This window comes from Lytechinus pictus, chromosome 14 (genome assembly GCF_037042905.1).
Source record: "Lytechinus pictus isolate F3 Inbred chromosome 14, Lp3.0, whole genome shotgun sequence".
NCBI classification, from domain to species: Eukaryota; Metazoa; Echinodermata; class Echinoidea; order Temnopleuroida; family Toxopneustidae; genus Lytechinus; species Lytechinus pictus.
Window position 1 is genome coordinate 6,345,785 of NC_087258.1, and position 103,087 is coordinate 6,448,871.

The 103,087-nt window shown below is 35.1% G+C and overlaps 2 protein-coding genes across 3 annotated transcripts; one reads left to right on the forward strand and one right to left on the reverse strand.

The window, feature by feature from the left end:
• The first annotated feature begins 29,582 nt into the window (after positions 1-29,582).
• LOC129276715 (guanine nucleotide-binding protein subunit beta) lies at positions 29,583-53,412 on the forward strand. 2 transcript variants are annotated; one of them, XM_064109795.1, is made up of 8 exons: positions 29,583-29,689; positions 36,532-36,677; positions 41,105-41,171; positions 43,123-43,285; positions 44,059-44,125; positions 45,520-45,721; positions 47,961-48,177; positions 48,913-53,412. In XM_064109795.1, the coding sequence occupies exons 1-8, from the start codon at positions 29,630-29,632 to the stop codon at positions 49,017-49,019; spliced, it is 1,029 nt and encodes a 342-aa protein (XP_063965865.1). In that variant the 5' UTR covers positions 29,583-29,629; the 3' UTR covers positions 49,020-53,412. The 2 variants fall into 2 exon arrangements, with proteins under 2 accessions (XP_063965865.1, XP_054769088.1); XM_054913113.2 differs by having other exon boundaries at positions 41,108-41,171.
• Positions 53,413-57,059: 3,647 nt separating this feature from the next.
• Positions 57,060-91,746, reverse strand: LOC129276714 (caspase-3-like). Its single transcript, XM_064109796.1, has 10 exons — positions 91,653-91,746; positions 80,311-80,478; positions 77,302-77,545; positions 75,503-75,594; positions 74,221-74,388; positions 72,457-72,673; positions 66,380-66,613; positions 65,095-65,204; positions 60,802-63,551; positions 57,060-60,267 (listed from the first exon to the last, which is right to left on the reverse strand). The coding sequence occupies exons 2-9, from the start codon at positions 80,440-80,442 to the stop codon at positions 63,435-63,437; spliced, it is 1,314 nt and encodes a 437-aa protein (XP_063965866.1). The 5' UTR covers positions 80,443-80,478; positions 91,653-91,746; the 3' UTR covers positions 57,060-60,267; positions 60,802-63,434.
• Between the last annotated feature and the right edge of the window lie 11,341 nt (positions 91,747-103,087).

Genomic DNA, 103,087 nt, shown 5'->3' on the forward strand with positions numbered 1-103,087 from the left:
TTTCTATTAATTATAATAAACTACTTAAATTCAATATTCATGACAGGATATCAAAACTTTCGGCTCGCGATTTGATAATTGTTAAAAATATATTAACCCATGCATCCTATTTATCATATTACAAAAGTGCTTTAAATATAAAGTTTTCAGGCCTTAATATCGTACTCTCATTAGGCATATTAGATTAATGAATAACATAAGAAAGAAAGAAAGAAAGAAAGAAAGAAAGAAAGAAAGAAAGAAAGAAAGAAAGAAAGAAAGAAAGAAAGAAAGAAAGAAAGAAAGAAAGAAAGAAAGAAAGAAAGAAAGAAAGAAAGAAAGAAAGAAAGAAAGAAAGAAAGAAAGAAAGAAAGAAAGAAAGAAAGAAAGAAAGAAAGAAAGAAAGAAAGAAAGAAAGAAAGAAAGAAAGAAAAAAGAAAGAAAAAAAACGGAAAAAAAGAAAAGAAATAATAAAAGAAGGAAAGGGAGGATCATAGGAATGAAGGAAGGGAGAAAGGAAAGAAAAAGTAAGGAAAAAAGAAAGAAAGAACAAATGATAGAATAAATAAAGGAAGAAATGAAAAGAGAGAAGGAAAAAGAAAGAAAGAGATACGAACAAACAGCGCGACCAAATGACTGAACCGACTTAAAAAAAAACAGATACTGTCATGACTGTCGTTCATTCGTGTAGCTTTAAAATGTTTCTAACTGTAGAGGGCGGCAGACAAAATATGCAATAAGCTGGCGAATGCATCAGCATGCGCCTCGCACCCACTGAACTAGAAATACGTATTTCTAGTTCAGTGCTCGCACCACGGCAGTATCAAACATCCTGTACAAAGTTCGGCTATAGCAAATCATGATATAGGCCTATGCATAGAAAATAGCGATATTGCTCTCGTTGGCATCCTGTTTGTTTGTTGTTTTTATTGTTATTTTTGGTTGAATAAGTACAATCGAAGGCATCAGAAGCAGTGAGGGGGGAGGGGAGTCTTTCGCCCTTCCCAAACCTTCAGACAATTATTGTTAGCGCTCAGTGATACTTTTTGTGTATATAGCGCATATAAATAACTGTTATTATTATTATTATCATTATCATTACTAAGTGGGAGGGGCAAAATTGATTTTTGCATCCCCGGCCCCCTTGGTAGCTTGGCAAGGACAAACATAACAACTATGTAAAACATTCAACTGAGTGGGCTGAGTGCCCTAAAACGCAAACTTCTAGCATGAAAACTACAAAAAATCTCAATTAAAGCTCGCTGCGCCCCCTCGACATGCCAATGACACCATTATGTCGACAACCAATAATAGGTTTCCAAAATGATATAGGCCAAGAGCTGAAATTCGTCTGGCTGAGCGTTTCATGAGAAGACATATATGTTGGACGTTTTATCCGACAATCCAAAAAATACCAAAATATTATTAACAGCTATCTCAGCCAATCAAAATCAAAGTGGTCAGATATGACAACTTGGCGGACAAAAATAATAAACGCTCCAAAGGTCAATATATCTTATTATAAAAACTCTGCGATTTTGTCATTGTCGTCGGCAAATGAGAGAGGGGTGGGATGGGTGGGGGTAAATTAGAATTAACATAATTATGTCTAGCTGTATGTTATATTAACAAATAAAATCCTTTTCATTCTATTTTTCAAATGTAATTTGATGGAATGTATGTTACATGAATATGGGGAGCAGTTTGTAAGTGACGTAATCTGGGCTCCGTAACACAAAGGTTTGCGATGAATTGCAAATATGAATGAACCGCACTGACCTCTGACTACAGTTGGGCTTCCTCTTACCCTTCCTCCGACCAAAACAGCGAAGTGCGAGCTGCAATTTTTGTATATATTGACCCCAAAAGGGCAATTTTAAGGACTCTTTATAGGAATTCATGAAGAGCATTCGTTTATCTCATCACAATCAACTAACGCAAGCGCAAAGCGGATGCTCCCCCTTTTGTTAGATTTAGACCTAAACACAGGAAAGTTTAGGAGCTTTTTGTAATAATGAACAGGATACGTCTCATTTATCAAATATATATTTTTTTATATTCAGGCCTGAAATTTTGATATTTCAAGGACTGTAGGAATTCAAGAAGAGCATAGTAAAATGCGAGCTGATTTTTTTTAATATTCAGTCCAGATAAAGGGACTGCTTCATAAACAGCATACACGTTCACCAATCACTAATGCGAACGCGAAGCGCGGACTGAACATTTTTCTTATATTTAGACTTTGAAAGGTGGCAATCATGAAAAAGATGCGTATAATGATTTTATGTAACTACAGTGCGTATAAAAAAGTTTGCACTTAGAATAATCCTATAAAATATTATATTTGTAATATATTGGAGCTTTTTTCCACATTTATACATTGATACAGATCTCCTTAAGCGAATGACGATATAACTGTCGAAAAATCTTTCCGCTTCCGTGAGCACCACTTACTTTTGAAAGGTTCGTAAAAATTAAACTTGGAAATAGCAGCCGACAAAAGTAGACGTTAATCATGAAGAGTAAATGGACTTTATCTAAGAAGATTGATTTGAAGTGATCTTTTACCTTTTAAACTTGTTTCCTTGCCCATAACACTTTCACGCGTCAATGCAACCACACCACACGCCGAGGCCATCGTGATGATATCTGCTTTACACGAAGCAGCGATTCACATGAAAATGGCTTAGGCTTGATTTTCTTCTTCTTTTTCTTCTTCTCATTTTGCATGTCATTATAAGTGAATAGGCTTGATTTTTTTTCTGTTAATCATTGTCATGCTTGGGAAAAGGGTGGAGAAATTACAAGTATTAAATGGAATATAAAATGTAAACCCACTTTAAATGATTTTTAAAAAATGCTGGGGATGTCTAAAACAAACTCCTGTTTACATTCAGTTATGTCCTCAGTTCCAGCTGGCACAAAAAAGATATAGGTTGTACTCCTTTGTACTACATGATTAAAATGAAGCAAAGTTGTCAAATCAGGGGCGGCGACCCGTGGGGGCACAGTGCCACCACTTTTTGAAGCAAGAAAGTGCCCCTCTCGAAAGTGTACTGTGCTCCTTTTTTCACCTGACGAGAACCCGTTTTAGGTGTTATCCCGGGGTGTTATTAAGTGCTCTTTCTCGTATAAGTGCCAATTTTTACCCCAAAATGCCACCTCTCAAACGTGTTCTATGCCCCTTTCTCCCTAGAAGGACCGGTTTTATGTGCTAACAACTTGTTACAAGTGCAATTTCTCGTCTCTGCCAATTTTTACACCAAAAAAATGCATCCTCACGAATGTGTTCTGTGCCCGACGGGTTTTATGACGATGTGAGTAAGTGCCCCCTTGCCTTCTTGTAAGTGCCCTTTCTCGTATCAATGCCCCTTTTTACCCGAGAAAATTGCCCTCACGAACATGATATGTGCCTCTTTCACCTGAGAAGGACCCGTTTTACGTGTTGACGAGTGCCCCTTTAAAACAAGAAAACAATATTCTCATTTTATATGTTACTACCTATGAAGGAAAAAAACTTGTAAGAATAATCCTAGATACTTACCTTAAGTTTTCATGAGTCATGTGAGTCGGGTAGATAAGCAGTGGCGTACAGATGGTGGGGGGGGGGCTCTTGCCCCCCCCCCAAAAAAAAAATGACAACCAAGAAAAAAAAAAGAAAAGGAAAGAGAGAAGGGTGAAATATGATACTATTTTCTGAATATTATATAAAAAACTATCACATAATTGGATTTTCGTTTTAAAAATATCAAATCATTGCTCGCTTGCTTCGCTCGCTCGCAGCTTATAGATTTTACGTAATGCGAAATATCTAGCCTCTCAAATTTGTTTTGCTCATTACACCCATATAGATAAGTCATTTTTTTCTTTGTTTTAAGATAGTTCTCTATTTGAAAGAGAAGGTGCCCCCTTTCCATGTGACCCCCCCCCCCCCCAGTTTCAATTTTGCTCCACTGTATCTTTTTCAATTCCCAGGACTTTTTATGGATACGCAATGTAGAGAAAATAATAGAAGCTCGAAGCGCAAAGAAAAATATTTTGCGTATATTGACTTGAAAACAGATAGCACTATTCAATCCTCCTGAGCACCAGGAGTGACGAACCCATATGCCCTAAGCAAATTTTCTTTCATCAAATTAACAATTTTTCTTTTATTCCCCTGTTTTGTTTTCCTCACTATGTCTCGCTTTATTCCTCCTTTTTTCTCTCCTCCCCTCGTTTTTTTTTTGCCAGCCCTCAGTAATGCCACTTTATCCATACAGTGGATTTTCTTTGTATAAGGGGGCAACCATGGGGCAACATGCAATCTACCCCTATTCTTATAGCCATGGTACCACAGGGACAGTTGACCTCATGTTGATAAATAATTGAAAACAGTAGGCCTGTGGGTGCTGTATGCCCACCTTACACAAAACATCAACAACATAATTATGTTTCCTTAAATTTCTACAAATAGTCGACAAAATGTAAACCACAATTTTCCATTATTTTGTAGTATTTTAGATTCTCCATGATACTTAAATCTTACCAGTGAATCACTTAATGAGAGCGCTTCGCCAGGTATAGTGACCATAAAAGAGCTGGAATTTTGTACACATTGACCCAAAGAATTTACATTGTGAGGACTCTTTTTTAGAAATTCATGAAGAGCATATGTCTCTCAAACAAACCATATACGAGCGAGAATCACTCGAAAGAGTGACATTTTATGGACTACTAGAATGTCTAGGAATCCATATGAGGAGCATATACAGATATCCCACCTCAATCATCTGATGCGAGCGCAAAGCGCGAGCTGATTTTTTTTTTAAAATAGACTTAGACCCAAATACAGGAAATTTTGAACACTTTTGTAATCATGAACGTGATACCTATCTCACTAATCAAATATTGGGAGCGCGAAGCGCGAGCTGAATTTTTTTTATATTCAGCCCCGAAAAGGACATTTGAAGGACTGTTTGTATAGAAATTCATAAAGAGCACACGATTTTTACTAATCCAAAAATGTGATAAAGGGGGGGGGGCACTTGTAGAAAAAAATGTATATGTCACTAAATAAAATAACAAAAGCTCGAAGCACGAGAAAGAATATTTGTTGATCATTGACTTGAAAACGGATTGTTTTAAGCGCCATATATTCCTCTTTAACTGGATTATATATCTCATTAAACAGACAATCCGAACACCAGGAGTGGTGAAAACGTATAGTTTCACTAGTTTTAATTTTTATTAATTTCTAACAAAAAAACAAAACAACAACAATCATGCAGATGGCATGGAATTTAGCAATTAAAATGGAATACATACAATTTAACTTCTCTATTATAAATCTGAAGCCAAAATGAATAAATACTTATTGCAATTAAAAAAAAATCGTCCATTTATTTTTCTTTTTCATCCGTTTCTCCTTCTTTCTCTCCATTTTCCCTCGGTTTTTTTTTTTTGGGGGGGGGGGCGTGCCCCCTAGTCACTCCACTGAATCTTACTATCAAAACGAAAAATTTGTTCGCTTGTTGTCGCCAAGCTGTTTCATATTTAATACACCAAGTGCTGTTACCCAAATGCTGTAGCCATAGTTAAATATCCTTTATTTCATACAAAATTGACAAGCCAAAAAAAAAGGATTTTAACAAAAAATTAAGGGTATTTCGTCCACGAAAAAAATTTGACAAGCAAAAAAAAAGAAAGGAAAAAAAAAGGTCTTCACTTTCAAAAGGTGGGGGCACACTTCTGTTTTAACACCATTTTTACATTGCAAACTTTAATTGTGCCTCCCCTGGATCCGCCAGTGAGTACAGTGCGTGTAGTTGGTAGAGCGTTTGCCCATTACTTGAGTCTGGTCGACTTTAGTGTAATCGAGTTGTAAGGCCAACGAACTTGAAATTAATTCTGCCTAGTTTATGCGCCCCATCGACACGCACGCACATGATGGTCCATGGAGTGTCACCTAACTTTATTGTGACATCACAATTTTAGTCTAGACAAGGTGCGCTTATACGAATGTGCGCGTGCAAACGTAATGTCATCGAACTTTTAATAGCTTGAGCTTGCGCGAACTTTGGTATTGTGACGTAACAATATAGTCTAGACATGCGTCTGATGACCTATAAATAGCACAGTGCGCAAGCTGCTATGTAAATGTAGATGACCGGACCTGACCGTGACCCACTTTTTATTGACCCGGGGCAGGGACCTATCCACGGAGGATTAGTCTGTTACTGGGGGTGCTGAGCATTGTCACAGCACCCCCAGTAACAATAGATAATCCTCAGTGGATAGGTCCATGACCCGGGAACGTTGCAGAAATACTTTTTATGCTAACTTTCTGCATTATGGCTCATTTTTTTTTTAATTAAAAATATATCTAAAAAATAGATAATTTATTTTGTTCAATTCATTGTGATCATGGTTATCGTTATTTTATCATTGTTATTATTATTATTTTTATTATTATTTCAAATAAGACCAAACGCAAATGTTTCTTGGAATGGGCCCAATTGACCGCAAGTAAATGATGCATTTCATCATTATGGTTCTCTGTTCTTGTAAGTTATTTTCAAGCCATTGAAGTGGGCCCAATCTATCAAAATAATATTGTTCATGACTTTCGTTAATTCCTGTATTCATTCAAACGTATATTGCCCCCAGGGGCCACGGAACCACTGTAAAAAATTGTAAAAATGACAATCTGGGCTCCATTGCATAAAAGTTACCATTATGGTGACTTTGCCATCCAATTGTAACTTGCATGGAATCCTTGATTTTGATTGGCTGTTGATCATTGTTACCATGGTAGTTACAATTGGATGGTAAAAAATACCATAATAGTAACTTTTATGCAACGGGGCCCTGGTCAGTCAGGGTATATTATTAGTATATCATATATTTTGTTTTGTTTTACCTTATGGAAAAATATGATATATTGTACATACCTCATTTCATAGTGTTTGTATAAATTTTATTTGCAAATGTCATTGTAATCATGGGCGGAAATCTGTCCCCGAAGGTAGGGGGACCAGGGGCTGGAAAATATGACAAGCAAAAAAAAAAGGTTTTCACCCAAAATGTAAGGTAAAAATACGTGTATTATTTCGATTGTGAATGATGTATTTCTCTCCATCATAAAAGACCCAAAATAGTAGGGGGCATATGATATTGTGTCCCACCCCCCTAGTATTTTTGGTAGGGGAGACACCTCCCCCTGGGATTTCTGCCTATGATTGTAATTACTTTCGACCACTTTACTTTGTTCTGTTAAAATGAAATAAAACAAATTGAAAGAAATTTGAAATCAAACTACACACTACTAGTACCCTAAACCTCAATGGAATATTGCCATTGGTTCGGGGGGGGGGGGGGGGCTGGCTTCTCCGATTAGTCGGCATCCACTCGTTTCCTTATAGTTATGTGTTTTTTTTCTTCATTCCCCAGTGGCCAGGCTTCAATCTTGTAAGCTGCTATTCTTAAAATTTTATTTTGAAATTGTTATGTTTACTTTAATTGGGTTTTGGGTATGATTATCTTTGTTTGCTGATATGTTGTATTTTGTTTCCCATTATCACTGTTTTGTTCCAGATCCTGTTTGATGTTGCCTGCCTCATTATTTTAATCCCTCTTGGCTTGAGGTCTTTTACTGGCCTTACTTACACTAACTTCCCTTTGTGTCTGCCTACCCCTTTTCTTTCATCCCCTTCACTAACCTGATTGGTCTTCTCTATACTCGCTAATGCCCCTTTTGTCTCCTTGTTTCTAGTGTTGCTGTAGCCTGTTTGTGGTCTATATTATGGTTGTTCCACTTTATATGTTTGTCATTTTGCCTCCGACGAAGATTCTGCTAGGATCGAAAGCTTAGGCCCCTTTTTGACTTTCTAATGTTGTATTTTGTTTTAGTTTAATGTTTGAAAATCAATAAATTCATGAAAAAAACTTAAATAAAAAAAAATCATGAAAAAATACCATCTTATTGTTATATTTTACATGGTTACCTCCTCGGCTCAACTTTCAAAACCGTTCCGTGCCCCCCCTCATATCTCGATCTTTATTTCTGTATTTCTCCCACACACACACACACACACACATACACTCTCTCTCTCTCTCTCTCTCTCTCTACACCCCTCCTACCATGTATAGGTCCATGCATGCTCCTATCCCCTAATCTCTTCTCACCCTCTCTCTCTTTCGATCTCTCTCCTCTTCCCCTTGTCTTCTAACTTCGACCCCGGACTTCGACATAAAAATAAACAGGACTTTGCCCCCTAGAAATTGGAACAATGTACAAATGGCGTACCTTGTATTTGTCAATTCAGCTGAAGTTTTTTTAAACTCCTTTTTAGGAAACTGACATAACAAAAAAAGTCATGACCTGGAATCCAATGCTCAGCGCCCTTTTCTCCAAGCAAGATGACTTAAGCATTTCTAAATTCTAAAAAGTATGGTCGATTATACGGTACAGATTCCATTCCAGTTTTGTACCAAGGAGTATGAAAAATGAAGAAAATTATTATCTTAAATTGCCAGATTGTGAATATTTATTCGGATTTTTTTTATTTGATGACGCCAGATGAATAAGAGCCTGGAAGGTAATACAAAATAATGATATCATCTTTTGTGTCAAGCCACATTGAATCTGAATGCCTCGATAACGTAGTCTAGACTCCTAGCCCGTTTTAATGATAGCATTTTTAAAATTAATCTCATCGAAGGATATGCCATAAAATTGTAACCATTTTTCTATCCCTACCCAACCCATGTTATTAACATCGCTTTTATCACTATCACACATATCTTTCCACAAAGACCACAAGCCGCTCGTGAACAGTACTATATTAAACAGCTTCGATTTTCAGATTTTTCAATAAAAAAATTGCTGGCTTCAGATGATAAACGGTCATGCGCTGCAGCCCCCAGTGCCGGCTGCACAAAAAAAGTTGTAAGCCTATAGACAAAGGCCTATATCATCTATGACCTCACCATTAGGTCCATCTTTTGGATTGTGATGTCAAATGTTGATCTAAGATCATGAAGATGTACATGCGTTGTTTGTTGTGACATCCGGCATCGCTCTCATATTGCGACTGTGCGGCTATCACAGCCTTATACAAATGGAAAAAATGTTTGCCCTTCAAGACTATTTTTCCAGCTCGGTGGCGGACTCCAGTCATGAACGCACTGGCTGAACTTGGCCGAGCGTTATCTCGAGTGACATAGTCTGTCATTGGCAGAACTAAATTCGTTTCAGCGATCTCAATTTCTAAATAGTCGAATATTACTCTAAAAGGGTGAAAAACAGACCCATTGATTTGAGTTCTTTTTAAATTTCGGAGACTGAGGGTAAAAAATGTTCTTACACAAAAAGGGACCACAAGCATCCGTTCCTTTTTTAGTTTTAGAAAAAAAAAACTATCATGAATAGACTTATACAAAGCAATTTATATTGTAAAGCGCTTTCTATGGAAAGGCATACTAATAATTAAATGTGTCTACTGGTTTGCTCAAATATGCTTCAAGTAAAAAGGGGACCATGTTCGAATAGGCCTAGCTACTATTAATGTTTCCTTGAAATGATTTTCAAACATCATTCGGAGTAAAATTTAAAAAGGAATTTTGTATAATGTACGAAAATATTCCCAATATTAAACACCCCTCCCCTTTTTTGATAAAAAATAATTTCATTTTTTTAAATATAAAGAATGCATGATAAATCAAAGACAAGAATGGTGATCATTTGGTAGGCCTAGTGCATTGGTCATGGTTAGTCACTTTATAGGGGGTTAGAGGCATATACTGTAATGACACAGAATTATGCACAACAGTGGTTATCAAAGAAAATGATAGCAAAGTAAGAGGAAATTAAAAAAAACGAAAACCAATAAAACAAACAACAACAACAAAATATACATGTCACTACCGTATATAGATCCGGGACAATACAATAGAAAAAAAATTAAGTTGACCGCTTCACTGATTTTTCGGAAACTACAAGGCCGATGAGTTTGGCTTGCCCACCTTTTTCGAGGAGTACAACAACTATGTGTCCATGTATATGACAATTATTAAATAAATCATTAATTTGAACTTTCTTATACATTAAAATTTCTTTCTTTTCCCTCATAACATTGCTGTACTCAATGTACTAGTACTTTTCACATCGGTTCATACGCATGCGCATACTGTGTTACATTCGAGGGTATACAGATCCAGACGGGTTTCCCGCGATAACAGACAGGGCAGTGATGTACCACTCCCTATGTTTCGGCCTTATCACTGAATTTTGGAATACATTTTCGTGGAGAAATCTTCGATTATTCGCATGAATTTGGCCGGTATATTACTAGGGAAGCTACAGTGTATATAAAAACTATATACAGGTAAGTGCCATCTTTTAGATTTCGATGAAAATGTACGGAACCATAATTTTAAGGGTTATTTTGAACGGTAGACATTGTCAATTGATACATACATTATCCTGTGGGAAGTGTATATTGAGTATGTGAAGGTGTACTGTCACTATGCAGTGCGATGTACACTGGCCCCATAGCCCGCCAGCTAACCGTAGACTACGGAGGACATACATGTCAATGTTGCAGGCCTGTGGAAGTTCCGTGTTTTATAGGACATCGGCTCAGTTTCAGTGTAATTTGGATTATAACTGTTTGCAGCTGTATGGTATGAAACGTAGTTTATTGTTTATACAAAATAAATTGATCTGCATGGGTATCTCAGCTCAAAAAATTGAATGTAGGTAGTTTGACTGTGTCTTGTTTGCCGGGTTTCTGATCAGTGTGAATGTGATCTCTGTGTGGATAAGTGGTGTGTGTGCAGTTGTGTAATGTGTATGAATGATGCCCTCTCGCAAAATGGGTCATGGATGCTTCTATTTGTTTTACATGTCCAAAATTGTTTTAGAAAATTATTCATTTTAAAACCAGATTTATTACTCTCAGGACTTTCTCGGCCGTCTTTTCTTGTACCCGTTGACTTTCAAAATGGCTGCCAGGTCTCTTGGAAATCAACAATGTTAAACATGTTGATAACACTAGTTAGTAGGATGGGGGGTTGGGTGTCCGGACACGTAACAGAAACGAAGCCTTGTTTTTATCTCAGGAATAAACCAAAAATATAGGTTGAATAGTTTTTTTTCACCATCAATATTTGTTCTTTATAATATTTTCTTATATTCTGTGCTAAAAAGAATTAAAGACATTGCTTGTAAACTTTTCAAAATTGAGAGTAAAAGGCATGTGTCCGGACCCCCAACCCGTCCGGACACACAACCACTGGGTATACAGTAGTTAGATTGTTGATTACCAATGTTAATACAATTTGTTGAAATTAGCAGTGCAGCTATGTAACACAGAATCCCTATTTGAATGATCAAGATGCAGGTGCAGTCAAATTTCCTTTAAATTTTATTTTCATGTTTCTGCATTTTGATTATCCATTCCACATTCTTATTCTTTATCTTGTAGAATAAACTGCTCATGTAGACCTATAATTTGTCTTCTTGTCATGTGTTAATGTTTTATTAAATCTTTTGTTTTCTGTTTTCCCAGGTGGTGGAAGTCGTATATTTTTATTCAGTTACAATCTATTGCTATTCCATGAAGATGAATAACTTACAGGTTTTGCCTTTGATGAAAGCTAAATATAAGGCAATTGTAGAGATTTTAGATGCAAGTTGTTGTTTTTCATTGTTATATTATATTTTGTGCGATTACATGAATAAATTACATTGATGAGCTTTTTTTTGTTTCCTCTGTTTGCTTTTATTTTTGGTGTTTGAGTGAGAGTGAGAGTGCATCACATTCACAAATGTGAAATTAAAAAAGCACAAGAAATTTACAAGGGCAAGGGGGTATCAAGATAAGTTAATTGGGCAATCAAGGTCATATAGCCTTTGATTGCCTAGGATTGAATTAAACCCTGGTGTATGTATTGCAACATGGTTTCCAAAATACCAATATCCTTGAAATAATGGTAACTTTGGATTTCAGTACATTACATTCCCGAGTTGATGGGGTACTAAGTAGTCATCTTGAAACTCTCTGTATAATGTCTACCACTGAAAATGCCTTGGTAGATAGACAAACTCTAAGAAAATAAGAGATGGAATCTTCAAATTAAAAGACGATATATATGAACAAAAATTATATTTGGGGAAATGACCTGGGTCTTGTTTCATAAAGACTAATTTTAGTAACAAATGCACAAATTCTATAACAACTTTACCATCAGCCAATCAGATAGAAGTAGTTCAGTAATTTATAACTGTTATTGTCCATTTATTAAAAGTTTTATGAAACAAACCCCTGATTGACATAAAACATGTCAACTTATTCTAGGCAGGTTCTCTGTAAAGACGGAAAAGCACAATATGTAAATAAAAATTTACACACTTCATTTTTTTTAAAATATACCAGCCAAGTTTAAAGATAAATTCCAGTTTTGGTAACGATCTAAAAATGACTTTTTACAGAATCTAATATAATGACCACCTAAGTGTCTGTTTGTATGAATAAAAAATATGTGCCAAAGGATTCTGGAAGAAATTGTGTGATTGCTGAGAAATAAGCAAAATAAGCGCGGATTCGGTCACTTCCGTCGGGTCTTTATTTTAGCAATAATAATACACTGTCCCACGTGTGCCTATCTGTGTTGGTGATCTTCAGTGTGAACATTTTTCAGCGTAGATTTCAAGATTTCACAAAGTTCAGTTTATGTAACTGTACCAGATCTAGATCCTCGATGATATACTGACAATTAAGCCTTGTTTTACAGACTTTCTCATGAAATCAGTGTTTACTGCAAATACTGGAATTTCTCTTTAAACACAGTTTGGTTCATGAAGGAAGGAAATACGCGAGGATGACGGGCGATTTTGCCCTTGTGACGGCCCAAATCGCCCCGAAAATTCCCCCTTAATGCATGCTTAGGGGCAACCATTTGATTCGCCCCCAAATCTGTCGCAACAATATTGAAGATAATTTAGAAAATCAATATTCTAACTATGATAGAATAATGATATTATATTTACTACGTAATTGCTTGTTGCCCCTAAAAAGTAGCCCTTACATGTAGATTGAAAGAAATAGCCCCCCAAATTCTCCCCAATGTGGACCCCAAAAAAATAGCCTCTAAAAAATAAGTTATTTCCTACCTAGGGTCCCATAACAAAGGTTAGCGATTAATCGATCGCTTGATTTTCACGATTGATTGTACATTGTAGTCAATGCAATCAATCATGGAAAATTGTTCTATGATCATTGCTAAGCTTTGTGTTACGGGCCCCTGGTCAGGAACTACAGTACATGTACCAAGAAAAATGGTGAATATTCCCCCTCTTTCTTGACTCACTCAAAATGATTTCTAGAAAATTTCTGTTGGACTATTAATATAAATGCACACGTGAGACAAGTTCACATTCTGATGAAGCCAACAAAAATCTGTCATTCTTGTATTGGTGTGAAATTACACCCAAACTTAATGCAAAGTTAATATTTAACTAATGCATGAAATGAAACACGTGAATAGATTTTGTATGTACTGCTCCCCACCCCTGCCTCAACCCTTGTCATCCGATTTTGCATACATTATAATCAATGTGCAATCTTGCGATTTCATGTGAAAGGAGAATGAAATCCTTGGAACAAGTTAGCTTGTATGAGAAAAAAATCAAAGATTAAGATCAACCTAAGTTTTAGAACAAGTAGACAAACTATACAAGAGTTATGAGCATTTTTAATATGAAACAATAATTTTCCTGGTATCGCACCACTATTTTTAGAAGTACAGCTCTCCCCTTTGCGCTCTGGAAATATACCCCCAAAACATATATTTCTGCTCATTCTAATTCATTCTCATTCTAAAGAAAAAGGGGGATAAGTATTAAACATTATTTTCCCAGCATGGTCAAATTGGTCATTGAAAATGATATGTTATGGTGATATTAAAAATACTTTGATTGAAAGGAAAATGACTAAAATGGCAAAGTGAGCTTGTGTGATCAGTCATGCTATCAATGTAAACCTGATTAACATTCATGAAAACAAGCTAAGAAGTCTTGAATTGATCTCTAAAAAATTATGCAAATCAATATGCGACGCAAATTATCTGAGCAATGCAGTAAACTCTGCATAAGTCAATTTCTGTACACTGTTGGTCTAATGATCGCCACAATGCGCAAAGCATTATTTCAGACCAGGGGCCTGTTGCATAAAACTTTTTACCTGAGAAAACTCTGGTAAAAACTGAAAACGTAAGGTTACCGGTAGTCTGATTTCTGCCATTGACTTTAACACGGCAAAAACTCCGGGAAAAACAACCTGAGTTTTCTCAGGTAAAAAGTTTTATGCAACTGGCCCCAGGGGTGTGTTCAATGTCGGATTCCAAATTTAAAAGCAACATTAATCATGATTCAAAATGTTATTGCAAAATGCGGATATAATGAGATACAAAGGGTGTGTTCTATGTCCTTCTTTCCTGGTCGTAAAAGTAAACGTCTATCAAATCATGATTCAGAGAAACTTAAAACTTCGAAAACGATGAGTTTGTAAACGCTTGCAGCTCAGTTGGTCTGGGACTAAAACCTGGGTACCCGGGTCCCGCCCGGAAGCGTCGCGTACCAGGGTAGAAAAATCAATACCCATTATCCGAAAATTGCTTACTAGTATAACTTACATGTATTTGATTTGTATTGTAGGGACAGTGATTTTCCGCGATCGCGGAAAACGGACGGAATTCACGGAAAGGGCCTTTTGAAACGGAAAGTGGCATTTCAAACGGAAAATCACAGAAAACGTATTTTCCCTCAAAATACACAGAATAGCAACAGAAATTACTCCAAAATCACAACAAAATGAGAATATTAAATGGCCAGAAAACACGATCTCACTTCGCTACTATCATGACAATTCACACATCGTGACTGCACTCAACATCAGCACACTCGATTGTACCCCGCACCCGACGCCTGCCGGGTTGGGCTTCACATGCACACATATCGTCCAACTACACGGTCGTGTGTTGCTGCCCTCTATGTTTGAAGATGTAACGGCACGATATCGTGGTCTTAAAATCCAAGGTGGCGGATTGGCAAAAGCCCTTGACTGATGATAACGATGTCCAAAAAACCCCAAAATTATTGATGAAATATCATTTCACCGTGAAATAATGCTAATAATGTGAAAGGTGAGGATGTATGCATGCTAAATGGGTTTGTAAAAATACTTTATGCACCCGCATAGATCCGATTAGAACGGATTCTATTGTGTTGTTGGTACAGTAGCAGATACAAATTTTGACCAGTGCGAGTGTACGTGTTGTGATTTTGCTATTCAACGTGTAAACGGAATTGTCACTTTTCCGTGTGTACAAAGTCTATGGGGAAACAGAATTTCCGTTTTCTGACATGCTGAAACTGAATTTGAGATTTTCTGAAACAGAAAAGGCAATTTTTTGAAACAGAAAATCACTGTCCCTAGTATTGCGTAGTGTAAGACACATTACGCCTTCCGTCTGGACATGGACATTATTCTATTAGTTATCGAAATTAGGCAATTGCATAATTCCAAAATGTGACTATACTCACCTTTCACATTAGCATTATTTTACGGTTGAATGAAATTTTATCGATAATTTGGGGGGTTTTAATTTTTAGATATCGCTTTGAGCAGTCAAAGATGTTCGCCTATCCGCCAGTTTGGATTTCAAGAGTACCGCGATCAGTTGACTGCGATAGTGTGTTGTTAATCTTCGAATGTAGAGGGCAGCAACACACAGCCGTGTTGTTAAAATCAAACGATGTGTGCATGTGAATGTTTTCGACCCTGAGGGTCGGGGTAAGGAGTACGATCGAGTGTGATGGAGTCAAGTGCAGTCACAATGTGTGGATTGTCATGATTGAAGCAAAGTGAGATCGTGTTTTGTGGCCATCTAATATTCGTATTTTGTTGAGATTTTGAAATAATTTCTGTTGCTGTTCTGTGTATTTTGAGGAAAAACATGTTTCCGTGATTTTTCATTTGAAATGCCACTTTCCGTTTCAAAAGGCTGTTTCCATGAATTCCGTCCGTTTTCCGCGATCGCTGAAAATCATTGTCCCGAGTCCCTACAATCACTACTCGGATTTCACGCAGATAATCTTCTGTCAAAAGCCTTTCATAACAAAGCAGTCTTTGTTAAAAATTGGTGAATCAAAACAGCAGTGTCATCCTTGACTCTGGACAAACTACATTGCAGTTTTTCGTCCGGTCCTAATCTTAAGATGATGTGTTTTCCACCAACTTTCGACGATGACTTCTAATCTCTCCAGTGTGATTTGCCAGGCATTTTCAATAGATTCTCATTATTCTAGAAAACGTCTGCGAAGTGGCTGCGAAAATATGCCAATACATCATTTCATAACATAATCTTGCCCAATTCATGAACCATCATTGTATCTGTCTGAGGCTCTGAGCAATGTTAGTTCATGGCCGTTCTCAACCTGCCATGAACTGTCCCAATGATGGCAGAAAGCATTTGCATTGGAATGTGACTGTTTAAACATGGTGCTAACATGGACTGGTGCTGTAGTAACATGGATCTCCCCAAAAGAGAGCCGAGTACAGCTGCAGTTTCCACCAGTTACTCCGCATCATCAACTGCAATGCCACTGTGTAGTTCCTTCATGAGACCTCAATGCATGTACGTGTACCTCTGTGTCAACTTTGCCACCTCTGTAGTGTGTTTACATTGTTTAGGTCCGGAGGAAAAATATGACTGGTGGATAATGGTGGTAACATGGTTTTGTCATTGATCTTGCGGTGCAAACACGGAGGATGCTTTTCATTTACATGGTGAACACTATTTTGAAGACGGTCCATCAAAAACCTACATGTATGTCTATGGGGAAACAGAATTTCCGTTTACAAACAGGCTGAAACGGAATTTAAGATTTTTTGAAACAGAAAAGGCCATTGTTTTTTTTTAATGGAAAATCACTTTCCCTATGCAATGAACTGCCAAGTAAACCAGTGATGTGTGATCGGCCCTTATTGTACACATTTTTGTGTGTGAATAAGGATTTGTACACTGATCTGTTCACCAGCACATGATTTATACTTATTCAAATCAGGGATTGATGTTTTGTGTTTCATGAGTATTTGTGTGAATTAACATAGAAACATAAATTTGTACTGTTCAGTTGGGATTTGCAGGTCTGCATGTGTATTATGTACAATGAACGTGGATTATAAAGTGTTGTTGGTACAGTGGCAGATACAAATTTGACCAGCGCAAGTTTTGTAACATCGTTATATGCATACAACTTGCGTATAGTTATCGATATCGGTAAGATATTTTTAGCGATATGTCGACATAATTTTCTTTCCGATAACAGCACTATCACTCAGTATACATGTATGTAGTAAATTGTACAAAGAAGCACATGCTGATGCCATATCAGAACCTGTGTGGGGTCAATGCAGCCCAATAGAAATTTGATAAATAGAATAAAAGCACACAGGTCCTATTTAACACTGAAAAATTCATCAAATTCAGATTTTGGCAATATAAGATATGTTCACAAAATAGTTGTACATGTATGCACAGGTGATATGCAAATGAGAGAGAGAGCCAATGATGCCTTTCTTTAATTTTATTACAGGGATTGTAGAATACATCCTGTACAATACACATTGAATGATTGAATAGTCTACATACATGTACATGTATTTCAACTTTCGCAGATTTTGTTCCTCATGGTCAAAGATTTATTTAGGCTACGACTACATATTTGAAACTTGCATTTCAATTTTTGCAGGCTTTACTTTATTAGGAATCTCTTCATATGAATGGTAATGGTTGACACTTAGGTCACTAGTTGCATGTAAATTGATTCCAGATGTTAATAGAAATCAAACCAGCAAACTTGCATTCACATCATAATCAGGGAAAATTATTGAAGGACAAGTCCATCCCCAAAACAGTTGATGTGAATAAAAAGAGAAAATCCAACAAGCAAAACACTGAAAACTTCATCAAAATCGGATGTAAAATAAGAAAGTTATGACATTTTAAAGTTTTGCTTAATTTCACAAAACAGTTATACGCACATCCTGGTCAATATGCAAATGAGGAGACTGATGACATCATCCACTCACTAATTTCCTTTTTATTCTATTACATGAAATATGAAATATTCTAATTTTCTCCTCATTGTCAAGTGAAACCATGCTTGATTCATCCATGAACATGTGGAAATAGCATTGCTTAAAACTATATGATTCAGTCAAGTTGGTCCTTAATGTCAAATCTGTAAAAAATGAAATATTGTATAATTCAAACAATAAAAAACAAAAGAAATAGTGAGTGACTGACATCATTGACCATCTCATTTGCATGTCACTGAGTTGTGCTGTTTTGTGCATATCACTGTTTTGTGAAAAATAAGTGAAACTTTGAAATATCATAACTTTCTTGTTTTACATCCGATTTTGATGAAATTTTCAGGGTTATGCTAGTTTGATTTTTCTCTTTATTCAAATCAACATTTTTCTGGGGTGGTCTTGACCTTTATTGAATGAAATGATAAGGAGTGAATGGCTAATGACATCATTTCCTTCAGGCTCATTTGTATGTACCAGCCAGGATCTTCCTTTTTTTTTTTTCTTTCTTTTGTAATAAACAAAATTTTACTCCCAATTTCGATATTATTTTTGTGTTCCTTCAATAAAACAAACCTTTTTTTGTTGAGGTGGACTGGAAGCTTAGTGTTTTGATTATGTGTACATGTACAATGTTTAATTAACAGTTACTTTTCCCCCTTTTCATAATTTGGTAATCTTTCTGTGGATGATATCTCATTTCATTTAATTTATTTCCCCTTTAGGATTAAATATTTCATACATGAATTTAATTTTATAAACAAGGAGGATTATAAAAAGTGCACATGTGCAGTTGGTGAATTATTGGAAATGATCACTCCTAAAATAAAAAATGAATTGTAACTATTAAAAGAAACATTAAAATGGAAATATAATTTATAATGTGCAAAATATAAACAAAATAGGGAAGAGAATAAAGGAATTTAATAGGTGCCTAATCCCATTTTCTGTTTTCTCTTTTGTTTTCTTTATTTTTTATGCAGGTCCAGGTTGGTTTATTCCAAGGCCATCCTGTTGATCATTTCTTTTTTTTTATTAGGTGAGTAATGATTTTGTGAACAAGGAAGTACATGGACATGTTACATGTACATGTAAATATGCACGTACATGTAAACAGATTTTATGTCTGTCTCTCTTTTACATGACTAAATGAAGATCTTTGTTTACAGTTCAAAAGAGATTAAAATTCATAAGGAATGTGCTCAAAGGGGAATTTTACCCTGGCAATCTTCACCAATATGTTTTTTTTTTCCTGTTTTATTAAAGGACAGGTCCACCCCAACAAAAAGTTGAATTTGAATAAAAAGAGAATAATCCTACAAGCATTACACTGAAAATTTCATCAAAATTGGATGTAAAATAAGAAAGTTATTGCATTTTAAAGTTTTGTTTAATTTTACAAAACAGTTATATGCACATCCTGGTGGATATGCAAATAAGGAGACTGATGACGTCATCCACTCACTATTTCTTTTGTATTTTGTTATATGAAATAGGGAATATTCTATTTTTCTCCTCATTGTCAAGTGAAACAACGATTAATTCCTCCCTGAACATGTGGCATGAGTATTGTTTAATACTATATGATTCAGTCAAGTTGGTCCTTAATGTCAAATCTATTTTTAAAAAATGAAATATTGTATAAATTAAACAAAAAACAAAAGAAATAGTGAATGAGGGACATCATTGACCGTCTCATTTTGAGTTGTGCATATCACTGTTTTGTGAAAAATAAGCAAAACTTTAAAATGTCATAACTTTCTTAGTTTACATTTGTTTTGATGAAATCTTCAGCGTTTTGCTAGTTTGATTTTTGTCTCACCTGCATAGCAGAGTGAGACTATAGGCGCCGCTTTTCCGACGGCGGCGGCGGCGTCAACACCAAATCTTAACCTGAGGTTAAGTTTTTGAAATGACAGCATAACTTAGAAAGTATATGGACCTAGTTCATGAAACTTGGCCATAAGGTTAATCAAGTATTACTGAACATCCTGCCTGAGTTTCATGTCACATGACCAAGGTCAAAGGTCATTTAGGGTCAATGAACTTAGACCGTGTTGGGGGAATCAACATCAAAATCTTAACCTAAGGTTAAGTTTTTGAAATGTCATCATAACTTAGAAAATATATGGACCTAGTTCATGAAACTTATACATAAGGTTAATCAAGTATCACTGAACATCCTGCTTGAGTTTCACATCACATGACCAAGGTCAAAGGTCATTTAGGGTCAATGAACTTTGGCCGAATTGGGGGTATCTGTTGAATTACCATCATAACTTTGAAAGTTTATGGATCTGATTCATGAAACTTGGACATAATAGTAATCAAGTATTACTGAACATCCTGTGCAAGTTTCAGGTCACATGATCAAGGTCAAAGGTCATTTAGGGTCAATGAACTTTGGCCAAATTGGGGTATTTGTTGAATTACAGCCATAAATTTGAAAGTGTGTTGGTCTAGTACATAAAACTTGGACATAATAGTAATCAAGTATCACTGAACATCCTGTGTGAGTTTCAGGTCACATGATCAAGGTCAAAGGTCATGTAAGGTCAAAGAACTTTGGCCACGTTGGGGGTATTTGTTGAATTGCCATCATATCTCTATAAGTGTATTGGTCTAGTTCATAAAACGTGGAAATAAGAGTAACCAAGTATCACTGAACATCTTGTGCGAGTTATAGTAGTTTTCAAAATCAGCACTGCTGCTATATTGAATCGCGTGATGCAGGTGAGACGGCCAGAGGCATTCCACTTGTTTTTAATTCAAATCAACATTTTTCTGGGGTGAACTTGTCCTTTAAAACCAACTTCACTCCAGGGTGAACTTCCTCTTTGATAATGCCATTTCACATTGATGGACATGTACATTTGTTACTTCAATTATTTGTAGCTGCATGCTTTGTGACTACTTATTTACCAACTATTTCATGCTTCGAGGCTGCTTTTGTGAAATTGATCATAGCCTTTCCTCTATCAGATCAGGAAATGTGCACCTAAGCCCAAGAGTTGTAGATTGAATTGCAAAAGGATTGAAATGTACATTTCTAGCTTGCACCAAACTAATAAGATCACATATTCAATCTGAAAAATTAGTTGGACAAAATTTTTGAACTAGTGGGAGTCTACTGCTTGCTGGGAAGCTACTCTTCCACTAAACTATCACTGGTCCATAGCGCAGTCATGATGAAATATTAAAGAACAAATACCTCCTAGCCTCAGTGCCACTGATTTTATCTTGACTTGCATTTATGATATACTGTCATGGACAATGAGACAAAAAAAATTAAGGATTGCGAGGGAGGGTTAACAATGTTTGTATGGAGGTAAATGGTCTTATTAACTTGCTGTTTATTTGGTATTTTTCCAAGACATTAAACAGCTTCCGATCTTTGCTGTTTTAGCTCTCAACCCGTACCGGCTTGGCCCGGGGCAAATCCCCCCTCCCCAACTCACCGGGCTCCTAGTTGCAGCCTGGCCCAGCTCCCAGCATTAGATGGTGCCATACAGTTGAGGCCAGAAGTTAACATACACCCAGAAAATTCAAAGGAAATTTGACACTAGTCAAACATCATGTATCTTATAAAACATTTGTGCTATCATGACGAATTTGATATCAAACAATGAGATATCATGCCCCTTCATCACACTGCTTTTATCGTCAGGAGCTGAAAAATATTTAGGTGTCATTTCTCCCCAAAAAATCTTCATATTTTAGACAAATTAAAAATAAAAATTTAACAACAAAAAATCATATTTGTGCTAGTTACTATTCAACACAAACATTTCAAATTACACTTTTTTGTTCAGTGGTGACATATGATAGAAAATGAACAGTAATATAAATCATAGATTTGACATTAATACATGTACATGTATATTTCTATGAAACGATGTTTGAAAATAACAGTAGATACATTTGCCACAAATATTACTTTTTTTCTTCAAAGAAAATTACACCTGAAATATACTTTAATCCCAATCCCAATCGTGTGAAAGAGCTTAAAGGGATGGTCCGGGCTGAAAGTATTTATAGCTTAATAAATAGAGTAGAATTCACTGAGCAAAATGCCGAAAATTTCATCAAAATCGGATAACAAATAACAAAGTTATTGAATTTTAAAGTTTAGCAATATTTTGTGAAAACAGTCGTCATGAATATTCATTAGGTGGACTGATGATGTCACATCCCCACTTGTTCTTTTGTATTTTATTATATGAAATTAGGTCTTTTCAAATTTTTTCCTTCAAGAACTAGAAAAATTGCATTTACAACTGATTTAGTGCATTAGATATTCATTGCTGCAACTTATTTCATTATAAGGGAGACATATTATTCACACAAGTATGAAATAATGAAAAAATTATGATTTTATGTAATCACATGAGAAAACGGAAAGTGGAGATGTGACATCATCAGCATTTTGCTCAGTGAATTCTACTTTATGTATTAAGATATAAATATTTTCAGCCCGGACCATCACTTTAATATGCTCTTTCATTTGATACCAAGTTCGTCATTGTAGTATTGATATTTCTGAAGATATAGTAAATTTTACAATGTTTGGCAAGCACAATTTGCATTTGATTTGTACATGAATTCAAGTTTTTGTGCAAATTGGGGTCTAACATGCACTTCCAAAATGCTGCGTGATTTCAGAACCATGTACATGTAGCTAGGGGTCATATATTTGGTCTTAAAAGTTGCGCGGGACATGAAAGAGTCATGAAATGACATGGCACCAGCTTTTAATGTAACAGATTTTTCACAAAAAATGTAGAGGGGTAGTATTTGCCCCTCCCCCCATCCACACCGTGACCTTTAAACTCTTTAAAGTTTAATTAACTATTCAATTTATGTTTAAAACGCACTAAACTTTAATCTGTTATAAAACATGGTCTCTATTAAACTTTCTAGTCTTCTCATTCAATTTTGACTGATTTATTTCAAAGAACTTGATATGTTCAGGTTGGTAGAGTATTGATAATACAGATTTGTACAAATTATGTGACATAAATTATGGTAATCAAATGTCATGAACACTAAAAGTGGGAGTATTTCTCACTGAAGTTTAAGATTGCCAGTGAACTATAAGGTTTCTAACTAGAATAAGTTCTGAAGATATGAATTTTATCTCATGCATAAATCAAATTTTACACTTAATTTTAATCAAAGGAACCATTTGGAGAAAACGCATTTGAAAATTGCCATTAATACTGTCGTCTACGGTGAAATTGAACACTGTTTGGGCCATAACGCTAAAACTGAGGTGATATCTGGTTAAAAATATTTGTGAAATGAAGAAGGGTGTTGGTACAGGTCTACATTATATTAAAAAATGTAAATTATGCCCATTTTGATCATGTAACCCAAATTACACCACCTTCTGACATGTGACCATGTAACAGTTTTCATTTCACAGGTACATGTTAGATGGATATATATTTTTGAAACAGTTTAATTTTGACAGTCTTTAGTGAGACTGAATTTTTAGCTCATCCGGCCCAAAGGGCCAGATGAGCTTATGCTGTGGCGTCTGTCGTCCGTCCACAATTTCAAAATGCTTCTTCTTCGCCATTTCAAGTCCGATTTCAATTCTGTTTGCTTTATATGATAGCACTAGGTGGGGGATTCAAAACTTCTGCACAGAATTTTGAAACTCATTAAATATGCTTATTTATGCATATTTTTAAAAATTCACATTAAATGCTTCTTCTTTAATTGTTGACCGATTTTGATTTTTTTTCTTCCATCTGGTAGAACTTCATGAGGTTCACCAAACTTTTACACAGAATTTTGAAATTTCAGTAGAAAATTATTTATGCTAATTCATGCGAAATTTATTCATAAATCACAGAAAATGCCTCTTCTTCTTTATTTGTTGACCGATTTTGATTTTTTTTGCTTTATATGATAGCTCTAGGTGGTGATACAAAATTTCAACACAGAATTTTGAAACTCATTAAATATGCTAATTCATTCATATATTTTCTAAACTCACAAAAATACTGATTTATTTGTTGATTGATTTTGATTATTTTTGTTCCATCTGAGAGCTACATAAGGTTCACCAAGGTTCTACACAGAGTTAAGAAATTTTACTAGAAAATTATTTATGCTTAATTTATATGAAATTTATTCATAGATCACAAAAAATGCTTCTATGTCATTTCTTCATCAATTTAAATTCTATATCCTCAATTTATGTCACCAACATAATTCACTACAGTGTCAACTGGGCTGAAATTAAAATTGTGTTCAATTTCGTTGCGAGATGCCGGATGAGCTCCACATCATTGATGTGCTAGTTATTGAATTATTTCACTGATTCACCAGCATCCGCCGAAAAATCACTAGCAGGCAACATTAAAAAATATTTTGTTCTGACTCCAACCTACATGTATGTGTATACAGAGTACATGTTCACTGTCTTGAATCAAGTATTCATGATAAAAATCAAACCTGCTTGGAGGGCAAAATACAGATTTAATGAGACCAAGGAGTCAATATTTACTTTACCACAGTTAAACAGAAAGACTGCTAATTGTATGCACATTTTGTATGTAATAAATTCCCTATTTGGATCGTGAAGGAATAATTTATTATTCTTTGGTCATTCAAAATGTTGTGTTTTTAAATTGTACTTGGAGTGAACCAGCAGTCTGTTTCAAGGTAGATGTACAAGTATGTTGTAACATGGTAGCCCTAATAGGCTTGACAAGGAGGGGAATTCCTAATTTCCTACATGTATATCATGATCTTGGGCATATTCTTATTCAATGGGCTACTTTTTGTCACACATCAAGACTCACCATTACGTCTAAAAGCACAGAACTAACATGTTTTATAACTGTATCAAATTGAGGATTACATGTACATGTAGCTCAATAAATATAATGTCAACATACAGGAATAATGATTTGGTTTATGACCTTCAGAGGGGCACCTGAGGCTGAAGGTTCTTACCACTTTTAACTTTTAGAAATAAATATTCAAAGTGATTCATAACGATAAGTTCCAAGTTCTTGATGTCGAAAAAAAAAAATAAGCACATGGAATGAAAAATGGATTTGGAGTTTTACTACTCTTACTATATTGAAATTTTGTTTCATGTAGAACGGCCAGTGCCTTATGGTGGCGGTTTTATCCTTGCTTACTTAATCTTTTCCGGGACCTCCGGCATACAATTGCCTCAGGCTAGATCTCCGCCATTTAACAAAAATATGTTTGATGAATAGTATGATTATTTGAAAAAACAGTTATGACCAGGACTGAGTCATTAGAGAACAAGTCCACTCCAAAAAAGTTGATTTGAATAAAAAGAGAAAAAGCCAATAAGCATAGCACTGAAAATTTCATCAAAATCAGATGTAAAATGAAAAATTTATAGAATTTTAAACTTTTGCTCAAAGGTCAAGTCCACCATAGAAAATGTTGATTTGAATAGAGAAAAATAAACTAGCATAATGTTGAAAATTTCATCAAAATCGGATGTACATGTAAAATAAGAAAGTTATGACATTTATATGCACAACTCAGTGACATGCAAATGAGACAGTCAATATCCCTCACTCACTCTTTCTTTTATTTTTTGTCTCACCTGCATAGCAGAGTGAGACTATAGGCGCCGCTTTTCCGACGGCGGCGGCGGCGTCAACACCAAATCTTAACCTGAGGTTAAGTTTTTGAAATGACAGCATAACTTAGAAAGTATATGGACCTAGTTCATGAAACTTGGCCATAAGGTTAATCAAGTATTACTGAACATCCTGCCTGAGTTTCATGTCACATGACCAAGGTCAAAGGTCATTTAGGGTCAATGAACTTAGACCATGTTGGGGGAATCAACATCAAAATCTTAACCTAAGGTTAAGTTTTTGAAATGTCATCATAACTTAGAAAATATATGGACCTAGTTCATGAAACTTATACATAAGGTTAATCAAGTATCACTGAACATCCTGCATGAGTTTCACGTCACATGACCAAGGTCAAAGGTCATTTAGGGTCAATGAACTTTGGCCGAATTGGGGGTATCTGTTGAATTACCATCATAACTTTGAAAGTTTATGGATCTGATTCTTGAAACTTAAACATAATAGTAATCAAGTATTACTGAACATCCTGTGCAAGCTTCAGGTCACATGATCAAGGTCAAAGGTCATTTAGGGTCAATGAACTGGCCAAATTGGGGTATTTGTTGAATTACAGCCATAAATTTGAAAGTGTGTTGGTCTAGTTCATAAAACTTGGACATAATAGTAATCAAGTATCACTGAACATCCTGTGTGAGTTTCAGGTCACATGATCAAGGTCAAAGGTCATGTAAGGTCAAAGAACTTTGGCCACGTTGGGGGTATTTGTTGAATTGCCATCATATCTCTATAAGTGTATTGGTCTAGTTCATAAAACGTGGAAATAAGAGTAACCAAGTATCACTGAACATCTTGTGCGAGTTATAGTAGTTTTCAAAATCAGCACTGCTGCTATATTGAATCGCGTGATGCAGGTGAGACGGCCAGAGGCATTCCACTTGTTATTATTTTATATCCGATTTTGATGAAATTTTCAGCATTATGCAAGTTTGATTTTTCTCTATTCACATTTTTTTCTGGGATGGATTTGACCTTAAAGTAAGTTTGTTTTTTGCCAGTGACTGCTAGTGTTTTTGGAAAGAGAACAATTGGACCGCAAAAATAAACAAATGCATAAAAAAAATCAGTGTCACGAAAGACTATTTCCTTTTCTAGGTTTATATCAAATCTTACACATATTTTAAACCTTTAAAGATACATACCAGTTGTGGTAATGATCTCAAAATGAGTTCAAACAGAATCCAATGAAATTACCACCAAAGTGTTTTTATGTATAAATAAAAAATATGTGCCAAATATCTCTGGAAGAAAATGCATAATAGCTGAGACATGAGCAAAATAAGCACGGAATTCCATCAAATGTCTGGCATTTTTCGAAGCAATATTGATACACTGTCCCACATATTCTTTTCTGCGTTAGTGAACAACAGAATTATCGATTTTGAGCTAAGATTTCATGATTTTACAAAGTTTTTACTGCTTCACAGTGAAATAAACAATGGTTACTTATTTTGGGAGAGTGCATTCGAATGGGGGTACAGTCAAAAGCGGGAATAATAAATAATGCAGTGAAGTCGGATTTGAAAGACACCTTATAAATTTGAGTGATTGTTTTTCTACTCAATTTTCTTCGTACAGTCATTATAGATAAGCGATATGATGTTTATATTTGTGCAAATATGTATAAAGTTCAAAAGCAAGGCTTCCAATTTCCTTGATTTTAGTCATTGACGACCATTGATACTCTTTTTTTTACAACTTTAAAAGATTTATATTTAACTCGACATGGATCTTGGTTTTATTTAGCAAATATGCTTTGTAATGTTCAGCAACACTATTGTTTTTTCCATAAAGATATTACACAATATCTATGAATTCTAGTTGATCATGAAGTGAATTAATTTTAATAGCTATCTCAAGAATGTCACCCATTGTTCTTCATGCACACTCGTACCATGTCCAGTGCTGCTTTGCACTTTGATACATGTACAGTATGTACAGTACATTATTCCGATGTAGACTTCCTTTAATACTCTTTATGGCAGGCAATTTTTTTTTTTTTTTTAGGGGCTACTTTTCACAACCTACACTGTACAGTGTAAATCCCTAACATTGGAGAAAAAAAAATTAACATTACAGTGAATGAGAATTTTCCAGGGCTCTTTTGATCATTTGGGGGTGAATTCACCCAGAGCCCTTGTGCAATTTTTACCTGCTTCATGGTGATATAATGCATTATGCTGCATTTTTAAAGCAAATGAAGTTGCCAGAGTTACATTTACTATAAAGTCTGGCTTCTGCCAAAAAAAAAAAATCTTCACCTTGGCTTAAAAAACCTGTACATGTAGGAGTCACTCCATGAGCAAGGGGCAGACCCGGCAATTTCCGGAATGGAATCACAAATGCCATCGAGACCAAAGTGATATCAAGTCGCCCACAACTAGTGATACAAACTGTCATAAAAAAAGACATGTAAATGAAAAATACTCCAATCTCACTCACCAGGATTGTTTATGATCGTTCATGTCATGTGCTGTGCAGTCATTTCCACCAACGCACTCTCTAAATCTGGCATTTGGAACCTATAAGTTTTGTCTGCCCTGATTAGCTCAAAGTACAATATGCATTGATTAGCACTTGATATTATTGTGCTGTCGTCTCACACTCAAGTACATTTTATTCATATCTACATGTATGGGGGATATTTGTTTTTCCTCATTTATCCATTTACAGGCACCATAAATAAGTTGTTGTCTGTACCCATTGAGACAGAACTTGTTCTTTTGTAAAACCAGTCACTTTATTATAAATGACTGGTTTGACAAAAAAAGTCTGATGAAGCAGAAAAAGACTAATAATTGAATACAATACTTGGGTCTATTCCAGTGTTAGTGTAAGATGCAGTAATGTATTTTAATATGATTTTCAACAAGACTCTCATTGTGAGATTCAATATGACTTTGGTGGAAAACTTAAAAAAAAAACCTGTAATTGAAATTTTTTTCTTGCTTACATAGAATATACAAAACACTGGGATAGAGTTGACCTGGTTGGTCAGGGGGTGCCCAGTTATACTGCCTGTCACTGGTACAGTTTTCCTGCACATGTGCGGATCGGTATAAGAAACTCACTGGCCCGAATTCACAAAGGTGGTTTTGTCCAAAGCTTTTGCCAGTGCACCAAATTGACGCCTGTTGCTATGGTTGAGTACGCTATTTCATTCATAAGTCCACTGTTTTGAATTAATGAGTCCACTGTTTAAAAAAAAGTGAACTGTGCACAAAAAGTGTGCACCCAACAGGTAGCCTAGCTTAGCCGGGTAATAATAGCAGGGCCCGCTGGGAGAACAGTTTTCGGAACTGAAGTGGCTACCCTGGGTAAATATACCTTTATTATTATTATTATAACTGATTAATAAAAATAGCGTACTCAACCATGGCAACAGTCGTTAATTTGGCGTGTCATAGATGGTAGGCTATATGACGTATGCATATATCATTTATGTTTATTATCATATTTCTTTATGGACCAAGGGAGTTCGATAGGCTATACCGTGGCTATCTGGAGTTCTCTCTGGAGTTCGTAATAGAATCTTGATGCCATTGCCTTTCAATCTTGCTTCCTGGTATAAATCGTGACATGTTCTTTAATATGAGATTGTTCTTCTTTATCAGCGGCTCTATGCAGATCATGCAATGTCTCATTGTACTATTTCACCAATCATGTTGATTCCAATTCTTTAAAAGTGGCATTTTATGAATGGCATGATCTTTACCCTGTGTGATACACCGTATGTTATTTTTCTGTATACACTGGTACTGTATAAGTGACATTTTTATGTGGAAGAAAAAATTATAGAGAACAACATTTTATTTTCATTTCATTGCAGGTTCATATTTTATTTAGGTAAAAATGGCGACTGAATTAGAACATCTACGGCATGAAGGCGAGACCTTAAAAAACCAAATCAGGGTAAGTAGATGACCCATTATATTATTTATTGTTTGTTATAGTGTACATGTTCATGTGTTTTATTTGGTTGTGAGTTGTGTGATATGTCATCTACAATTTGCCCCTATAATTTATTTGTAACTCTGGCATAGGTTTTTAATTTTCCTTTTTTGGTCTGCACTAAAATAGTCCATGAGGAGAAGTTAATTTTATGTTCTGTAAAGTACTGCACTCCTCTCACAATGAATCTGTCAATAAGACCAAAAGGGATCAGATACATGTATCACGGCAACTGCGTATGCTCACTGGTTCAGCACATGGAACAACCGGATAGGCAGTCCGACTTTACAACTCCCAAGAATGTTCTGTAATCTGATTGGTCCAAATTGGATCCCCTGATATTCAGCAAATTGCAGTTTGGCACCAAAATGCACTATTCTGCACTCTGACGTCATACCAAGTGTACTATCCTGCACTCTGACGTCAGAGTGCAGGATAGTGCGAGGTCTGCACTGTGGCACGACATACGCAATGATCGGTTGGGCAGTGCAGACAACCCTAGACTTGATCTAGAATTTAGATGAAATATATCATTCGAAGCAACTTAGTAATATGGGGGGGGGGTGTATAAAACAAATAATGCATGCATTCTTGTGCATAGAGGACCTCAATAATAAACTCAGTGCTCGACTCGCCAAGTGGATACACCGCGCTCGGTCCTGTGGACCTCGGTGCAGTATTTCCATTGGCTCTTCTCGCACATCGTTCATTATTTGGCCCTACATGCCCGCGCTTACGAGCATTATTTGTATACTAGAGATTCTATACACGCATAGTCTCAATCATACATGTCGTCCTACATGGGAGGACTGCCAACTGCATCGCTCGACTTCATTGGGACAAGAACCATCCTGATTTTGGCATTTAATTATTAACCCCCCCCCCCCCCAAAAAAAAAAAAAAAAAAAAAAAAAACGGTATTCAAATTCAAATTTTATGGAACCAGGCTTCCCCTTTTTTTTTGGGGGGGGGGAGGGTGTCAAATCATGAAAAACAGGTTGACATAGTCTGTTTATCATGCATTGTTAATTAAGATGGTACATTTGCAATAACCAACATGCAGAGTTTGGTTACAGCCATACATAATAGCTGTAAGTGAACCAAACAAACACATTATGAACAGAGTTGGTCTACATTGTATCTCTTGATAAATTATCTATTTCCCTCATTATATTGCCATGATTTCAATCTTTTTTTGCATAATAAGACAAATATATAAATATAGGATCTTAGATTATGATTGTCCTGACAGATAAAAAAATCAATAGTTTTCACATTTTTTGCTTGCTCATTTTTTTTTTTGTTTTTTGGGGGGGGTAATTTTAAGGGGCAATTTGAACTTTGATGTAGGCAAAATCGCTTGTCATCCTCCTGTTTGTTCACGAAATTATTTTCAAGGTAATGATTTCATGCAAAAAGTCAGGACAATTTTGTCAAAGAGCTTTTGGGAGAGCTTTACAGCCTGATTTAGCTACTAGGAGTCATGTGATTGGCTACTGTAAATCTCATCCGACTGGGTGTGATGTGTGTGTATAAAATGTCTTTTGTACGTTATACTACATTGCATATAGGCCTACATATACTTGTGCATATAGTTTGTGAATAGACTGTACAGTGTAGGCCTACATGGATATCACAGCCCTTTTTAATTATAGGATCAAGATAAAGGCAATACTTTGATACCCACTCCTCAGCATTCTGAGACTGATAGTTTTGTACAGTAGGTCATATAAAATATTTATAGAAATATTAACCTTGCTGTTGAGGAATTAGACCATTTCAACATTATCTACATGTATAATACTCTTGAGAAAGTTGAGATAATAATTTATGGGAAACATTTTGAAAAGGAGAATAATGTGAGGAGAAAAAATAAAAACAAGAATGATCTGTTCTACATAGGTTATGGCAAGAACTTGGGAAGGTTTAGAAGCTGAAGGGTGGGGGTGGAAAAAATACAATTTCTGAAATTGTGTGTATTAAACATGTACATGTATGAAGTGGGTGTGGCAGTAGTAGTGGTACATATCTCAACCATCTTTGAGCAATTGAAATGGGTGCAGCATGAACAAGATGCAAGATTAGTCGCAAGTGTGATGCCAAGGTCTATCGCTGCTCAATGCAGATATTGCCATGCCTCCAGAAATAGCTTGGAAATATAAACTCGCCTTCAGTCAGGCACAGACGGTAGCTATTTCAGGCATCATCATCAACCATGATGCCAGCCGGCTTGAAAAGCCTGGATGCTGATTATGAATGTATGTATCCATGCACTGGGAGGCCTCGGCCGAAGGGGTGGCCAGCCAAGCAGACGCACATCAATTACTCCATCACTCCATTCATCCTGCATGTGGTGTAGTTTTAGTATTTGTCTTCGTGCATTGTCATTGTCTTCTTAAAGTTTATGTGACGTCATTGATATGCATTCCCTTGCAAGTGATGGGTTTCAATAATGGACAAATAAAGGAATAAGGTATTGCTGATTACGAAGGAATGAAAAAAGTAGTGTTGGTTTGTAATTTGAAGCTAAATGCAATAAAAAGAAACGGGGATATGAAAACGTCATGCTATTCATGCTTGGCAAAATGTGTTTTATTTTGGGAAGCTGAAGGATTGTTTTTGCAGGACTAAATTGGGAAAAGTTACATCACTTTAAAAAAATATATTTTTAGTAAACAGATTGATGCAGTTTTACTTTTAATCTATATGGTGTGTGGCACTAAATTAATCATGCAATTCAGAAATTGCTTTTATAGATGGAGATACGTATGTAAATCAGGGAGTTTCATTAATGAATTCAAGGTAAAGGGTCTAGGGTCCTTGTACAAATTTGAATGACAAAAGTTCCTACCTCCTATTGAGGGAGGGGTTTTCCTTCCTTCCCCGCTCAGTTGCTTTTGCAGTATCACTATTAAAGGTTGTTTTTTTCTCTCATCACAATGGTTGGCAGGTACATGCGCATTTGCTTTAGTTTTCAACAAAAGCACACAAGTGCGAGCACAATGTAATCTATCCCTGGATAACAAAAGTTTTCTTTGAAGCAACATTTTTTTGTGCTTTATACTGTGCGTACTCAATTCAAGTCAAAAGGCTAGAAAATGGTGATTGCCACTCTTATGCATTTGGTCCAATGAGTCTGACTATGTCAGAACTACAGAAGAAGGGAGATCAAGATACATGTAAGCACAGATGCAGGTATAATATACTGTAGGATATATGCCTGCATTTATCTCTTTGTTTTAATATTGGCACCGACTTTGGTCTCTTACACATTTCCTGAAATACAAGTTGACAAGGACATGTATGACCCGTTCAAGAAGAATAGTGAATCAAAGTGCTATTTCCTTGTTCATTGAATAATCATGCGCTGTGTCTTGCATGTGTTATTTTCCAGATCTTGTTCCTCTTTCTTTTTCATATACATGTACAGTGTACATGTATTGTCCAGCAGGTCTTGAATCATATATCAATATGCATTCCATATTTTAATCAACCATTCCTCTTTATACATGTATTTTAGGGACATTTACATGTAAACTTTCCATATAAAATAAAGTATGAAAAGCTTGAGCTTGGAGAAATTCTTTGGTGAAGAATCTTTCATGCCACTGTTTGCAAAAAGAACATAGTGATTTATTGTGGAATTGATTCCAAAAGTTGTTCTTGAAATTAAAATCTAACATAGCAACAGCACATGTACATATTTGCAAAATGTATTTCAAGTATTGAAATTCATTTATTATTAATAGCTTAAATGGATACCCTATAATAGTGTACTTTATATCTGTGGGAGGGAGGGCATCCAAAAGTAAACAGGCCTATTGGGATTGTTAGAAGTCCCCCTCCTTGTCAACAAACTTTTTGGAGCATGAAAATGCAAGTTTGTGCTGCAAAAGAAATGAAATATTCACATGCAGACTTCGTTGACATACATTCATATGCTTTGAATTAGGCTGGAGTCATCCCAGGGTTTTTCAAGCAAGGACCGCCAAGGATATTGTGATGAAGACCGGTGGAACCCTAAAATAAAGAAATACATAAGAAATTCAGCATCACAAAAGACTATGCTCATAGGACCACTTTAAGCCTAGTTTTCCTTATCTTGATCTGTATATCAAACTTTCACATGATACTCCCAGTTTCTAAACCTTAATCGACCAAGTAATGTAGAGTTATAGTATGAAGCAGGCTTCTCAATATTTGTGTTTGAATTCATGAGCCCAAAAGCATTATAGTCCCTGTGCATGTTCTGTTTGTTTTTGTCACACTTCACTCCAAACTGTTGACACCCGCTATGTTCATTGGTCGCAAAGACGTTTTTCAAAATCCAGAATTGAATTTTGTCAATTATTTTGGAAGCCAAGATTGACAAAAATTGGAACATACATGCAGTAAATCGAATGATAGAATTAATGAAAATGTTCAAAAGGAATTTCAAGGAAACAAGGGGCTCCTCCATGTAATTGCAGCTGTAGGTATGGAAAATTCTATGGACTGAATTATTACAACAGTATCAAATTTCACACAACCAAATATTTTATATTGTTACATGTAGATATAGCTTCAGTGTATCAGCAAAATCCCATAATGGACTGAAATTATTTGAATTTACATTTTCAAAGAAATTTTTTTTTTCTCTCTGTTGAATAATTAATTACCTTATTGGTAAAGTATTAGTGCACAGTAAATGTACATGTAATAACTCAAACTCACAAATTATTGAAAATGGGGAGTGGGTAGAAAAATGTACATGTATACATGTACTGCATTTATCAACAACAAGATGCATGGCATGCAAGTACATGTACATGTTTATATTGGTTTCAGTTTAAAGCTTCAGTTTAAAGCTTCTATTTGGAATATGAAAATAAAACTGCTCTAGATGCTTATTTTCTGAGACCCACCACAATGAAATAATGCAACTGAATGGGAGTTGACCAAAACACAATTATCAAGTAATTGTTATGACCTTCTTATTGCATATTGCTGTAATGTCCATGGACACTAATTACCCTGCAATTTGTTTTCTTTCCGATTTTAATGGGAGATAACATAAAAATGCCTTGAAATAATCTCGAGGACATACATTCATATCGTTCCTTTTGTACATGATGTAGGCAAAAGCCAGCCCATAGTAGCTGGTTCTTTTCACGTGTGTGTGTTTTACGCCCATGTGAACATCGACATGTACATTTCATTGGCAGGCAGACTGGCAAAGTGCAGGGTATGGTATTGTAGTGGTATGGGTTGATGGTGTGTAGTGCACAGTCGCTGGCTGCCTGCCGCTGCTGCATAAGCTAGAGCAAGGCTGCTTGCTGTGTGAGCTTAACAGGGAGGTGTTCTCTGCCTCTGCATACATAATTAGCTGCATTATACTGTGCACTGTGCGGTTAGTCATCTCGGCATGGGCTGAGTATCCTCCACTCACTGCCTTTGTTGCCTAGTAACACCATTCTCACATGCGCTCAGCCATGGTGATGATGGTGTTGGGAATGAGATATATTGCTTTTCATGGACGTAAAGATGTTATAAATATGCAGTCCAGTACATATTCCTTTTGCAAGTTGGATGAGATTTCCGTGAGATAAATATAAAATGCAAACATTTCCTACATGTGCGATATGTTCTTTTGAGTGATGAACTCATTGAAATAGATTATCTTGGAAAATATTGAATTTATTTTTTAATACATTTATTAAGTGTAATCTAATAAGTCTGGCTCAGTTCCAGCTCATCACATTTCCTATTGAATTGGCAATAAAAAACATTGCAGTTTGACATCTTGTTTGGTTACTATAATTTGAGTAGCTCATGGAAACAGTATTGGATGGTATACAGTATATCACTATGGCAGCTGAATAGCCTCCTTCCAATCAGTCAACCTTCAAAACATAGACAAAGGCAATATTTGTTAAACTTGGTATTACAACGTACAGCAACAGCCCTGCAAGATACATCCTAATTAGAATATAAAAATACACTGTTGTTACCCGCTGATCCATGGGAGGATGCTAATGTTAATGAGTATTTCCTGATTATTACTTTAATTGTATACTATGATCACTACATTTTAAAGGTCATGTCCACCCTGGAAAAATGTTGATTTGAATAAATAGACTAGCATAACACTGAAAATTCATCAAAATCAGATGTAAAATAAGAAAACTATAACAATTTTAAGTTAGTGATATATTAAACAGTGATATACACAAATCAGTGACATGCAAATGAGACAGTCGATGATGTCCTTCACTCACTTTTTCTTTTGTTTTTTGTTGTTTGAATTATACAATATTTCATATTTTACATCTTTGACAATAATAAGGACCAACTTGACTGAACCATATATTATTAAACAATTCTAATTCTACATGTTCAGGGAGGAATTAATCGTTGTTTCACTTGACCATGAGGGAAAAATTAGAATATTTCATATAATGAAATACAAAAATGATGTCATCAGTCTCCTCATTTGCATACCAACCAGAATTTGCATATAACTGTTTTGTGAAATTAAGCAAAACTTTTAAAGATGTCATAACTTTCTTATTTTACATCCAATGAATTGGGAACCTGGCAGGAATTTATGCCTTGAAACAGAGTACATAGCAACTGCTCTGCTAAGTCCATGGTGATGATACATGTACATGTATGTACCTGGATATGTACAATGTATGCTGCATTATTTTAGAGTGCTAAGAGAAACTTCTGATAAATCAATCATTATGAAATTATAATCATAATGAGTAAAAAAGAAAACAAAGAACTCATGTATATTTTTCTGATATTTTTTCTTGATACAGGATGCTAGGAAGGCTGTACAAGATACCACATTGATGCAAGTCACACAGAATATGGATCCAGTTGGAAGAATTCAAATGAGAACTCGTCGCACACTTAGGGGTCATTTGGCAAAAATATACGCCATGCATTGGGGAACAGATTCAAGGTACGGTATGTTAGGCAGCCCTTGTTGTCTAACTCAACTATTTTGCCGGTCAACAAGAATTGCCATAAACATGGCATGCGCGCTATTCAGTAAAAGCTGCTAAAGCTTAAATTGACTACATCCACTATCCACTAACTGCTGCAAGCATTCAAACTTAGATCAGTATGCTGAATAACACAGCTTTTGAATTACAAGAGGTGGAGGGCTTTTAGCCAGATTTTCTTCAAGTGAAAAAAAAAACCGCAACATTCATCGCCTTATTGGCTCAAAGAGGTTTTTTTTTTTTTTTTTGAGGAGCAGGGGGGGGAGTTGAAATTTTTTTTTAAAATTATTTACCATCTGGAGCAAATAGTCCAGGCTTACAGGATTGGGGACATTTACAATTGAAATGTATGTCTTAAATGTCAGTTTGATTTTTCCCACTTTCTCTTAGTAATTTCACTGATTTCCTTTATCACCATTTTTTTTCCTTCCAAAAATTTCATAAATGTCCTTCATATGATATCTGTATACTTTGATTTGTGCCCTTGAGGAGTGACGAAACATCAATGGTTCTAGTGTGTAGCAGATACAGAAAAACAAATCACAAGATTTGTTAGCTCTGTTAAATATTTCACCCATTGTGGTTGTAGTTATTCATGATTGTTATCTTTCTCTTCCACCTTTTGTATGAATCTGGAACTATTGGATTTTTATCTTCTAAATATTCATAGTGCAAGGTAAGGAGGGTTTAGCGTGACTCAAAGCGCGACTTTACATACTTCTTAGTGTGGCTTTTTTGTTTCCTTTGTTTTTGTACTTTCCGTAGCTTTTGAGTGGCCTTTTAACCTTTATTCTACTTGTATGTCATCTTAATTGGTGAACTGTCCTACATGTACTTCCATGTGCCATGCCATGATATGGCTTTTAATATTGTATCGCCTATATGCTCTGTATAGCTGCTAATAAATTTGATTATGGAATCTAATTATCAAAAAGCTATATTATCATGTTTAGCACCCAACATTAGAAATCCCCCCTCTTTCCTGTCTTTCTCGCTTGGCTGTGGTTATCCTTTCTTTTCTATTAGTAAAAAAAATTATCCTTTTTGTTTTATTCTTTTCCTATGACCATTTGATGTTATACTCTTATAATGTAGAGGGCTTAGAGGTCATTTATTTTTCTTTTTTTCCACATTTCTTGCTTTTATGATTTGATTAGCTCGTAGTCTTACCTATATTTTTAACCTTCACTAAACCTATTTGTAGTTCCTATAAACCAATGTACATGTGTGTTGTGAAATAAGAGCAGAATTTAAATATAAAGTACATTGTATGATTGGGCTGGTAGGCCCTGCATGTTCAATTAAAAAACATTCTCTTCTAAAATATTTGAAATTGTAAACTCATGTAAATTTATATTCAAGTTTTGAAACTATTGATATGAGATTTTTACAATTAATTTCTTTGATTATAAATGTGCTATGCTATACCATATTTGCTTATGAAAATATTTGAAGCCTGTTTCGTGTTGTAAGAGAACATTAATTAAAAAAGTAATCCCAATTTGAGATTTAGTTAAATTTTCAAAAAGGGTTAAAGGCAATTAGGGAGTTTGTATTTAATTGGGAGACATAAAGATCTGTCAGTAAACTGTGCATTTTGATTGGGGAAATTATGTAGCCAGCGGTGTCTGTTTTACAGCCATTAGGGCCGTCTGCACCATCCCAAGTTTTCAAATTAGCGTGCTATTTCTTATCCGGCAAATTATCCCGATCTGAACAATCTCGAGATTATTTGCAATGGAGACGCAATTATCGCGCTAGTTCGTAGGATTGATCTTGAGACTGCAATCCCAAGTCAACTTGGGATTATTTGCAAAATAGCGCGCTATTTTACGAATTATCGTGCTAATTTGTCGGTGCAGACGCACTCGGGATTATTTATTCACGGCGTCAGACCATAATGCATCGATGCCTTGCTCGAGCAGGAATCGCTCTTGCGATGGTGGAGACGGGGTTTCTTGAATCTCGAGATTAATCGCGAAGAGGGCCGATCAGGCTAAAATCTCGAGATTGAGCAAACTCGGGATGGTCCAGCACCGCCTATTGTCTATGGTCTCTATGCTAGTTTTACTGGCTGAGGTAATGGAAGTATCAATAAGAGTATTATCTCCCATGCTCATCACCTGAAGAAAAATATAGGCTTATGTTGTATATTATAGTAAATGAATAGGTACAGGTACATGTATTTAAAATTATGTATGTAAAAATGATTTAGCACTGAATGAAATGAATCATTTAAATGTTTAGAACTTAAAGAAGAAGAAGAAAATAATTGGACAAGTAATTTCTCATCAAAATATGAAGGAGCTTTTAAAATTTGAAAATTGGACTAATGATTAGAAAGGCTCATAGCTATGAGTGTAAGAACTTTTATTTACATGTAGCTTGTAATCTCTATAGTTAAAGTGCAGATATGGAGGCACTAAATATGTACTAAGCAACACACCATGGCAAGGTGAGGTTTCATAAAGCTGATCATAAAGTTAGGAATGACTTTACGCTTTATAATGTACATTACATGTACATGAAGATACAGTGTTTGTTATTCAAAATAATCAAAATAGGGAGAAAAAAGTTTGCCCTGAAAACTTACATGTAGGGTTATTTGAACATTGAGAATGCAGATTAAATATTGAGGTGCCCAAATGATTTGGCTTGCTATATTCCAGCCCTTCTTGACGTTGTATAAAGTTTTTCCATCAGCTTGATAAAATAACATGTGGATATGGTGTTTTAGAAAGCTGTCTGCATTTAAGTTATGCACGACTAGTAACCCTTTATTGTGCAAATGAGATTTTCCCAGTCCCATCATAATGAGAGTCATATCTCCAATAAATAATTTTCTTTTAGTTAAAAAAAAGTATTTTCTACTCAGATGCCTATTAACGATAACAAGGAATGTTTCAGTCTACATATTTGATTTCGCTTTTAGTTGATTTGATGTAACTAAGAAAATTAAGAAGAATCTGATTGAGTAACCAGAGCCCTGTAACATTAAGCTTTATTTCATGGGGCTGATCATTGTCTATGATATTATGATTGATAGTAATGGTTATCTTTGTATGATCAATTGTAAAAAAAAATCAGCCCCATGGTCATTCACAAAGCTTTATGTTACTGGGCTTAATTGTGCATAAAGTCTTTTAAGAGGTAACTAATGGACAGCTATATCAAACACCGCCTAATAATATTTTGTGTGGCTGCTCATAATGTATCGATCTAGAGAGCGTTTCATCAATATTTATCCTACACATTGTCAAGTCTGACAAATATGCTTGATATTGATTGGCTGAGAAGTGCAATTATCAAACTGTTTGGTAACTGTCAAGTAATATAGACTTTGTAACATCCAACAAATCCTCTCTTGAAATGCTCCACAGGACATGATAATCTAGTATATTTGATATACTGTATTGCCAAACATCGTTCTGACGTTTACGGGTGTGAGGTTCATTGTACATGTATTCATCTCTACATTTCGATGAAGCATACATGATATGGATTTGATTATTAGTAGGCAATGGATACTAAAAAAACATTTCAAAGTGCTCTTCAATGTATTCATAGAAGTGCCGGTATTCACAGGATATATTTTCATTTACACCTACATGTATTTATGAAGGAAGTAAATCTATTTTTGCATACATGTATGCACACTTAGTAATAATGTCACTTATTTTTTATTGATTTGAAAACGCTTAGATTGCACATTGGGGCGATCACAAATTTTTCATTTTTATTCTTTGGTAGCACCATTCATCCATTTATGCCACTATCATTCATGGTTTCATGGGGTCATTTAATTTGATTTTAATTAGCTATCATAGATTTGACAAACTTTTTAAAATGTCCATTGAATTTCAATCTGTGAGTCCTAGGAATTGGATTCGTGGATCCACTCCTATTTGCAGTAGTAGATCATATGAAATCCAGTCACATGTAGCACAAACCATCCAGTGATATTCAATAATAGTGTGGTGTCTTTAAAGTCTGCAGACAAGACTACATGCCAACTTTGCTTGGCGTGGTCATGAGTTGTTACAGCGATATTTGTTACACTCACTACTACAAAACTAGTCTGCTTTTTTTTCATATCCAATTATGCATAGACTTCAGCGACATGACTACTCGCTAATACTGGCTTTATAGTGTGGTTACAATTTAAAGCTTCGTATAATTTACAACAGTTGTGGTGGCATTTACATGTAGCAGCATAGGGGAAAAATGATTAAGCACAGAACGGCAACAATGCTGCGTTGAAGCTATTATTTATAATTCCATTTGTAATGGGTCAAAACAGGATATGGTAGTTTCAGTATATTTCAAGAAACGACAATTGAATTAATGAGATGTGTATGGTTTTTATCTATTTCTTTTTTTTAAGCAGAAACCTAGTCAGTGCATCACAGGATGGAAAATTGATAGTCTGGGATTCATACACAACTAATAAGGTAAGGATACAGAATATGTTTCTTTGGATAATATCCCTAAATTTCCATTTTATCAAATGGCAATTCTGTGTTCTGTGGTTTTCTAAACGAAACGTCTGTCATGTCATGATGAAGCATATCTTACAAAATCTCTGAAAAACTGAAAAACACATGTATATACCGTAAGTTTCCATTTTATACACGTATGCACTTTGGTATGTAGATATTAAAAGCAAATTGCAGGTTTACCAATTCACATGTTTTGATTAAAATCTGATGTTGTGAGTTTGTTTTTCCCAGCTTTTGACACGTGTCTTTGTTTGAAGCTTGATGCATTACTGCATTTTCATTACACAATATGCATTGTGTAGTTCACTATACTTCTTTTAAACATTGAACATGAATATGCGAGTTATTTTCATAATATGAAAATAATATTTAGTTTGTGTATAGCGCATATCATTTACCATTTAAAATCTTTAGATGTGCCTCAAAGGGACTTGGATATTATTAACCATGTTCATATTCTTTATGCGTAAGTTTAAGTGATGACCTGTCAAAGTCAACAAATGTTACAGAACAATTGCTGAGGCAAGTCTAGTTTTACATTTGAAATATGAGATGAAACAAGTCTTTGGGTGGGTCAACCTTGTCACAAAGCTACCAGCAAAGTTGTTCAATTGTCTCCCATATCACCAATCGTATGGAATATGGATGATTTTCCACGAAAAATGTGCCTTCTCACAAGTATAAAGAACATGTAATACCAATACCCATACAATAAGTACTCACTGAGACACTAACACATAGTTATGTACTGGGTTTATGACAAAAGGAAGCCATTTGTGGGAAAATTACTGTCCAAGTTACAAGAATTCTCACATCAAAGTAAAACTTGTTATGTCTCATACATGTACAAAAAAAGAGAAATTACAGAAAATAGGATTTTTTTGTTCAAACTTTTTGACAGTTGAATATCAGACCATGCTTCACTGAATGCTGTAATTCCAAAAAGTGGTGATAAGATAATCATGGTTTACGTCTCGCCATATAAAAATAAAAACATTTTTGTGCTGTCAAATCAGCATTTTTCATTTTGTTTATAAGAGTAGAAATTTTGAAGATGAATAACTTTACTCATTTAATGTTTCTGAAAAATGAATATTTATTGACCATGGACACCTACTTGCAAAAATGCATGGAAGTGTCTGTTGCAAATTATTCAACTCCAAACTGCACACCCATTCCTTCTTTCCCAAACCAACAAGGATATACATGTAGAATTCTCTACCAAATTAATGTTTACAGCGGGTGTGAGCAAACCTGATTTCACAGTTAAAAAAATGTTTTCTGATGGATGCCCTAGTGGAGCTTTTCGGAGTACTATAATCCAGATTCATTCATGAATGTTTAGGTGCTTTGGGGATATATATATAAAGAAGAGGCACTCATTATTTTGCAGGATTAGTTGAAAGGAAAAAGGTCTTGTAAGCCAACTGGCTGTTGGCTTAACCATGATTTGTAAAGAGGTAAAGTGCCATTTTTGGTACTTTATGTAGTTTTACCCCACTCGTAGGCTTTTAGGTTGGTACATGTACAATGTAATCAATGAAAGCATAGGGAAGAGAATGCTATTGATATCCAGTTACTCTACTTGGTTACATTCATTAATCATGTACTGACAAGGAAACTAATTTTATTTTCAAGTTTTGGGTAAAAGGGACTACTGGAATTACATGTCAAATCCGATATAATTATGTGATATGTTGGTATAAGAAATGGCCCAATTTCATTATTCTGAAGGGAATGCTAGCATTAAATATTCACCATTTTGTGACTGAAACAGTCACCATGACAGGTTTTGTTTTTATTCAATTTGATATGGTTTGCAATATGGCATCATTTTGGTAAAAAGAGGTCATACTTTAACCATTTGCTCACTCCTAATGCTTCTCTTTTCTCATGCTTCCAGGTGCATGCAATTCCGTTAAGGTCTAGCTGGGTGATGACCTGTGCCTATGCTCCAACCGGTAGTTTTGTGGCCTGTGGAGGTCTTGACAACATATGTTCAATCTATAGCCTGAAGACCAGAGAAGGCAATGTTCGTGTTAGCAGAGAACTCCCAGGACATACCGGTAAGTCTGGATTCCGGCGAAAGATTGACCAGTCGTCTGAAAGACACGTCTCTGTTTTTGGCCACCAAATGGTTCTAGGGCTAATATTTTGGCCAAATTCATGCACGATAAACAGACTGGTCAATTTCCAGCAACGACGCTGACACAATTTCAAACTTTCCTGATATATGAATAGAACGAATGCTAGGATTATAATATTACTTGCAGTGTTTGCAGAATTTGTGCAATCGTTTTCAAAATTAATCTGGACAGTGTCTGTTACAGTGATTGAGAGCTAAGCAGTCACAACTCGAGAAAGAGATACATGTAATATTCAGTGTATAATGGAATGTTTTGTTGGGTTTTTTTTGTTGTAAAAGATAAGACAATTATTTGTAAGACATGAATCATTTTCAAAAGAAAGCAGATAACCTTGATCAGTCTGAAAGTGTTGCAACCAGCGTAAAGTGGTTGTAATAGAGTTTCAGAACATGAACATTTTTTTAATGGAAATCACATTAGTTGGAAAAAAAAAATTGATGTGAGTCACTGTTATTTGTTCAGGCTATATACTGTCCTACTCCACATCCAAATACACACAATACCAGGAGCACATTCCAGAATGAGTTATTGTTTTAAAAAAATCATCCAAATTGTAAATGCATGCTTCTAATTGGTTAAAACCAAAGTTATGTTTGAAATGCAACTCTTTCAGCAACAGGGTCTCGATGCCATTCATTAACTTGAGATATTAATTGATTCTAATGGATATTTTTTTTCTTTTCTCTTTGCAGGTTACCTATCATGCTGCCGATTTATTGATGACAATCAAATAGTAACTAGTTCAGGTGATATGTCATGGTAAGTATCTTGGCAACTACTTATACCCCTTATACCCCTTTCATAAACCCATCCTCCAATTAGCCGCCTAAGAGTAATGCGGATAATTCAATAAAAATTGCGTTCACAAACTCCGAAAATAATCCGCACTATTTTTACGAGCGCCCGTCCTGAAAAAGGCGGATAATTGTCATGACAACTGCACACACCCCCTCCGATGCGGTTGTGTTGGAAAAGGGTGACCTTGTGACCGCACCATGGCAATTATCCGCATTATTTGGAAATGCGTTCATAAAGTCAAAATCTGGTCCCGATGCCGCTATCATGCGGATAATTGCAGCATCAAAATAATGCAGATAACTCTGGTCCTCTGATTTTACGACCAAATTATGCTGCTATGAGCCGCATAATTGGGTTTATGAAAGGGTAATAGTGTAGTAGGTTTCACGGTAAACCATGTATCTTTCTTGGGCAAGCGTTGGTCTTAAAAAGGACCACCCAAACTCGATGTTTTGACAAGTGTGTTCTTGTCGTCATTCACGAGAATGAAGTAATGATGTTCTTACAAACTTTGCACCGTGTGTACCGTGAAACCTACTACACTATTCTTCTTCGCCATGGAAACTTTCAGAAGTCACTTTCCTCTTTCTTTGATTCATGTATGGGACTGAGACGGGGGGGGGGGGGGTTCATGAATCGAATATGAAGTGTTAAATTTTTCTTGATGTTATGAACTGTGACTGACTCATATAATTGTCATATTAATTTAAGTTAAAAATGTACTTGTCAATTTTTTTTAATTTTTTTTTTAAGTGGTTATCAACAACTTTAGATTTCAACTGTAACAAACGTGATTAGACCATGTTGATATGTTTTGTATTTCAGCATTTTTTATACCATCTCTAAGCGAAGCATGATGAAAAACATCCTCAATCCAAAATTGGTGGGAATGGGTCCATGGGGGCCCAAAATGTGGCTGTATGAATGATTCACCTGGTTCTATTATTAACCAGCTATTTAACAGTGATTTCAATAAGGCCCATTAGGTATTCATTTGGCCATCTTTGGCCACCGTGGACCAGTACATGTCAAATTCGGTTTGTGGAGTTTTTTCATCATAACCTACTGCAATATGGTCACGAAAATGCTGAAATGCACGAAGAGAAAAATGATGACTATGGCAGTGTGTGTGTGTTGAGTTTTAACAGAGGTGTATCAATCAGATATGATTGTTTATGTCTTGGACTGACATTTAACGTCACCATCAGATAGACTTGACCAGGGCTCGAACCTCTGCATCAATGTGTAACTTTCCCTATGTAGCATGGATTACACTTGCAGGCACATGCCGCAATGTCCAGTCTCTGGCAGTGATGCTGAGGATGATTACACTCATTTATTTTTGCTCGTTACAGTGGCCTTTGGGACATAGAAACCGGACAACAGACCACAGGCTTCACGGGTCACACAGGTGATGTAATGAGCCTCTCCCTTTCGCCGGACAACCGGACCTTCGTCTCTGGAGCCTGCGACGCCTCAGCCAAACTCTGGGACATCCGGGAAGGCATGTGCAAACAAACATTCACAGGCCACGAGTCAGATATCAACGCTGTAACAGTAAGTGTCATTCGTCCACCTTGTATAGCTTTTCTGAGGAATTGCAAGAAATTTATGATCGTTTCTAATTCAAGCACAGGTATTTTAAATCAGTCAACGTATTTTAAATCAAGTGTAAATCTTTTAATTAAATACAAATTAGTCATCGATTTGTGTTCAGGTGCAACTCAACTTTATAACATTGGCCCATTATGCTTGGGTTTGAGATTTAACCTGATTTGCAATCAAACATAAGTTTCTTGCAATGCACCTTTAATGTTCATCAGGCAGTTGGTATTTTTACAAGGTTAGTAAATAAGCAATATTTCTGCTGCCCTGTTTAGTTGTAAATATAATTCATGTAGTACAAAGTTATTTAGACTCGTCACTATGAAAGAATGATTTATGTCGCTGTAGGGCTTTTCAGGAAGTTCATGGTTCAAAATACTCTGCAGCTTCATCCGATGAGGAAGGAAAGAACACAAAAAAAGGGAAGTTTAGCTCTTCACGAATGTGTGTGTGGTTTTCACATGCAAAGGAAATGACGTAACTATCTGATAATAGTAATAATATGTATAGCTGAATAGGACACTGCCTGGTGTATCCTTGTATGAAGAAGCAATGGGCTTTTTATGAATGTGTGTAGGGTTTTCACATAATGGAAATTTAGATGGAACTATCTGATAATAGAAATAAAATGTTTAGTTATATAGAGCACTGCTTTGTGCTTCCAACCATGTGACCCGCAAGAGTGATTTTAACTTGACATTTCCAATTTCCCCTTTTTTTTGATAATTTCAAGGTGGTTTCTTGTTTTCATGCTCTAAAGAATGCTTAATGCTCAACTTTTTTTTTCTTTCTTTTTTTGGGGGGGAGGGGAATATGCAATTTGAAATGCAAAACTCTGTTAGGTACTTTTTATATTATCACACATCATAAACTTGGAGAAAGACACATTTTGTAATGAGATTTTGTCAACTTTGGTAGCATAAATACAACATCACTGGTGTTTTATATGACGTCTAATAGGAGGGGGCCTAAAAAAAGAAAGATGGTGTTATTTTTCTTTTGCTTTTGTAGGTTTGGACAAATTCCCGAAATTTTAAAAATGTTGAAATTGAAATAGCAGCAAAATCTAGCGTAACAAATCGTTCAATTAAAGAGAGAGAGAAAAAAATCATAATTGGTGTAATGTTAGTCTGGTTTTCCCCTCTGGTAATTTTTTTTTTTCATCTCTCAAAATACTTCAATTCGTTTGTGAGGCTGGCTTCCCCTGAAGTTAGGTGATTTGAAATTTAAAAAATTAGTTGTAAAATCTAGGGACAGTGATTTTCCGTTTTACCGATATATAAAATGGAAATTCCGTTTGGTTCTTTTACTTTTCATGTAAAAATTCATGGAATTCACCTTTGCAAACTGAAATTTAGGCTTTTTGCTGTGTACATTTTCAGTGACAAAACGGAATTTCCATTCTTAGATCAAGTTGAAACGGAATTACAGATTTTTAGAAATGGAAAAGACCATTTTTGAAACGGAAAATCACTGTCTCTAAAAATCATGAGCGCTTATATCAAGTGTTTTCTGGACTTATATATCTTCCCTCTTATGAACTTAAAGAGTGTGACAAAAATAAATAGCAATAACCAACAAATGACCTTTGTTCTTAAGGACCTATTTAAGTGGGGATAATTTACCCTTTATTGTTTGTGCATTATGAAAGCAAAACCAAGAATAACAACGCATAAACAAAAGTGTTAATCCTTTAAAAAAGTAACCGCATGCAGTTGTAATAAAGCGCTTTCACTTTTCCACCAATTTAAACTGAGTTAGGTATTCTATCCTTGGTACTCTCACTTGTATTGACTTTGTAAGTACTTAAATGGTTGCCTTTGAGAGTTGTCTTCTTCATGTGAATAAAATCATATTCCAATTTCCTTTGAGCTTGGGCTTGCACCATTTTACGAAAAAAATTTAGAAAAATAGTCAACAGATACATTTTGTCATGTAGAAATAAGGCTGGAAGCAATTATATCAGCCTGTTTTTATATGGCAATGTTACTGTACAATATGATGTTCTATAGATTGGATTGTCTTGATGCCTACAAATCCGGGGGGGGGGGGGGCAATTTAATAATGTGTGATTGTGAAATTTGAAAATTTCTCTTTATTTAGTTACCAATGTTTCCGCGGGTTTTCTAGACCAACAGCTGGGCTTAAGAAATACATATTACAGTAAATATCTTTACTTCTTCGTCCACAGTTTTTCCCTAATGGATATGCATTTGCCACTGGGTCAGACGATGCGACCTGCCGCCTATTTGACATCCGCGCTGACCAAGAACTCATACTATACTCACATGACAACATCATCTGCGGGATCACGTCGGTAGCATTCTCAAAGAGCGGCAGGCTGCTGCTAGCTGGATATGATGATTTCAATTGCAATGTTTGGGATTCCATGAAGGGTGAACGAGCTGGTAAATATAGTTTTATTCTCCTTTCACTATAAGCCATTTCTGGGCCTCGCAATATAAAGCTTATCGATTGATCTTGGGGCTGATTGATTGTTGTGTATGTTCAATCATTAAAATCAGCTGTAAGAGTAATTGCAAAGCTTTTATGTTACAGGGCCGTGTATTGTTTACCAAGTCTTGCTTAGTCTCGGACATAGTGAGACAAATCACACCAGTCATGTTGATAAATATATATATATATATTTTAGTGTGTCAGCTATTAGTATTAAATATGTACAATTATCCATTTCTGTATTCTGGTTGAGCAAATCATAACACCCAGATACAGTCATTCTTGAGGTTGAATTTTCTCTCAAGTTATGCACCACATTGCAAAATTGGGAGTCCAAAAATGAAAAAGCTCCCTACCGTGGGAGGGGGACACCCCCCCACCACCCCGGTCACTGTGCTTCCTCTGCTCCCTCGCATTAATTGGTTCAGTTTTCTGCATTTTAAATGTTGGCAAGTCTGATATTCACTTAGGTGACGTGACTCATTGTTTATATTTTCCCTCAGTGCTGTGGGCTTCATCAAAATATAATTTCTTTGGTAAATTATACATAAATAACTCTGACAGGGCAATGAAATGTTATATTCAACCTTTAGGCAGGCAAAGTCTGTATGATAATCCTCACTATTGTTACTGTTATTGTTTTCATTCTTATTATCAATATCATGTTGTTCTTTCCTTGTGTACAGGTGTACTTGCTGGCCACGACAACAGAGTGAGTTGCTTGGGTGTGACGGAAGACGGTATGGCAGTAGCAACAGGATCTTGGGACAGCTTCCTCAAAGTGTGGAACTGAGGAAGGATAACTGGTGGGGAAGCCACCAACTATCACCTAGAAAACTAAAAACCCTAGCAGAGTTTGTGAGAATATTAAACAAACAAACACTTTTTAAAAGACATGTGGAACGCTATGTATCACCACCTTCAAAAAAAAAAGTTATCTCCAGCAGGCATCTTAAAAGAAAAAAAGAAAAGTTTGAATCACTTATACACGTAGTGTTAAACGAGACTCTGAAAATGGAAAAGAATTCACCATGTAATCTTGATTTAATAATTATTCATATTCTTGATGAGTGTGAGAGAGGTTTTAAAAACTAGACATTCTCTGCAAAATTTGCATCATGTTTTTTTTTTCAAGATTTTAAACCTTTTTTTTTTTCTTTTTCGTTTTGTTAGGTTGTTTTCAAAATAATGTAGTAGTGTAGCGACATGTTACATGTGACGTCAGCTTACGAAAAAATTATACCGGTGACGGATGTCTGTGTTCTATCACCAAGGCAGCTAGTTAATAGCACGTGTCGATTTTGACGCGGTGTGTGATTCTTCTGTGGACTAGCTTTTTTGCTACGAACAGGGGCCCAACCGATTATTATTCTCTTTGTGATTAATTAGATGTGAACGGGACGGGTTTTATTATGCTCTGGAAGGATAAAACTGTTCTCAAAGAATTAACAAGTGGGTGTGTTGTATGGCAAAAAAGTAGATGTGGATAATATATCTCTTTCTTATTTGTGAGCGTGTGTGCGCGTGCGTAATATCAATTGTGAGTATGAGTGCGAGTTATAAATGATGGAAAAAAAAGCCTCTTTGTTTATATTATCATTTCCCATCCTGCCACCAGGTTCTATCATCTTCATTCACCCTCTTTTTGTATAAAGAAAAACCCACTAACTTTATGATGTACTGTTGGTTAGCTTATCAGCTGTATCTAAAAAAAAAAATTATTGATGAAAAAAATACCAAAAAAAACAAAAAAAAACTCTTTTGAGGCATGGACTTTTGTCTTTAATGTGTAAGATCTTTTTAAAGAGATACCTAGGCCTCGTCCATCCTGTGTATAGAAACAGTGTATATTCTGACCTGTTGTAAGTGAATATTGAAATTCTTTACAATGATTAAGAGAAGAACTGTATGTGCCTAATTCGTGCACATGTCAGTACTGCAAAGTAGAGTAGTTCATGAATTAAATGTGAAAAAAAAAATGGAATGTTTGTTGACTGCTGGTGATCCTTTCAGCCAAGAAGCAATCATTTCTATGTTTGTCTCTTGCTATTAGTATTGCCTCCAAATGTTATGAAAACTAAACGGTGATCGTTTCAGCACGGTTTCGTTACATTTCAGTTCTTTTATTTTTTATTTTTTTCGAATTTCTCTAGCGTATGTAGCAGGCACACTAGCAATTTTTCAATGAATTGTACTCCATAGCTGAAGTGCTATGTCAAATATTTGTATAGACCACCTAACTACCACCTAGATATAGTCTTTGTATGTGAAACTGGTGAACTTTCTTTTCCATTTTTGGAATATGTTTTGAAAATGCAAATTCACAACCTTCTAGGTGGCTTTTTTGTCTACGGAAGTTTCGTGCTCATATATATATATTTTTTTCTCTCTCTTTGGTTTCCGTTTTATATTTGTGTATGGAATAGTGCAATGATTTTGGGGTCCAACGCTAACAAAAGAAGTGAAAGAGGGGAATAAATGCCAAATTAAGTTGGAACTCGATAAGTTGTAACAGTCGAGAGAGGAAGTGCTCTTGTTAACGTTTTCTTCCTCACAAAAAATTGGTAATACTACAACCCTTTTCCCCCTTGTGTGTATATATATATTAGCTCGTGTGTCTTTTGCTTGACTAGTTTTTTTATTTTTTAAACAAAAGCACATGTCCTTTGCACGTATGCAAACAGTGGCTTGTATTAGAAATGAAGGATTTGCCCCCTCTAGTCGAATAAACTTGAAGCATGCGTTGTATAGCGGTAGGAACATGGTTGGAGTTAATAGCCATCGGGTGCCTGGAGCTAGGCTTCATCAACTCTCTTTGAACTGCATAAGATCAAATTCAGCCAAGATCTTGGGCTTGAGTCATTTGATATGCGAACAACCTGTGTTTTCTCTAATTAATGGGAGGTGTCTCTCGTACAAACCTGCTGAAATTAGTATTAACCACTCTCGCAGGAGGGTGTGTTCAGACAGTTGTAAAAATCTGTATTGAGCTTTGTTTGGATTAGCATGTTAAGTAGAGTAAAGCAGAAAGGAGATGACCATGCCTTGGTATATTACGCAGGAACCACTGCAAAGTTAAGGTGGGAGTATACAGTGTTTGAGACCGTGCTACATAAGACTATTCACCCTGCCTATCTATGTATACAATATAGACTTGTATTGATGATGAACACGCAGGCACCCGTCCGTTGCACTGCCGTGTGAACGGTGCATGCATTGGGATAAGTTGGAAATCAGTGTGAACAGTGTGTGCTGGTCATGTGCTCTGATAGGTCGGGCAAGCCATTGGGGTCAAACACATTGCACCCTATCTTATCCATCACGCTATCCTCGCCCCCTAAAGCGTTTCCAAATCGTTACATTGTATCGGAGATGAACTACTCCTAACGGCAGCTGCATGTCTCTCTTGTCATCCACTCGTAATGTTCTCTCTTTTTTATGTCATCATGTACACAAGCAATCACCCACAAAGTTTTCTTTTAATTTAAACATCTTTTTGTGTGTTGTAGTAAGTTATCTGATGCACAAATATATCTTTATCTCCAAATAAGGAATTGCCTCTTGATCATGGTTATTAATTATTTTGCTTCTTTTTGGTGGTTGGTATCTGTATCCACCATTGTGTAGAAGGTTAGTGTGTTTACTTAAAAAAGAATAGTAAAATGAAATTAGCGGATATCAAAGCAAAGCAATTATTTGTACTGCTTTTATTGTAAATTTATTTACAAAATCCAATTTTCTATCTTAATTGTGTCCTATTATGACCCTTCTTGATGGAGTAATAGTGCATTCTCATTGGGCTGTGAAAGGTAGTCAATTCAACTTGTTATAAGAAATGCAATTTATTTTTTATGTGATCATTGCTTTCGAAATACTATTCCAACATCTGCTTTGAAAATATCAATTTTGATTTTTTTTTTTCCCCAAGCAACTGCAGTTTTTCGTGTGAGATGTGACCAGATCCACTCACGTTGGGGTCGCTAGAAATGTCTGAAAATTGAGAATCATGTCATTCAAATTTATTCATCTTGTATGTATAAATAAGGTCATTTCACTCTCGGCAGAATAATTAAAAATGTATTCTGTTATTTAGAATTCACGATGTCGTTATAAGTAATGGTGAATAAGATAAATAGATGTAATGACTTTTGTCAATATTGTATTTTACCCAAATCTCTCCTCTGCAATTGGAATTCATGAACTTTTAAAATTGTGACTTAATGATATATATTCGAGTTATCAACTTGAAGAAGTAATATATATCTTGTTTGATGAAAATGCAAACAAATCTCTCCATTTCATTGTGAAAAAAAAGTCCATCTCATGAGTGTTAAAAATCTACTTGACCAAAATTTGTATTTATTGTGCTTGAAGGAGGGTATGGAATCTTTTATGTACAAAGGTAGGAATGATCATTCTTAATTTATTTATATTTTTGTTAGTAGGTGTATTTTTGATGTGTTCCCCCCCCCCCTGTTTTATTTAGTGTCAAATGCAAAGAGGGCACGGTTTGGAAATGAATCGGATGAGAGATTAAGTAGATATAACTGGAAGTAACTCAATTTGAATTTGGATATGCTGATCTCGAAACAGTCTGTTGAAATTCAAATTTGCCTTTTATAGATACAATTTAAGATCAGATGCAGGATGTAGACCCTCAAAATGATGAAGAGTTCCTTTCACCTGTCGAATGTTTGTTATGAGCTTGTATTGTACTTGCTATACTCATACATCAGCTGATATAGCTGCTCACATTTAGACATCTTGCAGGTCGTACCTCTGCATGCATATAAACTTGGTATTTCTAATCAGATCATGATGGCACTCGTTCCATTTTAAACAAATATATTATTGTCTTTATTATATTTATTATTGAATTATTATTTTGTATTTGCCTTCGTCCTCATGATTCTTCTGTTTATGTTTTTACTTTGAAGATAAACCCTTGTGTATTGAGCATTTTCGAAAAACACGAAAAGAGAATTTAAAAGTATAATATATTTGTACAGTTGTTTGCTATATAGGTACTATACAACCTTGGGGGTTTTCCATTCCTTTTTCATCGTATACTCGGCTAGGAATGTACAGTTTTTTCTTGCTAATGTATACCATTTTTGCCAACAAAAACTATAGAAAAAAAAACCAAAAAAAAAAGATATGAGAGAGAATGTTGGCTACTTAGCTAATGATTGTAGTTTGCTAGATTTGTTGTTATATTTGAGCACTGATAAAGCTGGAGATGATGAATTTTGACAAACTAAAAAAATAAGGAGGAAAAAGTGATTTTTTTTTCTTGTATCGGTAGCAATTTACAATGTATGGTGTAAAAACATCAGGCCTTTAAAGATCTGTACGCAGGAACAGGGTGGCCAAATTGCAGGCTTCCCGTGTTCCAACACGGATTCTTAAGCGGCACTTTTAATATAAATCACCAGAGCTACGGCTCGGCACGTAGGAAGCGCCATGACAGCGTTATACATGGCAAGATTTTGATCTTTCTAGTCATATATGTAGAGAAATGTGGGACATTTTTTAATATTATTATTGTATAATTAGCCTATTGTAAAGTTATTGAATTATGTCAAATAAAGTGACGCTTGTTGCTCTTGCAAAGCAACGGTTGAATAGTGTGGCTCACAATTTTGCTCTCTTTACACAGAAAAAAAAAATCATTGGTGTATGTGTTTTTGGAATGAAACCAATCATAGAAGTTTTTCAAGTCGAGTTGAAACTTATCCTTAACGAAATTGTGACGGTAAAGACGGGAGGCGGAATCCTGCTCATATCGTAGCGATTTGAGCAATTTTAAACCACTGTGTAAACTAACTTGATTGAGATTAAGGATGAGAGAGGGAACATGATTTGAGTAGATAGAATAATGATTACTATTCAAGCGTCTTATTTGTTTGCAGCCTGATGTGTGAAAGTAGTGAATGTGTTTTGTGTATTAAAAAAAAACTGTTTGTTGGTCATACTTGTATATTGTACCCCCTCATTTCTGTAACTGTAAGATTGTGGGTTGAGCATATTGAATAAACCTGTTGTCTTTATCATACATAATGTCTCTATTTTTCCTTTTTTTATGAAGTCATGCATTTAATAGTTACATGCACAGTGAAGTATTTATTGACTTGCATGCAATGACAAGGCTTACAAACTTAATATTCATTTAATTGGTTCATGCATTTTGATCTTAACAGACAAAATAGAACAAAGTGAATTATTTGTCAATGTATGAATAGGCCAGTGTTTCAGGGTGGCATTTCATAAAAGTCTTTGATTTTCACTGACGATTTGTTATAAACTTCTGAAATCCTTACATTTAATTGGTTCAATGAATGAAATGGGGAATATTTCAGGTTTCATGTAATATTCCCCAAACTCACATTCTACAGCCAATACTGGGTATATTAAAACAGGTTAACCCTATTTTAATTTGTTTAATGAAAAAATATATTCGTGACAACGAAAATAAGTTCACTTGAAAGTATAACTTCCTACAACATTTAGGTGTTTGTGACGTTTCATAACGCTGTTTGTAAAGACTTGAACGTGATTGTTCTTCAGTCCAAGCAAGCTAACATACATGGAGATGGTAAATTACCAATTCATCTATTGCCAACTCGTCCACTCATCACATGGTCTACCTTCATTTAGTCTAATGCCATGTCTAATAAACATATTGTCCAATAACCATTTGGTCCAATCATCACTTCGTCTAATCATAGTAGGGTCCATGGTCTAATATTTGAATTTCATTCATTTCTCCCAATTAACGCTCATTCCAATTAGATTAAATGGTATATGGACTAAATGGCAATTGGACCATGTGGACAAACTGATGGTAGACGAGTTGGTAATTAGATGAATTGGCATTAGACGAATAGGAAATAAACCCATGGAGATATATCATGTAGCACAAGATGGAGTCACCAGTTGTGTAGAAGTCATGGGTAACATATATACTGAAACAACTTCATAAAACAGCTCCCTTCCGGTACATGTAAATTAGCCATTCACTTGCTCGATATATATAAAATGAACTTTTATTTTTGAAAAAACAAAAATTAAATTAAACTCAATATCTGAATTACACAGATCTTAATCATGAAGAAAATTAATTTATATAAGAAGAACATTCAGACACCTTGATTTGGAAAATCAGCGATTTGAGAAAAGGGCTATAAATGCAAGTAAGTGAGCCCATTACCACTTTGTCTTCTCAGTGAAACATTTGCCCTTTTTAGGGGGGGATGTAATTTACTAGACTTAATGGCCCGTATTGTACCATGGTACAAAACCGTGGACTATGCATATTTTCTAACATACTTACGCTTATTTTATCTCGTACACAAAGTTAAATCCAATTAAACGTGCGCTTTCGGCAATTTGCACTTAAAATGAAGCGTGTTAATGAAATAAAACTGCATAGTCCATGGTTTTGCACCATGGTACAATTGAAACCTCTTGAGAATATGGGCCAATGACCGGAGAAAGGAGGGGGATGACTTGACCAGTACATGATTTTGTAAAACCCTAACAAGAAAACAAAAGTGAAATACCCCATAACTTGGTCTACAAGCAGCTGGTTTGTGGTCTAGTGGTTCTGGCTCTCGCCTTTCAGAGGATCGTGGGTTCAAATCCTAGTCATGGTGTTTTCCTTCTGCAAGAAATTTATCCACACTGCTGCACTCGACCCAGGTGAGGTGAATGGGTACCCGGCAGGATTAATTCCTTGAATGCACGAGCACTGAAAGGCAGCTCAACCAAAGCCGGGGTAATGATAATTATTACAATGCGCCTCGGAAAAGATTGTTTCTAGATAGATGGCGCTATACAAATGCCCATCATCAATCGTCGTCATCAATACCACACGGGCTAACCCATTTTGGTCTGCTATCAATGTGGTCTCATTGTTGTTTGGTCTACTCTATACTTGGTCAAATACCAACTGAGTCAAATTCTCATTTAGTCTACTGTCTAAGTTGCTCTAATATTACTTCTCATTTTTATGACTTTGTCAAATCAAAATTAATGGATCACTTATTAAACCAAATAGATATTCACAAAACGGGTTATAGCCCTACTGGAAATTAGACAAAATGATTAGTAGACTAATTATGATTAGACCAAATGGAAACTAGACGAAGTGGGTGTGGACCAATTGGCAATTTACCCTCGCAGTGGGAAGATCAATCATGTTTTGATGAGAAAATCCCTGAACCTGTATGCTTGTTTTTACTTTACTTACTCTTATTTCAATATATATATATATCTTGTACTGGTACTGCAAGCCCTCGCATTGACTTTCAATTGATATTCTACTTCCTCATTTGGAGTTCACTTTGTAAAGCCTGCGAAACAGGAAATGAATTATGACAAATAAATACTCTACTGAGTTTTGAGTGTTGTGTACTTTTGGTCTCTGTGCAGTCACATATAGAAAAACAGATCATTCAAAGCTAACAGGACGATTCTCCCGATTGAAACTATATACTTGTTTGTACAATTAGCCACTATCTATAAATATTTTGATAAAAACAAGGTCACTTGAAATGATTAACCATTAAAGCCTTTTGATGTTTTGCGCGATAAATTCATAATGTTTTGTTTTCTCCTTTAAAGGCTTGCACTAATTATTAAGACCAAATTAGTGGCAGAATTTGCAATACTGACTGCCGAGGCACAATTCTTGTTTTTCTAAGTTGGTTTTCAGGACGAGTAAAGTAATTTTAACTGTAATTATGAAGTGAGCTGATTGTTTTTCTCATTTGAAATCACCCATATATCAGATAAATGAAAGATAAATAATACAAAGAATCGCATCATGCAGTACCTTCTCATAAATCTTTTTAATGTAAAATTTCACAGTTCAAAATAAGTTTAAAAACTGTAAAGAGTCGATTTTACATGGCACATAATTACAAGATATAACATGTCGATGTTTCCTCTGTCATAGGACAAATTCTGTAAAGGGGCTTTCACAAATAGTTTGCAACCGTTTGGTTACAATATATTTTGTACATGATCACAATAGTTGCAAACAGTAGGAAAGACTTGTGAATCCAAGTACATCCAGAATTACAAACTAAACATATTGGCCCCTATTTTGAAGTCAGGTTTAACTTAGACCATGGTCTAACTCTGTGCTAAAATTATGGGAAGCCAAAAGTCTCAAAATTTTTATTAAGTTGTATGTTTCTTATGTTTACTGTGCTCTTTCCTGATTCATCGATGGTGAAGACGATCACTCTATTTATACTTCCGAGACAATTATGAATGATTTGAGAGCCAATTGAGCTAAATTATGATATCTCTACTGTTAGTGATTTATGTAACAATTGGCTGTCCATACTTAAACCACAACTTTAAACCTGAGTTTAAGTTAAACCCGACTTCAGAATACGGGCCATAATCTATAATGTTACGATTACACCAATGAAACCAACTCCAGACCAATCAAAGCTATTACGTTATTACCAATGGCATACCATTGGTCGGTTTGGAGTCTGTTTCATTGATGTGACTGAGGAGAGACAAGGGTTGATTGGAGGAAATGTCACACTGTAGTGTACAACATCACTGAAATCACTTTCTGAAAAGGAGTCAAATTTAAGATGGGGGGTATTTCACAATGATGTATGACCTGGGCTCCGTAACACAAAGATTAGCGATCAATCGCTAAATGAACTGACTAATCAATATCAATGTTACACGCGCATTAGGTTTAAAATACTGACCAGGAACCGATCAGTGCGGTTCTTTCATATTTGCAATTCATCGCAAACCTTTGTGTTACGGAGCCCTGCAGTCGCACTTAAATACCTGGTTGAGTGCATTATAAAAGGCATGACCGCATTGGTCAGATCAGCTAAGAGGACGCGCACTACTGCGTATTAATAAGATTTCACGTTACATATCATATACGCCTCGGCATTTGAGTGCAACTCTAAGTCTGATATCCACCACTAACTATTGGGCTTGCTGCACAAATAGTTTCAATTTAAACGCAACTTATTAACAAAATATAAAGATAAATAAGTTGAGCGTTTCATAAAAGGACTTGTCAGACGTTATATCTGACAAGTCCCATTTTATCGGACAGATTCCATAGTAACATTGCTTCTAAGCCAATCAAAATCAAGGAAAGTTGTCGGATCTGACAACTTGTCGGACACAAATGTTCATGATTTGTTGAAAACCAAGTTGCGTTTGCAACCCTTATCACATCAGTCCCCATAGCTATTTTGTTAATACCTGTAATAGTGAGTCCCTGTATTAAAGGCATATGCTAACGTTGTAGACATGTAATTTAAAAAATATCAAAGGAGAGATGAAATATGTACATGAATGCCTTTCTGTCAACCTAAAAACTCTAAAACAACAAAAAAAATCGAAAGAAATCCTTTCGATATACGTTATAATTGATGGTTTTGTGTAATTTCTATCGTGCCGATAATAAGAGCACACATAAGTGTATGGATGAAATTAAGATGGTATTTCCGGTCACTTTATATTTCACTTTTTTGAAGCACTTAATGATTTTCGGACGCGATTTTTTCTGGGCTTCATTTTTGTAACATATCACAGGTGCAGGTGACAAGTGGGACCTCGCAGCTCAGATTTTTTAAAAGTCAAATCAATGTTAGCAAATACCTTTAAATTGAACACTTTCTTCTGAAGATTCAATTGTCTCATGTTTACGTATTTTTTCTTTCACACTTCAGATTTTCATGGGCCTTTTTTTTCAGTCTGAATACAGAATTTCTTACGCTTCAGTTTCTGAAAAAGACAGTTTTTCAGGTATTTCTGGCATTTCAAGATGATGTACAAGGACATTTAACCCCCTGGTTCAAAAGGCATAGTGTAACCTATCAAATTTGAAAACATATCTTGTCATTTTATAACATTTTGTTTTCAGATACCATTGGCCTAATTATGTTGACATTTTTTTTCTTCTCTAAAACAACGCGCATTGTATTGTTTTACAAAACCAAGCATCGTTACCAAAAACAAACCCTTCAGAATCAGCTTATAACATTTTGAATTACTATTGGCTCTCTACATGTGTAATGTATCATTTTTTTCTCAAACTACATGTATTTGTTTACAAAACCAACCATTGTTGCACAAACAAAAATTCTTCTGAATCCTTTATAACACATTAATAATATACATATGTAATCACAGTAGTACTTTATTTAAGACAAATAATTTCTGAAATTTCAACATTATACATGTACATATAATTCCCGGGAAATTTTACCATTTTATAGTACAAGATCAATAACATGACATGCATCAATTTATTGAGCTATAAACGCTAAATACAGAAAGCAAAATATTGGTCAAGAATGGATTGAGGTAATGGAAAACTGGATGGTTGCAATAACATTGCATGAAATTCTTTTATTTAATACAATAGGGCTAAGGAAAAAGCAAGCCATGCCTCACTAAATTTTAAGTAGATGTTTTGGGTCTAATATTTAGAGTTTCGTTTTGTTGATTTCTTTATTGAATATCCCACCCATCCAGATCACAGGCCTTAAAAGCCCTAGAAAAAACATATCACAAGGATTTATAAAATGGCGACATTGATCCAAATAAAATGATTGGCTGAGATACGACCAGTCATTTATTTAAGCTACTAATGACAAATTTGATTGACCATACATGGTTTTGAGATAACTTTTAGTTTCTCAAACAAGGCCCACATCACAATCTTCTAAAACATATAATACATATCATTTTGATTGGGAATTCTAATAATTATATACACTTGTTCCCTTTGAAACAATCTAAATGTGTTAGAGCTTTTTTGAGAGGAACCTTGAGTGTACAATTCTTAATAGCCTCATAGTCTGTATTATTTGTATAATGTTAAAGGCCTCAATTCAATTTATTTAATCAATATAATGAAAGATTTTATTTTTTCATTTAAAAATTTAGAATAGCATCGTCCACTATTTAAAGAATCATATAGATCTGCTCCAAAATACATAATGAAAGGGGAAAAAAAACCATTAAAGGGGAAGTCCACCCTGACAAAAAGTTTATTGTAAAAATAGCAGAAAAAATGATAAAAAATATTGCCGAAGGTTTGAGAAAAATTCATCAAATAGTTAAAAAGTTATTAGAATTCCAATTATTTGATTTGTGACGTCATATGCGAGCAGCATTCCTACATAGCGAATGGTAAAAAATCAATGAAATGTCATTTTCTCAGAAAATTGAAAATGGTTTTCACTTTACTTTTTGTATATCAATAGACAAATCATTTCACACCCGATCTTGAATAAAAAACAAAAATAAGTCATCAGGAACCATGCAAAATTTGAAATTCATGCATTTTATATTACATAACACATGGGGCAGCTGCTCGTCTATGACGTCACAAATCCAAAACTTTGAACTCTAATAACTTTCTTACTCTTTAACGGATTTTCCTCAAATCTTCACCAATATTTTTTACTATTTTTTCTGCTATTTTTACAACAAAGTTTTCTTCAGGGTGAACTTCCCCTTTAAATATAGTAAAATACAATAAGATTTATACTAATTAATTATATGGCCACTTGTATTTGTATTCATCATTTTTAACCCAATTCACATATACCATGATTTTCGACACTTCCTGAACACACTGGGTGATTTCAAGTACGGTGCCACCCTTGATGTTTGTGTTGAAATTTGGATTGCTTCCCCTAGCTCCAAAACTTATTCAGAGTTTGTAAAACGGATCCAGATCATTATTGACATCTCAACAACTAGTGAGTGACTTTTGGGGACCATCTTCATTTTTGTTTGGTGTTATAATCATGTAAAAGTTGACCTTACACCAACACCAAAAGGTCAACACTGAAATTGAAATCACCCATTCACTATGGGGTAAAAGCCATGAGAAACAAATATTTTCAATCAATTGTAACTTGTTATACATGGTTTGACATAGAGTTGCAATTGTGATTAATTGTAGAATTGATTGCTTCTTTAATGTAAAAGGGGGGCACAGATTGTATCAATATTCATACAACCACAACCAAGCTCAATTATCAAACAAGCAATTAAGCAGCTTTTCTAATTGCATTACAACATGACCACCCTATTATCAATTTCAAATAAATACCACACCAGTGCAAAGTTGTTCGGAAGAACTCATTACATCATAATCTGTGATAACTTTCAGAGTTTGATTGGTACACAGCTTTTCGAAGCTTGGCGACAAAAAAGAATGTCCTCAGCCTCTAAGATACTGCTTTTGTCACCTAATATCCTTTGACTTTCTACACAATATATGATTGAAAATATGGGTATTGTTAGACACTTGCAATCGATCGCAAGTCAATTCGGGGTCCCAAAATGAATCATAAACCTTGCAGTTAGTTGCTAGTCTGGGTTTTTTTCAACAGAGAGTTCAAATTAATTTTCTATACTAAAGACGAATAGCTAGATTTGATCTATCGATTGTAAATTTGTAAACGGAAACTTCCATTTGATTGCAAATATTTTCTTGCAACACCCCATTTGTCTTGCCAGATCTGAAGAGCCTTTGGCCTGAATGCAAAAAGGTGGTTTTGAAAACCATAGGTTAAACCCATGTTTTATGCAGATTTCCTGTATAAATTATTTACACTATATTATTCATGAGTCCACTGTTTGAAAAGTGGACTAATGAATGATATAGCATACTTAACCATGGCAACAGGCTTCAATTTCGCAAAAAGTGTGCATCAGCAATGGACAATTTTAATATATGCAATAACTATGCATAATTTATACAGGAAATCTGAATAAACCATGGGTTCAACTGATGGTTTTCAAAACCACCTTTGTGTAGCTCTTGGTTTGTGTTCAGACAAATTGTTTGCCTTTTTGCAAGATATTCCGAAACAACAAAAGATCGCTAAAGCAACTTGATCACTTTGGCAGTGAATATTCAAGCATATCAAAGGCAGAAATGCTCTATTACCAAAGAACCATACATAATTTATCTACAGATTTGTCTGCTGTATGTATACTAGTTGACTGTTCATTCTTCTATAAGCATCATCCTCCTCCCTTCTAATACGATTAAGTTATACAAGTACACAAATATTAACATAAGAAGTCACATGGCACAGTTCAAAAAGGGGTGTTACATGAAACCTGACATAGATCGCAAGTCTAAAATTAGGTCCAAAATCATTCACAATTCTCGAAATATGACATATTTGCAATCAATTTTCTGTCTTTTCATTTGCATACAGCATATGCTATATGCTATAGTAAAGAGTGATCTATTAATTGCAGATGAAAATTTCAATCGATTGCAAAGTAATTCTTACAACACCCTCCGTGTCTAAATGAATTTGGCAAAGCAGATTTCTTCCATTCAGAAGTCTATCTATCATCACACAAAATAATATAACTTGAGAATATGCTTCATAAAATTTGTACTAAAGCGATGACATCACAACAAAAATAATTTATCATTTCAGAATTGTGGATACCATCTATCAGAAGAGTATGATGATTACACTGTACACCAAAACCTAGTGGGTCTCCATTTTATGGAGAGCCAGAGATACGTCTTAAATCATAAGGAATCCATTCCATAGAGAAAATACATTCCTCTTGAGTAACACATAACCTACATCATAAAAGGCTTTAACCAAACCCATATATAAGTAAAGCTCTTGCTAAAGATTTAAAAGAAAGAAACCATATAATAGAGTATTTCATCCTCTTTAGGGATATTATAACCACTTAGCGAAATCCTATATTATATAATATATGGATCTCAAATCAAACAATACAAAAGAAGAATGTAAGTCATAATGCTGCATTATAAAAATCATGGGTCAAATAGTACAAATGTGGGACATTGCTGTGCAATGCTAAATATTCAAAGGCCGTTCCCTGCCACAAAAACTCACCATCTATTGCCATTCACACACAATATTTGAGCCAGCTTATCACATCTTATGTGAACGTGGCACTACTCATAAAGCAATAAAATTGCCCATTCACTGCCTGTCCACATTGGTTTTGAGTCGGTTTATCATACATAATGTGAACGGGGCATTACTCATAATGCTATTAACTACCCATTCACATTGAATTTGAACTGGTTTAACATAACTTGTGTGAACAGGGTCATACTCATAATGCCACACAGCTCCTAATTCAGAGTTTTTGAGGCAGATTATTCCATGGAGTGAGCAGGGCTTTAATCAAAATGGCCTGGACAGAAGAATAGTTTCTTGGTTAGCATAACAACAGGGGCTGGCATCTGCTTGTGTCTACCAGAGGAAGACTCGAACGCTCTTGCTACTTTGCCATTGATCTACAGTGAAAAAAAAGGAAGAAAAGTGGTTCAAGCCTAATCTTTATTTTGGTAAATCCCCATCTCCCCAAGTGCATGTCACTATTCCAATTACTAAATTATATGAATGTGGATGCCCTAAAATGGTTCCATGACATTTGCTCCAGCGGCAATTGCTCGGATGGAAAAATGGAAGAAAAAAAACCCCAAAAAATCGAACATCCAAAATGAAAATAGACCCTAATCCGTATCTTTACATTATTCTTTTCCAATCCTAACTCAAACCCTATGCCCTCTGAGATATTATGACCAGAGCAAATGTTGTGTCACCCCCTAAACAGGGATGATGCGAACGGTATGAAGTAAAATATATTTTATTGGAAACTTTGCAATTTTACATAACCATTTTATTAATAATTGGGTGACTGATAACAATATCTGCATACTTTTATATCATGCAGACCCAAAATTACTCAAAAACATGAATTCGTGTACAAATCCAATGCAAATAGTGTTTTTAGCCAAAATTCATAAATGTATCATTATTTTCCTTTTACTGATTACAATTTATTAATTTTATCTTTGTTTATGGTCAAAATAAAGTCCCCGACAATTTCCATTGAAAAACAATAAAAAACAAAAAGTAAAAAAAACAAAGAAATACATAAGATATTTAGAATACAATAAAATGAGAAAATAAATGTGATGTTAAGTCTTTTTTAAGTACATTTGATCAGATTCTTATAAAGAGTCTGTGTACCAAACATTCGCATTTTAGGTGCATTATTTAGTTGATTAGAGCAAACTTTTCATGCCATGGGTAACGCTTGTGCCAATTTTCATCGCGATCATGCGATCGACGGCCGAGATCATAAGGGGGGCTGAATCAGCCCCCCCCCCTCGTCTTCTTAGGCATTGAAATAGCCCAGTCAGGGTTAAGATGTTTTGTCATTTTAAATTATTAGTACTTATCAGTCTTCGAAATGTGAAATGTATATTGTTAACCATTTTATTCATATATAGTCCAACCAGCAAAATATGCAATCTGGTTGCAATAAATATCGATTTGAAAAGTAAGTAAATGTACAAGATATACAGCTAAAATGAATAACCATGATTTTGAAGGCTTTCTCATGAAATTATTGTTTGCTGCAACTACATTTTTTAGCTAAAATATAGAGTCCCTTATTTTCCATGATATTGGAAACAGACAAAGAAATCATGGAATTTATGAAGAACCCAGAATTATTTACACCATTTTAAGGAAAATTTTAAGGAAAAAAAGTACAGTGAAAAGCAAAGCAAAATCCATCGAGAAAAAACTGCATAGGTAAAATTTTTCCTATCAAACCAGTGATTAGCATGTGTTTGCCAAGCTGTATCTGCATTTGAACTCATGTTTTAACATGATTTTCACAATTTGCTATTGCTTCACCATTATTTTTGTACATGTCACAAAAGAACACAAAATACCATGTTTAGAACACAGAAAATCATAGAAATTGGCATTTCAGAAAAAGAAAAACTGGAGTCTCTACTCTGATATTCAAGAAAATGCAGTTACCATGGTGATCATAGATAGGAGATCTTCGTCTCTGGCGTGCTGCATGAAAACCTCCGTCAATGCTTGAATAAACCAGCTCCCTCTCTCGGAATTTCTCCATGACACAAATCCTGTTTAATATTTAACCAATCAGAAAAAAGTCTTTTATATCATGTTAACCAATCAGATGAAGTATGATGTTTGAAGGTTTGACTGGTGGTATGAACAATCGCGAAAGTGGTTAATGTTACATGTGTAAAGTCCATGAGGGACTGAGATAAAAGAGGATAGAAATGGAGGTGAGATAGAAAGGCGAGAAAGTGGAGGTTGGGAAGTAGAATATTCTTTTCGAAATGAGTGTAGTCCTTAAAAGGACTAAACCAGAAGGAGTAGAAAGCTGAGCAGTGGGCAAGGTGAGAGGCTCGAGTAGAAGGCTTGAGTAGATGAGAGAAGGCTGGCTTGAGACGGCAAAAGGAATAGTAGCAGGAGCAGAAGAGAAGTCTCGGCGTTTCAGGCAGGTTGACTGTCCCGTCTTCAGACAGTCAACATGCCATATCATTACCCACACAGCCGTGAGGGATATGAGTCTTTGTAACTGTCTGGTGGGTCATCACAAGAAACCTACATTCGATTGCAAGTCAAGCGTTAGTTGCAAATTCAGAAGGCTTACCCTTTAGTGGTTAGAAGAGACTTGAACGAGGTTTCTCGCAATGCCCCCTAAGTCTTTTAACTGTGTATGAATGAAATCTATCTACTGTATTTATCTATCCTCCATGAACCTCTATAGAAACATATTTACTTCTTTTAAAAACAACACTATAAAAACATCAAACCACATCAGAAATAAACTAGGACAATGTGCAATGTCACAATAAGTATAATCAAAATTATTTTTAAAAGTCTCTGAAGCATAATATCATGACACGGAGGGGGGGGGGTTCAAGGAAGCGGAGCCCCTAGATGCTGGAGAGTTATTTTCATATTTATTTACCCAAAATGCCAAACATTTTAAACACAACTGAAGAGTTTAATTAGTTCAATTCCATTTTATTTCCATTCAAAGGTAACACAAAGTAATATTAATCAGATACAAATTTCAGGATAGAGATTTTAAAGAAAAGTAGTCTATTTTTTTGTATAGAAAAAACTCAAAATTCGGACTAAACTTGGAAAAAGTGGCATTACTGTGGGAAAAGATCCAGGAAAAACTTAGACTATTTAAGGTCTTGAGCTGGTGAAGCTGTTAAAAGCGTCTAGCACACATTGGCATTAATAAATAGATTCCCACCCCACTGATGAATCTTACCTGGCACGGTTGCATATGCAAGTAGCATGTCGCTCTGACTCGGGACCTTACTTCGACTTGATGCGAAGCTATCAGTGTGATCTAGCTCCATTTTGATCATCAAATTGGCGAGGGTTTCATCATCTAACTGTGAGTCAACGTGTGCTGTGGCTTGATTGTTATCTCCTGCACCGGCAGCAGCAGATGCAGGTACCGCAATGCCATCGGTTGCTTCTACACCACCATCAAATCTCTCTGGCAAACACACAATTCAAAAGAAAAATCATTGATTAATTTTTGTGATCTAAACTTATGTTGTGGTTCAAAGACAGTTATTTTGTCCCATATGTTCACAACAGTTAAAATGCTCATGTGTAGGGGAGACCGGGGTTAGCTGGAACATTTTTGACAAAAATGGCTGTAAAATCCAAATAGATTTTATTCGAGAAACAATCAATATATCAGCTTGATATGAGGCGCCGAATGTACCAATATTATATAGAACAATTATTTGTTATATAATCATTATTTATTAAATAATAACTATTATTTATATATAATTTACATTTTATTTGTAAATAACTACTATTATATAAAATATCATTTCTAATTATTTATATATAATTCCAAGTAATACTTCATTATTTGTAAATAATAATAGTTCGACATTCCATTATTTATAAATAATGATTATTTGTTTTTCATTATTTATAAATAATGATTATTTGTTTTTCATTATTTATAAATAATGATTATTTGTTTTTCATTATTTATAAATAATGATTATTTGTTTTTCATTATTTACAAATAATGATTATTTGTTTTTCATTATTTACAAATAATGATTATTTGTTTTTCATTATTTATAAATAATGATTATTTGTTTTTCATTATTTATAAATAACAATTATTTGTTTTTCATTATTTACAAATAATGATTATTTGTTTTTCATTATTTATAAATAATGATTATTTGTTTTTCATTATTTATAAATAATTTGTTGAGTTTTCCATTATTTATAAATAATGATTATTTGTTAAATAATGAAAACGTCTACTTCATTATTTATAAATAATTTTTTCGAGTGCACCATTATTCTCATTATTTATAAATAATCATTATTTAATGTTCGAGTTTTCCATTATTTATAAATAAAGATTATTTGTTAAATAATGAAATATCTACTTCATTATTTATAAATAATAATTTTGTTTCAATATCCCATTATTTATAAATAATCATTATATATAAACAATTTTTACAGTTTGCCATTATATACAAATAATCATTATTTATATACAAATAACCATTATTTATAAAATAATGCCATTATTTATTAAATAATGCCATTATTTATTAAATAATGGAAAACTCGCTATAACATGCAAATGTGGGACCGCCCATGATATGAATATTCATGATGCGATTTCCTTTTTCGTGATTTTTCTTCACAAATTTTTGTCCATTTCCTCTTCATAATGACATTTCTTGTAGCAATTTTCTAGGGATATGGTCTGATTGTAATATTCTTCATTTTCTATATAACTTCGTCTTCGTAGAAATATCAAAAAGTGTAATTTTATACGATTTTTCCTACAGTTCACAATCCCCATAGGCGCGCGTGCATCGTAGGGACAACCGGTGAATCGACGGAGTGCTCTTCATCGAAATACTACGTTGGTTGGTCCCCGGAAGTGGCGGGCAGAATTTAGCCCGAATCCTCGATGGAAGTCGATCAAGTGCATATGAGCTGAGAGAGTGAAATATCAGTGTACTTGTACAGGCCCTTCTACTTTTTATAAATATTTCTTGTTGCTTTTTTTGTTAAGTTAATTTTTCCTGGTGTAGAGATAAGTTTCAGATCTAATAATGCACTTCAAATACATTTTGGAGTGTCTGTTTGAGGCGTTTGGGGCGATTTCACCCTGGCCCCAAAATGCTCGCAACGACAATGCGGGGGCATGATGACCCCTAAATTTTTAAAAACTTATTTTTCTATTGAAAATTATCACAAAATTCACCAAAAGTGTGCACGAAAGCCTTCGTATTTCACTTTTAAAACTCCAAAAAGTGCCCAAATGACAAGCTTGGTCGCTTCGCTGTGTCGCTTTCAACGAGAACGTTTACGCGTCTGCTTCCCCCCCCCCCCCCCTCCTCCGAAAGAAATTCTGTATACGGCCATGCTCTAAAGAGCGCCTGGCACATTGATTTATGTATACTTCATTTTCATTATTTTTATCTCATTATCATCATGGCCTTACGCAGAATTTTTTCCGGGGGGGGGGGGGGTGGGGGGAGCAGGACGCGCGTAAACTTTCTCATAAAAATCTTGAAAAAGCGAAGCGACCAAGCTTGTCATTTGAGCTTGGTCGCGTCGCTGTCTCGCTTTCAAGATTTTTTTGAGAAATCTTACGCGCGTCCTAGCTGCTCCCCCCCCCCCCCCCCCCCCCCCGGTAAAAATTCTGTGTAAGGCCATGATGATAATGTGATAAAAATAATGAAAATGAAAAGTACATATAAATCAATGTGCCATATGCTCTTTTGAGCATGGCCGTTCACAGAATTTCTTTCGGGGGGTGGGGGCAGACGCGCGTAAACGTTCTCAAGTTGAAAGCGAGACAGCGAAGCGACCAAGCTTGTCATTTGGGCTTGGTCCCGTGGCTGTCTCGCTTTCAAGATTTTTTTGAGAAAGTTTACGCGCGTCATGCTCTGGCCCCGGCCCCCCTGGAAAAAATTTTGCGTAAGGCCATGTTGATAATGAGATAAAAATAATGAAAATGAAAGTATACATAAATCAATGTGCCAGGCTCTTTAGAGCATGGCCGTATACAGAATTTCTTTCGGAGGAGGGGGGGGGGGAAGCAGACGCGTAAACATTCTCAAGTTGAAAGCGACACAGCGAAGCGACCAAGCTTGTCATTTGGGCACTTTTTGGAGTTTTAAAAGTGAAATACGAAGGCTTTCGTGCACACTTTTGGTGAATTTTGTGATAATTTTCAATAGAAAAATAAGTTTTTAAAAATTTAGGGGTCATCATGCCCCCGTATTGTCGTTGCGAGCATTTTGGGGCCAGGGTGAAATCGCCCCAAACGCCTCAAACAGACACTCCAAAATGTATTTGAAGTGCATTATTAGAACTGAAACTTATCTCTACACCAGGAAAAATTAACTTAACAAAAAAAGCAACAAGAAATATTTATAAAAAGTAGAAGGGCCTGTACAAGTACACTGATATTTCACTCTCTCAGCTCATATGCACTTGATCGACTTCCATCGAGGATTCGGGCTAAATTCCGCCCGCCACTTCCGGGGACCAACCAACGTAGTATTTCGATGAAGAGCACTCCGTCGATTCACCGGTTGTCCCTACGATACACGCGCGCCTATGGGGATTGTGAACTGTAGGAAAAATCGTATAAAATTACACTTTTTGATATTTCTACGAAGACGAAGTTATATAGAAAATGAAGAATATTACAATCAGACCATATCCCTAGAAAATTGCTTCAAGAAATGTCATTATGAAGAGGAAATGGACAAAAATTTGTGAAGAAAAATCACGAAAAAGGAAATCGCATCATGAATATTCATATCATGGGCGGTCCCACATTTGCATGTTATAGCGAGTTTTCCATTATTTAATAAATAATGGCATTATTTAATAAATAATGGTTATTTGTATATAAATAATGATTATTTGTATATAATGGCAAACTGTAAAAATTGTTTATAAATAATGATTATTTATAAATAATGGGATAATGAAACAAAATTATTATTTATAAATAATGAAGTAGATATTTCATTATTTAACAAATAATCTTTATTTATAAAGAATGGAAAACTCGAACATTAAATAATGATTATTTATAAATAATGAGAATAATGGTGCACTCGAAAAAATTATTTATAAATAATGAAGTAGACGTTTTCATTATTTAACAAATAATCATTATTTATAAATAATGAAAAACTCAACAAATTATTTATAAATAATGAAAAACAAATAATCATTATTTATAAATAATAAAAAACAAATAAGATCATTATTTGTAAATAATGAAAAACAAATAATCATTATTTATAAATAATGAAAAACAAATAATCATTATTTATAAATAATGAAAAACAAATAATCATTATTTGTAAATAATGAAAAACAAATAATCATTATTTATAAATAATGAAAAACAAATAATTATTATTTATAAATAATGAAAAACAAATAATCATTATTTATAAATAATGAAAAACAAATAATCATTATTTGTAAATAATGAAAAAAATAATCATTATTTATAAATAATGAAAAACAAATAATCATTATTTACAAATAATGAAGTATTACTTGGAATTATATATAAATAATTAGAAATGATATTTTATATAATAGTAGTTATTTACAATAAAATGTAAATTATATATAAATAATAGTTATTATTTAATAAATAATGATTATATAACAAATAATTGTTCTATATAATATTGGTACATTCGGCGCCTCATAGCTTGAAGCATATATCTAAGGGCTTCAAATGTACCCCATAAAATGGTTACAGAAAAAATCCACCTTGAACAAGACCATCACAAACGTTCCAACTTTCCTCAATACGGGGTAAGTTGGAACATGGTATGGGGTAAGTTGGAACACTGCATGGTCAATTAAGAATTATACTAAAACTATTTAAAACTGTAATATTACATGGTTTTAGCCTATTTGCTTTATTTTTTTCAAGTTCAAAAAGTGTGGATTTGTTGAACTTTATGTTTTCTATTATACAGCCACTCACGCAAGCAGACTGTGTAGTAGAATTCCGCATATTTGGGTGCGTTCGATTTTACATGCAATTAAGTGTACTATCAGCAATTTCATGTACTTCTGCATCAAATTTACAAGACAAAATTAATTGTTTATATTTTTTTCATTAATCAATTATGAAAATAAGCATATGAAATTTGCCCTAAATTTTAAATGCACACTCAGATCTAACTGATAAACAAAACAAGCATGGTATACAATATATGTTCAGAAGAGTGTGAAATACTTTATATATGTTTTTCTCATATCCAATGTTTTTATTCATAATTATGTTTGGGGTAAGTTGGAACATGTTCCAACTAGCCCCTTCAATTTTGTTCCAACTAACCCCAGAGGCCCATTTGACGTTTATACGCTTACAGCACAAAAAAGGGACTTCACCATGGCATATTAATAACCTCATTTTGTAGCTTGGTACAAGTGTCTATTATACCCCCCTAACTGGCCAACTTGACCTTTAAACTTCTCTGAGATAATAAAACATTTCTGAAAGAGAAAAAAATTACTCAGAAGGTCAAAAAACAAAAATTCCTTTCTAACTTCACCAGGCTTGTTGCACATGTGTTGTCTGTAATATGGTGGATGGCTGTTGATAATGACAATAAATTGAGGGCAGTATTGCAGAAATTTATTTAAAGACGTTATAGAAAATTACAATTTTTCAACTTACCCCGCGTTCCAACTAACCCCGGTCTCCCCTATACATCAATAAAATGAAATAAACTGCTTTTGAGAGCATCGTTCCTATGACTCTAACCCAAAATAGGCTGGAGGGTTGGAATCCTCAACATTTTTGCGATAGATCTGTAACATGAAATGCTGGTGCTGTGTTGTTCCATAACTTTTTTCTTTTAAGTCTTTCGCAACTTTAGAACCCTAACTTGCGACCCCTGGGTACATAATTGTGAAATTAGAGTATGTCAGACCCACAATTGCTCAAAATATGAATTCATGTACAAATTCAATGCAAACTGTGTTTTTAGCCCAAAAATTCATCACTCAAATTACTTTTGTATGTTTTTATTTTCAGAATAAAGTCAATGACAATATCAATAAAAAAGCAATAAACACAAAGTTAAACAGTAGAATACAAATGAAAAAGGCTAAATTTTATAAGAATTCCATCTGAAGCATGTGTTAACCAAAATTCTTTATGATTTAATAATAGGTGATATATTATGAACCCAATACCATCTACTCATTGAAGTCTCAGTGTCACAATATTTCAGCATTATTATCATATTATACATCTCTGCTACAGATGACAACTTGACTAACCTCCTCGACATGCCTGTAGGAAGAACAACTTGGGCTTTCCATTCAACGTTGGGCAACGATCGGAACCAAACTGACTCACGATGTCTTCGATCTTCACAAGGTACTCATCAGTCCCATAAACAGCGCCCTCTATCCCATGGGTGAGTATGGCGAAGATGAAACAGTCGAACCCGGTGTGGTTGTGTCTCCTCAGTTGATCAATCATTCCTTGAATCTCCTGCAATTTTTTACAGGGGAATACAATCCAAATAAAAAGTTGTTTTCAGAGAAAAAAAATAAAAAAGTAGATAGGTGAAAGTTGGAACAGTATTGGACAAACAAGAAGAAAAATATGATTTTTTCAAAAGTTGTAAAAATCGGTAATTACTATACCTATGGACACTTCAAATTGGACACATTAATGATGTCATAGTGTAAGGCAAGGATTATTCTTCCATTTGCACTAATTCATATAGGCTTAATATCATTTTTTATTTCAAGTTTTATTTTAACCCTTATCTAACGAGGGGGGTCAATTTAACCCCCCTCGACCAATTTCATCACTAAGACATCGTGCAAATGTTTTTGACCGTGCCACTAGCTGACTTTTTAGTTTCAAGTCTTGCACATCTTTTGAGACCAAATTTGCGACCACGGGTACGTAGTTCTGAAATTACGCAATGTTTCGTAAGTGCATGACTGACTCAAAATTGCTAAAAAACGTGATTCTGTGTACAAAGTCAATGCAAATTGTGTTTTTCAACCAAAAATCATTTATGTATGTTATTTTTACTTTTGCTGATAATGGATGTATTTATGCTATTTATGATCGCAAAAGGGTCCCCGACAAGATTCATCAGAAAAACAATGAAAAACAAAGGTTTTAAAAAACAAAGAAATACATAAGAATTTTTGAAAAAAATAAAATACATAAGAAATTAATTACATCATGGCAATTTTTTGTCCATATTTTCTAGAAATGTAAAGATGATACTCTCATCAAAAATTAGCATTCTACTTTTTACATAAAGTGAGTAAAAGGCAAAAAAATACATGAAAAAACAAAATTTAGGGCAAATTTCATATGCTCATTTGCATAAATAATTAATTAAAATATATGAACAATTTATTTTTTTTGGAAATTTGACTATACAGTGAATGACCCCAGGCCCAAGAAACATTTATCCCCCCGGAATTCACCCTTTCTTTTAGATCTCTATGTACCACTAAATACAGTAGAATACAAGCTGTTTCAAGTCTTTTTGTAATTTTTGACGAGTTACGTCAGATTCTGTTCAACACTAACCAGCCAGGCATTTTTGGCGGTTCTGGCTCTTTGGGGGTTTACTTATGCTGAAATGAAATGTTTCCTTAAGGCCCTGTCACATTGCTCCATGCAAGCCTTCTCTTTTTTCTATTCGTAAGTTTCTATTCTGCACTATTCGTATAAGAGTAGGGGGAAACCCCGGTGTAGTGGTCCACCTGCATTCCCCCAAATCAGTTATATCAGGAGAGACCTGTGGGTCATAGTGATTCAGTTCACTTTTCGCCTCCCAGGCACAGGTGACGCCAAACAAATAATAATAATAATAATAATAAGTCACCCACATTGACATTATCTTGCACGCATCTCACACACAGGTGCACACGAAAATCTGATTTGCAAGCAGAAAATATTGAACATGCTCAAAACTTGTTGCAGGTGAGCAGCGGGTGATCACCCGCAAGGCTTGCACTGAACGATGTGACAGGGCCTTTATGTTGGCCACAGAGTACACCACTCACCCGTCCTTTGAGGTCATTATGTACAACTACATTGAATCCCAGCTGCTTGAAGACATTCTGTAAATTACGACTATCTACGTCAGTTCCTGATCTCTTCTTCATAGTTTTAAATGTTTTGTTGTTTATGATGAGCGCTATCCCTCTCGGTCTGGATTTCATTTTGTACACCTGTGGAAAAATAACAACTTCAAGGAATTAATCCTGCTGGGTACCCATTCACCTCAACTGGGTTGAGTGCAGCACAGTCTGAGAAAATTTCTTGCTGAAGGAAAACATGTCATGGCTGGGATTCAACCCACATACCTCTGATTGAAAGACAAGAGTCTTAACCACTTGACCATGACGTCCCAAAGACAAGTTTTGACATCAAAATAAGAAAAAGAATGCAATGTGGACTACATAGGGGCAATTCAGCAAAGCACTGATGTAATGTTCTCAGAACAGTTTATTCAAAATTCAAATTCATTTCTAAAAGAAAAATACAATACAAAATCATCAGATATAATACCTGGGGGCCGTTTCATAAAGCTGTTCGTAAGTTAAGAGCGACTTTAAGAACAACTGGTGATCCTTTATTGTGGTAAATGGTATATTCATTGGCGATGGTTACGCGCGTAAGAAAGATTCACCAGTCATTCTTAAAGTCGCTCTTAACTTACGAACAGCTTTATGAAACACCCACCTGATACTATAACTTGGAATTATCAGGTAAAGAGAGTGTGCAAACATACACGTACATGATGTTTTTATAAAATTCATAATATACATTTTAAAGAATGCTCTGTCTAATCTGTGGATATTAAAAAGATATTTCCACAATCTGTGTGGATGACAAGATTCAACACATAAAGTTAGGAAAACAAATGTACTATTACGATGAAAAACAATTTACCATGGGAATACAAAAAAGACTTCATTTAAATTTTAAGCACTTATTCAAGGAATAAACAAAATATCGCTAATATTTTTTTCATTTATTCTTTTTATTCTATTTCCATATTAATTATCATTTTTATTTATTTATTTTATCTTTATCACTACTATTATTATTAATTTTCATTTATTTTTATTTATTTGTTTATTTATTTATTCATTCATTTAATATTCATTTATTCATTCATTCATTCATTCATTCATTCATTCATTCATTCATTCATTCATTCATTCATTCATTCATTCATTCATTCATTCATTCATTCATTCATTCATTCACATTGGTTGGTTGATTGATTGATTGATTGATTGATTGATTATCATTATTCTTTTTTGGGTATCAACTTACATTATCATTATCCACCATAGATTGTGGATAAGAAGATAAAGCATCCATTTGAGTTGTGCTGTAGTCACCAGAGCTGTCTCGGGGAGGCCACGCTATAAAAATGAAATTGAAAGAGTCTAAAATAAGAAAACTTCATGCCAATACATATACTAGTGAGATTTTATGGTGGTGATAATGAATGTGGTGATGATGATGATATATCGCATTTATAATGTGCCTAAACATTGCTTCTTCATGATGATGATGATGATGGGTTCTTGTATAGCACCGGTATCCGCCTCAGCTGGGCACTCATGGCACAGTTCCAGCCAGCATTGAGTACTTTTTAATACCAAAATAAAATTGATACAACATCATCACATATACAAATATATAATTACAAGATTACAGGTTAGATACAAATAATTGTTCAATCAATTTCAAACCAACTAAAATTGTATTATTTGAAATGTGGAATATTTACATATTTGCGGACAAAAAAAAGATCAAACTCTTCAATGATAATAATCTTGCAAAAATGGTAATGCCACAAATTCAGGGAGAAATCAAACCGTTTCAGATAACGACCAAGAGAAAAAAAGTGAATTATTTCATATACTTAAGTACAAATGAAATAGTAATGGCCCCCACCCCCCCCCCCTCCCCCTCTGATCTCGACCACCATTCACACAATCCCGCCGAAATTTGGCACGCACATTCTTTACCACAAAAACTACAAGCCAGTATAAAAACATTCTGAAAACAATTATTTTTTTATTTATTATGAAAAATATATGCAAATTTATTCCTAAAAAACATTATTTGCATATTTAACACCCAATTTCACTTCAAATTTTCTTCTTTTTTCCAGATGTCATTTTTGTAATCTAATTTAAAAGGTTTCCGCAAAGAAAAATTGCAAAAGCCAATTTTTTTCATATGTACATGTATTTCTTTGTTTTTAGAATTTATTGTGTATTTCATTGTTTTTTCAATAGAAATTATTACAGATCATTTAACAACTAAATCCAGCCCTACATTAATTAAGCAGACCAAATAGAATGAAAAATATCTCCCACAGACTTTGTACACAAAGTATAAAAATGAGCCATTTTCGGCATGACAATGTCTTGTAAAAAGTCACGTGGCGTTGTGAATTTGGTGTCAAAAGTTGCACAAGACTTAAAATAAAAGGTCATAAGATTTTGTGGTGCTATCTTTTTGCGTTTTGGAAATATCGCACGAAGCATCGAGGGGGGGGAGGTTAATGGGCAATCATGGCCCCAGGTCCTTTTAGGGTTAACTGTTATGTAAAATCAAGAGAGAAAATTAAATCGTCAGTACATTCTTATTTCATATCTCATTCATATTTCTGTGAATATGTTTAATTTTTCTCTATTAATTCAAAATAATTTTTTTCTGGAATGGACTCACCTTTAATCCTAATTGGAAGGAGAATCTAAAAAGTACTAACTATGAAAAATAATAACTTGAGTTCATGCATTTTTTTTCTTATTCTCAATGACCAAGCAACCTCTTCTTTATATTCTTTCTTCTTCTTTCCCTCTCATGTTTTCCCTTTCTTTTCTTCTCTCTTCTGTCCCAGGCAAAACTTTTTCTAATATTTACAGGGTTTTATTTCATAGCCCACAACTAATATCTTCATCATTTCATAACCTTTCATACAATGAAGAATATGGAATTTTCAGGGGCTCTTTCTTAATTCTCTAGGGCTCATTTAAGCATTTTGCCCTTGTGTATTATTTTTTCCTGCCCTGTCCCCCCACCCCTGTGGAGCCCCCTTACTAAAAAAAACGAACCTTGAGGTGCCTGCTGCTGGGTAGGTTGACCAAAGGGACCAGGTATGTTGTGATGGGGTGTTGAAGCCTGTGCCTGGCCCATCTGACCTGGTGCATTTCCTCCTGCTGGGTACCCTAGCAACTGGGCCAAATTTACTTGGTTTGCCTCGACCAAGGCCTCAATCAGGCTGACGAATGCCCTAGGACCTCTTGTATCTATGTCCATCAGGAGTGCCAGATTTTGGTCTCTCTCAGACGACTTAGACTTAAATTGTCGGTAATAAAAAGAATAGAAAAGCACAAAAGATAAGTGACAATGAATATTCATGTTTTCCTTATAAACGAAAATGTTTCTAAAAATAGATAAAGGGGGAGCAAATGGATCTACACCGTTTGTTATCTCTCATTGCTTGTGTGTTATACTTGGCTAGTCTTATTAACATAGTCCTTTTGATATAACTATAAGTAATGCAGAGGATAAAATAACCTATAATACTATTCGTATTGAGAAACTAAGTACAGGCTCTGGTTTGCTATTTGGTAACATTATTACTGAGGTATGAATGTATTGAGTTGTGAATTAGTGTGTTACAATCAAGTGGGCCTATATACAAGACTACACATTGTAGAATGTTGCATTGGGTAATAAACCTGGCCAGATATGGGTAGTGGACTCCAGGTGGAGCTTTTAAAGCTGTGCTACATATTCCCTTTACTGTACAAGTAACTTTGCAAAATTCAAATATTTTGGGACCATAGGAATCGGTTCGACTTTATAGAATTCAACATGGGCGAAATATATAACATAATTTGCATAATTTGGTTTTTATGAAATTGCTTTGACTAATGATTGTATTTTAAGATGAACTGAATACAAACAAGTTGAAAGGAAATGAACACAAAATGTCCAATAGAAAAAGGAAAAGACATGGGTATATGCATGATTACATACACTAGGTTGGCATTTTGCATATGCACAGAATCTGGCATGGTGGCCTAGTGATAGAGCGCTAGCCTAATGAACAGGTCGTGGGTTCGATGATGATGATGATGATGATGATGGTGATGGTGATGATGATGGTGATGATAATGATGATGATGATGGTGATGATGGCGATGATGATGGTGATGATGATGATGATAATGATGGTGATGATGATGATGGTGATGATGATGATGATGGTGATGGTGATGATGATGATGGTGATGATGATGGTGATGATGATGATGGTGATGATGATGATGATGGTGATGATGATGGTGATGGTGATGATGATGATGATGATGATGGTGATGATGATGATGATGGTGATGTTAGTGATGATGATGATGATGATGGTGATGATGATGATGATGGTGATGATGATGATGATGAAAATGATGATGATGATGATGATGATGAAGATGATGATAATGATGATGAAGATGATGATGATGATGGTGGTGGCGGTGGTGGTGGAGGTGGCGGTAATGATGATGATAATGATGATGGTGATGATGATGATGATGATAGAAAAAAAAAGACATGGGTTAATACATGAATACAAGTTAGGAAATGTCACTCAGTTAGCAATGAGCATAATTGGGACATTTCCCATTCTTGTTAGATCAAAATTTAAATTGCAGAAGGGTAGAAATATAAGGGCAAATCCATCCCAACAATCAGTGGATATGAGTAAAAATGGGAATATCCAACAAACATAACGTTGAAAATTTCATCAAAATCAGATGTTAAATAAGAAAGTTAAGGCATTTTAAAATTTCACTTAGTTTTCACAATTTAAGAGTTATAAGCACAACACAGTGATATGCAAATGGCGGTTTATGTCACTCACTCACTATTCTATTATATGATAAACATGTAGGACATTTTAATTTTTTCAGCAATAAGGAAGCATCTTTATGAATCACAATAGAGTACAACAATGGCAATTCAACATTTTCAGGGAAATATCAAACTTTGTTGCACATTATAATTAGGAACAAGTAAAACGCATCTGGCAGTCTCACCTGCATTACGCAATACGATATAGCAGCAGTGCTGCCTGTGAAAACAGCTAATGAATGATTTTCACAGAAGAAAACAATATGATAATAAAATATGTCCATTGACCAAAAATGGCCTTTGACCATGATCATGTGACCTAAGACATGTGAAAAACAATCATTACTCTTATGTCGATGTTTCATGAACTAGATCCATAAGCTTTCTAAGTTATGATGCCAATTCAACAAATACTCCCAACAGGGCCAGAATTCACTGACCTTTAAGTGACCTTTGATCTCGGCCATGTTCCTGAAAAGCACACAGGGTATTCAGGGATACATTGCTCCCATATGTCCAAGTTTCATGAACTAGATCCATAAACTTTTAAAGTTATGATGACAATTCCACAAATACCCCCAACATTACTAAAGTTTGTTGACCCTAAGTGACCTTTGACCTTGGTCATGTGACCTGAAACTCGCACATGATATTCAGGGATACATGGTTGCTCTTATATCAAAGTTTCATGAACTAGATCCATAAACTTTTTAAGTTATGATGACAATTCCTCAAATAACCCCAACATGGCCAAAGTTCATTGACCCTAAATGACCTTTGACCTTAATCATGTGACCTGAAACTAGGGCAGGATGTTCAGTAATACTTGATTACCCTTATATCCAAGTTTCATGAACTAGGTCCATATACTCTCTAAGTTTATGATGACATTTCAAAAACTTAACCTTGGTTAACATTTCAATGTTGACAACACCACCGTCGGAAAAGTGGCAGTCTCGCTCTGCTATGCAGGTGAGACAAAAATTAAAATATATATGTGCATGTAACTTTCTTAATTTACATCCGATTTTGATGAAATTTTCAGTGCTATACTAGTTTGATTTTTTGCTTCTCGTTCTGTTCAACTCAACGTTTTGCCAAGTACTTGCCCTTTAAATGCACGACATGCAGTTGCAAGACTGAGGTAGCCATTAACCTGGCTGTATAAAACACAATTATTATTGACTCAAACAATCAATTTATACCTCATATCGCTGAATGTGATGTTTTTCAAAGATATCCCGGGCAAGCAGGGCAACTGACACACTTTTGAAGTCCATATCATTTGACAGTGACACCATGTTCCGCTTGATGGTCTTCCTGTCTGCCAGCTCCATTTTGACTCTTCAAACTTTGACTTGTTCTGATGAAATCTGCAGGAAAATAAAAATTTGGGTCAGTCCGCATGAAATCAACTGATGGTGTTAAACCAACCTCTTTAAATTTCATGTGAATCTCACACCAAATAATGATAATAATAAACCAGTTCTTGTATAGTGCAAAACAAATTATGATTATAATGTCTCTATGCACTTCCAAAAGACTTGGATATTATTACCCCAGCTTTAGGTTGGCGGTATAAATAATTACATGTACAGCGCACACATGTTTTAAGGAATTAAACAGGAAGTTCACCCTGACAAAAAGTTTATTGTAAAAATAGCAGAAAAAATAATGCAGAAGGTTTGAGAAAAATCCATCCATTTTAATTATTTGATTTGTGACGTCATATGCGAGCAGCTTTCCTACATCTCGTATGGCAAAAACTCAATGAAATGCCATATTCTCAGAAAATTTACTGTACCTTCAGTATATCAATAGACAAATAATTTCACACTCATTCCTAAAAAGAAAACAAAAATAAGTCATCACGAATCATTAAAAAATTGAAATATATGTATTTTTATAATACATAACATATGGGGCAGCTGCTCGTTTATGACATCACAAATCCAGAAATTAAAATAACTTTCTTAAGCTTTGATGGATTTTCTTCAAACCTTCACCAATATTTTTTCTCCTATTTTTACAACAAACTTTTCTTCAGGGTGAATTTCCCCTTTAATTCCTACCAGCGGGCCGGTTCATAAAGCTGTTCATAAATCAATCTTGAGTGACTTTAAGAAGAACTGGTGATCTTTTCTTGTGGTAAATGATATTCACCATTAAATGTTCATTGGTGATTATTTAACATATAAGAAAGGTTCACCAGTCGTTCTTAAAGCCGCTCTCAACATACGAACAGCTTTATGAAACACCCACCAGGACCCCATTGCATGAAAGTTACCATTATGGCAACTTTGCCATCCAATGGTGTGGAATCCTTGATTTTGACTGGCTGTTGATCATTGTTACCATGGTAGTTACCATTGGATGGTAAAGTTACCATAACAGTAACTTTCATGCAATGGGCCCCTTGTATCCATTTAACTCGCCTGTGTTGAGTGCAGCACAAAGTGAATAAATAATGCCAAGGCTGGGATTTGAACTTACAACCCTCTGTTTCAAAATCAGGAGACTAAATCCACTGAGCCACAATGCTCCACAAATATTGATATATTGCTATGAAATTCTAATTGATCCTAAAACCTATCTAGATAACATAATAATGATTTTTTTTTCTTATTGTAGTTTTCCCTGAAGTCCTCAACCAGGAAGCATTACTCAGGGCCAAATTCTGTTCTTTGAATTTCCATTTCTACTCTCTTTCCTTCACTTCCCTTATATTTTCCTTGTATACCTTTCAATTATCCTTGTCCTTTATTCAATTTAGAAACGAAAATACAAAGGTCCTTTATTTAAAATGTTCAATAATTTTTTTAGTAAAAGAATTTCAATTTACAATTTCCATAACTATTCTTTTTAAAAACAAATTTATATTCTACATGTAGAGGTTTTTTTACGATATAAAAGATTTTAGGTTGCTTGGTGGTGGAACTGGTGGTAGTTTTTAACTTTTTTCTGATTTATTATAAAGGAAGTGTGACTGAGCCCTGAGTATCATTTCCTGGTGGACTTCAGGGAAAACTACTACAAGGCTACAAGGTACATTGCCAAACCCTAAGCCAAACCAAAGTTGGGGGATGGCAAACCCTGCCAAACGCCCAAACCAAACCCAAACATAATGCTTGACTTGCAGCACTACCAAAAGCTTTGGTCTCTGTTTGTTCATGGACTAAAAAAAGAAAATTGCCAAAATGTTAAATTTCAGATAACTCATGCAATATTTGGAGCCTTTCGTGTAAAACCATAGTGTGTGTGTAGAATAAATGGGTGAGTAGACATGGGGCACCAATATATCTCAAAATGATAGACTGCATTTTTTTTTAAAACAAATTCTTTTTTTTTTGCTTTAATTTGGATGAGATTTTTGGCGCAATATAATAAACAGCACTATACTAGTATGAAGATTTTCGTAGAATGTGAAAGAAAGTCATTATTTTAGGTGCAGACATAGAGCCTACATTCATTACATGCTGATTACTACTACCATCTATGATTATGTGGTGGGAAGGACAAACAAACAAATGTCAGAAATTAATAAATTAACCCTCAGGGGCTCATCTCTGAAAACCATGGATAAGTTAGTTATATCTTTATCCGCCAACCACGGAATTAGCTCCAATCTTACTAAACCTGTTTTATGAAAAGCTTCCCAACTACAATTCCTTGATGATGATACTATCATCAGAATTCAGCAGATGAAACGTAGCCTTTGTTACAAAATAGCCAAATTTTCAAAAAGAAAAACAGTAATAACACTGAAATTATTGTAGTGAATTGGGAAATTAAAAAATAAAATTATATTTGAAGCAAGATATGCATTGATACATACCTAAACCATGAAGGCTAGAGCATGCCATTGCTGAGAAAATAAAATTATGAATTGATTTCATGACACAAAAATCACATGTGGACGCTGAGATGGGTACCACAGGATATCATATTTTCATAGTTTACTGAAGTTAGCTATAAAGAATTACATAATAAGTTTGTAAAATGACTATAACGATACCAATTTTTATGATTCCAAACATCAAAGTAGTGCAACATAAATTGTTTTAAGTTATATATTATTTTTTATTATTTTACTATTTCTAGATAACAGTTTTTGTGGCTTTTTAACCGAACAGTTTTTATAGCTTCTGTGCATTACAATATTGAATGATCTAGCCCACTTGTTTTGCAATGTAATTTCAACTTCTATGATATGATTATGTAAGATAATTAGTTTTCAAATTTTGAGGCACTTTTTACATGTAATTAATCTGTCTGAAATACGAAGATTTTGGGGGGAAAAATGACACCTAAATATTTTTCAGCTCCTGATGACAAAGCAATGTGATGAAGGGGCATGACATACATTACATATTTGTTTGATATCAAATTTGTCATATTTTATAAGACACAGTAGATTTTATGATGTTTGGCAAGTGTCAACTTTTCTTCGAATTTCCCTGGTGTACGTGTATTTAAACTTCTGGCCTCAACTGTATATAATCTATCCACATTCACAGGGCTCTACTATGCATGTACATGGTCATTACGAAAGAAGTTATGACAGCTTCGGCCTTCGGAGGTGTCATAAATATCACAAGTGATATAAGTTTATTCAAACCTATCAGGTGATAAAATACAAATATTTAGTACAAAGGTTGGCAAAAAGAATAGAACATGAAAGGTTTTGGACCTCATACATGTAGAAGCAGAGCTTGTGAAGGGGGCCCCCTTAATATAACAACATAAAAAAACCAAAGGAAGATATATAATACAGCGTTTTCTTTTTATGAATGGATTTCAGAAGAACAGGGGTAATCCACGGCTTCTTACATTTATTCTTACCACTCAATTCAATCAAAGGGAAATGTAAATTATATAACTTTGAAAAAAATGTCACTAAACTAGTTATAGTAAACATTGGCATCAAATAAATTATATAAACTAGACCAATCTATGTTAAGATCTTGTCTGAAGTTATCAATTCTTTCTTGAAGGTCAAGTCCACCCCAGAAAAGGGTTAATTTGAACAATTATAAAGAAAAATCAAACTAGCATAATGCTGAAAATTTCATCAAAATTGGATGTGAAATAAGAAAGTTATCACATTTTAAATTTTCACTTATTTTTCACAAGACATTAATATGCACAATCCAGTGACATGCAAATGAGACAGTTATGATGTCCTTCACTCACTATTTATTTTGGTTTTTTGTTTGAATTATATAATATTTCATTTTTTACAGATTTGTCAATAAGGACCACATTGACAGAATCATATAGCACAGCTAATTCCACAAGTTCAGGGAGGAATCAATTGTTGTTTCACTTGACAGTGAGAAAATTAGAATATTTCCTTTTTCATATAATAAGATACAAAATAAATAGTGAGTGGATGACGTCATCAGTCTCCTTATTTGCAATCCGACCAGGACTTGCGTATAACTGTTTTGTGAAATTAAGCAAAACTTTAACATATCATAACTTTCTTATTTTACAACCGATTTTGATGAATTTTCACTGTTATGCCTGTTGGATTTTTCTCTTTTTATTTATATCAACTTTTTGTTGGGATGGACTTGTCCTTCAGTAATAACACGTCTAAACATTTTACTTTACTAGTAGTGATTGCTTTGACTTTGTTAATGCTGTAAATTGGCATGTGATCAGAGAAAACAGAACAAAATATTACTGAACAGAAATTGTATTGAACACAATCAGTAAATATATTATCAATAAGGGTTGCTCTAGATGAGGTTACGCAAGTTGTATAGCTACACAACGGACTCATTTATATCATCTAGTATTTCATCCATTGGAAAAAATTACAAGTATTTTACAAATATTTTAGGAACAAATTTATTAGGTCAATTAGAATGTTAATGTCCTACATCGAAGAGGTCATCTACGGTGCGGAGTGATTTGTATACATTGGACACTTTGCATTTAATAGTCAGGTTGCTAGTCCGAATCTTAGCAAAGAGGGCTCCGTGAAACAATTAGCGGACAAGTAGCCCACTACAGTAACTCTGATTTAGTCAAGAAGTTAGACTTATGGTGTTGAGAAACAGGTCCCAGGATAATTAGATCTATCCCTGTCACCTATCACTCACGTCTCAAGGAAAAAGAATGCCAATGTTGGACTTCATTAGACTCCATCACCCATATCATGTCCAACAAAATCAAATAAATTACAAGCATTTCAACCACAGAAAAGTACAGGCATAACAGATAAAGTAGACAGCCACGTCAGCAACGGATTGTGGGATACTGCTTTATTGAGGGAGAGCAAAAGTGGAAAGCCTATATCAATTATATTAAAACTAGCACATCAATGATGTGGATCTCATCCGGCATCTCGCAACAAAATTTAACACAATTTTAATTTCAGCCCAGTTGACACTGTAGTGAATTATATTGGTGACATAAATTGAGGATATAGAATTGAAATTGATGAAGAAATGACATAGAATCATTTTTTGTGATCTATGAATAAATTTCATATAAATTAAGCATAAATAACTTTCTAGACAAAATTTCTTAAATCTGTGTAGAACCTTGGTGAACCTCATGAAGCTCTCAGATGGAACAAAAATAATCAAAATCAATCAACAAATAAATAATTTTTGTGAGTTTTGAAAATATATAAATAAATTAGCATATTTAATGAATTTCAAAATTCTGTGTTGAAATTTTGTATCACCATCTCGAGCTATCATATAAAGCAAACAAAATTGAAATTGATCAACAAATGAGGAAGAACATTTTTTTGTGATTTATGAATAAATTTTGCATAAATTAGCATTATTTTCCAGACAAAATTTCAAAATTTTCTGGACAAGTTTGGTGAACCTCATGCAGCTCTACCAGATGGAAGAAAAAAAATCAAAATCTGTCAACAAATGAAGAAGAGGCATTTTCTGTGATTTATGAATAAATTTCGCATAAATTAGCATAAATAATTTTCTACTTAAAATTTCAAAATTCAAAAATATGAATAAATTAATTTCGCATAAATTAGCATAAGAATTGTTCTAGTCAAAATTTCAAAATTCTGTGGAGACGTTTGGTGAACCTCATGAAGCTATACCAGATGGAAGAAAAAAAATCAAAATCGGTCAACAAATAAAGAAGAAGCATTTTATGTGAATTTTTTAAAATATGCATACCGGGTAAATTAATTTCGCATAAATAAGCATTAAAATTGTTCTGGTCAAAATTTCAACATTCTGTGTAAAAGTTTGGTGAACCTCATGAAGCTCTACCAGATGGAAGCAACAAATTCAAAATCGGTCAACAAATAAAGAAGAAGCATTTTTTTGTGAATTTTGAAAAATGCGCATAAATTAGCAATAATTTCAAAATTCTGTGTAGAAGTTTTGAATCCCCACCTAGTGCTATCATATAAACAGAATTGAAATTGGGAAGAAGTAGCATTTTGAAATTGTGGACGGACGACAGACGACGGACGCCACGCCACGGCATAAGCTCATTTGGCCCTTCGGGCCGGACGAGCTAAAAATTAGAAAAGGCCATGGCGTTGCCGCTGCAACAGGAGGATATGCGTCTTGTAGCTTGGCAAAAAACAAAGTACAAGATGGCAACGTAAACATCGTCAATTTTTTTCGGTCTTCTCAAAATATTTTTCTCGGTTTTTTATGAATTGTTGTTTAAAAATGAAATCAACATCGTATTAATGTCGGAAATGAAGTTGTATCCCATCATTTAGGGCTAGATCTTTTAGAAGGAAAGTAGAAATCTCGGGGGTGATAATTTCAGCTTTTTTCACGGTACACGCACATGAATGGGACACAATTCTTGGCTCCGTGGAGAGTAAGTTACTAAGTACACATTAGTGAAAGGAGCTTCCTGGCTAGTTGGGGGGGGGGGGTTGTATTGTTAACCCCCTAATGGCAGCTGCACAATCGCGAGCCGTCTGTGTACAAGAAATGAACAAAAAATGTTAATATTAAAGGAGAATGAAACCCTTGAAACCAGCTGAATCCATATCAAAAAGAAAAATCAAAGAAACATATTGTTGAAAGTTTGAGGAATATTGAATGAATAATAAGAAAGTTATGAGCATTTGAATATTGAGATCACTAATGCCATGTAAATCCTCCCATTGGCAATGCGACCAAGATCTGTGATGTCACACACGTACAACTCCCTCATTACTTTAGTACTTATTTCACTTATATTCTCACTTTTATAGAGTCTATCACAAGGTGAGGTGTTCTCTTTATGAGAGGACAAGTACAGAGGTTTCACAACATTATATCATTGATGAATCGTTTGTCATATGATTAGAATGAGCAAAAAGAGATGTTTTGGGGTATATTTTCAGTGTCCAAAAGGGGAGAGTTGTTCATCTGTGACATCATAGATCTTGGTCGCATTGCCAATGGGAGGATCTTCATAGCATTAGTGATCTCGACATTCAAATGCTCATAACTCTTCTATTGCTAGTCCTATTTTACTCAAACTTTTGTTGATCTTATTCTTTGATTTTTCTGCTTTCACAAAAGCTAACTTGCTCCAAGAGTTTAATTCTCCTTTAATATTTTAATAAATAAAAAACTCCTTGAAACCAAGCCTTGAAATAAGCGGGCGCTGAGCACAAATTTGTGCTCATAAAGCCATCAATTTATTTATTTATTGATATATTCATATTCCACAATCATCAAAGTACATTTATAATAAATCATTTTAACACTGAAAAAAATGCATAACACACAGGATTGAAACGTAGCAATGAAATGAAAAAAGTGGAGGGGCCTACTAAAAAGCAAAGCTTGTAAAATGTAGACCCCCTATCAAAATTTTATACAAGGGTAATATGATATAAGTAGAGTAAAATAATCAGCAAAATTCTATAAAATTATATATAAACACTGTAACACAAATGTATTTACACTATATACAAAATTAAATATTGACTTTAAAACAATCAATACTACCGTGGGTAAGTATGAGGTTCACAAAATATTGGATTGAATCAATAAGAATTCAGAATAATTTTTTTGATGAGTAATTTAAATCGGTTTAGATTAGCTGCCTCTTTTATTACTCTGTCCAGAGAATTCCAGAGTTTTGGTCCTGTGAAAAATACAGTTTTGCTAGAAAATACTGTTCTACTTTTGGGTAAGTGATAGTCATTTGAATGTCTCATATTATATGAATGTAAAGTATTGTTTCTCATAAATTTCTTTTGTAGGACATTAGGTACACTATTTCTATCTAGCTTATACATGAATTGGAATAGTTGCAAGCGGTACAGGTCATTGACTTTAAGGATACGTTTATGACGAAACAATTCATCTGTATGAGCTCTAAAGGACATATTGCATATTATTCTCAGTACTTTTTTCTGAAGTAGCAAGACTTTATTGAGTCTCGTTTGAGAGGCATTACCCCATGCCAGAATTCCATAATTAAGATATGGTAGAATTAATGCACAATACAACATGGATAGCGCCTGTGCTGGAAGAGCGTTTTTAAGCTTATTGATGACTCCAATATTTCTTGCCACAGTTTTGCAAATATTGTTGATATGAGCATTCCACATAAGCTTGTGATCAATAGTAAGACCTAAGAATTTTGTTGTTTGCACTTCTTTGATTTCAGTATTATCTAAAAGTATTTGATGCGGTAGATGTTTCAATGAATGACTAAAAAGCATATAATTAGTTTTTTGCAGATTCAATGACAGTTTGTTGGCTTTAATCCAGTTTGTTACTTTTTTAAATTCTGCATTCATAGTGCTCACAAGTACATGTGGATCATGATGTGTAAAGAAAATATTGGAATCATCAGCAAAGAGAATCAATGAGAGAACATGAGATGAATTTTTCATATCATTAACATAAAGTACAAATAGCAAAGGGCCAAGAATACTGGCCTTGTTGGAGATTCTGATTCATTTACTGTAACAAACTGAATTCTATCAGTAAGATAACTCCTAAACCATTGTAAAGCTGTCCCTCTGATACCGTAATTTGATAGCTTACATAATAGTATTTCATGATCTATTGTATCAAACGCTTTTGAGAAGTCAAGGAATAACCCTACGCCCATAAATTGCGCCCATAAAGCCCCAAAATCATCAAAATTTTGACGACCGGGCGCAAATAATTTCCAGGTAATTGCGCCCGCCGTGAGTGAGCAGTGAAGCCATATCATCCATGTAATTTAAATATCTGAAAAGCCAAAATCAAGTAACTTTCAATTTACAATAAGCAGTTTCAAATTTCCAAGTGCGTCTTTTTTTCTGTACCATGAAAAGTGAGCTACGTCCGTCTTTTTTTTTCTGTAATACATGTGCGCGCGTGCTTCCGGTAGCGGTTTTTCCATACTTCACCATGTGCAATTTCTAAAGCACACATTTCCAGTTGGGATATCACAATTCTGCGATATAGTAATTCGAATTGCACAGGAGATAAATCCCTATTCACAGCACATACGATATGCGAGTCTTTTATCCTCAGTCGCCGACTTTGCTTGTCAAAACAGAGCCTTAATAATCCAAAATCACTTAGCTTATAGTTGTGAATTATAGCTTTTTAATTTCTTTCTTGGAGAGGGGTAAATATCAGACAATAAATCATCAAACAAGGCTCCATCTAAAAAAAAATAGGACGCCGTGCACTTGAGTGTGGTGTTAGCTATCCAGTTTGAGCTCATGTTCTCTGCCAGAGCTCTGGGTGAGAATTTTATCAGTAATGGCCCAAGTGATGGTGATTTTCCATTTCAGATAGAGTTTAGATTTCATGTTAATTTTTGAAAACTGTCAAAAAACTTTATGATTTCTTCATTGTGATGAATATTTAAGTTATTAGTGAATACATTTTCACCGAATTTAGACTCTCCAAAAATGAAAGGCATTTTCTGTGGAGATCTGCGTTTTCAAATAACTTGTGAAAAACTTAAGGTACATGAACCTACAATACATACATAGCCTGTGGCTATGTGCTGGAATTTGAATAGACTGAGTTAGATATTGATTTCATTTCTTTAACATAATTTATATGCAATCCAAGTGCACCTCACAGTCACAATCACACACAAACACTCACCCACACCCGTGATTCTAACCATGAAAAAAACCTTAACAATTATTAATTTTTTCTAAATTTACTATTATTTGATCTGAATTCTCTCTTTCTCCATCTCTCTCTCTTTTTTATATTTTTATTTATTCATTTATTTAGATTTTTTTTTTGGGGGGGGAGGGTTCATTGTTCGCGGTTTATCAAAGATGAAAAATAAATAAGCCCATGTGTGTGTGGTTGTAAAGGGGATGTGGAGTGAGGGTGTCAAAACACACTTTAACATTTATTTAAAATCTGATTTCTTAAATGTTTGAATAACCCCAATTCTTAGCATGCTATTCATGTACTAATTAAAAAATTGCAGGAGCTGCGCTAGACAGCTGGCAGCCGTCTGTTTCGAGGAGTTTTTTAACTTTTTTTTTATTTTAATTTCTCCTCGTACACAGACGGCTCGCTAGCGTGCAACCACCATTAGGGGACTTGCAATGCAAAATCCCCCCGTCGGGGACCTTCAATTTTTGTCTTTAATGAATAAAAATTTTGAAAATTAAGGCGACCAAAATGCAAATTAATATTCCCTCTTGGCATTAATTGCCAAAAAACGGAGAAAAATCAAGTTAAAAGGAACAAAAACAGTGACTTACCTCGGCTGTCGCGCAAATTCACTTCCCCGTTTTATCCGATCTTAAGTACATAAACATATTGCCATTGAGTCCCCTGTACAGATCGCGCTAGAACTTCGGTCTCTGTATTTGGTGAGTGAAGCCAACGGAGTTCAGCTGAACAACCAACATAACAGAGACCGAAGCTTTTGGTCTAGAGCTGCGCTTACTATAAACAAATTTGCGGTGTGGTTCACCGTTATATATATATTTTTTTAATTGCCCCCGGTTCCTGTAAAAAGCCCGTGAGCCGGGGGCAATTTTTTTTGAAAAATTGCCCCTGGTCTGCAGCTGCTTTATTTCAAGGCTTGCTTGAAACAGACGGCTGTCTTATCTTTTTGCCAACAATCATCACTCCTCACAATTATCTGCAAATGATCCATAGACTCTAGTCCTATAGGTTCATAGGGTTTAGTATCAATCATGCTGCACTGAATTCTAACAAGTATCATATCAATAGCAAGAATATGAACAGCCACCGCCCCAACACTGTCCAAACTATAAAAGAGTAATTTCATTTCACGGCGCGTGCGATGCTTATACACCCATGTCCCTACGAGGATACCATAATTCCGTGATACGATAATATGAATTGCACAAGTGCTAAAAAACGGGCCTTGCACATACGTTGGGCCCGGTACGAATATACTCACCTCACAGTGAAACTATATTTAGTGAGTCAACTCCAGTCGTCAGACAGTCAGACTCAGAGCGACTCCTCTCCTTTTCGTTTCGACAAATTGAAACAAATAGGTTACCGTTAATAATGAAAGTACAATAATGACACTTGTTTCTAAACAACAAATAAGAAGAACGACATAATACCGAATTACTTACAAATTTGGAGACCTTTTCTTTCAAGATAATTGTAATGTCGGCTCAGCTCAGATATATATATGTGTGAGAAAAAGATGCCGCGAAACGGTACGTCATCGCTCGGGATTTCCCCGGCCGCTGGCTGCGCGTTGCGTTGGATAAGATTTTCTTAGAATGATAAAGATTTCACAATTATCCTCGCAACTACTAGTATCTGAATGAGGCGAGATAAATAACTTAACTTGTCAAAAACAAAACAATACGAAATAAGTAAAATAACATTTAGATTAACCTAATTTATAAAAAGATTTTTTTATAGCCCGAGGCCTACATGAAAATCTAACTTTTACAAATGTTAACATACTCGACAGACAATGACATCATACTGTATTTCCCCTTATCCTTTCCTTCAATATATTCCTTTCCTTTGTCCACCGCACTTCTTAATGTTGTACCTCATTCTTTCTCCGTGGGTTGAGCGCCCCCCCCCCCCGACCCCTTCCCACTGTCGTTCATTTGCTTATTGATTCACTTTGGACCATTCCGAGAAAAAAAAAATCATGTTTTTTTATTCTCACTTACTGCAATGATACGTAGGCTATACGTACTATCATGTGAACATAAAATTGGGTATAAAAGAAATCATCATCATCATCCGTTAAAGTACAGTCCACCAGGTTCAGGTAGTGTATCATCGTACTGTCTACCTGTCCTCATTTTTTCTGTAAATTTTTTTTTCAAACTTTTGATTATTATTGTGGACCTACATGTAACCCGTTTTGCAAGCAAACTTAAATGAATCCAATCTCTTCTGAATAAAAAAGTGATTTTTCTTTGCCACTTTAATTCACATTTTAATTAATTTCGAATTTTCTTTGGTATCATCAGAGCGACTAAAAATCTATAGGTTTTGAGAAAGAAAACAATGAAATTTTCGAAAAATGGACCTAACCCATTTTGACGATTGAGCTCTTCAGAAGAGTTTGGTTGCAAAAGTGGTTGTAGGTCCACTCCAAGAAAATCATTTTTTATTATTATTCTCCCATATTGCAATATTCTTATGCGACACTAAATTTTCATGATACCCTACCATGAAACATAAAATTGGGTATAAAAGAAATCTACCTGTCTTCATATTGTTTTAAATATTCTTTTCCAAAACATTTCTTTGTGAAACTAGCCCTTTTGAAACAGGGACCTATCCACGGAGGATTAGGGATTGTTACTGGGCCGGTGCTTAGCATTGTCACAGTACCCCCAGTAACAAATCCTCCATGGCCAGGTCCATGTTTTGAAACCAAACTGAAATGGGCCTAACCCCTTTTGAAAAAAAAAAAATATTTTTCTTTGCCATTTTTTGTTTTTGATGGGAATTTCAACTTTTCTTTGGTATCATCTTATAGAGGTACTTAAAATCTATACATTGAGACAAACAAATCAAATTTGATGAAAAGTGGACCTAACCCCTATTGCAACTGAGCTCTTCATAATACACTTCCTGCGCTGCTATGTTTCTTAGCTGGTATCTTTATTGTATAATTTTTTTTCAACATACACTCAATTGTGTATGATTCTTATTTGATTTAAAAAAATATTTATTAATTTCGTTCGTATCGATATTACAGCTGATAGATCATCAGGTATTCTTGTTTGCTTATTTATTTATATGTATTTTATTATTTATAGGGCCTATGATTAAAATTGATAATGACATGAACCAATGAATCTTAAGTCTTTCTTCTTTCTTTCGTTTGCTCCTTCATCTTCCGGAGCGGTCTTACATGCACACTAAGGCCCATATTATGAAGTCGGGTTTAAGTTAAACTCAGGTTTTAAGTTGTGGTTTAAGTATGGGAAGCCAAAAGTATCAAATTTGTTATTAAGTTGTATGCTTCTTATGTTTACTGTGCTCTTTCCAGATTCATCGATGGTGAAGCCAATAATCTTTTTATACTTCCTAGACAATTATGAATGATTTGAGAGCCAAATGAGCTGAAGTATGATATCTCTACTATTAGTGATTTATGTAACAATTGGCTCGCCATACTTAAACCACAACTTTAAACCTGTGTTTAAGTTAAACCCGACTTCAGAATACGGGCCTAAGAGGTTCAAATTTGAATCCTATAGGGGTAATTGGTACTTTAGCAGCAACCCAGTGAGTGTAATTGTGCTTATTTGTGCACCAAAGATGAGTTGAACCATGCATGTATTAAATATTCAAATTTGCATTTGTTTTTAATGTTAAGCATTACGCACTTTAAAAGGTGAAAAGTTGCACCTTTTATGGTGCAAACTAGCATTCTGGGTGCAAATAATAACAGAAAGGTGTATTTTGGCACCTTTTTCCACTTAAGTTTGGGTGCAATATTACACCCCAAAAGGTTTGTACAAGTGTTTAGTTTAGGGTTCAAAATGTCTATCGTGTGTATGCACAAAACCCCTAGTATGCGAAATACAGTGAATTTAATATTGATTGAAGGAGTTTAAAGGTTAATTTCGATGTATAGACCACCGGGGGGGGTCCATTGACAAGTGGATACCATGCGCGACCACGGGGTCTCGAAAAGCACCCTAAACACGTATTTTCCATGTTCTGAAAATGCACCCCTTAACAAGTATATTGGCGTCTGAAACCCTACCCTTAACAAGCATTGGAAACAAAACTATACTCTTGGCAAGTATTCCCTGAAATGAACCCCTAAACAAGTATACAGCGATATTTTATTGTTGTGTCACGGGTCCGGCGGTCGTCGGTTTTATCTAATTTACACACCATTTGGTTTAGTATGGCCCCACCTTCCTCACCTCGCGCAAATCGGGACTCTAAACACGTAGTGTTGGGGCAAAAAGGACATCCTTTATACAACATTTTAATTTTGTTTGATCATCCCCGCAAATGTGACCCTAAACACGTAGCTTTCCTAGCGAAATAGATACCCTTTTTTCATTATTTTTGTGTTTTTGACACCCTAATCACGTTACGTACGTAACGTGCCCTATCTTGAAAAAAAGACATCCTTTTTACGTGTTTTCTTGGTCGCGCATGGTATCCACTCGTCAATGTAAGTGGCCCCCCGGGATAGACCATAAGCATGGGCGGAAATCCCAGGGGGGACAGGGGGGACGTGTCCCCCCTACTCAAAATAGTAGGGGGGACACAATATCAAATGTCCCCCCTACTATTTTTGGTCTTTTATGATGGTAAGAAATACATCATTCTAAATCGAAATAAAACATGTATTTTGGGACGAGATGACCTTACTTTTGGGATGATAACCTTTTTTTTGCTTGTCAAATTTTCCCGCCCCTTGTCCCCGTAGGCGGACCAGGGGGCCGAGGGGCCCACCCCCCCCCCCTCCCCTCTTGGCGGAGCAAAAAAAAAAGAAAAAAAGGGAAAGAAAGAAGGAATAAAGGAGGGAAAAGAGAGGAGAAAAAGAAGAGAAGGACGACGACGAGTGCATAAAATAAGATGAGAGGAAGACTTGGAAAATAAAAAGAATCTTTCGTGCCACTATATAAAATTTTCGCTCGCGCTGCGCGCTCGCATTGCCTGTTAGATGACTTACATATCTTGTTCGGTATGGAGCTCGAATGTCAAGTTTGGAAGTCAATATACAAAACATATTTCACCTCGGAAATCGAACTTTCATTATTTTGTGTGATTTACAAATTGATTTTTAAAAAGTGCTCTGTAAAATGTCAGTTTTATGGTCTGAATATTAACATTCGCTGCTTGCGCTGCACGCTCGCAAATTTTGATTTATCAGGTATCTATTATTTTCGTGTATATCCCTTTTCAGGTCTGATTGTTAAGACGTATCAGCTAGCGCGCTGCAAGTTCGCATTTTGATTGGCGAGTTATATATGTTTCAATATTGATTATACAACAAACTACTTAAAATCCCCTTTTCATAACAGTTTATCAAAAATTTTAGCCCGCGATTTGCGCTCGCATTAATGGTTAAAATATATTAATTGATGCATTCTATTCATAATCACAAAAGTGAAATGTCCAGTTTTTATGCCATAATATCATCAGATTTCGCGCCCTCATTAGGCATTGATAAATATGATATTAATTTAATAATCAAAATTGTCCCTTTTGTTTCATCTCGCTTAGCAAGAGGAATAGGAAGATAGCCATCATTTTCATATGATGACATGTCGTAAGGATGTCCCGGTCCAATGTCAAAACTCAGAGTAATAATAATGAAATTATCAGCTCTTTTTTAAGTGCAATCCATATCCACCTTACAATTTTTCTACAAAGTGCTTGAAATATAAAGCTGAAATTGACTCTTTTTTTCAGATCGGAATATCAAAGTTTCATGATTTTCATGATTAAAGATGCATTTAGAATGCCTAGATTCTAGGTCTAAATATGAAACACGCGCGCGCATGTTTATTCAGATACTCAACTTGTCCTCTATTTAAATCATTATCCAGTTTCAGATCACAAAATCAATTTTTTTTCTGCTCGCGCTTTGTGCTCGCATTATAATGTATAGGAAGACCCCATATTACTCATCCTTTTCATGAACAGAGTGGCCCATTTTTAGGTCTAAATCTCGATTTTGTTCTGCTCGCGCTTCGCGCTCGCATCAATTATTAAATTATATAGCTATTTTGTTCACGATTACAAAAACTGATTAAAATTTTCCATTCTTTCTTTAGAAAGTTCAAAATTTTTCAGCTCGCGCTTCGCACTCGCATTTTTTTATTGTTGAAATATGTAACGCCTTCATGGCTAAGTGCAAGCAGTCCTTAACAGTTACCTTTTCATCAGGTACCAGTTCAAAACGTATATAAAAATTTTCTGCTTGCGCTTTGCGCTAGCATTATTAATACTCATCATTTTCATGATTTACAAAACATGAATAGAGTGTCTCGTTCAGTAAATATTATAGGACTAAATCTCGAAATTTTCCGCTCGCGCTTCGCGCTCGCATCAATTGTTTACTTATATACTTATTCTGTTTGAGTTACAAAAAGTGCTTAAAATTTCCATTCTTTAGGTGAAAAAGTAAAAAAAAAATTTAGCTCGCGCTTCGCGCTCGCATTATTTGATAGTTAAATGCTACTTTAACAGGTATCTTTTCCATCAGTTCATTTGTGCTCGCGCTTTGCGTTCGTAGTAATTATTAAGTTGCCTACACATCTTTTTCAGGATAACAAACATTGCCCAGAATGTTCAAATTTTAGGAAAAAAACATAAAATTTCCAAAAAAATTGCTCGCATCATATAAATAAGGATTATGATATTATGTATCAATTTATAAGAATAAAGCTAAGAAGTGACTAATGAGGACTACCCCTTCAAAGAAAAAAAAATCATCTTGAGTCGAGCTGCCGATCGGGGAAATTATGGCTGAAAAAAATTTCCGCCGCCCCCCCCCCCTATATTGGCGAAGGCTTGATCCGCCCCTGTGTCCCCTCTACCTTTTGGGAGAGATTTCCGCCCCTGACCATAAGGCTGGCTTTAACTGTAAATTGCAAACCAATCACTTTAGTTTCGATTTACTGAGGCTGCCGTTGGACATTATTTTCGAGGAAGCGACAGATGGTATAGCGCCGATATTTCCATGGCCCTGGGAAGCGGGGGTACTGAAGCACCCCCCCCCAAAAAAAAAAAATGCCAAAGGGGTGCTGCGTGTATTATTCCATAGGCAGCACCCCCAGGTATTCTGGGAGATGTTTAAAATGGAAATAATGTAACCAAAATGACCTTCATTTTGTAGTAAACCTTTTTTTCCCCCTTTTTTTTGCTTTCAGATTTATATCAGCAACCCAGTCATTCGTTCTTATGCAGGGTCCTGAATGTTTGGCCCTCACTAGAAGGCCTGATTATAAAGAAAATATATTTTTTCACTTGAGTATTTTAAATTCCGCAACGTAGAGTAATAAGGAATAAGTGAAGGAAGAATATTATTCATCTATTATTGCATTCATATTATTATGTGTATGCATATGTTTTTTTTAAGAACAACTTTCCGTCGTTTGAACAAAAAAATAAATAAATAAACTAATAAAAAAAATCGTGCCCAGGGCATTAGTGCAAAATGAAACTTAAGTTTATATAGGCCTATATATATATATATTGATCGGGGGAGGGGAGGGGGGGGGGGGTCAAGCACCTTTTTGTGATCATATATTTAACAAAACAAACTGGTGAAAATCAACTATTTCTTTTTATATACACAACAAAAAAAGTAAGTCCCCCCTTGAACAAACATCAATAATTTCCGAACCAATGCGAGTTTTTGATATGTTTTTACATGAGCGTGTAGGTAATTTTATAAGCTACCCTCTGAGTAAATGTTATGGACGTATTTTACGTCATGCTTCAGTGAGCACCGTCGGAAGGCAAAAATGTCACTTTTCAAAAGTCACAAGCCAAAAATCACGACTTTGATTCCATTTTATTGGAACTGATTCTACATTCTCAACATGAAAAACAGTCAGAAGGCTTGTAAAAGGTACTTTCTAAAAGACGATACAATTTTTTTGGCTAAATTTCACGGTTGAATAAACACAAGTCCAAATTTGCTATAATTGGATTTTTTACACATTTTCATCAATAAAAATGATAGAATATGATGACAGTTATTTTTGGGAAGAGTATCTTCAACAATATTCATCGTTTCACGGTTCAATGAACATTTATTGAAAACAAAAAATACGATTTTCAAATATCATAGGCAAGTATTGTTTCATTTCGGTAACTGGAAATGATCTTTTCTCAACTTTTTCGTTATGTTCATGACCAATTAACATGCTTCAATGATTCAAAGGCGTTTAATTAAATATCCACGCTTGAATGAACATGTGGAATGTGATTAGCTCTTTTTTACGTTATTGGAAAAAATGCAATTTGTAACTATGGATATCTGTCACAAACCTCCTTGCATAGTTCATTTGATTTGATTTTTATGAAAATCCCGATGTTTAATGCATCAGCGAGCACACAATATTCGAAAATTATGCAAATGAGAAGAAAGTTCAAGACCTTGGCCCCACTCTGTGCCGTATCGAATTGTTATTTTGGTGTGCGCGCCTTTTGGATAGTGTTACTCTGAAGCCATGTGCGAAGTTTCATGAAATAACTGTTGGCAGAAGTAACAAAAACCGTCCATGAAACAAACCCCTTATTTCATATTTGTTAAGATTTTGACTTCATCTCTCATAGACTTGTGTACATTATGGGTGCATATGTTTAAGAATAAGTAACCCCTTATTCAATATGGTGAAACTTTTTTTCAAGGCTGTCTTTAGCAATGTCATTTGGCAGTAATGTTTATCAACCTATGGGCAGAATTCTGTGCAAAAATGAAATCGATTTGTTTATTTACGGATGAGTGAGCACGCATCAAAGTGGGAAAATGGGTATTTTCAATGTCACAGACTCATTTTAAAGGGTAATAAGGTGAATATTGGGGGCAAATTCGGTTTCAAATGTGACTTTAATTGCTGTTGTTTTTATCATCCATCATTTCTATCACCACACACTTTCCGAACTTTTAACATTTTCATGGTTGAGCGAGCACATTCGAAAACTTGGGAATGAATACTCTTTATACTGCATAAATGTATTCTTTTCCTAACAATTTATCATGATCAGTTTAATTTATGGACAAATCAGTGGTGGATCCAGAATTTAAAAATGGGGGAGGGGCCTATAATCGGGGGAGCCACCAACATTTTCAAATTCTAATATGACCTAACAAGTTGTAGACGATACTACCAAAAAAACTCTATGATGATACGTCACAATACAGGGGCCGCGGAATGGTTTTCAAAGTGTGGGGGAGGGGCTGAGCCAAAAGTCCCCCACTGACCATGCAAAAAATCACAATCGTATGGTCATTTTTACATTTTTGTACATGCTTTTGGAAAAAAAAGTGGGCCCCCCACCTCGCTTCCGCGGCCCCTGCGATATTGTGCTCACTCAACCATGAACATACGATATCAAAATCGTGTGTGGAGTGGCTAAATGATGGATAGTAAAACAGCATAACACCATAAAATTCACCTAAAAACAACTTTTGCCCAACTTTGTATTTGCACAATCTGAAAAACGACTCTTGTGACTTTCAAAAATGGTCATTTTTAATTCAATCTTTAATTACTCATGCATGACTCGACCGATCAATCTCATTTTTCCCCAGAAGTTGCTTAATAAGTGTAGAAAACCTCCTACGAAATATCATATCTCAAAATAACTCCGTTCAAAAGTTACAGCAATTTGATTTAGGGGGGACTTACTTTTTTTGTTGTGTATATATATTGACGTGAAAATGTGACATTTTATGCATTCGAGCGCGAAGTGCAAGTGGATTTTCATTTTATATATGATTTGAAATGATTACTTTTTGCAATTTCTCTCCCTCTCCCATTTCCCCATCCTTTTCTTTACCCTAGGCTATATCAATTTCCTTCACTTTTCTTTTCACTTTCTCCCCTTTCCCTTCATTTTCATCTATGAATATGTTATAATTTTTGCAAACATGTTCGGTTTGGTCCTTGGAAGTCGGACCTTTATTGTATCATGCACTGGCGGATCCAGGGGGGAGCACAACCGGCCCTTGCCCCCCCCCCCCGGCTTGAGAGGCACAATTAAAATTTGTAATGTAAAATTGCCGTTAAAACAAAAATGTGCCCCCCCCCCCCTATTGAAAGTGAAGACCCTTTTTCCCCCTTTTTTTTTTGCTTGTCAATTTTTTTGTGTGGACAAAATCCCCTTAGTGTTTGGTTAAAACCTTTTTTCTTTTTTCATTCGCTTGTCAATGTTTTCATCGCCGGGAAAATGTGCCCCCTCCGCTTTGAAAAACCATGGATCCGTCGTATCATGTATCTATGTTTTAAACCGAATAGATAAAATAAAATAAATTAATGAATAAAATGTTCATTCCCCCTCTATATTTCTTTCTTTTCCCTCCTATTTTCTATCCTTTTTCACTTTTATTTCCACATCCCTTAATTTCCTTTTCTTTTCTCTCTTACTCTTCCCGGCTCCTATCCTTATATAGGCTATTCTCTATCTCTTCTCCTTTCCAGTCCTCAACCGCGTAGCCAGGATTTCATTTTGGAGGGGGCGGTAAATGCGAAGCGTGCCAACACTTACAGAGCGCGCGAAGCGCGCTCCCTATAGGGGGTGGGTGCACTGGGTGCAGGGAGGGGGAGTTTCCCCCTCCCGCGCGAAGCTTTCGGTGTTTCACAAATTAAAATGAAAAGGAGCCGTCTCTCTTGTCTCTAGTACCTATATCAGCTCCAATTCAGTTAACTATATTGTGATTTTGAACCTTGTTTTCAAAAGTGATTGTGAACGCCCAAAAAAGGGATAAAATGGAGGAAATTAAAATAATAATTACCCCACGAGAAGCGCGGAAGCTAAAGCATTTTATTTAAAAAAAATTTGCAAAGAAAAGGGTGCTGCAAGAAGGGTATATGCCGAGAGGAAGATATTCTTCCCTGCGCAGAGCAATGAAACTCTGATATTTCAAAGGGCGGACGTTTCATCAAATGCAGATATCTCTAATACCCCATCGGCTCTAATTAAATTAATTATTGAACTTCATTACAAGGAAAATAGTGCGCAAAAAGTTGAAACTTCTGTGATTTATTGAAATTATATAAAAAAGGATGATGTACAATTTCTTAGACTTATCCTGAAGCGCGATTTTGAATGATAAAAAAACGTAAGTGGCATGAAGTTTAATAGAATTCGATAAAAAATATTGTACTTTTTTTTATTTAATACGACACGAATCTAAATATACCTTCCTCTTTTTATATTAGGAACCTGTTTGCCCCCAAATTATGGTTGTTTAGTAATTAGCTGAAAAGCAGGAGAAGTTGCCAAATGGAGGTGACGGCAGAAATTGATATAAAGATTTACCCGCCCTGAGCCGACCCGACCAGAAGTTGCGCGATCAATTTGGAAAAAAGAAATAACTTCATATACTTCGGCCTAACCTTACTCTAATTCCATGCCCTTGAACTTTAACCAGCAAGAAACATATAGCTGAGGTGGAAAACCAGGGTTATAGAGAAAGGGCGAGGGAAACAAAGGAGAACTACAATAATGTCATTTAACCGCGCTCAGCGCGGAAGCAAAATTCATATATATAAAATTAGAGCAAGAGTGAAGGGGTTTCTTTTTTGAGAAAAAAAAAGAATAAAAAGAAAAACCCGCAACAAAGCCACTTTTCTTCCCTTAATTTCCTCCCTTCGCTTTTCCTTTTCTCCTCTCTCTTTTCCCTTCTTTTTTTTTTCTTGTTGGGGACTTTTTTTTTTTTTTTTTTTTTTGGGGGGGGGGGGCGACCGCCCCCACTGCCCCCCTGGCTACGCGCCTGCCAGTCCTCCATTTCCCTTCGCTTCTTGCAGGGGGGGGGGGGGATGGCCCCCTCGCCTGCCCATCGGCTGTGCACCTACAGTTCATGATTGTGATCGACTAAAACTAGAAAATATTAGTTCTCATAGAAAGTTTGGTGTATAATGCACATGCAAAATAATTTTCTGAGAAATGAGAAAATGACACCAAGAAAAATAGGAAAATGAACAAAATAAAGACAGGAGCTCTGATCGCATATACGTGACTTTTCAAAATTTCAAGTCCACCCCAGCTACTAATTAGGTGTATTTGAATGAAAAGAGGAAAACTCAAACTATAGCTTATTAGGCCTATTGTATAAACGCTGACAATTTCGAATTTCCTCAAAATTTGATGTAAAATGAAGTTATGACGTTTAAAGGTCAAGTCCATCCAAGAAGAAGGTTGGTTTGAATCAAAATCAAACAAGCATATACTTTTCTTCGAAATCGGATGTAAAATAAGTTATGACGGTTTAAAGTTAACCGCTATTTTTCACAAAACAGTTTTATGCACAGCTCAGTGATATGCAAATTAGAGAGTCAATGATGTCCACCTCTCACTATTTTTTTTTTTATTGTTTAATGAATTATTCAATATTTAAATTTTAACAGATGTGGTGATAAGCCAAGGACCCTATTTTGTTTGAACCACAAAATGTTATGACAATGGTTATTCCATTAATAATAACGTTTTATTTACCCATGCAGGGTAGCCACTTCATTTAGGAAACTGCTCTACCAGCGGGCCCTGCATAACATAATATGTTATTATTACCCTTCTCCAATCTAAATGCTGAGCAAGGTAGCAAGAAGGCATAAGGTCCCATTTTATAAGTCTTTGGTGTGACTCGGCCGAGGATCGAACCCACGACCTCCCGTTCATGAGGCGGACGCTCTACCACTGAGCCACCATGCTCACATGTTTAGGAAGGAATCAAACTTTTCAAATATTTTAAATCAAATCATATTATTTCCACAACTTTACGGTTTCACATCATGACATTAAGGGGAAAATTAGAATATTTCATATTTTATATAATAGGCCAAAGAAATAGTGAGTGGATGACGGTCTCCAGTCTCCT

Bases quoted from the DNA above. Each gene is read 5' to 3' on its own strand.
- LOC129276715 (XM_064109795.1), top strand. From the start codon at position 29,630: ATGGCGACTGAATTAGAACATCTACGGCATGAAGGCGAGACCTTAAAA. The intron at 36,678-41,104 runs GTACGGTATGTT...CTTTTTTTTAAG, and splicing joins CATTGGGGAACAGATTCAAG to CAGAAACCTAGTCAGTGCAT. The intron at 45,722-47,960 runs GTAAGTGTCATT...CTTCGTCCACAG, and splicing joins CAGATATCAACGCTGTAACA to TTTTTCCCTAATGGATATGC.
- LOC129276714 (XM_064109796.1), bottom strand. From the start codon at position 80,442: ATGGAGCTGGCAGACAGGAAGACCATCAAGCGGAACATGGTGTCACTG. The intron at 74,389-75,502 runs GTAAGTTGATAC...ATTTTTCCACAG, and splicing joins CTATGGTGGATAATGATAAT to GTGTACAAAATGAAATCCAG. The intron at 66,614-72,456 runs GTTAGTCAAGTT...TGTGTTTGCCAG, and splicing joins CCTACAGGCATGTCGAGGAG to AGAGATTTGATGGTGGTGTA.